The 122,415-nt window shown below is 44.2% G+C and overlaps 28 non-coding genes across 28 annotated transcripts; all 28 read right to left on the bottom strand.

Annotated features, from left to right (window-relative positions):
• Positions 1-16,238: 16,238 nt before the first annotated feature.
• trnaq-cug (transfer RNA glutamine (anticodon CUG)) lies at positions 16,239-16,310 on the bottom strand. The gene has a single exon. It is a non-coding gene; the product is annotated as a tRNA-Gln (tRNA).
• Positions 16,311-16,713: 403 nt separating this feature from the next.
• Positions 16,714-16,786, bottom strand: trnaf-gaa (transfer RNA phenylalanine (anticodon GAA)). The gene has a single exon. It is a non-coding gene; the product is annotated as a tRNA-Phe (tRNA).
• A 2,236-nt stretch (positions 16,787-19,022) lies between these two features.
• On the bottom strand, positions 19,023-19,094 carry trnaq-cug (transfer RNA glutamine (anticodon CUG)). Its single transcript has one exon. It is a non-coding gene; the product is annotated as a tRNA-Gln (tRNA).
• A 2,714-nt stretch (positions 19,095-21,808) lies between these two features.
• trnaq-cug (transfer RNA glutamine (anticodon CUG)) lies at positions 21,809-21,880 on the bottom strand. Its single transcript has one exon. It is a non-coding gene; the product is annotated as a tRNA-Gln (tRNA).
• A 2,714-nt stretch (positions 21,881-24,594) lies between these two features.
• trnaq-cug (transfer RNA glutamine (anticodon CUG)) lies at positions 24,595-24,666 on the bottom strand. The gene has a single exon. It is a non-coding gene; the product is annotated as a tRNA-Gln (tRNA).
• Positions 24,667-24,907: 241 nt separating this feature from the next.
• trnaq-uug (transfer RNA glutamine (anticodon UUG)) lies at positions 24,908-24,979 on the bottom strand. The gene has a single exon. It is a non-coding gene; the product is annotated as a tRNA-Gln (tRNA).
• Positions 24,980-25,069: 90 nt separating this feature from the next.
• trnaf-gaa (transfer RNA phenylalanine (anticodon GAA)) lies at positions 25,070-25,142 on the bottom strand. Its single transcript has one exon. It is a non-coding gene; the product is annotated as a tRNA-Phe (tRNA).
• A 13,533-nt stretch (positions 25,143-38,675) lies between these two features.
• On the bottom strand, positions 38,676-38,747 carry trnaq-uug (transfer RNA glutamine (anticodon UUG)). Its single transcript has one exon. It is a non-coding gene; the product is annotated as a tRNA-Gln (tRNA).
• Positions 38,748-38,817: 70 nt separating this feature from the next.
• trnaf-gaa (transfer RNA phenylalanine (anticodon GAA)) lies at positions 38,818-38,890 on the bottom strand. Its single transcript has one exon. It is a non-coding gene; the product is annotated as a tRNA-Phe (tRNA).
• A 93-nt stretch (positions 38,891-38,983) lies between these two features.
• trnai-aau (transfer RNA isoleucine (anticodon AAU)) lies at positions 38,984-39,057 on the bottom strand. The gene has a single exon. It is a non-coding gene; the product is annotated as a tRNA-Ile (tRNA).
• An 88-nt stretch (positions 39,058-39,145) lies between these two features.
• On the bottom strand, positions 39,146-39,217 carry trnap-agg (transfer RNA proline (anticodon AGG)). The gene has a single exon. It is a non-coding gene; the product is annotated as a tRNA-Pro (tRNA).
• Positions 39,218-45,981: 6,764 nt separating this feature from the next.
• trnaq-uug (transfer RNA glutamine (anticodon UUG)) lies at positions 45,982-46,053 on the bottom strand. Its single transcript has one exon. It is a non-coding gene; the product is annotated as a tRNA-Gln (tRNA).
• A 224-nt stretch (positions 46,054-46,277) lies between these two features.
• trnai-aau (transfer RNA isoleucine (anticodon AAU)) lies at positions 46,278-46,351 on the bottom strand. Its single transcript has one exon. It is a non-coding gene; the product is annotated as a tRNA-Ile (tRNA).
• An 88-nt stretch (positions 46,352-46,439) lies between these two features.
• Positions 46,440-46,511, bottom strand: trnap-agg (transfer RNA proline (anticodon AGG)). The gene has a single exon. It is a non-coding gene; the product is annotated as a tRNA-Pro (tRNA).
• A 2,756-nt stretch (positions 46,512-49,267) lies between these two features.
• trnaq-uug (transfer RNA glutamine (anticodon UUG)) lies at positions 49,268-49,339 on the bottom strand. Its single transcript has one exon. It is a non-coding gene; the product is annotated as a tRNA-Gln (tRNA).
• Positions 49,340-49,429: 90 nt separating this feature from the next.
• trnaf-gaa (transfer RNA phenylalanine (anticodon GAA)) lies at positions 49,430-49,502 on the bottom strand. Its single transcript has one exon. It is a non-coding gene; the product is annotated as a tRNA-Phe (tRNA).
• Positions 49,503-49,953: 451 nt separating this feature from the next.
• Positions 49,954-50,026, bottom strand: trnaf-gaa (transfer RNA phenylalanine (anticodon GAA)). Its single transcript has one exon. It is a non-coding gene; the product is annotated as a tRNA-Phe (tRNA).
• A 93-nt stretch (positions 50,027-50,119) lies between these two features.
• On the bottom strand, positions 50,120-50,193 carry trnai-aau (transfer RNA isoleucine (anticodon AAU)). Its single transcript has one exon. It is a non-coding gene; the product is annotated as a tRNA-Ile (tRNA).
• An 88-nt stretch (positions 50,194-50,281) lies between these two features.
• trnap-agg (transfer RNA proline (anticodon AGG)) lies at positions 50,282-50,353 on the bottom strand. The gene has a single exon. It is a non-coding gene; the product is annotated as a tRNA-Pro (tRNA).
• A 2,866-nt stretch (positions 50,354-53,219) lies between these two features.
• On the bottom strand, positions 53,220-53,291 carry trnaq-cug (transfer RNA glutamine (anticodon CUG)). The gene has a single exon. It is a non-coding gene; the product is annotated as a tRNA-Gln (tRNA).
• A 240-nt stretch (positions 53,292-53,531) lies between these two features.
• Positions 53,532-53,603, bottom strand: trnaq-uug (transfer RNA glutamine (anticodon UUG)). Its single transcript has one exon. It is a non-coding gene; the product is annotated as a tRNA-Gln (tRNA).
• A 90-nt stretch (positions 53,604-53,693) lies between these two features.
• On the bottom strand, positions 53,694-53,766 carry trnaf-gaa (transfer RNA phenylalanine (anticodon GAA)). Its single transcript has one exon. It is a non-coding gene; the product is annotated as a tRNA-Phe (tRNA).
• Positions 53,767-54,021: 255 nt separating this feature from the next.
• trnap-agg (transfer RNA proline (anticodon AGG)) lies at positions 54,022-54,093 on the bottom strand. Its single transcript has one exon. It is a non-coding gene; the product is annotated as a tRNA-Pro (tRNA).
• A 15,236-nt stretch (positions 54,094-69,329) lies between these two features.
• trnaq-cug (transfer RNA glutamine (anticodon CUG)) lies at positions 69,330-69,401 on the bottom strand. The gene has a single exon. It is a non-coding gene; the product is annotated as a tRNA-Gln (tRNA).
• Positions 69,402-97,181: 27,780 nt separating this feature from the next.
• trnaq-uug (transfer RNA glutamine (anticodon UUG)) lies at positions 97,182-97,253 on the bottom strand. Its single transcript has one exon. It is a non-coding gene; the product is annotated as a tRNA-Gln (tRNA).
• Positions 97,254-97,695: 442 nt separating this feature from the next.
• On the bottom strand, positions 97,696-97,767 carry trnap-agg (transfer RNA proline (anticodon AGG)). The gene has a single exon. It is a non-coding gene; the product is annotated as a tRNA-Pro (tRNA).
• A 9,159-nt stretch (positions 97,768-106,926) lies between these two features.
• Positions 106,927-106,998, bottom strand: trnaq-uug (transfer RNA glutamine (anticodon UUG)). Its single transcript has one exon. It is a non-coding gene; the product is annotated as a tRNA-Gln (tRNA).
• A 442-nt stretch (positions 106,999-107,440) lies between these two features.
• On the bottom strand, positions 107,441-107,512 carry trnap-agg (transfer RNA proline (anticodon AGG)). Its single transcript has one exon. It is a non-coding gene; the product is annotated as a tRNA-Pro (tRNA).
• Between the last annotated feature and the right edge of the window lie 14,903 nt (positions 107,513-122,415).

Genomic DNA, 122,415 nt, shown 5'->3' with positions numbered 1-122,415 from the left:
ATATGTATACTGGTGTATAACATAGTATAGTATAACATATATGAATTAAACTTTTTTTTTTAAAGGTTTTAGTAAAAATCTTCTTGTGCTCAAAATAATGTAATGAATGACAAAAATGAGGATGGAGGAATCGAATGAAAGCTTTTTTATACATTGGAATACTTGATCACTCGAGCGTCACTTCATAGCGTCATCAGCAGCGCTCAAAGGATCTGCCCTCATGTTGTTGCAGTTTGTTTATTTAAGAAATTCATAATAAATAATAATAAAGCAAGATACCCTGTTGAAATATGTGTAATGTGTGGTTTATATAAACTGCAAAGGTAAAGTATACTTTAAAACAGATTGTGACCGATGTGAAGGGGGAGGAGAATGTATACGTGCGTCACGTTTAGTCAATAAAACACTTCCGCATAGGATACACCTGTGTATCCTCGCTCATGAGTCCTCTGAAAGCCTCCTCACTCCTCGATCCTCGCCTCCTCGCGGTGCAATTAGGTAATTGAGATGTCCTTCAAGATGGCTGAGCTCGATCGGTTTCCGGGTCATAGGATGGAGGACAGAGGAACGAGGAGACGAGGAGGGATATTGAGAAGCACCCTATGTTTCCCCAATTCCGACTCGGTTTGAGAGTGCCAATTTCACCGCCACGTCAGCAGTTGCGCATCACCTCTGTTTTTTCCCTCCCTTCCGCGAAGAACCTAAAAAGGTTCTACCGAGATTTGAACTCGGATCGCCACCTAGCCCAGAGTGCTAACCATTACACCATGGAACCAACACACCCTCCCAGCTGTCTGTCTGAGAGGCAGATAGCGATGAGGCTAGGTGGAATCAGGTAGCCTAAAGGAGGCGGGCGTGGTTCCTCTGCTGAAACCCGAGATTGAACCAGGGACCTTTAGATCTTCAGTCTAACACTCTCCCAACTGAGCTATTTCGGCCAGGTACTTGTGCTGTTTAGCCTGGCAAATGAAGGTCCCACCGAGATTTGAATTCGGATCTCTGGATTCAGAGCCCAGAGTGCGAACCCTTACACCATGGAACCTCGGCGTGTGTCAACTTTTCCCTTGTGGTGCAGAGATGTAAGTCATTCAGTCCAGAAGCGCGATAGCAAGGAGCAAAAGAAGCCTTTGCTTTTTAAGCCCATGTTTCCCCAATTCCGACTCGGTTTGAGAGTGCCAATTTCACCGCCACGTCAGCAGTTGCACATCACCTCTGTTTTTCCCCTCCCTTCCGCAAAGATCCTAAAAAGGTTCCACCGAGATTTTAACTCGAATCGCTGGATTCAAAGTCCCAGGAGTCCTGTGGGTGGCTGTAGTGAGGATGGTCTTGGTGCAGAGGGACAGGGGTTGAAAGCCTTGCTGGAAAGATGGGAGTTGCTCTTTCCAGTGGACAGGAAGCTCTGCAGGCGACTGGGACACCTGGCCAGGGGTCCACAATGCTGGAGGAGCAGGATAAGGGGCAGGAGCAGGGGCAGTAGCACGAGCCGGGGCAGGAGCAGGGCCTCTCGAGCCTGCAGTGGCTGGAGAAAAAAGAAAAAACTTACCCACTTACAGGGTTTGGCTGGAGACAAAATCTTTTGTGCCAGCTGTGAAGCAAATAAATGCTTCCCCCGCGCCAACAGGGCCTTCACATTGGTCGCCAGCAGTGGGCTGTTCTTAGTGGCAGTAGGTGGAGGAGGAACAGACACAGTGGCAGTGGGCACAGCAGCAGTGAGGACAGATGCAGTGGGCACAGTGGCGGTGGGCACGTGGGCTGGAGCCTGCCTCTTCAGCACGTATGCTTTGAAAAGGGCCATATTGGTGTTAGGCCCGGCCTTTGCCTTCTTCAGGTAGGTGATGAGAGCCTGGGCCTCCTTGCTTGGGTCCTCATACACCTCCTTTATTGACCTACCCTTAAAATCCCCAAACTCCACCATCAGACACCAAGAGTCTCCTGTCCTGTGGGCATCCTGCAGCATGGCCTGTTTTTTTCTGATACACCTCTACAGCCTCGCCTACCTCCCTGATCTGCGAGGTGTATCTGAGGAACCGGTGTTTGTTGTCCGACAGCGGGTTGTCCCTCTCCTCCTCCCCCAAAATGCTGCTGACCAGATAGCAGGCATACCACAGTGAGTTCTTCAGCAGCCTGAGGAACCTCTGACCCTGGTGTTTCCCAAACTGGATCTTGCAGTGAGCCAGAACCAGGAACTGGTCTCCAGGATTCCCTCCATTCTGCCTCACAAAGGCAGTGGCCTCAGCCAAGACCTCCTCTTTACACCTGGCCCTCCCTGCCAACACGATCTTCCTCCTATTGGCCTCCTCAGTTGGCCCCATAAGGAGTCGACCCTCAGAGGTTCTTCGTAAAACCGGGTATGCATACATAATCTGAAAGGACACAGGCATAAACAGAACGTTACATAGCTGTCATATTCCAACTGAAAGTATTGTTGTGAACTTCTTCTTCTCAAGTGTAGAAAAGATAGAGTTGCAAACCAGGAGATTGTTGAGGTATAAGTTCTTTATTTCGTCGCTGTAGTCATCTCAATCAAGTCTAACTAAGGCAGTATACATTTAGTTCATATACCCTTTCAGGAGGAGGAGTTACATAAAGGTGGAAACAAAAGCATGCAAATGAGGCATCTGGGTTAAGGATGTGCCCTAGACTGAGAGTGTTACCAATCCTAATCCAATCAGCATAACAGTGTAATGTAAATATCCTAATCCAATCAGCCAGACTCTTCACCGATACCTTCACATTATCTTAATGGCCAGGCAGTGCATAAAGACAAAAGGTGATAGTCTCAGTGCTCTGACCAATTTAACTTACAATAGAGAGCTGGACAGACAGGAACAGGCAGGTTTGTGACATCATTTACCTTAGATACAAAATTCACACTAATAAACTTTCTCAGTTTCTATGCTATTGTATTGGAAGCTCAATTATACATTTAAAATAAAATTTGTAATCCTACAGTTCCCCCTTTGAGAGTTCTAAATAACTCTCACAAAATACAAATTTAAAGACTTAAAAGTTCATTCTTGTAACTTGTGATCGTTACAGGCACATAATGCGTGTTCTATGTTTGCTTTTCTGCAATTGCATGCTGACACAGAAACAAACATGCAAATTTAGGGTCCGTGAAGTTCTTAAGGGTAATAGTCTTTTCTGTTTGGAACTGTCATTTCTTTGTGAGGGGCGTGAGTCATTTGTTGAATGAAACACTTGATACTGTGGACGCATAGATAGTACGCTATTAGAAGAAATAACAGCAGAATTGCTATTTCCTTTATCCACAGCCAGGGTTTCCCAATCAAGTTTCCGAACCATGAAAAATTTACTTCAGTCATCTGGTGTAATTTTGCTGAAAGATCAAGAATGTCTTGTTGGATTTTGTTCAAGTTCTCTGTTGGATCCATTAAAACCCGGTGCAGCACTCAGGTCCGATGATGGTGCAGGCTCCTTCCGTTGCTAGAATGTAATCTAAGGCCACTCTGTTCTGTAAGATCATTATCTTGTGCGAAGCGAGAGTGTCTGTGATGTTACTGGTACGACAATCTTGATCATGTTGATGGATGACTGAAGGTTTCGTATGTGAGTCTCTGCGTTGTGTATTTTTTTTTTTCTTTTCTTTATCCTTTTGTGATAGTTGGCTCGGAAGAGGGTCAAGTTGTTTCTTGAGGTTTTCTTGTGGCTTCATACGCAGATGACGAGGTCAGTGCGTATGGGTCTCGGGAAGTCATCAGTGGTATCTGCACAGAGTAAGAAAGAAAACAAAAGACAGGAGAGCAGTATTTGTTCAAACACTAGGGTTGTAAACTTTTCCGAGTCTGCTAAGCAGTAGAGCAGTATTTGTTCAAACACTAGGGTTGTAAACTTTTTCTGGGTCTGCTATTGTCGTTCCATCTCTCCCTATTTCTTAATTCCTTTGACACCTAAAGAACAGTGAGGTAAGGATGGACTAGGATAGGGCCTATGAGGGAGTCTTCACCCCAGGGTTAACCCCCGAAGCCTATTGCATTCGGTTCTTCCCGGGGCTCCTCACTGGTTCTGTGTCCTAACCTATCCCTGTTGGTGGGGGAACAACCTTACAGTGTGTACAATGAGTCCAGGTTTTCCTTCCCTGACACAATACTGCAGCGGCTGTAATCAACATTACTTGATGTGGCCCATGCCACTTTGGTTCTAATGGCTTATTTCTGAATGACTTTATCATGACCCATTGACCTGGGATGATTGTGTGTCCCCCTTCTGGTGAAGTCTGCCAACATGACTCAACTCTCCCTCTGGCACTCTGTACCGCCTTTGTTAGGTTTTCACAGTAAGCAATCAGGGCATCTGAGGTAATGTGTACATCAGCATTTCTAAGATCAATCACACCTGGCATCTGCATGGGGCGTCCAGTAATAATCTCATGAGGGCTCAGTCCTACTGTTCTGTTAGGTGATGCTCTCATACTACACAGTACTGCTGGCAACGCTTCAACCCATGGTACTCCTTCCTGATGCATTTTGCTTAGCCTGATTTTGATTGTTCTGTTTGCACGTTCAACCTGTCCTGATGCTTGTGGCCTATAGGGGCAGTGGAGGTTCCACTTTATCTGCAACATTCTAGACACTTCCTTGACTATCTGTCCTGTGAAGTGTGTACCTTGATCTGAGTCAATACAATCTGGTAATCCCCATCTGGGAATGAAATCAGTGACAAGACATTTAGCAGTATGTGCAGCTGTAGCACGCCCTGTTGGATAAGCTTCTACCCATCTTGAGAACTTGTCTATTACTACCAAAACATCAGTTTTTCCCTTACAACGAGGCAATGATATGTAATCAACTTGCAGGTGACGAAATGGTCCTGGTGGAGCTGGGGTATGTGCTGCTGGTGTAGTGGCTGCTGGTATATCATTATTTTTCTGACATGTAACACACCTCTTGGCTGTTTCTGTGGCTACATTTCTGAATTTTGGATTCCACCACTGATTTGAGAACCTGTGATTCATCGTTGCTGGACCACTGTGACCTAAACTGTGTATTTGTTGAGCCAAATATGGCAGCAGTGATTCGGGAGCGATATACTTTCCCCCTTTGGTCCAGCAACCAGATGAATCCACTGTGGCTCCTTTGTCTAACCATGTCCATGCTTCATACAGAGGAACGTCTTTGTACAGATCAATTATTGATTCAGGAGGCATAATTGTCTTCTGTGCTGCACTACCTGAACACACTTGTACAGTTGCATAGAAACAAGCCTGTTTAGCTGCCATATCAGCAAGAGCATTACCTTTAGCTTCTGTAGTATTAGTTGTGAGATGTGCTTTCACTTTGATCACTGCTAATTTCTTTGGAAGTTTCATGGAAAACATTAGATCTTTCACTAATTCAGCATGCTTAATGGGGGATCCAGCAGAAGTTATAAACTGTCTGGTTTGCCAAATGACACCAAAATCATGAATTACCCCAAAAGCATATCTGGAATCTGTGTAGATATTAGCAACTGATCCTGAAGCTAGCTTGCATGCTCTTGTTAGGGCTACTAGTTCTGCAGCTTGAGCTGAAAAATGATCTGGAAGACGTCCTGAAGCTAACACTTCCGTGGTGGACGTTACTGCATAACCTGCTCGTCTGTTACCTTTTTCTTTTACTTCACTCATAGGTGTATATGTAAGCGTAACACAATCGTGAGTAATTTCTCCTTCATCCTCTAACAAAACTTCAGTCATAGCAGACATCATACATGAGGACGGATTCGTGACAGGTGCACGCTGTAAGACAATATTCGGGATTATTGTGGACACTGCATGAGGGCTTTTTTTACGTTTACAGTCTGACCTAACACTATTAATGATGAAAGGCCTGTGCTGTAAAATAACATTTAAGGCTGTGAGTCTACTTTAACCAGTGTCCCCCAAAGGAAAAAACTGAGATAGTCACTTTCCTTTTGTTCTATTAAACAAAAAAAGAAGTATTTTATCTCTGTTGCAAGTTAGTGGGGAAATAAAGCACTCACAGCCCAAATGTTTAACGCGTCAACCAGCTGCCCCAGTTTAATGACGAGGGGACGGGCTGCTTCAGAGTAGCAAGCAGACTGAGTAGGAGCTGAGTAACATTGTTAACTTGTTTAAAGTTCTTTTTGTTTTTCCTACACTCTTTTCCCCAATGTCCATGTTTACCACAATAATAACAACTACTGCCCTCTCTCTTAGGACATTTGCGTTTCTGTTGATTCTCTGTGTTGACCTTAAAGGATGCTGTAGCAATTTTTACTCTTTCCTTGACATCAGAGCTTCTTTCCCATGCAGCCAAACTGTCTAAGTTGTTTTGTATGGTTCTAGTGGACCATGTTAAGTCTAAGAAAGGCAATGCTTTTCTATGTTCTGACAACAGACCATCAAACCATGTGCGAACTAGGGGACCATTATCTTCTAGCACCTTCTCTGAAGTGTCAGCTATACCACTGTATGCTGCTGCTGACTGGCAAAATCTTTGAGTGTACTCACTAACAGTTTCACCCTTCTTCTGTAAAGAACTAGTGATCTTCGACCAGTCAATTTTAGGTCCAACAATGTTCTTCAACGCTTTCAGAACTCCCTCTCTCAATTCATCTTTTCTGGCATGTTGTAGTTCAGAAGTAACAGCAGACTCAAACTGTTGAATTCAGATTCAGTTAGAATTTGTGACATCAGCTGTGTGACTTCTGCCAACGACATGTCGTAAAGACGCATTTGACTGATCAATGCCCTTCTAAATTCAGAAACATCAGTGCGTACTGAAGGTAAGCTTTGGGATAGTCTTTCTATGTCTCTAGGTCCGAGTACTTTGGCAACAGTTTGGTTTTGGACAACAGAAGAGTTGGTAGGAACACTTTCAGTTCCCTCAATTCCCTGAGATCTTCTTGCAACACAAACCTTTACTGAATCTACAGGCTTATCAGTTACTGATGGGATGTCTACATCTGTTTCAAAGAATGCTTTTAAGTCAGGATAAGTTTCATCTGACTGTTGGTCTTCTGAGTCACATTTGGTTGAGGCCTTGTTATGGCCCACCTTAGTGTGCATTTGTTTGTTCTGTTCTTTTAATTTAGCTATACACCTAGATTGTTCTTGTGCAATGGATAAGCTAAATTCCCTATGGCAACAGATTATGCCTTTCATGTTTTTCTTTCTGATACATGCACCTAACACCTTCTTGCATTCTTCAATAGACCAAATCTTATCTGGATGAATCTCATATTTCTGTGTTAGTTCTTGTCTAACTTTTTCAGTGACTATTAGATCCATCTGTTCTCCTAACAGTGTTTTAAATTCGCTATCTGACCACAAAGGATTAGCAAGACCACCTTTTTTAGTTGTGGAGATTAGTCTAGCACTTTTCTTAATCATTTTGTGGATTTCTTTGTTACCACACAAACAAACACTAAACTTCTCTGATTACAGAGGGTACGCTTGTTAACACAAATCAACTATTGTTAAACTTCCTTGTTACCAACACATCACATTTAACTTCCCTGCCAGAAACAGAGGATGAAACACAAAATATTAGCACGTTACGCTAATCTTCCCTGAAGGAAACGGAAAGGATCTTTCACCTTCCTAACTTTTTAGAGGATAAAACAAAATTACTAGCATGTATTGCTAACTCTTCCCTGCCTGAAACAGAGGATCAAACTTTCCTCTCTAAAAGAAAAACTTTTAAAAGGGTAACCAAAATAAATAGCCTGTAAGACTACCTCTTCTCTGCTTGCACAGAGGCTAACAATATTTTAACTTGAATGCTAAAATCTTCCCTGTCTGCACAGAGGATACCAACAACTTCCCTGACTATTCAGAGGATCAAACTCTCTTCTCTAAAAGAATTTTTTTAGAGGGTAACACCACAAGGTAACAAACAACAAAACAAATAATTAGCAAAATAATACTAATCTTCCCTGCCTGACACAGAGGATATCTTTTTAACATGTGATGTTAAAAACGTCCCTGCCTGAACAGAGGATATATTTTCATCTTTAAAAGACAACTTTTAAAGGATAACTTTAGGTAATCAAACACTACAGCTGTCTGATAACTCTTTCTCTGACGGCACAGAGGATAATTTTTACTGGTTTTTCAACGGTTCTTTGAATGGAGTGAAACTCACCAAATTATTGTTGTATGGAAAAAATTCCGTCTGGAAACTCAGTCAGAGATCTTTGTTGAGCTTGGTTCTGGAACTCAGTTAGCTTTGTTGAGATCTTTGTTGAGATTCAGTTCTGGAACACAGTCAGCTTTGTTGAGATCTTTGTTGAGATTCAGTTCGCGAACTCAGGCAGCTTTGTTGAGATCTTTCTGGATTCAAAAGATTCAGTCTGGAACTGGAAAGTCAGATCTTTGTTGAGATCTTTGAGCTTTGAGGTTTCAAAAGTTCATTCTTTGTTGAGTTTCAGTTTCTCCATCCGGGTCACAGGGCACCATCTGTTGTGAACTTCTTCTTCTCAAGTGTAGAAAAGATAGAGTTGCAAACCAGGAGATTGTTGAGGTATAAGTTCTTTATTTCGTCGCTGTAGTCATCTCAATCAAGTCTAACTAAGGCAGTATACATTTAGTTCATATACCCTTTCAGGAGGAGGAGTTACATAAAGGTGGAAACAAAAGCATGCAAATGAGGCATCTGGGTTAAGGATGTGCCCTAGACTGAGAGTGTTACCAATCCTAATCCAATCAGCATAACAGTGTAATGTAAATATCCTAATCCAATCAGCCAGACTCTTCACCGATACCTTCACATTATCTTAATGGCCAGGCAGTGCATAAAGACAAAAGGTGATAGTCTCAGTGCTCTGACCAATTTAACTTACAATAGAGAGCTGGACAGACAGGAACAGGCAGGTTTGTGACATCATTTACCTTAGATACAAAATTCACACTAATAAACTTTCTCAGTTTCTATGCTATTGTATTGGAAGCTCAATTATACATTTAAAATAAAAATTGTAATCCTACAGTTCCCCCTTTGAGAGTTCTAAATAACTCTCACAAAATACAAATTTAAAGACTTAAAAGTTCATTCTTGTAACTTGTGATCGTTACAGGCACATAATGCGTGTTCTATGTTTGCTTTTCTGCAATTGCATGCTGACACAGAAACAAACATGCAAATTTAGGGTCCGTGAAGTTCTTAAGGGTAATAGTCTTTTCTGTTTGGAACTGTCATTTCTTTGTGAGGGGCGTGAGTCATTTGTTGAATGAAACACTTGATACTGTGGACACATAGATAGTACGCTATTAGAAGAAATAACAGCAGAATTGCTATTTCCTTTATCCACAGCCAGGGTTTCCCAATCAAGTTTCCGAACCATGAAAAATTTACTTCAGTCATCTGGTGTAATTTTGCTGAAAGATCAAGAATGTCTTGTTGGATTTTGTTCAAGTTCTCTGTTGGATCCATTAAAACCCGGTGCAGCACTCAGGTCCGATGATGGTGCAGGCTCCTTCCGTTGCTAGAATGTAATCTAAGGCCACTCTGTTCTGTAAGATCATTATCTTGTGCGAAGCGAGAGTGTCTGTGATGTTACTGGTACGACAATCTTGATCATGTTGATGGATGACTGAAGGTTTCGTATGTGAGTCTCTGCGTTGTGTATTTTTTTTTTTTTCTTTTCTTTATCCTTTTGTGATAGTTGGCTCGGAAGAGGGTCAAGTTGTTTCTTGAGGTTTTCTTGTGGCTTCATACGCAGATGACGAGGTCAGTGCGTATGGGTCTCGGGAAGTCATCAGTGGTATCTGCACAGAGTAAGAAAGAAAACAAAAGACAGGAGAGCAGTATTTGTTCAAACACTAGGGTTGTAAACTTTTCCGAGTCTGCTAAGCAGTAGAGCAGTATTTGTTCAAACACTAGGGTTGTAAACTTTTTCTGGGTCTGCTATTGTCGTTCCATCTCTCCCTATTTCTTAATTCCTTTGACACCTAAAGAACAGTGAGGTAAGGATGGACTAGGATAGGGCCTATGAGGGAGTCTTCACCCCAGGGTTAACCCCCGAAGCCTATTGCATTCGGTTCTTCCCGGGGCTCCTCACTGGTTCTGTGTCCTAACCTATCCCTGTTGGTGGGGGAACAACCTTACAGTGTGTACAATGAGTCCAGGTTTTCCTTCCCTGACACAATACTGCAGCGGCTGTAATCAACATTACTTGATGTGGCCCATGCCACTTTGGTTCTAATGGCTTATTTCTGAATGACTTTATCATGACCCATTGACCTGGGATGATTGTGTGTCCCCCTTCTGGTGAAGTCTGCCAACATGACTCAACTCTCCCTCTGGCACTCTGTACCGCCTTTGTTAGGTTTTCACAGTAAGCAATCAGGGCATCTGAGGTAATGTGTACATCAGCATTTCTAAGATCAATCACACCTGGCATCTGCATGGGGCGTCCAGTAATAATCTCATGAGGGCTCAGTCCTACTGTTCTGTTAGGTGATGCTCTCATACTACACAGTACTGCTGGCAACGCTTCAACCCATGGTACTCCTTCCTGATGCATTTTGCTTAGCCTGATTTTGATTGTTCTGTTTGCACGTTCAACCTGTCCTGATGCTTGTGGCCTATAGGGGCAGTGGAGGTTCCACTTAATCTGCAACATTCTAGACACTTCCTTGACTATCTGTCCTGTGAAGTGTGTACCTTGATCTGAGTCAATCCAATCTGGTAATCCCCATCTGGGAATGAAATCAGTGACAAGACATTTAGCAGTATGTGCAGCTGTAGCACGCCCTGTTGGATAAGCTTCTACCCATCTTGAGAACTTGTCTATTACTACCAAAACATCAGTTTTTCCCTTACAACGAGGCAATGATATGTAATCAACTTGCAGGTGACGAAATGGTCCTGGTGGAGCTGGGGTATGTGCTGCTGGTGTAGTGGCTGCTGGTATATCATTATTTTTCTGACATGTAACACACCTCTTGGCTGTTTCTGTGGCTACATTTCTGAATTTTGGATTCCACCACTGATTTGAGAACCTGTGATTCATCGTTGCTGGACCACTGTGACCTAAACTGTGTATTTGTTGAGCCAAATATGGCAGCAGTGATTCGGGAGCGACATACTTTCCCCCTTTGGTCCAGCAACCAGATGAATCCACTGTGGCTCCTTTGTCTAACCATGTCCATGCTTCATACAGAGGAACGTCTTTGTACAGATCAATTATTGATTCAGGAGGCATAATTGTCTTCTGTGCTGCACTACCTGAACACACTTGTACAGTTGCATAGAAACAAGCCTGTTTAGCTGCCATATCAGCAAGAGCATTACCTTTAGCTTCTGTAGTATTAGTTGTGAGATGTGCTTTCACTTTGATCACTGCTAATTTCTTTGGAAGTTTCATGGAAAACATTAGATCTTTCACTAATTCAGCATGCTTAATGGGGGATCCAGCAGAAGTTATAAACTGTCTGGTTTGCCAAATGACACCAAAATCATGAATTACCCCAAAAGCATATCTGGAATCTGTGTAGATATTAGCAACTGATCCTGAAGCTAGCTTGCATGCTCTTGTTAGGGCTACTAGTTCTGCAGCTTGAGCTGAAAAATGATCTGGAAGACGTCCTGAAGCTAACACTTCCGTGGTGGACGTTACTGCATAACCTGCTCGTCTGTTACCTTTTTCTTTTACTTCACTCATAGGTGTATATGTAAGCGTAACACAATCGTGAGTAATTTCTCCTTCATCCTCTAACAAAACTTCAGTCATAGCAGACATCATACATGAGGACGGATTCGTGACAGGTGCACGCTGTAAGACAATATTCGGGATTATTGTGGACACTGCATGAGGGCTTTTTTTACGTTTACAGTCTGACCTAACACTATTAATGATGAAAGGCCTGTGCTGTAAAATAACATTTAAGGCTGTGAGTCTACTTTAACCAGTGTCCCCCAAAGGAAAAAACTGAGATAGTCACTTTCCTTTTGTTCTATTAAACAAAAAAAGAAGTATTTTATCTCTGTTGCAAGTTAGTGGGGAAATAAAGCACTCACAGCCCAAATGTTTAACGCGTCAACCAGCTGCCCCAGTTTAATGACGAGGGGACGGGCTGCTTCAGAGTAGCAAGCAGACTGAGTAGGAGCTGAGTAACATTGTTAACTTGTTTAAAGTTCTTTTTGTTTTTCCTACACTCTTTTCCCCAATGTCCATGTTTACCACAATAATAACAACTACTGCCCTCTCTCTTAGGACATTTGCGTTTCTGTTGATTCTCTGTGTTGACCTTAAAGGATGCTGTAGCAATTTTTACTCTTTCCTTGTCATCAGAGCTTCTTTCCCATGCAGCCAAACTGTCTAAGTTGTTTTGTATGGTTCTAGTGGACCATGTTAAGTCTAAGAAAGGCAATGCTTTTCTATGTTCTGACAACAGACCATCAAACCATGTGCGAACTAGGGGACCATTATCTTCTAGCACCTTCTCTGAAGTGTCAGCTATACCACTGTATGCTGCTGCTGACTGGCAAAATCTTTGAGTGTACTCACTAACAGTTTCACCCTTCTTCTGTAAAGAACTAGTGATCTTCGACCAGTCAATTTTAGGTCCAACAATGTTCTTCAACGCTTTCAGAACTCCCTCTCTCAATTCATCTTTTCTGGCATGTTGTAGTTCAGAAGTAACAGCAGACTCAAACTGTTGAATTCAGATTCAGTTAGAATTTGTGACATCAGCTGTGTGACTTCTGCCAACGACATGTCGTAAAGACGCATTTGACTGATCAATGCCCTTCTAAATTCAGAAACATCAGTGCGTACTGAAGGTAAGCTTTGGGATAGTCTTTCTATGTCTCTAGGTCCGAGTACTTTGGCAACAGTTTGGTTTTGGACAACAGAAGAGTTGGTAGGAACACTTTCAGTTCCCTCAATTCCCTGAGATCTTCTTGCAACACAAACCTTTACTGAATCTACAGGCTTATCAGTTACTGATGGGATGTCTACATCTGTTTCAAAGAATGCTTTTAAGTCAGGATAAGTTTCATCTGACTGTTGGTCTTCTGAGTCACATTTGGTTGAGGCCTTGTTATGGCCCACCTTAGTGTGCATTTGTTTGTTCTGTTCTTTTAATTTAGCTATACACCTAGATTGTTCTTGTGCAATGGATAAGCTAAATTCCCTATGGCAACAGATTATGCCTTTCATGTTTTTCTTTCTGATACATGCACCTAACACCTTCTTGCATTCTTCAATAGACCAAATCTTATCTGGATGAATCTCATATTTCTGTGTTAGTTCTTGTCTAACTTTTTCAGTGACTATTAGATCCATCTGTTCTCCTAACAGTGTTTTAAATTCGCTATCTGACCACAAAGGATTAGCAAGACCACCTTTTTTAGTTGTGGAGATTAGTCTAGCACTTTTCTTAATCATTTTGTGGATTTCTTTGTTACCACACAAACAAACACTAAACTTCTCTGATTACAGAGGGTACGCTTGTTAACACAAATCAACTATTGTTAAACTTCCTTGTTACCAACACATCACATTTAACTTCCCTGCCAGAAACAGAGGATGAAACACAAAATATTAGCACGTTACGCTAATCTTCCCTGAAGGAAACGGAAAGGATCTTTCACCTTCCTAACTTTTTAGAGGATAAAACAAAATTACTAGCATGTATTGCTAACTCTTCCCTGCCTGAAACAGAGGATCAAACTTTCCTCTCTAAAAGAAAAACTTTTAAAAGGGTAACCAAAATAAATAGCCTGTAAGACTACCTCTTCTCTGCTTGCACAGAGACTAACAATATTTTAACTTGAATGCTAAAATCTTCCCTGTCTGCACAGAGGATACCAACAACTTCCCTGACTATTCAGAGAATCAAACTCTCTTCTCTAAAAGAATTTTTTTAGAGGGTAACACCACAAGGTAACAAACAACAAAACAAATAATTAGCAAAATAATACTAATCTTCCCTGCCTGACACAGAGGATATCTTTTTAACATGTGATGTTAAAAACGTCCCTGCCTGAACAGAGGATATATTTTCATCTTTAAAAGACAACTTTTAAAGGATAACTTTAGGTAATCAAACACTACAGCTGTCTGATAACTCTTTCTCTGACGGCACAGAGGATAATTTTTACTGGTTTTTCAACGGTTCTTTGAATGGAGTGAAACTCACCAAATTATTGTTGTATGGAAAAAATTCCGTCTGGAAACTCAGTCAGAGATCTTTGTTGAGCTTGGTTCTGGAACTCAGTTAGCTTTGTTGAGATCTTTGTTGAGATTCAGTTCTGGAACACAGTCAGCTTTGTTGAGATCTTTGTTGAGATTCAGTTCGCGAACTCAGGCAGCTTTGTTGAGATCTTTCTGGATTCAAAAGATTCAGTCTGGAACTGGAAAGTCAGATCTTTGTTGAGATCTTTGAGCTTTGAGGTTTCAAAAGTTCATTCTTTGTTGAGTTTCAGTTTCTCCATCCGGGTCACAGGGCACCATCTGTTGTGAACTTCTTCTTCTCAAGTGTAGAAAAGATAGAGTTGCAAACCAGGAGATTGTTGAGGTATAAGTTCTTTATTTCGTCGCTGTAGTCATCTCAATCAAGTCTAACTAAGGCAGTATACATTTAGTTCATATACCCTTTCAGGAGGAGGAGTTACATAAAGGTGGAAACAAAAGCATGCAAATGAGGCATCTGGGTTAAGGATGTGCCCTAGACTGAGAGTGTTACCAATCCTAATCCAATCAGCATAACAGTGTAATGTAAATATCCTAATCCAATCAGCCAGACTCTTCACCGATACCTTCACATTATCTTAATGGCCAGGCAGTGCATAAAGACAAAAGGTGATAGTCTCAGTGCTCTGACCAATTTAACTTACAATAGAGAGCTGGACAGACAGGAACAGGCAGGTTTGTGACATCATTTACCTTAGATACAAAATTCACACTAATAAACTTTCTCAGTTTCTATGCTATTGTATTGGAAGCTCAATTATACATTTAAAATAAAATTTGTAATCCTACAGTATTTTACTACAGCATTTTTTTTATGTAATTAATTATTATAATATTATAATAATTAATGATTATTATTATTATGAGCATAAGCATTATTGTTTTTTATACAACTGTGAATCACTTTGAATTGCCTTGTGTACAAATTGTAAATAGTGTGATGAACTAATTAATAAGAAAATAAATAACACTTCTTGGTACAATCTTGCTGGTATCATGCCATGCTTAAATTGTTTTGTTTTGTTTAGCTTTTGTGGCAGAGATTACTAAGAAACACCAAATATAACATAAAGGCGTTTATGACAATTCATAATAATATGATCATCAAACAGATCTAAAACTTAAAATGGTATATCAAATCGTTTTGGTATATCTTTTATAACATAGTTGAGAATCATTTGTTGAAACAAAAAAAACACTTGTTTTTGCCTATTCATGTCTTTTTAAATATGTATAACATAGTATTTAAAAAGATAACATAAATATGTATACTGGTGTATAACATAGTATAGTATAACATATATGAATTAAACTTTTTTTTTTAAAGGTTTTAGTAAAAATCTTCTTGTGCTCAAAATAATGTAATGAATGACACAAAAAATACTAAATTAACAACAACAAAAAAATGGTTTAAGGAGGATATAGCTTAATTAGCGGTCGGCTAATTATCTTGACAGTAGTGACAATTTTTTTTACTGTATATCATGGTAAAGTTGCAGGTTCACATGTACAGAAGAAAACGTGTGCTATTACACGCTAGCTGGCTTTATTGCCATGTTTAATTGTCTAAAAACAAACACTGTTTATGAATAAATAATGATCGATTATAGAGTCGTGAAGAATAGACTTAACTGTTGCAAAGATTGCAAAGATGACGATAATAACAGCGGTCGCCGATTGGTCAAAAGTAAGCCACAGGAGCAGAGCCAGGAGAGAAACGCGATTGGTCAAAAGTAAGCCACAGGAGAGAAAGGCGATTGGTCAAAAGTAAGCCACAGGAGAGAAACACGATTGGTCAAAAGTAAGCCACAGGAGAGAACACGATTGGTCAAAAGTAAGCCACAGCAGAGAAACACAATTGGCTCACGTGGGCTTACTTTGGGCTTACTTTGGCTCAATCGGTAGGAAGCAGTAGGCGCAAGCGAGAGGTAGTGGGATCGATGCCTGCATTCTCCAGTGCTGTCCATCCTTTTTACGCCCCACTTCAAGGGGCACTACCTAGATGAGCTCTTGCGGCTCAGTGCTGCCGAAAAAGTTTTTTCGAACGAGGTACTGCACACATTCCTGGCAAAAGCAGGTCCCACCGAGATTTGAACTCGGATCGCTGGATTCAGAGCCCAGAGTGCTAACCATTACACCATGGAACCTTGGCGTGTGTCAACTTTTCCCATGAGCAGCAGAGATTTAAGTCATTGAGTCCAGAAGCACGATAGCAAGGATTTAAGTCATTGAGTCCAGAAGCACGATAGCAAGGAGCAAATGAAGCCTTTGCTTTTTAAGCCCATGTTTCCCCAATTCCGACTCGGTTTGAGAGTGCCAATTTCACCGCCACGTCAGCAGTTGCGCATCACTTCTGTTTTTTCCCTCCCTTCCGCAAATAACCTAAAAAGGTTCCACCGAGATTTGAACTCAGATTTCTGGATTCAAAGCCCAGAGTGCTAATCATTACACCATGGAACCAACACACTCTGCTAGCTGGCTGTCTGAGAGGCAGATAGCGATGAGGCTAGGTGGAATCAGGTAGACTAAAAGAGGCGGACGTGGTTCCTCTGCCGAAACCCGGTATTGAACCAAGGACCTTTAGATCTTCAGTCTAACGCTCTCCCAACTGAGCTATTTCGGCCAGATACTTGTATGGTTTAGCCAGCAGGGATGTCTGGGAGACCGCCCGTCATTTTCGAGAAGAGCAGAGCGAAGGTCCCAGAGAGAAAATGAGTGGCCCGTACTGGGATGAAAACCCGCCACCTTGGCGTTATTAGCACCACGCTCTAAGCAACTGAGCTAACCGGCCTCTCTCTGGCACATTTTATCCCCAATTTCTCACAAATATCCTGGTTGCCCTAATCAGGCTGAAGAGATTAAAAGCAAAGCCTAATAATGGGCTCGTCTGGGATTTGAACCCCGGACCTCTCGCACCCTAAGCGAGAATCATACCCCTAGACCAACGATCCGAAACATACATCCTCCCTGCTGCTGCCGGGCCGCAAACATTTCAGCTTCCATGGCTTAAAGCGCAATTTTTTGATTAAATCTACTATTAAAAGGTAGCCAGTGCAAAGTTTCCAGCACAGAGGAAATGCGGCCTCTTTTTTTGTGGTCATTGGAAATCACGCTGCAGGACCTGCACACGAATAATGAGAAGCTTACTTACAGGAGCCTGGTCTGCAACACTGGACCCAGTTGATGTTGCAGGAACAGAGGCAGCACTTGGCTGGACAGAAGGCTGTGGAGGAGACTGCAGAGGAGGCTGAGCAGGGCGCAGAGGAGGAGACTGCAGAGGGGCTGGGCAGGGCGCAGAGGAGGAGACTGCAGAGGAGGCTGGGCAGGCCGCAGAGGAGGAGACTGCAGAGGAGGCTGGGCAGGGCGCTGCAGTCCTGTGGGTGGCTGTAGTGAGGATGGTCCTGGTGCAGAGGGACAGGGGTTGAAGGCCTTGCTGGAAAGATTGGAGTTGCTCTTTCCAGTGGACAGGAAGCTCTGCAGGCGACTGGGACACCTGGCCAGGGGTCCACAATGCTGGAGGAGCAGGATAAGGGGCAGGAGCAGGGGCAGTAGCACGAGCCGGGGCAGGAGCAGGGCCTCTCGAGCCTGCAGTGGCTGGAGAAAAAAGAAAAAACTTACCCACTTACAGGGTTTGGCTGGAGACAAAATCTTTTGTGCCAGCTGTGAAGCAAATAAATGCTTCCCCCGCGCCAACAGGGCCTACACATTGGTCGCCAGCAGTGGCCTGTTCTTAGTGGCAGTAGGTGGAGGAGGAACAGACACAGTGGCAGTGGGCACAGCATCAGTGAGGACAGATGCAGTGGGCACAGTGGTGGTGGGCACGTGGGCTGGAGTAATGTATATAATAATGTAATGAATGACACAAAAAAATACTAAATTAACAACAACAAAAAAATGGTTTAAGGAGGATATAGCTTAATTAGCGGTCGGCTAATTATCTTGACAGTAGTGGCATGTTTTTTACTGTATATCATGGTAAAGTTGCAGGTTCACATGTACAGAATAAAACGTGTGCTATTACACGCTAGCTAGCTTTATTGGCATGTTTAATTGTCCAAAAACAAACACTGTTTATGAATGAATAATGATCGATTATACAGTCGTGAAGAATAGACTTACCTGTTGCAAAGATTGCAAAGATGACGATAATAATAGCGGTCGCCGATTGGTCAAAAGTAAGCCACAGGAGCAGAGCCAGGAGTGAAACGCGATTGGTCAAAAGTAAGCCACAAGAGAGAAAGGCGATTGGTCAAAAGTAAGCCACAGGAGAGAAAAACGATTGGTCAAAAGTAAGCCACAGGAGAGAACGCGATTGGTCAAAAGTAAGTCACAGCAGAGAAACACGATTGGCTCACGTGGGCTTACTTTGGGCTTACTTTGGCTCAATCGGTAGGAAGCAGTAGGCGCAAGCGAGAGGTAGTGGGATCGATGCCTGCATTCTCCAGTGCTGTCCATCCTTTTTACGCCCCCCTTCAAGGGGCACTACCTAGATGAGCTCTTACGGCTCAGTGCTGCCGAAAATGTTTTTTCGAACGAGGTACTGCACACATTCCTGGCAAATGCAGGTCCCACCGAGATTTGAACTCGAATCTACAATTAAAAGGTAGCCAGTGATCGCACCTCGTCTTTGTCTTTGAGCGCGATGGACACCTCCTCTCCATCATCGAGGGGAATTAGCTCAAATGGTGGAGCGCTCGCTTAGCATGCGAGAGGTAGCGGGATCGATGCCTGCATTCTCCAGTGCTATCCATCTTTTTTACGTCCCACTTCAAGGGGCACTACCTAGATGAGCTCTTGCGGCTCAGTGCTGCCGAAAAAGTTTTTTTGAACGAGGTACTGCACACATTCCTGGCAAAAGCAGGTCCCACCGAGATTTGAACTCGGATCGCTGGATTCAGAGCCCAGAGTGCTAACCATTACACCATGGAACCTTGGCGTGTGTCAACTTTTCCCATGAGCAGCAGAGATTTAAGTCATTGAGTCCAGAAGCACGATAGCAAGGATTTAAGTCATTGAGTCCAGAAGCACGATAGCAAGGAGCAAATGAAGACTTTGCTTTTTAAGCCCATGTTTCCCCAATTCCGACTCGGTCTGAGAGTGCCAATTTCACCGCCACGTCAGCAGTTGCGCATCACTTCTGTTTTTTCCCTCCCTTCCGCAAAGAACCTAAAAAGGTTCCACCGAGATTTGAACTCAGATTTCTGGATTCAAAGCCCAGAGTGCTAATCATTACACCATGGAACCAACACACACTGCTAGCTGGCTGTCTGAGAGGCAGATAGCGATGAGGCTAGGTGGAATCAGGTAGACTAAAAGAGGCGGACCTGGTTCCTCTGCCGAAACCCGGTATTGAACCAGGGACCTTTAGATCTTCAGTCTAACGCTCTCACAACGCAGCTATTTCGGCCAGATACTTGTATGGTTTAGCCAGCAGCGATGTCTGGGAGACCGCCCGTCATTTTCGAGAAGAGCAGAGCGAAGGTCCCAGAGAGACAATGAGTGGCCCGTACGGGGATGAAAACCCGCCACCTTGGCGTTATTAGCACCACGCTCTAAGCAACTGAGCTAACCGGCCTCTCTCTGGCACATTTTATCCCCAATTTCTCACAAATATCCTGGTTGCCCTAATCAGGCTGAAGAGATTAAAAGCAAAGCCTAATAATGGGCTCGTCTGGGATTTGAACCCCGGACCTCTCGCACCCTAAGCGAGAATCATACCCCTAGACCAACGATCCGAAACATACATCCTCCCTGCTGCTGCCGGGCCGCAAACATTTCAGCTTCCATGGCTTAAAGCGCAATTTTTTGATTAAATCTACTATTAAAAGGTAGCCAGTGCAAAGTTTCCAGCACAGAGGAAATGCGGCCTCTTTTTTTGTGGTCATTGGAAATCACGCTGCAGGACCTGCACACGCATTAATGAGAAGCTTACTTACAGGAGCCTGGTCTGCAACACTGGACCCAGTTGATGTTGCAGGAGCAGAGGCAGCACTTGGCTGGACAGAAGGCTGTGGAGGAGACTGCAGAGGAGGCTGAGCAGGGCGCAGAGGAGGAGACTGCAGAGGGGCTGGGCAGGGCGCAGAGGAGGAGACTGCAGAGGAGGCTGGGCAGGCCGCAGAGGAGGAGACTGCAGAGGAGGCTGGGCAGGGCGCTGCAGTCCTGTGGGTGGCTGTAGTGAGGATGGTCCTGGTGCAGAGGGACAGGGGTTGAAGGCCTTGCTGGAAAGATTGGAGTTGCTCTTTCCAGTGGACAGGAAGCTCTGCAGGCGACTGGGACACCTGGCCAGGGGTCCACAATGCTGGAGGAGCAGGATAAGGGGCAGGAGCAGGGGCAGTAGCACGAGCCGGGGCAGGAGCAGGGCCTCTCGAGCCTGCAGTGGCTGGAGAAAAAAGAAAAAACTTACCCACTTACAGGGTTTGGCTGGAGACAAAATCTTTTGTGCCAGCTGTGAAGCAAATAAATGCTTCCCCCGCGCCAACAGGGCCTACACATTGGTCGCCAGCAGTGGCCTGTTCTTAGTGGCAGTAGGTGGAGGAGGAACAGACACAGTGGCAGTGGGCACAGCATCAGTGAGGACAGATGCAGTGGGCACAGTGGTGGTGGGCACGTGGGCTGGAGTAATGTATATAATAATGTAATGAATGACACAAAAAAATACTAAATTAACAACAACAAAAAAAATGGTTTAAGGAGGATATAGCTTAATTAGCGGTCGGCTAATTATCTTGACAGTAGTGGCATGTTTTTTACTGTATATCATGGTAAAGTTGCAGGTTCACATGTACAGAATAAAACGTGTGCTATTACACGCTAGCTAGCTTTATTGGCATGTTTAATTGTCCAAAAACAAACACTGTTTATGAATGAATAATGATCGATTATACAGTCGTGAAGAATAGACTTACCTGTTGCAAAGATTGCAAAGATGACGATAATAATAGCGGTCGCCGATTGGTCAAAAGTAAGCCACAGGAGCAGAGCCAGGAGTGAAACGCGATTGGTCAAAAGTAAGCCACAAGAGAGAAAGGCGATTGGTCAAAAGTAAGCCACAGGAGAGAAAAACGATTGGTCAAAAGTAAGCCACAGGAGAGAACGCGATTGGTCAAAAGTAAGTCACAGCAGAGAAACACGATTGGCTCACGTGGGCTTACTTTGGGCTTACTTTGGCTCAATCGGTAGGAAGCAGTAGGCGCAAGCGAGAGGTAGTGGGATCGATGCCTGCATTCTCCAGTGCTGTCCATCCTTTTTACGCCCCCCTTCAAGGGGCACTACCTAGATGAGCTCTTACGGCTCAGTGCTGCCGAAAATGTTTTTTCGAACGAGGTACTGCACACATTCCTGGCAAATGCAGGTCCCACCGAGATTTGAACTCGAATCTACAATTAAAAGGTAGCCAGTGATCGCACCTCGTCTTTGTCTTTGAGCGCGATGGACACCTCCTCTCCATCATCGAGGGGAATTAGCTCAAATGGTGGAGCGCTCGCTTAGCATGCGAGAGGTAGCGGGATCGATGCCTGCATTCTCCAGTGCTATCCATCTTTTTTACGTCCCACTTCAAGGGGCACTACCTAGATGAGCTCTTGCGGCTCAGTGCTGCCGAAAAAGTTTTTTTGAACGAGGTACTGCACACATTCCTGGCAAAAGCAGGTCCCACCGAGATTTGAACTCGGATCGCTGGATTCAGAGCCCAGAGTGCTAACCATTACACCATGGAACCTTGGCGTGTGTCAACTTTTCCCATGAGCAGCAGAGATTTAAGTCATTGAGTCCAGAAGCACGATAGCAAGGATTTAAGTCATTGAGTCCAGAAGCACGATAGCAAGGAGCAAATGAAGATTTTGCTTTTTAAGCCCATGTTTCCCCAATTCCGACTCGGTCTGAGAGTGCCAATTTCACCGCCACGTCAGCAGTTGCGCATCACTTCTGTTTTTTCCCTCCCTTCCGCAAAGAACCTAAAAAGGTTCCACCGAGATTTGAACTCAGATTTCTGGATTCAAAGCCCAGAGTGCTAATCATTACACCATGGAACCAACACACACTGCTAGCTGGCTGTCTGAGAGGCAGATAGCGATGAGGCTAGGTGGAATCAGGTAGACTAAAAGAGGCGGACCTGGTTCCTCTGCCGAAACCCGGTATTGAACCAGGGACCTTTAGATCTTCAGTCTAACGCTCTCACAACGCAGCTATTTCGGCCAGATACTTGTATGGTTTAGCCAGCAGCGATGTCTGGGAGACCGCCCGTCATTTTCGAGAAGAGCAGAGCGAAGGTCCCAGAGAGACAATGAGTGGCCCGTACGGGGATGAAAACCCGCCACCTTGGCGTTATTAGCACCACGCTCTAAGCAACTGAGCTAACCGGCCTCTCTCTGGCACATTTTATCCCCAATTTCTCACAAATATCCTGGTTGCCCTAATCAGGCTGAAGAGATTAAAAGCAAAGCCTAATAATGGGCTCGTCTGGGATTTGAACCCCGGACCTCTCGCACCCTAAGCGAGAATCATACCCCTAGACCAACGATCCGAAACATACATCCTCCCTGCTGCTGCCGGGCCGCAAACATTTCAGCTTCCATGGCTTAAAGCGCAATTTTTTGATTAAATCTACTATTAAAAGGTAGCCAGTGCAAAGTTTCCAGCACAGAGGAAATGCGGCCTCTTTTTTTGTGGTCATTGGAAATCACGCTGCAGGACCTGCACACGCATTAATGAGAAGCTTACTTACAGGAGCCTGGTCTGCAACACTGGACCCAGTTGATGTTGCAGGAGCAGAGGCAGCACTTGGCTGGACAGAAGGCTGTGGAGGAGACTGCAGAGGAGGCTGAGCAGGGCGCAGAGGAGGAGACTGCAGAGGGGCTGGGCAGGGCGCAGAGGAGGAGACTGCAGAGGAGGCTGGGCAGGCCGCAGAGGAGGAGACTGCAGAGGAGGCTGGGCAGGGCGCTGCAGTCCTGTGGGTGGCTGTAGTGAGGATGGTCCTGGTGCAGAGGGACAGGGGTTGAAGGCCTTGCTGGAAAGATTGGAGTTGCTCTTTCCAGTGGACAGGAAGCTCTGCAGGCGACTGGGACACCTGGCCAGGGGTCCACAATGCTGGAGGAGCAGGATAAGGGGCAGGAGCAGGGGCAGTAGCACGAGCCGGGGCAGGAGCAGGGCCTCTCGAGCCTGCAGTGGCTGGAGAAAAAAGAAAAAACTTACCCACTTACAGGGTTTGGCTGGAGACAAAATCTTTTGTGCCAGCTGTGAAGCAAATAAATGCTTCCCCCGCGCCAACAGGGCCTACACATTGGTCGCCAGCAGTGGCCTGTTCTTAGTGGCAGTAGGTGGAGGAGGAACAGACACAGTGGCAGTGGGCACAGCATCAGTGAGGACAGATGCAGTGGGCACAGTGGTGGTGGGCACGTGGGCTGGAGTAATGTATATAATAATGTAATGAATGACACAAAAAAATACTAAATTAACAACAACAAAAAAAATGGTTTAAGGAGGATATAGCTTAATTAGCGGTCGGCTAATTATCTTGACAGTAGTGGCATGTTTTTTACTGTATATCATGGTAAAGTTGCAGGTTCACATGTACAGAATAAAACGTGTGCTATTACACGCTAGCTAGCTTTATTGGCATGTTTAATTGTCCAAAAACAAACACTGTTTATGAATGAATAATGATCGATTATACAGTCGTGAAGAATAGACTTACCTGTTGCAAAGATTGCAAAGATGACGATAATAATAGCGGTCGCCGATTGGTCAAAAGTAAGCCACAGGAGCAGAGCCAGGAGTGAAACGCGATTGGTCAAAAGTAAGCCACAAGAGAGAAAGGCGATTGGTCAAAAGTAAGCCACAGGAGAGAAAAACGATTGGTCAAAAGTAAGCCACAGGAGAGAACGCGATTGGTCAAAAGTAAGTCACAGCAGAGAAACACGATTGGCTCACGTGGGCTTACTTTGGGCTTACTTTGGCTCAATCGGTAGGAAGCAGTAGGCGCAAGCGAGAGGTAGTGGGATCGATGCCTGCATTCTCCAGTGCTGTCCATCCTTTTTACGCCCCCCTTCAAGGGGCACTACCTAGATGAGCTCTTACGGCTCAGTGCTGCCGAAAATGTTTTTTCGAACGAGGTACTGCACACATTCCTGGCAAATGCAGGTCCCACCGAGATTTGAACTCGAATCTACAATTAAAAGGTAGCCAGTGATCGCACCTCGTCTTTGTCTTTGAGCGCGATGGACACCTCCTCTCCATCATCGAGGGGAATTAGCTCAAATGGTAGAGCGCTCGCTTAGCATGCGAGAGGTAGCGGGATCGATGCCTGCATTCTCCAGTGCTATCCATCCTTTTTACGCCCCACTTCAAGGGGCACTACCTAGATGAGCTCTTGCGGCTCAGTGCTGCCGAAAAAGTTTTTTCGAACGAGGTACTGCACACATTCCTGGCAAAAGCAGGTCCCACCGAGATTTGAACTCGGATCGCTGGATTCAGAGCCCAGAGTGCTAACCATTACACCATGGAACCTTGGCGTGTGTCAACTTTTCCCATGAGCAGCAGAGATTTAAGTCATTGAGTCCAGAAGCACGATAGCAAGGATTTAAGTCATTGAGTCCAGAAGCACGATAGCAAGGAGCAAATGAAGACTTTGCTTTTTAAGCCCATGTTTCCCCAATTCCGACTCGGTTTGAGAGTGCCAATTTCACCGCCACGTCAGCAGTTGCGCATCACTTCTGTTTTTTCCCTCCCTTCCGCAAAGAACCTAAAAAGGTTCCACTGAGATTTGAACTCAGATTTCTGGATTCAAAGCCCAGAGTGCTAATCATTACACCATGGAACCAACACACTCTGCTAGCTGGCTGTCTGAGAGGCAGATAGCGATGAGGCTAGGTGGAATCAGGTAGACTAAAAGAGGCGGACCTGGTTCCTCTGCCGAAACCCGGTATTGAACCAGGGACCTTTAGATCTTCAGTCTAACGCTCTCACAACTGAGCTATTTCGGCCAGATACTTGTATGGTTTAGCCAGCAGGGATGTCTGGGAGACCGCCCGTCATTTTCGAGAAGAGCAGAGCGAAGGTCCCAGAGAGAAAATGAGTGGCCCGTACGGGGATGAAAACCCGCCACCTTGGCGTTATTAGCACCACGCTCTAAGCAACTGAGCTAACCGGCCTCTCTCTGGCACATTTTATCCCCAATTTCTCACAAATATCCTGGTTGCCCTAATCAGGCTGAAGAGATTAAAAGCAAAGCCTAATAATGGGCTCGTCTGGGATTTGAACCCCGGACCTCTCGCACCCTAAGCGAGAATCATACCCCTAGACCAACGATCCGAAACATACATCCTCCCTGCTGCTGCCGGGCCGCAAACATTTCAGCTTCCATGGCTTAAAGCGCAATTTTTTGATTAAATCTACTATTAAAAGGTAGCCAGTGCAAAGTTTCCAGCACAGAGGAAATGCGGCCTCTTTTTTTGTGGTCATTGGAAATCACGCTGCAGGACCTGCACACGCCTTAATGAGAAGCTTACTTATAGGAGCCTGGTCTGCAACACTGGACCCAGTTGATGTTGCAGGAGCAGAGGCAGCACTTGGCTGGACAGAAGGCTGTGGAGGAGACTGCAGAGGAGGCTGAGCAGGGCGCAGAGGAGGAGACTGCAGAGGGGCTGGGCAGGGCGCAGAGGAGGAGACTGCAGAGGAGGCTGGGCAGGCCGCAGAGGAGGAGACTGCAGAGGAGGCTGGGCAGGGCGCTGCAGTCCTGTGGGTGGCTGTAGTGAGGATGGTCCTGGTGCAGAGGGACAGGGGTTGAAGGCCTTGCTGGAAAGATTGGAGTTGCTCTTTCCAGTGGACAGGAAGCTCTGCAGGCGACTGGGACACCTGGCCAGGGGTCCACAATGCTGGAGGAGCAGGATAAGGGGCAGGAGCAGGGGCAGTAGCACGAGCCGGGGCAGGAGCAGGGCCTCTCGAGCCTGCAGTGGCTGGAGAAAAAAGAAAAAACTTACCCACTTACAGGGTTTGGCTGGAGACAAAATCTTTTGTGCCAGCTGTGAAGCAAATAAATGCTTCCCCCGCGCCAACAGGGCCTACACATTGGTCGCCAGCAGTGGCCTGTTCTTAGTGGCAGTAGGTGGAGGAGGAACAGACACAGTGGCAGTGGGCACAGCATCAGTGAGGACAGATGCAGTGGGCACAGTGGTGGTGGGCACGTGGGCTGGAGTAAAGTATATAATAATGTAATGAATGACACAAAAAAATACTAAATTAACAACAACAAAAAAATGGTTTAAGGAGGATATAGCTTAATTAGCGGTCGGCTAATTATCTTGACAGTAGTGGCATGTTTTTTACTGTATATCATGGTAAAGTTGCAGGTTCACATGTACAGAATAAAACGTGTGCTATTACACGCTAGCTAGCTTTATTGGCATGTTTAATTGTCCAAAAACAAACACTGTTTATGAATGAATAATGATCGATTATACAGTCGTGAAGAATAGACTTACCTGTTGCAAAGATTGCAAAGATGACGATAATAATAGCGGTCGCGGATTGGTCAAAAGTAAGCCACAGGAGCAGAGCCAGGAGTGAAACGCGATTGGTCAAAAGTAAGCCACAAGAGAGAAAGGCGATTGGTCAAAAGTAAGCCACAGGAGAGAAAAACGATTGGTCAAAAGTAAGCCACAGGAGAGAACGCGATTGGTCAAAAGTAAGTCACAGCAGAGAAACACGATTGGCTCACGTGGGCTTACTTTGGGCTTACTTTGGCTCAATCGGTAGGAAGCAGTAGGCGCAAGCGAGAGGTAGTGGGATCGATGCCTGCATTCTCCAGTGCTGTCCATCCTTTTTACGCCCCCCTTCAAGGGGCACTACCTAGATGAGCTCTTACGGCTCAGTGCTGCCGAAAATGTTTTTTCGAACGAGGTACTGCACACATTCCTGGCAAATGCAGGTCCCACCGAGATTTGAACTCGGATCTACAATTAAAAGGTAGCCAGTGATCGCACCTCGTCTTTGTCTTTGAGCGCGATGGACACCTCCTCTCCATCATCGAGGGGAATTAGCTCAAATGGTAGAGCGCTCGCTTAGCATGCGAGAGGTAGCGGGATCGATGCCTGCATTCTCCAGTGCTATCCATCCTTTTTACGCCCCCCTTCAAGAGGCACTACCTAGATGAGCTCTTGCGGCTCAGTGCTGCCGAAAATGTTTTTTTGAACGAGGTACTGCACACATTCCTGGCAAAAGCAGGTGCCACCGAGATTTGAACTCGGATCGCTGGATTCAGAGCCAAGAGTGCAAACCATTACACCATGGAACCTTGGCGTGTGTCAACTTTTCCCATGAGCAGCAGAGATTTAAGTCATTGAGTCCAAAAGCACGATAGCAAGGAGCAAATGAAGCCTTTGCTTTTTAAGCCCATGTTTCCCCAATTCCGACTCTGTTTGAGATTGCCAATTTCACTGCCACGTCAGCAGTTGCGCATCACCTCTGCTTTTTCCCACCCTTCCGCAAAGAACCTAAAAAGGTTCTACCGAGATTGGAATTTGGATCGCTGGATTCAAAGCCCAAAGTGCTAACCATTACACCATGGAACCAACACTTCCTGATAGCTGGCTGTCTGAGAGGCAGATAGCGATGAGGCTAGGTGGAATCAGGTAGACTAAAAGAGGCGGACGTGGTTCCTCTGCCGAAACCCGGGATATAAATATCCTGGTTGCCCTAATCAGGCTGAAGAGATTAAAAGCAAAGCCTAATAATGGGCTCGTAATCGCAAAACCTAAAAATCCTTTTTTGTGGTCATTGGAAATCACGCTGCAGGACCTGCACACGAATAATGAGAAGCTTACTTACAGGAGCCTGGTCTGCAACACTGGACCCAGTTGATGTTGCAGGAGCAGAGGCAGCACTTGGCTGGACAGAAGGCTGTGGAGGAGACTGCAGAGGAGGCTGATAAGGGTGCAGAGGAGGAGACTGCAGAGGGGCTGGGCAGGGCGCAGAGGAGGAGACTGCAGAGGACAGTAGCACGAGCCGCGGCAGGAGCAGGGCCTCTCGAGCCTGCAGTGGCAGGAGCGTAAAAAAACAACAAAATTATCTTATTGTTTTAGACTTTCACTGCATGACTTTCTCAGCTCTGCTGGACAGCTACTGCGATTACAAGGTTTACTGCAAAGCATGTATGATTAGTAGAGAGATGACATGATGATGAAAAGATGGAAGGAAGCAGTGAAAATCATCCTGTTTTTCATCCAAGCACCATTAGAAGAAATACAAGAAGAAAAAAAGATGGGATCAGCCAAGTGTGAAGCGAAGCAGACCAAACACTACAACAGCCACTTATTCCAAGGGGAGTGGGGGAAGTGTGAGATCACAAGAATGAGCTTTAGTCAGTGATTACGATAAAAAATGAAATAAAACCTTTTACATACACCTTTAAATTATCTTTTTTCCTTTGAGGATGTTCACTCAAAGAGTGAATGTAGATTGACACCTGAGAAGTGCCATTCCTCTGTGTTGTGAAATAAAATAATATGTAATTTAAAAAATACTGTTTTGTTTTATTTGTAATTGTTTGTAAAATATTGTTCAAGATTTACATACCTTGAGGAAGTTGTTCCTCAGCTTGCGAGGCTACAGTTGCCATCTCCAGGTCATCTTCCTCCTCAAAAAAATCCGTAGCAGCAGAGTCTGTAAAATAACATAAAACACTAAGCACATGTCACCAACACACTTGTATGCGTTAAGTGATACTCACCACATGTAAAGAGCTGTCTCCGGGCTGCGGACTCAGACGCAGGATGTACACGTGGTCCTGCAGCTGTTGAACACGTATTTTCGTTAGACATATATACTGCATAATATATACTGTAATGATTTTAAAGCTTGCAAATCACTTACAGGGTTTGGCTGGAGACAAAATCTTTTGTGCCAGCTGTGAAGCAAATAAATGCTTCCCCCGCGCCAACATGGCCTTCACATTGGTCGCCAGCAGTGGCCTGTTCTTAGTGGCAGTAGGTGGAGGAGGAACAGACACAGTGGCAGTGGGCACAGCAGCAGTGAGGACAGATGCAGTGGGCACAGTGGTGGTGGGCACGTGGGCTGGAGCCTGCCTCTTCAGCACGTATGCTTTGAAAAGGGCCATATTGGTGTTAGGCCTGGCCTTTGCCTTCTTCAGGTAGGTGATGAGAGCCTGGGCCTCCTTGCTTGGGTCCTCATACGCCTCCTTCATTGACCTACCCTTAAAATCCCCAAACTCCACCATCAGACATCCAGAGTCTCCTGTCCTCTGGGCCTCCTGCAGCATGGCCTGTTTTATATGATACACCTCCACAGCCTCGCCTACCTCCCTGATCTGCGAGGTGTATCTGAGGAACAGGTGTTTGTTGTCCGACAGCGGGTTGTCCCTCTCCTCCTCCCCCAAAATGCTGCTGACCAGATAGCAGGCATACCCCAGTGAGTTCTCCAGCAGCCACAGGAAAATCTGACCCTGGTGTTTCCCAAACTGGATCTTGCAGTGAGCCAGAACCAGGAACTGGTCTCCAGGATTCCCTCCATTCTGCCTCACAAAGGCAGTGGCCTCAGCCAGGACCTCCTCCTTATGTAGAAGATTTTATTATTTAGAAAACAAGTAATTTTGCTATATATTTGGACACAATTATTTCTTCTGTCTGTGACTTTGGATTTCCTCTGTGTATGTGAAAGACCTTGAATGGAATGTTGTTTGCTGCAGAAAATTCTATTCTGAGAAGTCACATGGTAAAAGACCTTTACCCAAAACTATCTATAGGGTGTGTTACCTTCTTTGGAAGAAGAAGTATGTATATAACTCTGAACCAAAATGTACTCGGGAGCGCACTGGAAGGCCAGAGGGCCAGAGAGCGTTAGAGAGCCGTTCTATGGAACGGGACGGCGTTCGAAAATAAAGTCTAATTATTTCTGGCATCAAAGATCTCTGTGAAGTTATTTTTCAGAAAGATTGAAAACCACAACATTTGGCGACCCCGGCAGGACTTGGGTTGAGGCTGAAGGAACCACGAAAGGCAACACTGGTGACCGACACAGACAACAGTGGCCACTGTAATTTGAGGTGAGCAATTTTTGCTTTTGAAAAAGTATGTGTTGTCACCAGTGAGCCAGAGTGGTAAGACCCTTTAAAATGCTTCTCCAAGTTTAAAGAACTAAAAAATTGAAAAGAGGATCTTTGATTATAGAAATAAGTGTCTATTGTTGTTGATGATATCAAGTACTGTGTTATAGCGCGGCGGAGCTCCCGTTAGTGTTTGCCAGTGTTTATATAATCTGATGCAGGTTGTATGAATATTGGTACTGCTGACGTGCCGCTAAATGTTTTGTCGTACGTATGTAAGAATCTGTGTTTGCTAAATCAAGAGGGCCTGGATGGATGATTAGCAAGAGTTTGAGTTTATTGGTAAAGGTTACCAACTTATTGTAGATTTTAATGGTATTGGGTATCATTAAGTATACTGGTAAAGGTTACCAACTTATTGTAGATTTTAATGGTATTGGGTATCATTAAGTATACTGGTAAAGGTTACCAGAACTCTGTGTTACTTATTAAGAGGGCCTTGAGGATAATAAGTTAATTGCATGTGCACAGATTAAGTTTGGTTTATTGTTACCGCCTTGTTATAGGTTAACAAGGGACTGGGTAAGTTTTATGTGGATTTCGCCAAGAGGGCCTGGAAGGATGGCGAATATTGCACAGATAAGTTTAGCTTTTGGTTACCGCCTTGTTATAGGTTAACAAGGGACTGTACGGAAAAGCTATGTAGTATATGACTCTGTTGTGTCGGAGGGAGTGAATCGCAGAGGTCTTATAGTTTAAAGTTATTGTATTGTCAATGTGTTGTGTGAGTAGAGTGAATGTAGGATCCTGTCCTGTGTGTCTGCTTGACTGTGACTGTGGTTAAAAATAGGTGACAAGGAATGTGTGAATGTGCTTGAGAGACAAGTACTTTATAAATGAGTATTAAAAGTAAAGGAAATAGTAAAAGAAAACAATTGTTTCAAGATATTAGTCTTGCAGATTATTGTAGTATAAATAAGTTAAAGTATAAAATATATATTAATAAATGGACTGATATATATTAATGGATAAATAAATAAGAATGCACGTGCTTAATATATTATATCTTATATCTGAAGACGTCTAAAATTTGTATCTCATTATCCCTGAAGACAAAGTGAGAAAAATGATTCCATTGTAGATAATTAAGGTTGTGCTAAGAAAAAATAACTTGTGCAGTGTGCTAAAAGTGAACAAGATTGAGTGACAAAGTTTCAACAGTCATAAATAATTTACAGCAATCTTAGAATTGTAGTAAATGGGAATTGTTGGGAATGGGTGAGGAAAAATGTATTCACCATGTTAGATTATTTTGAGCACAGCATGCAAATACAGAAGAACGATTGAAGGCTGATTTTATGATAGGGAAAATTATTTAATTGTATTATACTCAGAAAATAAAAGTTAGATTATTGCTGATATTGCAATGAAGAAATAGCTTGCTTTTTCCTGCAACTAAGAACTTGCTTTACTAAAAATAGAATGGGAGAACTGCTGTTGTCAACCAGTGATTATTATATAGTAAAAAAGAACTAGGAAAAAGATGGTTAAAAGTGGAATTTAGATAAAGAGCTAATAGCTCAGGAACAAATATTTATAAAGACTAATTTGATCTATGCAGCTCTCTGAGTGTTCAAGTTTCAGATGGCTTCAGTGTCGAATGGAAGAGGTGAAAGGTCAAAGACGACTGCAGAGAGAAGAAGAAGAGAGGGTGAGGGGCTTTCAGCTCCCCTTCTGAAGATGACCACTTTCTGGCATGGAGAAAGACTGATTTAATGCTGGAAAAGGTGAAACGTTCACTATTTCACTGGAGACTTTTTCCTGAGGACAAGAGGAAAATCCTGAGATGCAAAGCTGTGGCAAAATCTATCAAAGCCCAAACTGAGAAGGGGCAGAGAAACAACAGAGCCTATATTCCTGTTTACACCAAGCCTTGAGTGACAGCTAGGCTGACGACACATGCAGAGCGACAGCCAAGAAGCTTCAACAGACTGATCATCTAAAAACAGAAGAACTGACCGAAACCCTTCCCTTACGGGCAACACAGGTGTGGCAACTTCAATGATCACTCTAGAGACTGCTTCAAATTTAGTTATTATATTAACTTTATTCATTCTGATTATTCACTGGTCTCATAAGCAATTCTTTATATTCTCTGCTAAACTAACCCTTTGCTTTTCCAGTAGGTTCAAGTCCAGCCATATAAAAAAGAAAGAGAATACACTGAAAGAGAGAAGTGGGTGCTCAACTCACTAGTTCAAACTGAGGCTGGATTTGTTATAGTGAGGGCTATTATATTAAACAATTATAGGGCTAAAAGCATGAAAAATTATTCTGTAGCAAAGAAAAAGATAGACGCAAAATGTCAAAGAATTATTATTATTGTTTGCAAAACAATGATACTGGTCACTCCATTTTGTTTTGCTAAGTTTTTAGAGATATAGATTGGAGAAAAAATTACTCCAAAAGTCCAAGCTTATGAAATCGCAAAAAATGCTGTCAGAACTGGGATAATGAGATGGAAATGTTGTTGGCCATGGATCCAAGATTACGCAGAGATCTCCAATTTCTTAAAGCAGCTCATGAGCAAAAAAACAAAAAAAAAAAGATTAGGAAAAATCAGAAAAACAAATGACAAAATGTATTTGAAAAATTACAATTGGCAGGCTTATTATTCTAAAATACTTAGTCTATTAGAATTTGTAAAAAGAAAAAAAGGATTATAACAACGGTGTTAAACTAAACCTTATGATCATTGACACTTCACAGTAGTGTTTGAGATAGCTGTGTTGACCTGATCAACCCTTGGCTAAAATTATAGGATGCCACATTTAGAGCACAACCTGTAAGAGTGTATGCTGGCCAGCGTGTGTGAGAGAGACACTGAGTGTGAATGAGTGAGAGATGGTGTCTGAAGAGACACTAAGGCAAATCAATTATTTTGCCAATACAGCTGTATTTAAAATTTAACATGTGGGCCCACAGGGCAAATTCTGCCCAATAAAATAATGACCATGGATGCATATGGTTAAATTTCCTGGTCAGGAACTGAAGTAACAATATGAAAAAACAAAGAATAAAAAGAGAAAAATAAAAATAGAAAAAACAGTGCCACATTTGCGCAGCGCATAACATATCTGACTTCCTTTGCAGCATAACACGTCTGCCTTTCTTTTCAGCATATCATGATGGAGCTGATCTTTGTCAAAAGTATGAAATATTGTCTTGTAACTTTTGTCAAAGTGGGTTGAGTATTGTCCAAGATGCCTAATAAATAATGTGCTTATAGTGGAACTCAAGACAAAGAGATAACTGAGTTGAATTGAGTAATTATAAGAGTACATTGAAATTTATTGTGAGAAAAATGCAAAAAGTTGCAAATAATGATCAAAAGTCAAATTTATGAAAAACAAATGAGAATATATGGATTAAAGTCCTGCTGTTAATGAAGGCAGAAAGGACACCACTCAGCCCACATGACCTTTCTACAGGTAACATCGAGAAGGACAATGGGACAGATGAGCAGATGATTGAAATTATATGTTGTTGTCACTAACAAAAATAATTAAGCTTTAATTTACAGATAGCAGCAGCTCAATTCCAGGAAGGATTCTGGGACGAGTCTGACAAAAAGAACCAGTAACTATGCTTTGTAATTTCAGAAGAAGTGATCAACAGTGTGACATTTGAGTCCATGCCTCTCAACTTAAAATAAACCAACTGACTTCAGCAAGCCCCCACAACTGAAGTGAGGGATCAAGGACATGCTGACAATGAGAGAAAGAGTCCATTGCAACGAACGACTCACTGGAGACACCCTGGTGAAAGATCTAATGATTGATGACAAGGTTAACAGAATAATCAAATCATGAATGGAAGAAAAGACAAACTTAACCAGAAACACAGGAATGAGAAGAACTGTGCAAAAGAGAGACTCAACAGAGATGAGTACAAGCTCAAACAATAGTCAACATCAACCAACTTTCCTATGATTGAATGTTCAGCCCTTGAATAGATTCAGTAGCAACTTAATAATAACCCCACCATAACAAAAATGATTGAAAGTAAAAATATATTAAAGCAACATAGAAAACAATGATAATGAAAAAAAGAAAAGAAACTAAAATAATGTTAACAATTAATTTAAGAAATTGATATAGCATAATGGGAATTAAGACAATACATGAAGGAAAATTTTAGAACTAAAAATAACTTTAAAATAAATCTTAATGGGTACTCAGATGTAACTTGTCAATACAAGGATATACTTAATTAATTTAAGGCTACAGTTGAAATTAAAGCAAGTATTAACACTGGGTATTAACAAATATTCAATGTCAAAATTGAATTTATAAGATTTGATTCAATATGCAATTGACTAATATTAAGTAGTACTTATAGAAAGTTTATAGACTTACAAGAAGTTATTGAAATTCAGTAACAAACAAGCCCTTGTGAACAATCTAAATGGCACCAGAGGGGGGTCAAAAATAGATATTTGGCATTTCACATGAAGGACAGATTGTCGAACCAATGAATACTTTTGAATATTCTCAGTCCAGATGCGCAATGGTTTTAAACCAGTGCGCAAAGGGGGGAGTAAGATAAGGAAATTAAAAATTAAAATGAAGATAAAATTAAAGGCATTTTAAATTAAAAGGCATTTTTGCAAAGTTTTGTGAAATTTGTGGCAAAAACAAAGTTAAGAAAAGAACAGCGACAAAAATAGGCCATATATCAGTATACCATGTGGACATGATATAGATGGGTAAAAGCAATGAAATCAACAGAGGAGGGCAGGAACAGAAATTAAATCTCTGACAGAGAAGTAATCCTTAGATTGGAAGTCTAAGCAAAAATAACGTCAGATAATGGGTCAACTAAACAGAAGTATTGAAGATTGAAAATAAATTGCATACGAATACAAGGAAGTTTTAATAATAATTAAGTTATAATGCTAATGGTTTAAAAGGATGATAGACAAACTTTTAGATTGTTAGATATAAAGAAAAAGAAATGTACATATAAGGAATATGTAAGAGTGCAAAAAGTTGTTCTCTAGAGTTATTTTTCTAATTGTCTAATAAGTTTATTGAATGACTTTTATGAGATAAATGTAACATTGCTCTGAAGCTTTCTTAGTTAGAGTGATTACATGACACATAATTAGTTTATTCATGATAGTTTATTTAGAAATTAGTAGAAACGAAGAAAATGTATTCAGTTTAGTCTTGAACTGAGGAGCTACAATGAGAATGAGAAGCAACACGCAAGATTAAAAAGGTCAAAATGGAATTTATTGTTTAAATTTGGTAATAAAATAGAAAGTAAGTGAAATGTATTGCAATTTATTAGATGGGTGTAAAGTGTTCTGTTCACTAAAATTGACTGACTAAAAGATGGATTCTTCGAATCTAAGAAATGATATTCTCTCATAAGAAGTGATAAAAATGAGAGAGTTATGTTTACCCAGCCATATTTTGAATTAATAGTCATATGGATCAAGTAGAACAAAAATGCATAATAAATCAATTAGACTACTATAATAAGCAGATATTTATTATAATGCTTTGTCTGCATTAGGAGAAAAACAATTATATAAAAAAAGTAGAATGACTTATGTTTGGTGATCAGTGTTGCACTTTTACTAAATAATATTGCGCAGGGAGGAAAATTTAGCGATTATGATCATGTTAAAAAACCTTAAGAGCAAAAGTTAAGGAAAACTTAATGTAAAGTCTGGAAAATTATGATTTTCTCAATTAGAGATATTGAAAGTGGGTTATTATTCTGTTTTGTACTTTGTATAGTAAGATCACTAGTTGGAAAACCACGGTTAAACGAATGAAAATGCGGAAAAAAGATAATGAAAACTAATTTGAGAGGGCAACCAAATTGATATTTACAAACCCTGGATGTTGATTCCATTAAATGAGGAATTGAGGACGAAGAAGATAATTGATGAGCCAGACCCTAGAGGACATCTGCACCGCAAGAAAACTTTCAATAGTATAAGAGACTTTTATGTTTGATATAGTCTACATAACTGTGACAAATACATGCAATGCAAGAACAAAGGTATACACACACTTATAACAATGTTTCAGTTTGTCTGACTAGGAGACCTCGATTCTTTTACTTTTTCCAATAAACAAAAAAGAAAGAACAACTAAAAGAAATAAAATGTATGGAAGAAGATGTTTGGCTCGAGTGCTCCTCCGGAGTGTGGTGGCTTAATCCAGTAATTGGAAAGGAGAATTTCCTCTGTGTATGTGAAAGACCTTGAATGGAATGTTGTTTGCTGCAGAAAATTCTATTCTGAGAAGTCACATGGTAAAAGACCTTTACCCAAAACTATCTATAGGGTGTGTTACCTTCTTTGGAAGAAGAAGTATGTATATAACTCTGAACCAAAATGTACTCGGGAGCGCACTGGAAGGCCAGAGGGCCAGAGAGCGTTAGAGCGCCGTTCTATGGAACGGGACGGCGTTCGAAAATAAAGTCTAATTATTTCTGGCATCAAAGATCTCTGTGAAGTTATTTTTCAGAAAGATTGAAAACCACAACATTGGCCCTCCCTGCCAACACGATCTTCCTCCTATTGGCCTCCTCAGTTGGCCCCATAAGGAGTCGACCCTCAGAGGTTCTTCGTAAAACCGGGTATGCATACATAATCTGAAAGGACACAGGCATAAACAGAACGTTACATAGCTGTCATATTCCAACTGAAAGTATTTTGCTACAGCATTTGTTTTTTATGTAATTAATTATTATAATATTATAATAATTAATGAATATTATTATTATTATTATGAGCATAAGCATTATTGTTTTTTATACAACTGTGAATCACTTTGAATTGCCTTGTGTACAAATTGTAAATAGTGTGATGAACTTATTAATAAGAAAATAAATAACACTTCTTGGTACAATCTTGCTGGTATCATGCCATGCTTAAATCGTTTTGTTTTGTTTAGCTTTTGTGGCAGAGATTACTAAGAAACACCAAATATAACATAAAGGCGTTTATGACAATTCATAATAATATGATCATCAAACAGATCTAAAACTTAAAATGGTATATCAAATCGTTTTGGTATATCTTTTATAACATAGTTGAGAGTCATTTGTTGAAACAAAAAAACACTTGTTTTTGCCTATTCATGTATTTTTAAATATGTATAACATAGTATTTAAAAAGATAAAATAAATATGTATACTGGTGTATAACATAGTATAGTATAACATGAATTAAACTTTTTTTTTAAAAGGTTTTAGTAAAAATCTTCTTGTGCTCAAAATAATGTAATGAATGACAAAAATGAGGATGGAGGAATCGAATGAAAGCTTTTTTATACATTGGAATACTTGATCACTCGAGCGTCACTTCATAGCGTCATCAGCAGCGCTCAAAGGATCTGCCCTCATGTTGTTGCAGTTTGTTTATTTAAGAAATTCATAATAAATAATAATAAAGCAAGATACCCTGTTGAAATATGTGTAATGTGTGGTTTATATAAACTGCAAAGGTAAAGTACACTTTAAAACAGATTGTGACCGATGTGAAGGGGGAGGAGAATGTATACGTGCGTCACGTTTAGTCAATAAAACACTTCCGCATAGGATACACCTGTGTATCCTCGCTCATGACTCCTCTGAAAGCCTCCTCACTCCTCGATCCTCGCCTCCTCGCGGTGCAATTAGAGAATTGAGATGTCCTTCAAGATGGCTGAGCTCGATCGGTTTCCGGGTCATAGGATGGAGGACAGAGGAACGAGGAGACGAGGAGGGATATTGAGAAGCACCCTATGTTTCCCCAATTCCGACTCGGTTTGAGAGTGCCAATTTCACCGCCACGTCAGCAGTTGCGCATCACCTCTGTTTTTTCCCTCCCTTCCGCGAAGAACCTAAAAAATGTTCTACCGAGATTTGAACTCGGATCGCTGGATTCAAAGCCCAGAGTGCTAACCATTACACCATGGAACCAACACACCCTCCCAGCTGTCTGTCTGAGAGGCAGATAGCGATGAGGCTAGGTGGAATCAGGTAGCCTAAAGGAGGCGGGCGTGGTTCCTCTACCGAAACCCGAGATTGAACCAGGGACCTTTAGATCTTCAGTCTAACACTCTCCCAACTGAGCTATTTCGGCCAGATACTCGTGCTGTTTAGCCTGGCAAATGAAGGTCCCACCGAGATTTGAATTCGGATCACTGGATTCAGAGCCCAGAGTGCTAACCCTTACACCATGGAACCTCGGCGTGTGTCAACTTTTCCCATGAGGTGCAGAGATTTAAGTCATTCAGTCCAGAAGCGCGATAGCAAGGAGCAAAAGAAGCCTTTGCCTTTTAAGCCCATGTTTCCCCAATTCCGACTCGGTTTGAGAGTGCCAATTTCACCGCTACGTCAGCAGTTGCGCATCACCTCTGTTTTTCCCCTCCCTTCCGCAAAGATCCTAAAAAGGTTCCACCGAGATTTGAACTCGGATCGCTGGATTCAAAGCCCAGAGTGCTAACCATTACACCATGAAACCAAAACACCCTGCTAACTGGCTGTCTGAGAGGTGGAATAAGGTAGAGTAAAAGAGGCAGAGGTTGTTCCTCTGCCGAAACCCGGGATTGAACCAGGGACCTTTAGATCTTCAGTCTAACGCTCTCCCAACTGAGCTATTTCGGCCAGGTACTTGTGTGGTTTAGCCAGCATGGATGTATGGGAGACCGCCCGTCATTTTCGAGAAGAGCAGAACGAAGGTCACAGAGAGAAAATGAGTGGCCCGTACGGGGATCAAACCCGCGACCTTGGGGTTATTAGCACCACGCTCTAACCAACTGAGCTAACCGGCCTCTCTCTGGCACATTTTATCCCCAATTGCTCAGAAATATCCTGGTTGCCCTAATCAGGCTGAAGAGATTAAAAGCAAAGCCTAATAATGGGCTCGTCCGGGATTTGAACCCGGGACCTCTCGCACCCTAAGCGAGAATCATACCCCTAGACCAACGAGCCGAAACATACATCCTCCGTGCTGCTGTCGGGCCGCAAACATTTCAGCTTCCATGGCTTAAAGCGCAATTTTCTTATTAAATCAACAATTAAAAGGTAGCCGGTGCAAAGTTTCCAGCACAGAGGAAATGGGGCCTCTTTTTTTGTGGTCATTGGAAATCACGCTGCAGGACCTGCACACGAATAATGAGAAGCTTACTTACAGGAGCCTGGTCTGCAACACTGGACCCAGTTGATGTTGCAGGAGCAGAGGCAGCACTTGGCTGGACAGAAGGCTGTGGAGGAGACTGCAGAGGAGGCTGAGCAGGGCGCAGAGGAGGAGACTGCAGAGGAGGCTGGGCAGGGCGCAGAGGAGGAGACTGCAGAGGAGGCTGGGCAGGGTGCACAGGAGGAGACTGCAGAGGAGGCTGGGCAGGGTGCAGAGGAGGAGACTGCAGAGGAGGCTGGGCAGGGCGCTGCAGTCCTGTGGGTGGCTGTAGTGAGGATGGTCCTGGTGCAAAAGGACAGGGGTTGAAAGCCTTGCTGGAAAGATGGGAGATGCTCTTTCCAGTGGACAGGAAGCTCTGCAGGCGACTGGGACACCTGGCCAGGGGTCCACAATGCTGGAGGAGCAGGATAAGGGGCAGGAGCAGGGGCAGTAGCACGAGCCGGGGCAGGGGCAGGGCCTCTCGAGCCTGCAGTGGCTGGAGCGTAAAAAAACACAACAAAATTATCTTATTGTTTTAGACTTTCACTGCATGACTTTCTCAGCTCTGCTGGACAGCTACTGCGATTACAAGGTTTACTGCAAAGCATGTATGATTAGTAGAGAGATGACATGATGATGAAAAGATGGAAGGAAGCAGTGAAAATCATCCTGTTTTTCATCCAAGCACCATTAGAAGAAATACAAGAAGAAAAAAAGATGGGATCAGCCAAGTGTGAAGCGAAGCAGACCAAACACTACAACAGCCACTTATTCCAAGGGGAGTGTGAGATGACAAGAATGAGCTTTAGTCAGTGATTACGATAAAAAATGAAATAAAACCTTTTACATACACCTTTAAATTATCTTTTTTCCTATCTTTTTTCCACCTGAGAAGTGCCATTCCTCTGTGTTGTGAAATAAAATAATATGTCATTTAAAAAATACTGTTTTGTTTTATTTGTAATTGTTTGTAAAATATTGTTTAAGATTTACATACCTTGAGGAAGTTGTTCCTCAGCTTGCGAGGCTACAGTTGCCATCTCCAGGTCATCTTCCTCCTCAAAAAAATCCGTAGCAGCAGAGTCTGTAAAATAACATAAAACACTAAGCACATGTCACCAACACACTTGTATGCGTTAAGTGATACTCACCACATGTAAAGAGCTGTCTCCGGGCTGCGGACTCAGACGCAGGATGTACACGTGGTCCTGCAGCTGTTGAACACGTATTTTCGTTAGACATATATACTGCATAATATATAATGTAATGATTTTAAAGCTTGCAAATCACTTACAGGGTTTGGCTGGAGCCAAAATCTTCTGTGCCAGCTGTGAAGCAAATAAATGCTTCCCCCGCGCCAACAGGGCCTTCACATTGGTCGCCAGCAGTGGCCTGTTCTTAGTGGCAGTAGGTGGAGGAGGAACAGACACAGTGGCAGTGGGCACAGCAGCAGTGAGGACAGATGCAGTGGGCACAGTGGTGGTGGGCACGTGGGCTGGAGCCTGCCTCTTCAGCACGTATGCTTTGAAAAGGGCCATATTGGTGTTAGGCCTGGTCTTTGCCTTCTTCAGGTAGGTGATGAGAGCCTGGGCCTCCTTGCTTGGGTCCTCATACACCTCCTTCATTGACCTACCCTTAAAATCCCCAAACTCCACCATAGGACATCCAGAGTCTCCTGTCCTCTGGGCCTCCTGCAGCATGGCCTGTTTTATATGATACACCTCCACAGCCTCGCCTACCTCCCTGATCTGCGAGGTGTATCTGAGGAACAGGTGTTTGTTGTCCGACAGCGGGTTGTCCCTCTCCTCCTCCCCCAAAATGCTGCTGACCAGATAGCAGGCATACCCCAGTGAGTTCTCCAGCAGCCACAGGAACCTCTGACCCTGGTGTTTCCCAAACTGGATCTTGCAGTGAGCCAGAACCAGGAACTGGTCTCCAGGATTCCCTCCATTCTGCCTCACAAAGGCAGTGGCCTCAGCCAGGACCTCCTCCTTACACCTGGCCTTCCCTGCCAACACGATCTTCCTCCTATTGGCCTCCTCAGTTGGCCCCATAAGGAGTCGACCCTCAGAGGTTCTTCGTAAAACCGGGTATGCATACATAATCTGAAAGGACACAGGCATAAACAGAACGTTACATAGCTGTCATATTCCAACTGAAAGTATTTTACTACAGAATTTCTTTTTAATGTAATTAATTATTATAATATTATAATAATTAATGATTATTATTATTATGAGCATAAGCATTATTGTTTTTATACAACTGTGAATCACTTTGAATTGCCTTGTGTACAAATTGTAAATAGTGTGATGAACTAATTAATAAGAAAATAAATAACACTTCTTGGTACAATCTTGCTGGTATCATGCCATGCTTAACTCTCTGGGGTCGAGAAACGCGCCGGCACGTTTTGCTGTTTTTTTTCCACATAGCAGCAACATAGACTTAAAATACTCCGTCATTTTTGGTCATATAAATAAAATCAACACATGATTATAAACTATAGAGGGTCTTCTTTTTTTGTGTACACTCACATTAACATCAAAACCGTGTGCTTTTGTAAAATGAAGAAAATAAACAGGGTGTGCTTTCTGCCTCTCTGTCTCCGTTAAAAAAAATTCTGGTGCACGTCTCTAAACTTAAACAAAGCTCAGCGAATACTATTCACACAAGCACGAGCAATATATCTTTATTATCATTTAAGTTTGTACTTTTAAAATATCTAATTCAAAACTAAAATAAATATTCTCTGTTTATGTAATCTATTAAAAAAGAGAGAGGTGTCAGCCGATCTCATTATCGTTCTCTTAGCTCATTATTCTGCTAATCTGACACGCCCACGGAGAGCGCGTGTGGTATTCAAACGCAAATGATCTGAAGCAACACATGCAAAGTGTCAACGCCCCTCATAAACGCGATGACACAACAAATGTAATCATCAGATTAATGTACCCTATTTCTTCTTGCGAGGCTGTGTGAGGAATAATCCTGGGACATTTACCTCAGAACATGTACTGTTTTTTTTTCATTTCGAGGAGCAACGGATCCATCTGATAAGTAAGTTTTTTTTTATTATTGTTCTAATCGCGATATCATAGTGTATGTAAACCGCAAAAAGACTGTTTAAATATGAATCGCGTCTGTGTGTGAATGAATGAACTGAACAGTTTTTACCAAACCCTATTGCTATACTGAGATGAGTGAAAATCGACTGAAATATGTTGAAATAACGTTAAAATGTCTTTGTATTAGCAACGTATTAAACTGCAAATTAATATGTATGCCCTAATATAGGCTCATAAAAACAAAAAACGACATGCCTATGTTACAGACGAAATATGAAAGACAACATTTCGTCGACTAGTTTTGGATAGATTATTAACTGTTTACTGTAAACTAGACTACTGCCACATTGAATAAGCTTTTGTTCACCAATTTCTGCTCAAATGTTATATATTAGGCTATGTTTGTTTTGTCAGAAATAAAGTCATCAACTAGGATGCTATTATAGTCTTTGTTCCAATGTAGGCTTTATTCAAACTAATGAATCCTTAACTTTGAAATATGTATGATAAAATGTATACTTTAGTTTTTACAAAGAAATATGAAATATCCATCTGAGAAGTAAGTTTTTTTATTAGTGTTCTAATTGCGATATCATAGTGTATGTAAACTGCAAAAAGACTGTTTAAATATGAATCGCGTCTGTGTGTGAATGAATGAACTGAACAGTTTTTACCAAACCCTATTGCTATACTGAGATGAGTGAAAATCGACTGAAATATGTTGAAATAACGTTAAAATGTCTTTGTATTAGCAACATATTAAACTGCAAATTAATATTTATATGCCCTAATATAGGCTATCATAAAAACAACAAACGATATGCCTATGTTACAGAAGAAATATGAAAGACAACATTTCGTTGACTAGTTTTTGGATAGATTATTAACTGTTTACTGTAGCCTAAACTATAGACTACTGCCACATTGAATAAGCTTTTGTTCACCAATTTCTGCTCAAATGTTAAATATATTAGGCTATGTTTGTTTTGTCAAAAATAAAGTCATCAACTAGTATGCTATTATAGTGTTTGTTCCAATGTAGGCTTTATTCAAACTAATGAATCCTTAACTTTGAAATATGTATGATAAAATGTATACTTTAGTTTTTACAAAGAAATATTACACTTGAAATATTGTTATTTTAATTGTTGCTGTAATTGTAACCTTTTTAATAAAATAGCAAATAATATATTTACAAGGTAGATGTAAACAAAATCTTAAAAGGTCAATATAAGCCTTCTCTTCAAATTATTTGTATTGTGTTTTATTAGTGACAAATTTGGGGAGAGGATACATATCCAAAACTTTCTGAAAATACAGTATGAGAATTAACTACACAATTACTAGAAATGTTCACCTTGGATATTATACAATTTGCAAGCAAAAATACAAGTGGAAAAATACTATTTTTTTATAGATTTTTCCAACTGTGAACCAATTTTGTAGTATATATACACATTTCTTTTCTTGTGTCCTTGTATTCTTTCTTGTGGCTCAGTGACACACCTGTGAAAAGCTCATTATGCAGGCTCATTAAGCAGGTCTTTTGTCTTCACAGGTGTGAATCAGACCATTATACATGAGTCACGCCCATTTCGCATATTGCCTTTCCAAACAAAAAGTGTTTTACTAAATTTAAATCAATGTGTTGTTTTATGTGAATGATTTGGAAGGATGATTTTCAGATCATTTTGAAGCAAAAATCCTAGGCGAGAACATCCATTAGTCAAAAGTCTTGTGGACACATATTTAGTATGTGTTTTGTGGCCTTATTTCAGAGATTTTAAGTTTTAGTTTTTTCAATAACCATGCATAAACAATATTCTCTCAAAAATACAAACATGTACATACATCTTGCTAACATATTATGGTAGCCCTGTTTGTGCTATATAGAGTGAATTTACACCTTTGCCATTAACATGTTTATAAATAACTGAAAAAGCACAAATGTTAGAGCATGTCAGAACACCTCCAGGACCCCAAAAACACATAGGACCCCAGAGGGTTAAATCGTTTTGTTTTGTTTAGCTTTTGTGGCAGAGATTACTAAGAAACACCAAATATAACATAAAGGCGTTTATGACAATTCATAATAATATGATCATCAAACAGATCTAAAACTTAAAATGGTATATCAAATCGTTTTGGTATATCTTTTATATCATAGTTGAGAATCATTTGTTGAAACAAAAAAACACTTGTTTTTGCCTATTCATGTCTTTTTAAATATGTATAACATAGTATTTAAAAAGATAACATAAATATGTATACTGGTGTATAACATAGTATAGTATAACATATATGAATTAAACTTTTTTTTTAAAGGTTTTAGTAAAAATCTTCTTGTGCTCAAAATAATGTAATGAATGACAAAAATGAGGATGGAGGAATCGAATGAAAGCTTTTTTATACATTGGAATACTTGATCACTCGAGCGTCACTTCATAGCGTCATCAGCAGCGCTCAAAGGATCTGCCCTCATGTTGTTGCAGTTTGTTTATTTAAGAAATTCATAATAAATAATAATAAAGCAAGATACCCTGTTGAAATATGTGTAATGTGTGGTTTATATAAACTGCAATGGTAAAGTATACTTTAAAACAGATTGTGACCGATGTGAAGGGGGAGGAGAATGTATACGTGCGTCACGTTTAGTCAATAAAACACTTCCGCATAGGATACACCTGTGTATCCTCGCTCATGACTCCTCTGAAAGCCTCCTCACTCCTCGATCCTCGCCTCCTCGCGGTGCAATTAGAGAATTGAGATGTCCTTCAAGATGGCTGAGCTCGATCGGTTTCCGGGTCAAAGGATGGAGAACAGAGGAACGAGGAGACGAGGAGGGATATTGAGAAGCACCCTATGTTTCCCCAATTCCGACTCGGTTTGAGAGTGCCAATTTCACCGCCACGTCAGCAGTTGCGCATCACCTCTGTTTTTTCCCTCCCTTCCGCGAAGAACCTAAAAAATGTTCTACCGAGATTTGAACTCGGATCGCTGGATTCAAAGCCCAGAGTGCTAACCATTACACCATGGAACCAACACACCCTCCCAGCTGTCTGTCTGAGAGGCAGATAGCGATGAGGCTAGGTGGAATCAGGTAGCCTAAAGGAGGCGGGCGTGGTTCCTCTGCCGAAACCCGAGATTGAACCAGGGACCTTTAGATCTTCAGTCTAACACTCTCCCAACTGAGCTATTTCAGCCAGGTACTTGTGCTGTTTAGCCTGGCAAATGAAGGTCCCACCGAGATTTGAATTCGGATCACTGGATTCAGAGCCCAGAGTGCTAACTCTTACACCATGGAACCTCGGCGTGTGTCAACTTTTCCCATGAGGTGCAAAGATTTAAGTCATTCAGTCCAGAAGCGCGATAGCAAGGAGCAAAAGAAGCCTTTGCCTTTTAAGCCCATGTTTCCCCAATTCCGACTCGGTTTGAGAGTGCCAATTTCACCGCCACGTCAGCAGTTGCGCATCACCTCTGTTTTTCCCCTCCCTTCCACAAAGATCCTAAAAAGGTTCCACCGAGATTTGAACTCGGATCACTGGATTCAAAGCCCAGAGTGCTAACCATTACACCATGGAACCAAAACACCCTGCTAACTGGCTGTCTGAGAGGTGGAATATGGTAGACTAAAAGAGGCGGAGGTTGTTCCTCTGCCAAAACCCGGGACCTTTAAATCTTCAGTCTAACGCTTTCCCAACTGAGCTATTTCGGCCAGGTACTTGTGTGGTTTAGCCAGCATGGATGTATGGGAGACCGCCCGTCATTTTCGAGAAGAGCAGAACGAAGGTCACAGAGAGAAAATGAGTGGCCCGTACGGGGATCGAACCCGCGACCTTGGCGTTATTAGCACCACGCTCTAACCAACTGAGCTAACCGGCCTCTCTCTGGCACATTTTATCCCCAATTGCTCAGAAATATCCTGGTTGCCCTAATCAGGCTGAAGAGATTAAAAGCAAAGCCTAATAATAGGCTCGTCCGGGATTTGAACCCGGGACCTCTCGCACCCTGAGCGAGAATCATACCCCTAGACCAACGAGCCGAAACATACATCCTCCGTGCTGCTGTCGGGCCGCAAACATTTCAGCTTCCATGGCTTAAAGCGCAATTTTCTTATTAAATCAACAATTAAAAGGTAGCCGGTGCAAAGTTTCCAGCACAGAGGAAATGGGGCCTCTTTTTTGTGGTCATTGGAAATCACGCTGCAGGACCTGCACACGAATAATGAGAAGCTTACTTACAGGAGCCTGGTCCGCAACACTGGACCCAGTTGATGTTGCAGGAGCAGAGGCAGCACTTGGCTGGACAGAAGGCTGTGGAGGAGACTGCAGAGGAGGCTGAGCAGGGCGCAGAGGAGGAGACTGCAGAGGAGGCTGGGCAGGGCGCAGAGGAGGAGACTGCAGAGGAGGCTGGGCAGGGTGCACAGGAGGAGACTGCAGAGGAGGCTGGGCAGGGTGCAGATGAGGAGACTGCAGAGGAGGCTGGGCAGGGCGCTGCAGTCCTGTGGGTGGCTGTAGTGAGGATAGTCCTGGTGCAAAAGGACAGGGGTTGAAAGCCTTGCTGGAAAGATGGGAGATGCTCTTTCCAGTGGACAGGAAGCTCTGCAGGCGACTGGGACACCTGGCCAGGGGTCCACAATGCTGGAGGAGCAGGATAAGGGGCAGGAGCAGGGGCAGTAGCACGAGCCGGGGCAAGAGCAGGGCCTCTCGAGCCTGCAGTGGCTGGAGAAAAAAGAAAAAACTTACCCACTTACAGGGTTTGGCTGGAGACAAAATCTTTTGTGCCAGCTGTGAAGCAAATAAATGCTTCCCCCGCGCCAACAGGGCCTTCACATTGGTCGCCAGCAGTGGGCTGTTCTTAGTGGCAGTAGGTGGAGGAGGAACAGACACAGTGGCAGTGGGCACAGCAGCAGTGAGGACAGATGCAGTGGGCACAGTGGTGGTGGGCACGTGGGCTGGAGCCTGCCTCTTCAGCACGTATGCTTTGAAAAGGGCCATATTGGTGTTAGGCCCGGCCTTTACCTTCTTCAGGTAGGTGATGAGAGCCTGGGCCTCCTTGCTTGGGTCCTCATACACCTCCTTTATTGACCTACCCTTAAAAACCCCAAACTCCACCATCAGACAACAAGAGTTTCTGTCCTCTGGGCCTCCTGCAGCATGGCCTGTTTTTTTCTGATACACCTCTACAGCCTCGCCTACCTCCCTGATCTGCGAGGTGTATCTGAGGAACAGGTGTTTGTTGTCCGACAGCGGGTTGTCCCTCTCCTCCTCCCCCAAAATGCTGCTGACCAGATAGCAGGCATACCACAGTGAGTTCTTCAGCAGCCACAGGAACCTCTGACCCTGGTGTTTCCCAAACTGGATCTTGCAGTGAGCCAGAACCAGGAACTGGTCTCCAGGATTCCCTCCATTCTGCCTCACAAAGGCAGTGGCCTCAGCCAGGACCTCCTCTTTACACCTGGCCCTCCCTGCCAACACGATCTTCCTCCTATTGGCCTCCTCAGTTGGCCCCATAAGGAGTCGACCCTCAGAGGTTCTTCGTAAAACCGGGTATGCATACATAATCTGAAAGGACACAGGCATAAACAGAACGTTACATAGCTGTCATATTCCAACTGAAAGTATTTTACTACAGCATTTTTTTTATGTAATTAATTATTATAATATTATAATAATTAATGATTATTATTATTATGAGCATAAGCATTATTGTTTTTTATACAACTGTGAATCACTTTGAATTGCCTTGTGTACAAATTGTAAATAGTGTGATGAACTAATTAATAAGAAAATAAATAACACTTCTTGGTACAATCTTGCTGGTATCATTTCATGCTTAAATCGTTTTGTTTTGTTTAGCTTTTGTGGCAGAGATTACTAAGAAACACCAAATATAACATAAAGGCGTTTATGACAATTCATAATAATATGATCATCAAACAGATCTAAAACTTAAAATGGTATATCAAATCGTTTTGGTATATCTTTTATAACATAGTTGAGAATCATTTGTTGAAACAAAAAAACACTTGTTTTTGCCTATTCATGTCTTTTTAAATATGTATAACATAGTATTTAAAAAGATAACATAAATATGTATACTGGTGTATAACATAGTATAGTATAACATATATGAATTAAACTTTTTTTTTTAAAGGTTTTAGTAAAAATCTTCTTGTGCTCAAAATAATGTAATGAATGACAAAAATGAGGATGGAGGAATCGAATGAAAGCTTTTTTATACATTGGAATACTTGATCACTCGAGCGTCACTTCATAGCGTCATCAGCAGCGCTCAAAGGATCTGCCCTCATGTTGTTGCAGTTTGTTTATTTAAGAAATTCATAATAAATAATAATAAAGCAAGATACCCTGTTGAAATATGTGTAATGTGTGGTTTATATAAACTGCAAAGGTAAAGTATACTTTAAAACAGATTGTGACCGATGTGAAGGGGGAGGAGAATGTATACGTGCGTCACGTTTAGTCAATAAAACAATTCCGCATAGGATACACCTGTGTATCCTCGCTCATGAATCCTCTGAAAGCCTCCTCACTCCTCGATCCTCGCCTCCTCGCGGTGCAATTAGAGAATTGAGATGTCCTTCAAGATGGCTGAGCTCGATCGGTTTCCGGGTCATAGGATGGAGGACAGAGGAACGAGGAGACGAGGAGGGATATTGAGAAGCACCCTATGTTTCCCCAATTCCGACTCGGTTTGAGAGTGCCAATTTCACCGCCACGTCAGCAGTTGCGCATCACCTCTGTTTTTTCCCTCCCTTCCGCGAAGAACCTAAAAAGGTTCTACCGAGATTTGAACTCGGATCGCTGGATTCAAAGCCCAGAGTGCTAACCATTACACCATGGAACCAACACACCCTCCCAGCTGTCTGTCTGAGAGGCAGATAGCGATGAGGCTTGGTGGAATCAGGTAGCCTAAAGGAGGCGGGAGTGGTTCCTCTGCCGAAACCCGAGATTGAACCAGGGACCTTTAGATCTTCAGTCTAACACTCTCCCAACTGAGCTATTTCGGCCAGGTACTTGTGCTGTTTAGCCTGGCAAATGAAGGTTCCACCGAGATTTGAATTCGGATCACTGGATTCAGAGCCCAGAGTGCGAACCCTTACACCATGGAACCTCGGCGTGTGTCAACTTTTCCCATGTGGTGCAGAGATGTAAGTCATTCAGTCCAGAAGCGCGATAGCAAGGAGCAAAAGAAGCCTTTGCTTTTTAAGCCCATGTTTCCCCAATTCCGACTCGGTTTGAGAGTGCCAATTTCACCGCGACGTCAGCAGTTGCGCATCACCTCTGTTTTTCCCCTCCCTTCCGCAAAGATCCTAAAAAGGTTCCACAGAGATTTTAACTCGAATCGCTGGATTCAAAGCCCAGAGTGCTAACTATTACACCATGGAACCAAAACACCCTGCTAACTGGCTGTCTGAGAGGTGGAATCAGGTAGACTAAAAGAGGCGGAGGTTGTTCCTCTGCCGAAACCCGGGATTGAACCAGGGACCTTTAAATCTTCAGTCTAACGCTCTCCCAACTGAGCTATTTCGGCCAGGTACTTATGTGGTTTAGCCAGCAGGGATGTATGGGAGACCGCCCGTCATTTTCGAGAAGAGCAGAGCGATGGTCACAGAGAGAAAATCAGTGGCCCGTACGGGGATCGAACCCGCGACCTTGGCGTTATTAGCACCACGCTCTAACCAACTGAGCTAACCGGCCTCTCTCTGGCACATTTTATCCCCAATTGCTCAGAGATATCCTGGTTGCCCTAATCAGGCTGAAGAGATTAACAGCAAAGCCTAATTATGGGCTCCTCCGGGATTTGAACCCGGGACCTCTCGCACCCTAAGCGAGAATCATACCCCTAGACCAACGAGCCGAAATATACATCCTCCCTGCTGCTGTCGGGCCGCAAACATTTCAGCTTCCATGGCTTAAAGCGCAATTTTTTGATTAAATCAACAATTAAAAGGTAGCCAGTGCAAAGTTTCCAGCACAGAGGAAATGGGGCCTCTTTTTTTGTGGTCATTGGAAATCACGCTGCAGGACCTGCACAAGAATAATGAGAAGCTTACTTATAGGAGCCTGGTCTACAACACTGGACCCAGTTGATGTTGCAGGAGCAAAGGCAGCACTTGGCTGGACAGAAGGCTGTGGAGGAGACTGCAGAGGAGGCTGAGCAGGGCGCAGAGGAGGAGACTGCAGAGGAGGCTGGGCAGGGCGCAGAGGAGGAGACTGCAGAGGAGGCTGGGCAGGGCGCAGAGGAGGAGACTGCAGAGGAGGCTGGGCAGGGTGCAGAGGAGGAGACTGCAGAGGAGGCTGGGCAGGGCGCTGCAGTCCTGTGGGTGGCTGTAGTGAGGATGGTCTTGGTGCAGAGGGACAGGGGTTGAAAGCCTTGCTGGAAAGATGGGAGTTGCTCTTTCCAGTGGACAGGAAGCTCTGCAGGCGACTGGGACACCTGGCCAGGGGTCCACAATGCTGGAGGAGCAGGATAAGGGGCAGGAGCAGGGGCAGTAGCACGAGCCGGGGCAGGAGCAGGGCCTCTCGAGCCTGCAGTGGCTGGAGAAAAAAGAAAAAACTTACCCACTTACAGGGTTTGGCTGGAGACAAAATCTTTTGTGCCAGCTGTGAAGCAAATAAATGCTTCCCCCGCGCCAACAGGGCCTTCACATTGGTCGCCAGCAGTGGGCTGTTCTTAGTGGCAGTAGGTGGAGGAGGAACAGACACAGTGGCAGTGGGCACAGCAGCAGTGAGGACAGATGCAGTGGGCACAGTGGCGGTGGGCACGTGGGCTGGAGCCTGCCTCTTCAGCACGTATGCTTTGAAAAGGGCCATATTGGTGTTAGGCCCGGCCTTTGCCTTCTTCAGGTAGGTGATGAGAGCCTGGGCCTCCTTGCTTGGGTCCTCATACACCTCCTTTATTGACCTACCCTTAAAATCCCCAAACTCCACCATCAGACACCAAGAGTCTCCTGTCCTGTGGGCATCCTGCAGCATGGCCTGTTTTTTTCTGATACACCTCTACAGCCTCGCCTACCTCCCTGATCTGCGAGGTGTATCTGAGGAACAGGTGTTTGTTGTCCGACAGCGGGTTGTCCCTCTCCTCCTCCCCCAAAATGCTGCTGACCAGATAGCAGGCATACCACAGTGAGTTCTTCAGCAGCCACAGGAACCTCTGACCCTGGTGTTTCCCAAACTGGATCTTGCAGTGAGCCAGAACCAGGAACTGGTCTCCAGGATTCCCTCCATTCTGCCTCACAAAGGCAGTGGCCTCAGCCAAGACCTCCTCTTTACACCTGGCCCTCCCTGCCAACACGATCTTCCTCCTATTGGCCTCCTCAGTTGGCCCCATAAGGAGTCGACCCTCAGAGGTTCTTCGTAAAACCGGGTATGCATACATAATCTGAAAGGACACAGGCATAAACAGAACGTTACATAGCTGTCATATTCCAACTGAAAGTATTTTACTACAGCATTTTTTTTATGTAATTAATTATTATAATATTATAATAATTAATGATTATTATTATTATGAGCATAAGCATTATTGTTTTTTATACAACTGTGAATCACTTTGAATTGCCTTGTGTACAAATTGTAAATAGTGTGATGAACTAATTAATAAGAAAATAAATAACACTTCTTGGTACAATCTTGCTGGTATCATGCCATGCTTAAATCGTTTTGTTTTGTTTAGCTTTTGTGGCAGAGATTACTAAGAAACACCAAATATAACATAAAGGCGTTTATGACAATTCATAATAATATGATCATCAAACAGATCTAAAACTTAAAATGGTATATCAAATCGTTTTGGTATATCTTTTATAACATAGTTGAGAATCATTTGTTGAAACAAAAAAACACTTGTTTTTGCCTATTCATGTTATCTTTTTAAATATGTATAACATAGTATTTAAAAAGATAACATAAATATGTATACTGGTGTATAACATAGTATAGTATAACATATATGAATTAAACTTTTTTTTTAAAAGGTTTTAGTAAAAATCTTCCTGTGCTCAAAATAATGTAATGAATGACACAAAAAATACTAAATTAACAACAACAAAAAAATGGTTTAAGGAGGATATAGCTTAATTAGCGGTCGGCTAATTATCTTGACAGTAGTGACATGTTTTTAACTGTATATCATGGTAAAGTTGCAGGTTCACATGTACAGAAGAAAACGTGTGCTATTACACGCTAGCTGGCTTTATTGCCATGTTTAATTGTCTAAAAACAAACACTGTTTATGAATAAATAATGATCGATTATAGAGTCGTGAAGAATAGACTTACCTGTTGCAAAGATTGCAAAGATGACGATAATAACAGCGGTCGCCGATTGGTCAAAAGTAAGCCACAGGAGCAGAGCCAGGAGAGAAACGCGATTGGTCAAAAGTAAGCCACAGGAGAGAAAGGCGATTGGTCAAAAGTAAGCCACAGGAGAGAAACACGATTGGTCAAAAGTAAGCCACAGGAGAGAACGCGATTGGTCAAAGGTAAGCCACAGCAGAGAAACACAATTGGCTCACGTGGGCTTACTTTGGGCTTACTTTGGCTCAATCGGTAGGAAGCAGTAGGCGCAAGCGAGAGGTAGTGGGATCGATGCCTGCATTCTCCAGTGCTGTCCATCCTTTTTACGCCCCACTTCAAGGGGCACTACCTAGATGAGCTCTTGCGGCTCAGTGCTGCCGAAAAAGTTTTTTCGAACGAGGTACTGCACACATTCCTGGCAAAAGCAGGTCCCACCGAAATTTGAACTCGGATCGCTGGATTCAGAGCCCAGAGTGCTAACCATTACACCATGGAACCTTGGCGTGTGTCAACTTTTCCCATGAGCAGCAGAGATTTAAGTCATTGAGTCCAGAAGCACGATAGCAAGGATTTAAGTCATTGAGTCCAGAAGCACGATAGCAAGGAGCAAATGAAGCCTTTGCTTTTTAAGCTATGTTTCCCCAATTCCGACTCGGTTTGAGAGTGCCAATTTCACCGCCACGTCAGCAGTTGCGCATCACCTCTGTTTTTTCCCTCCCTTCCGCAAAGAACCTAAAAAGGTTCCACCGAGATTTGAACTCGGATTTCTGGATTCAAAGCCCAGAGTGCTAATCATTACACCATGGAACCAACACACTCTGCTAGCTGGCTGTCTGAGAGGCAGACAGCGATGAGGCTAGGTGGAATCAGGTAGACTAAAAGAGGCGGACGTGGTTCCTCTGCCGAAACCCGGTATTGAACCAGGGACCTTTAGATCTTCAGTCTAACGCTCTCCCAACTGAGCCATTTCGGACAGATACTTGCATGGTTTAGCCAGCAGGGATGTCTGGGAGACCGCCCGTCATTTTCGAGAAGAGCAGAGCGAAGGTCCCAGAGAGAAAATGAGTGGCCCGTACGGGGATGAAACCCGCGACCTTGGCGTTACTAGCACCACGCTCTAAGCAACTTAGCTAACCGGCCTCTCTCTGGCACATTTTATCCCCAATTTCTCACAAATATCCTGGTTGCCCTAATCAGGCTGAAGAGATTAAAAGCAAAGCCTAATAATGGGCTCGTCTGGGATTTGAACCCGGGACCTCTCGCACCCTAAGCGAGAATCATACCCCTAGACCAACGAGCCAAAACATACATCCTCCCTGCTGCTGCCGGGCCGCAAACATTTCAGCTTCCATGGCTTAAAGCGCAATTTTTTGATTAAATCTACTATTAAAAGGTAGCCAGTGCAAAGTTTCCAGCACAGAGGAAATGCGGCCTCTTTTTTTGTGGTCATTGGAAATCACGCTGCAGGACCTGCACACGAATAATGAGAAGCTTACTTACAGGAGCCTGGTCTGCAACACTGGACCCAGTTGATGTTGCAGGAGCAGAGGCAGCACTTGGCTGGACAGAAGGCTGTGGAGGAGACTGCAGAGGAGGCTGAGCAGGGTGCAGAGGAGGAGACTGCAGAGGGGCTGGGCAGGGCGCAGAGGAGGAGACTGCAGAGGAGGCTGGGCAGGCCGCAGAGGAGGAGACTGCAGAGGAGGCTGGGCAGGGCGCAGAGGAGGAGACTGCAGAGGAGGCTGGGCAGGGCGCTGCAGTCCTGTGGGTGGCTGTAGTGAGGATGGTCCTGGTGCAGAGGGACAGGGGTTGAAGGCCTTGCTGGAAAGATTGGAGTTGCTCTTTCCAGTGGACAGGAAGCTCTGCAGGCGACTGGGACACCTGGCCAGGGGTCCACAATGCTGGAGGAGCAGGAAAAGGGGCAGGAGCAGGGGCAGTAGCACGAGCCGGGGCAGGAGCAGGGCCTCTCGAGCCTGCAGTGGCTGGAGAAAAAAGAAAAAACTTACCCCGGACCTCTCGCACCCTAAGCGAGAATCATACCCCTATACCAATGAGCCGAAACATACATCCTCCCTGCTGCTGCCGAGCCGCAAACATTCCAGCTTGCATGGCTTAAAGCGCAATTTTTTTATTAAATCTACAATTAAAAGGTAGCCAGTGCAAAGTTTCCAGCACAGAGGAAATGCGGCCTCTTTTGTTGTGGTCATTGGAAATCACGCTGCAGCACTTGCATACGAATAATGAGAAGCTTACTTACAGGAGCCTGGTCTGCAACACTGGACCCAGTTGATGTTGCAGGAGCAGAGGCAGCACTTGGCTGGACAGAAGGCTGTGGAGGAGACTGCAGAGGAGGCTGAACAGGGCGCAGAGGAGGAGACTGCAGAGGAGGCTGGGCAGGGCGCAGAGGAGGAGACTGCAGAGGAGGCTGGGCAGGGCGCAGAGGAGGAGACTGCAGAGGAGGCTGGGCAGGGCGCAGAGGAGGAGACTGCAGAGGAGGCTGGGCAGGGCGCTGCAGTCCTGTGGGTGGCTGTAGTGAGGATGGTCCTGGTGCAGAGGGACAGGGGTTGAAGGCCTTGCTGGAAAGATGGGAGTTGCTCTTTCCAGTGGACAGGAAGCTCTGCAGGCGACTGGGACACCTGGCCAGGGGTCCACATTGCTGGAGGAGCAGGACAAGGGGCAGGAGCAGGGGCAGTAGCACGAGCCGGGGCAGGAGCAGGGCCTCTCGAGCCTGCAGTGGCTGGAGCGTAAAAAAACACAACAAAATTATCTTATTGTTTTAGACTTTCACTGCATGACTTTCTCAGCTCTGCTGGACAGCTACTGCGATTACAAGGTTTACTGCAAAGCATGTATGATTAGTAGAGAGATGACATGATGATTAAAAGATGGAAGGAAGCAGTGAAAATCATCCTGTTTTTCATCCAAGCACCATTAGAAGAAATACAAGAAGAAAAAAAGATGGGATCAGCCAAGTGTGAAGCGAAGCAGACCAAACACTACAACAGCCACTTATTCCAAGGGGAGTGGGGGAAGTGTGAGATGACAAGAATGAGCTTTAGTCAGTGATTACGATAAAACATTAAATAAAACCTTTTACATACACCTTTAAATTATCTTTTTTCCTTTGAGGATGTTCACTCAAAGAGTGAATGTAGATTGACACCTGAGAAGTGCCATTCCTCTGTGTTGTGAAATAAAATAATATGTCATTTAAAAAATACTGTTTTGTTTTATTTGTAATTGTTTGTAAAATATTGTTTAAGATTTACATACCTTGAGGAAGTTGTTCCTCAGCTTGCGAGGCTACAGTTGCCATCTCCAGGTCATCTTCCTCCTCAAAAAAATCCGTAGCAGCAGAGTCTGTAAAATAACATAAAACACTAAGCACATGTCACCAACACACTTGTATGCGTTAAGTGATACTCACCACATGTAAAGAGCTGTCTCCGGGCTGCGGACTCAGACGCAGGTGGTACACGTGGTCCTGCAGCTGTTGAACACGTATTTTCGTTAGACATATATACTGCATAATATATACTGTAATGATTTTAAAGCTTGCAAATCACTTACAGGGTTTGGCTGGAGACAAAATCTTTTGTGCCAGCTGTGAAGCAGATAAATGCTTCCCCCACGCCAACAGGGCCTTCACATTGGTCGCCAGCAGTGGCCTGTTCTTAGTGGCAATAGGTGGAGGAGGAACAGACACAGTGGCAGTGGGCACAGCAGCAGTGAGGACAGATGCAGTGGGCACAGTGGTGGTGGGCACGTGGGCTGGAGCCTGCCTCTAAAGGCACGTATGCTTTGAAAAGGGCCATATTGGTGTTAGGCCCGGCCTTTGCCTTCTTCAGGTAGGTGATGATAATAGCCTGGGCCTCCTTGCTTGGGTCCTCATACACCTCCTTCATTGACCTATCCCTAAAATCCCCAAACTCCACCATCAGACATCCAGAGTCTCCTGTCCTCTGGGCCTCCTGCAGCATGGCCTGTTTTATATGACACACCTCCACAGCCTCGCCTACCTCCCTGATCTTCGAGGTGTATCTGAGGAACAGGTGTTTGTTGTCAGACAGCGGGTTGTCCCTCTCCTCCTCCCCCAAAATGCTGCTGACCAGATAGCAGGCATACCCCAGTGAGTTCTCCAGCAGCCACAGGAACCTCTGACCCTGGTGTTTCCCAAACTGGATCTTGCAGTGAGCCAGAACCAGGAACTGGTCTCCAGGATTCCCTCCATTCTGCCTCACAAAGGCAGTGGCCTCAGCCAGGACCTCCTCCTTACACCTGGCCCTCCCTGCCAACACGATCTTCCTCCTATTGGCCTCCTCAGTTGGCCCCATAAGGAGTCGACCCTCAGAGGTTCTTCGTAAAACCGGGTATGCATACATAATCTGAAAGGACACAGGCATAAACAGAACGTTACATAGCTGTCATATTCCAACTGAAAGTATTTTACTACAGCATTTCTTTTTTATGTAATTAATTATTATAATATTATAATAATTAATGATTATTATTATTATGCGCATAAGCATTATTGTTTTTACACAACTGTGAATCACTTTGAATTGCCTTGTGTACAAATTGTAAATAGTGTGATGAACTTTTTAATAAGAAAATCAATAACACTTCTTGGTACAATCTTGCTGGTATCATGCCATGCTTAAATCGTTTTGTTTTGTTTAGCTTTTGTGGCAGAGATTACTAAGAAACACCAAATATAACATAAAGGCGTTTATGACAATTCATAATAATATGATCATCAAACAGATCTAAAACTTAAAATGGTATATCAAATCGTTTTGGTATATCTTTTATAACATAGTTGAGAATCATTTGTTGAAACAAAAAAACACTTGTTTTTGTCAGGAATCAATCAGATTCATTCCCATCCACCACTCAAAGGTCACTCTCCCCGGAATATTAACCAGTCACACCTGTTCACAATCAGTCACCTCGTTACCCAGCCCTATAAAACACTCACGCACACCCCAGTCATTGTCAAGCCTCCAACAGGAGAAGACCGTTACCCACGATTTCCCGAAGTTTCCAAGTCTGCCAACGAAGATCCATCACGTAACTATACTCACCCCTGAATATACTCACCTTTGTCTCCCTGTCTTGCTGTCTCCAGTATTCCAGTCTGGTTCCCTGTTTCCCGAGTCCTGCCATTTGAATCCAAGTGCTCCACGTGTCCACCGAGATCTCCCTGTTCCTCCCTGGATCTGAAACAGAAAAGTATTCGTATCACTGGACATTGTCTACCCACGTCCAACTCTCTGAAGAAGGGTCTGCTCACCTGGGATCCTCTGCACGACGTGATCGTCAACGCACATGAACTTTGTCTCTGCACATATATCACTGTAAATAAACTCACGTTTGCTTTCACTTACCTCCGCCTCTGTGCCTGTATCCTGACAGAAGGCTTGACCAGAACAGAAAAGTTAAACAGCGCGATGGAAGCTACCCGCCATGGTGATAACCCTGTACAGTCTACAGCCACTGTTCAAAATTCCGGTCAGTCTACGCTCAGCACTTCCGCAGACTCCACTTCTTCGATGATATGCTTCGCTAACCAAGCATCACGTCCAGCGCCATTCTCCGGACGGGTGGAGGATTGCAACGGGTTCCTGCTTCAGTGTTCGCTTGCTCTGGAACAGCAAAATCAGTTATATCCCACAGAAAGATCGAAAATCGCTTTTATCATCCAACAGTTATCCGGGGCTGCTTTGAGATGGGCTGAAACCATGTGGTTACAGGAGTCCACTACAACCTCATCGGTACAAGGGTTTGTAAACCATTTTAAAGAAGTTTTCGGACGACCAGTTGATGATTCTTCCACCAGTGACAAACTACTGCAACTATACCAAGGTCGAAGATCGGTTTCTGAGTATTCGTTGGAATTTCGCACTTTAGCCTCTGCAAGTGGGTGGAACGAGAAGGCGCTCATTTCTGTTTACTGACGTGGTCTGAATCCTGCTCTCCGTCTGCAAATGGCGATATATGATGACAGTCTGGGTGTTGAAAAATTTATCCAACAAGCTCTCCGTGTGCATCAACGATCTCAGGGCTGTTATCTAGAAAATCGCCGACCCACTAGTAATTCTCAGTATCCCACGGAAGCTCCGCCCGAAGCAGATGGAGAAAAGATGCAATTGGATACTTACCGACTGTCCCCAGCGGAACGTGCCCGGCGCCGTGAACTCAGGTTATGTCTGTATTGTGGAATGGGAGGACACTTTCGTCAGTCATGTCCGACTCGACCCCCCAGAATGCTTGTGAGTTCTGTCTTTACGGCCGATTCGGTATCAGCCCCACTAACTATTTCAGTGATCTTAAAATCCACGACTTTCCATGTTTCTGCCACAGCCATAGTGGACTCCGGGTCGGCAGGAAACTTCATTTCCGGAAGGCACTGCCAAAAACTCGAGCTCGAGAAATCAGCCACCGCCAGACCATACTCCATCCATGCAGTGACGGGTGAAACCATAAATAAGGGGTATGTCACAGCTCAGATTAAACCCATCATCCTGGGTGTCGAAAATACACATCACGAACTTTTTGAACCTTTCATATTAGAGAACAGTCAGACTGATCTAATTCTGGGTCGCCCATGGCTTATTCGACATCAACCCAATATCAACTGGTCATCTGGTAAGATCCTGAACTGGGGGTGTAGGTGTGCATCCAGAACTGCCGAGTTGGCGACCACATCCATCGTTGATGCACCTAACATTGTCCCAGTAAACTCAACCTCCATCGAAAGCCCCACTGAGAGTCTGTCCGTTTCCATACCTACCTGTTATTCCTCGTTTGCAGATGTGTTCAATCCTGTCGAGGCTGCTAAATTACCCCCTCATCGAGCTTGGGATTGTGCGATCGACCTTGTTCCAGGAGAACCCATTCCTAAGGGACGAATCTACTCCCTGTCTATTCCCGAACAGAAAGCCATGCAACAGTACATTGAAGAGGCTCTGAAACAGGGGTATATCCGTTCCTCCACGTCACCTGCTGCTGCCAGCTTTTTCTTTGTTCCTAAGAAGGATGGCGGACTACGTCCTTGTATCGACTATCGAACCCTGAACAGAATAACCTTGAAGTTCAGCTATCCACTACCGTTGGTTCCTTCCTCACTGGAGCAGCTGCGTGAGGCCAAGATGTTCACTAAACTGGACTTGAGGAGCGCATATAACCTCATCCGAATTCGAGAAGGCGACGAATGGAAAACCGCGTTCATCACCCCTGCTGGCCACTACGAATATTTGGTTATGCCGTATGGACTGGTCAACGCTCCTTCCATCTTTCAAAGCTTTATGGACGAGGTACTCCGAGATTATCTGAACCGATTCGTAATAATCTACATCGATGACATTTTAATCTATTCCAAGGATCCAGTGGAACACCAACGACACGTCTCCTTAGTCCTCCAACGGCTACGTGAGTTCTCTTTGTTCCTAAAAGCAGAAAAATGCTCATTTCACCAAACTTCAGTCGAATTCCTAGGCTATCAACTCAGTGAAAGAGGAGTACAGATGGACGATCGCAAGACCAAGGCGATCACTTCCTGGCCAACCCCACAGACGGTAAAAGAATTGCAAAGATTCCTTGGCTTTGCCAACTTTTATCGGAGGTTCGTTCACCAGTACAGCCTGCTAACAGCTCCTCTAACGTCACTCCTAAAGGGAAAGCCAAAATCGCTGCTCTGGACTGAGGAAGCCGACCACGCATTCCAGTCTTTGAAAACCGCCTTCACCACTGCCCCTCTACTCCGACATCCTAATCCCGAAGAGATGTTCATCGTAGAAGTCGATGCCTCCACCACTGGAGTAGGAGCAGTGTTGTCTCAGTATTCCAATTTGTCACCCAAACCTATGCCATGTGCGTTCTTCTCCCACAAGTTGTCACCCGCCGAAGTAAACTATGATATCGGCAATCGGGAACTCCTGGCGGTAAAACTTGCGCTTGAAGAATGGCGACACTGGTTGGAGGGCGCCAAACACCCGTTCCTGGTTCTCACCGACCATAAGAACCTCCAGTATCTGAAAGAAGCAAAACGACTCAATCCACGCCAGGCTAGATGGGCGCTTTTCTTCACTCGACTTCACTTCCAGATCTCCTATCGTCCAGGCTCCAAGAACGTCCGAGCGGATGCTCTGTCTCGTCTCCATGCTCCTGAAACTCACCATGAAGAACCCGAGAACATCTTTCCAGAGAAAATCTTTGTCAATCCCATTCAGTGGGACTTAAACGAACAACTGATGGAATTGTCTCGAAACCAACCCAGTCCTACGGAATGCCCAGCTGGGAAAATCTACGTACCCGATGAATTCCGTATATCACTTATCTCCTCAGCGCACTCCTCCGTTGGTACGGGTCACCCAGGAGTCACCAAAACCTGCTCCATTCTCCAAAACTGCTACTGGTGGCCCAACATGCTCCGAGACGTCAAATCATTCATCAAGGGGTGCATCCTATGTGCAATGAACAAAAACCCTCGTCATTTGCCCGCAGGAAAACTCATGCCTCTGCCCGTTCCCCAAAGACCCTGGTCGCACATTGGGGTGGATTTTGTGACTGATCTTCCACCCTCCGAAGAGAACACCTGCATCCTGGTGGCCGTCGACCGCTTTTCGAAAGCGTGTAAGCTGATTCCCCTGAGAAACTTACCCACAGCATTTGCAACCGCAGAACTTTTAATGGAACATGTCTTCCAGAATTTCGGCCTCCCAGAGGACATTGTATCAGATAGGGGGCCTCAATTCATTTCAAAAGTTTGGCGAGCCTTCTTTGCACTGATGAATGTCACCGTAAGTCTCACTTCAGGGTATCACCCACAGGCTAATGGTCAGGCAGAACGAAAAATCCAGGATGTCAGCCGTTTCCTCCGAACTTTCTGCCATGCCAATCAGCACCTCTGGAGTCGTTACCTCGTGTGGGCAGAGTATGCCCAAAATTCCCTTAGACAAACCTCCACCAACCTGACTCCGTTCCAATGCATTCTGGGTTACCAACCTCCACTGTTCCCGTGGTCCGGGGAACCCTCAGAAGTCCCAGCAGTTAACGCCTGGTTCCGGGACAGTGAGAGAATATGGAACCAAGCTCACCATCACCTCCAACAAGCCATAAACCGTCACAGTCACTTTGCAGACACTCACCGAAGCAACACCCCCGAATACCAACCTGGACAATTGGTTTGGCTCTCAACAAAAGATATCCGTTTGAGACTACCCTGTCGCAAGTTAAGTCCAAGATACATTGGTCCGTTTCCCATAACAAGACAAATCAATCCAGTTACCTACCAGCTCCGTCTGCCAAGTCACTACCGCATCCACCCCTCATTCCATGTTTCCCTCCTGAAGCCCCATCACTCACCTGTTCCAGTCCACTCTACAGATCTAGCACAAGATGAAAATCCTCCGGTACCCCCCATTGAAACAGAATCCATCTTCGCTGTAAGAGAGATCCTGGACTCCCGACGTCGGGGTGGTCTACTCGAGTATCTGGTTGACTGGGAAAATTATGGACCGGAAGAGAGGTGTTGGATACCTCGTAAGGACATCCTTGATCCCATGCTACTCACTGCCTTCCACGAACAACACCCTGACAAACCTGCTCCTCGACCTCGAGGTAGACCCCCACGACGTCGGGGTCCTAGGTCCGCTGGCGCGGACGCTGGAGGAGGGGGTAGTGTCAGGAGTCAATCAGATTCATTCCCATCCACCACTCAAAGGTCACTCTCCCCGGAATATTAACCAGTCACACCTGTTCACAATCAGTCACCTCGTTACCCAGCCCTATAAAACACTCACGCACACCCCAGTCATTGTCAAGCCTCCAACAGGAGAAGACCGTTACCCACGATTTCCCGAAGTTTCCAAGTCTGCCAACGAAGATCCATCACGTAACTATACTCACCCCTGAATATACTCACCTTTGTCTCCCTGTCTTGCTGTCTCCAGTATTCCAGTCTGGTTCCCTGTTTCCCGAGTCCTGCCATTTGAATCCAAGTGCTCCACGTGTCCACCGAGATCTCCCTGTTCCTCCCTGGATCTGAAACAGAAAAGTATTCGTATCACTGGACATTGTCTACCCACATCCAACTCTCTGAAGAAGGGTCTGCTCACCTGGGATCCTCTGCACGACGTGATCGTCAACGCACATGAACTTTGTCTCTGCACATATATCACTGTAAATAAACTCACGTTTGCTTTCACTTACCTCCGCCTCTGTGCCTGTATCCTGACAGTTTTTGCCTATTCATGTCTTTTTAAATATGTATAACATAGTATTTAAAAAGATAACATAAATATGTATACTGGTGTATAACATAGTATAGTATAACATATATGAATTAAACTTTTTTTTTAAAGGTTTTAGTAAAAATCTTCTTGTGCTCAAAATAATGTAATGAATGACACAAAAAAATACTAAATTAACAACAACAAAAAAAATGGTTTAAGGAGGATATAGCTTAATTAGCGGTCGGCTAATTATCTTGACAGTAGTGGCATGTTTTTTACTGTATATCATGGTAAAGTTGCAGGTTCACATGTACAGAAGAAAACGTGTGCTATTACACGCTAGCTAGCTTTATTGGCATGTTTAATTGTCTAAAAACAAACACTGTTTATTAATAAATAATGATCGATTATACAGTCGTGAAGAATAGACTTACCTGTTGCAAAGATGACGATAATTACTACTGATGACGACTACTTCCTGCTCAGCTACTGTTCGGACGCTCTCGCTTACTGCTCCGCGCTTTGCTCTATCGCTTTTATATTTCTATATTTTATCTCCTTTTATCACCTAATTTTAACTTCAGCAAATCAGCACAGTGCTCAAACGCTTGGATTACTACAAAAAAAAAGCAGAATTATTTTATTCGACCAGCCTCCCACTGAAAGCTTACATTCCGGGGAAGAGAAAACACAACTGCCTACATTCATAAGGATAAGAAAATGCCTCCTCTGGAATCTACTTGCTGCTCCAACTGCCACAGACTTTTACAAAGGATTGCAATTCTTGAAACAAAGTTAATTGCGGGACCACCAAACCAGACGGAACACACAACAGAGTTTCGTCATGGACGTCCTCAGCATACAGCCGGTGAGTCCCATGAATCTAGTGCTTCTCGACCGGCCATACTGAGTGTAGAGAAACAAGCCGATCGTTTTACTAATCGATGGCACAAACAGGGTGCGAGACCCAAAGGCACTCGAGACATCAGATTGTCACGAGCATCACATATTACTGCAGTAGCATCCTCTACCCCAGATACGGCTCTGACAAGGACTGCAAACACTGGTCTCCTACCACCGCCTATACATCTTGAGAACAGATTTGAAGTATTAATGAATGAGGAATCCCCAAATTTGATGAATGTGATCGCACACAGACAGAATCAGCCAGTAGCTAACACTGATGCTAACTGGGGCTCAAGGTCGAGCAGACAGCGGCACTCAGCTCACAGTGCAGCCGAGCCCAGGACTCTGATAGTGGGCGACTCCGTAATCAGAAACATTAATAGCAGGGATACAACAACGTGCTGCCTTCCACAAGCAACAACTTCTGATGTAAACAGGGAACTTCAGAACATTCTGATGAAACATAAGACTGCAAATCGACTCATCATTCATGTGGGGAAGAATGATATTCATAAAGAGCAGTCGGAACTTCTTAAAAAGGATTTCAATGAACTTTTTGAAACACTTAAAAGACTGAAAGTTCAAACATTCATCAGTGGACCACTCCCAGCAAGAGGAACAAACAGGTTTTCACGGTTGCTTGGGCTTAATACATGGCTGCAAAAAACCTGCAATATAAAAGGAGTGAACTTTATTGACAACTTCAATCTTTTCTGGAGTCAGAGGCAACTGTTTCAACAGGATGGCCACCACCCAAACAAACTTGGTTCAAGAGTGCTAAAGGACAATATCTACTTCTCCCTCCGTCATCCTTCTGCAATGTGTGCCAATCCACTCAACCTGAATGGCACACACACACCTGGATACAGTATGAATGACCACAGGATTTCACTTCAGCACCTGCATGGACATGCGGTTGACACATCACACAAGGACAGTGATAACACCACTCAGCCACAACAACCTCTGCTCACGGACACAATCTCAGCTGAGCCCTGCCCACAGAGCTCACCACAGACAGACTGTGACATACCAGCACTGCTCCAAGATACAGCACCCATAGACGACTTTCTGGAAAACAGCCAGGGAAACCAGGACAGCATATTACAGCCTCCAATAACACCAGAGCAAAAATCCCTCTCACCGGAAACATTATCACTCTCTCCAGCATCTCCACTTCTGTGCTTCTCAGAGAAAATGGAACAACTGGTGCATGCTGGAACTAGACTATCCCACTCTTTTGCTGCGAGCCCCCAGATACCAACCAAAAAACGCCAGGCCCCACAACCACCAAAGCCTGCGGGCCCAGCTCGCCCTCCCCCTCCCCCTCCTCCTCCTCCTCCCCCTCCTCCTGTGAGAGCTCTTCGGCCTCTGCCACAGTGCCAGGGCCCACACCCTCCTCCAGCGGCTCGAGGTGAACCAAAAACAACTGATACCAGCTCTCAGTGATATGTGTCGGGTCCCCGCTATGATAACAATAACTTTCTCAAATGTTTACAGAACAAGCGGGAACCCAGTGTGCCTGTATCTTTTTCTATTGCTGTTCGATTACATGATAGAAAGTCTAAGGCCTTCAAAAGCCGTACAGCAAACCCATCTAATCTGGTGCCTATTACACGACATACCAAGATTGCTGTGGGGACAAAAAGTAAGACTGTTAAGTTAGCACTTTTAAACATCCGCTCACTTAAAAATAAATCACTTTTAGTCAACGACTTAATAACCATATACAACCTGGATTTTATGTTGCTAAATGAAACTTGGCTAAAAGAAAGTTGCAGTGCAACAGTCCTCAATGAAACAGCCCCTCCTAACTTTACTTGTATGAGTATCTGCAGAGCTGTCAGAAGAGGCGGAGGTTTAGCTGCTCTTTATAAAGATGTCTATCAATGTAAGCAAATATCATTTGGGAATTACCCGTCTTTCGAGTATCTGGGTATTGTGTTAAAAGGTGCTCCACGCATTTTACTTATCATTGTTTACAGGCCTCCAAAATACTCTCCAGCTTTTGCTTAGAACTTAACAGAACTGTTATCAACAATTTCCTCAGAGTTTGACTGCTTTGCCATTGCTGGAGATTTTAACATTCACATAGATAATGCAGAAAACAATATGGCAAAAGAAATCAAAACTGTTTTAAAAACTTTTGATCTGACTCAGCATGTACATGGACCCACACATAATCGTGGACACACTCTAGATTTACTTATCAGTAAGGATCTAAACATTTCATCAATTGTTATTAAGGATGTAGCACTGTCTGATCATTTTTGTATTTTCTTTGATATATTGATCTTTCCTGCCATTGAAGCTAGATCTGTGTCTGTCAAGAAGAGATGCTTAAATGAGAACACTAGTGTACTATTTATGAAGGCTATATCTTTAACACCAAGCATATCTGCTGACTCTGTTGATTTTCTCCTTGATTCTTTTAACTCAAAAGTTAAGAGTGTAATTGATGATATTGCTCCTGTGAAAGTCAGGAAGAAGAGTGGCAGACAAAAAGCACCTTGGAGAAACTCAACAGCAGTGCAAAATATGAAAAGACAATGCAGAAAAGCAGAGCGCATGTGGCGGAAGACAAAACTTGTAGTCCATTATAACATCTACAAAGACAGCATCCATGCTTTCAATAAGGAACTAAGCAAAGCTAGACAGACTTTTTCTCGAATATTATAAACAGCAATATAAACAACACGCGCACTCTTTTTGCTACTGTAGAGAGACTGACAACCCCCCCAAGCCAGATTCCCAGTGAAATGCTCTCAGTGAGAAAGTGCAGTGAGTTTACTTCTTTCTTCTCTGAGAAAATCAATAATATCAGAAAGGTGATCAGCTCATCCTTGAGTTGCGCTGGGGTCAGGCAGATCAGACAACAGCACGAGAAAGTAGCCACTATGTCTGATTTCGAAGAAATTGATGGCAAAATTTTGGAAGAAACCGTACAGCAACTAAAAACATCAACCTGCGCCCTTGACGCACTTCCCACATCTTTTTTCAAAAATGTGTTACACAGCTTAGAAGCAGATCTCCTGGAAGTGGTAAATGCCTCACTTCTCTCTGGGAGTTTTCCGACCTCCCTGAAAACTGCTGTCGTCAAGCCCCTCCTGAAAAAGAGCAATCTGGATAAGACCATATTAAACAACTATAGACCGATATCAAATCTTCCTTTCATAGGCAAGATCATTGAAAAAGTTGTCTTCAATCAGCTGAACAAATTCTTAAGCTCGAATGGATACTTTGACCATTTTCAATCTGGTTTCCGACCGCACCACAGTACAGATGCCGCGCTCATAAAGATAATAAATGATATTCGCTTAAATACTGATACAGGCAAATTATCAGTGCTGGTACTACTCGACCTCAGTGCTGCATTTGACACTGTCGATCACAAAATACTTCTTGACAGGCTGGAAAACTGGGTCGGGCTTTCTGGGATAGTCCTAAAATGGTTCAGGTCATACTTACGAGGCAGAGGTTATTATGTGAGTATAGGAGACCATAAGTCTGAGTGGACATCCATGACATGCGGAGTCCCTCAAGGCTCAATTCTTGTGCCACTCCTATTGAACCTGTACATGCTCCCAATGAGCCAAATAATGAGAAAGAACCAAATGGCTTACCATAGCTATGCAGACGACACACAGCTCTACTTATCCCTATCGCCTAACGATTACAGCCCCATTGACTCCCTTTGCCAATGCATTGATGAAGTAAACAATTGGATGTGCCAAAACTTTCTTCAGTTAAACAAAGACAAAACTGAAGTCATTGCGTTTGGAAACAAAGATGAAGTTCTCAAGGTGAACGCATACCTTCAGTCTAGGGGTCAAACAACTAAAAATCAAGTCAGGAATCTGGGTGTGTCTCTAGAGTCAGACCTTAGTTTCAGTAGTCATGTCAAAGCAATAACTAAATCAGCATATTATCACCTGAAAAATATTGCAAGAATTAGATGCTTTGTTTCCAGTCAAGACTTAGAAAAACTTGTGCATGCTTTCATCACCAGTAGGGTGGATTATTGTAATGGACTTCTCACTGGCCTTCCCAAAAAGACCATAAGACAGTTGCAGCTCATACAGAACGCTGCTGCTAGGATTCTGAGCAGAACCAGAAAATATGAACACATCACACCAGTCCTCAGGTCTTTACACTGGCTGCCAGTTACATTTAGGATTGATTTTAAAGTATTATTACTGGTATATAAATCATTCAATGGCCTAAGACCTCAATACATTGCAGATATGCTCAGTGAATATAAACCCAACAGATCACTCAGATCATTAGGATCACATCGGCTAGAAATACCAAGGGTTCACTCTAAGCATGGCGAGTCTGCTTTTAGCTACTATGCCAGCCGCAGCTGGAACCAGCTTCCAGAAGAGATCAGATGTGCTCCTACAGTAGTCACATTCAAATCCAGACTCAAAACACATCTGTTTAACTGTGCATTTACTGAATGAGCACTGTGCCACTGTTCGTCCGACTGTTTGCACTGTATTTTATTTTATGTTTTAATTATTCTGATTTCATTTGATTATTTCTGTATTTTATCTTTTATTCCAAACTGTTTTAATTATTCTGATTTCTTTTGATTATTTTAATTTCTTCTATGTAAAGCACTTTGAATTACCATTGTGTATGAAATGTGCTATATAAATAAACTTGCCTTGCCTTGCCTTGCCTAATAATAGCGGTCGCCGATTGGTCAAAAGTAAGCCACAGGAGCAGAGCCAGGAGAGAAACGCGATTGGTCAAAAGTAAGCCACAGGAGAGAAAGGCGATTGGTCAAAAGTAAGCCACAGGAGAGAAACACGATTGGTCAAAAGTAAGCCACAGGAGAGAACGCGATTGGTCAAAAGTAAGCCACAGCAGAGAAACACGATTGGCTCACGTGGGCTTACTTTGGGCTTACTTTGGCTCAATCGGTAGGAAGCAGTAGGCGCAAGCGAGAGGTAGTGGGATCGATGCCTACATTCTCCAGTGCTGTCCATCCTTTTTACGCCCCCCTTCAAGGGGCACTACCTAGATGAGCTCTTGCGGCTCAGTGCTGCCGAAAATGTTTTTTCGAACGAGGTACTGCACACATTCCTGGCAAATGCAGGTCCCACCGAGATTTGAACTCGGATCTACAATTAAAAGGTAGCCAGTGATCGCGCCTCGTCTTTGTCTTTGAGAGCGATGGACACCTCCTCTCCATCATCGAGGGGAATTAGCTCAAATGGTAGAGCGCTCGCTTAGCATGCGAGAGGTAGCGGGATCGATGCCTGCATTCTCCAGTGCTGTCCATCCTTTTTACGCCCCCCTTCAAGAGGCACTACCTAGATGAGCTCTTGCGGCTCAGTGCTGCCGAAAAAGTTTTTTCGAACGAGGTACTGCACACATTCCTGGCAAAAGCAGGTCCCACCGAGATTTGAACTCGGATCGCTGGATTCAGAGCCCAGAGTGCTAACCATTACACCATGGAACCTTGGCGTGTGTCAACTTTTCCCATGAGCAGCAGAGATTTAAGTCATTGAGTCCAGAAGCACGATAGCAAGGAGCAATTGAAGCCTTTGATTTTTAAGCCCATGTTTCCCCAATTCCGACTCTGTTTGAGATTGCCAATTTCACTGCCACGTCAGCAGTTGCGCATCACCTCTGCTTTTTCGCACCCTTCCGCAAAGAACCTAAAAAGGTTCTACCGAGATTGGAACTTGGATCGCTGGATTCAAAGCCCAAAGTGCTAACCATTACACCATGGAACCAACACTTCCTGATAGCTGGCTGTCTGAGAGGCAGATAGCGATGAGGCTAGGTGGAATCAGGTAGACTAAAAGAGGCGGACGTGGTTCCTCTGCCGAAACCCGGGATATAAATATCCTGGTTGCCCTAATCAGGCTGAAGAGATTAAAAGCAAAGCCTAATAATGGGCTCGTCCAGGATTTGAACCCGGGACCTCTCGCACCCTAAGCGAGAATCATACCCCTATACCAATGAGCCGAAACATACATCCTCCCTGCTGCTGCCGAGCCGCAAACATTCCAGCTTGCATGGCTTAAAGCGCATTTTTTTTATTAAATCTACAATTAAAAGGTAGCCAGTGCAAAGTTTCCAGCACAGAGGAAATGCGGCCTCTTTTGTTGTGGTCATTGGAAATCACGCTGCAGCACCTGCATACGAATAATGAGAAGCTTACTTACAGGAGCCTGGTCTGCAACACTGGACCCAGTTGATGTTGCAGGAGCAGAGGCAGCACTTGGCTGGACAGAAGGCTGTGGAGGAGACTGCAGAGGAGGCTGAACAGGGCACAGAGGAGGAGACTGCAGAGGAGGCTGGGCAGGGCGCAGAGGAGGAGACTGCAGAGGAGGCTGGGCAGGGCGCAGAGGAGGAGACTGCAGAGGAGGCTGGGCAGGGCGCAGAGGAGGAGACTGCAGAGGAGGCTGGGCAGGGCGCTGCAGTCCTGTGGGTGGCTGTAGTGAGGATGGTCCTGGTGCAGAGGGACAGGGGTTGAAGGCCTTGCTGGAAAGATGGGAGTTGCTCTTTCCAGTGGACAGGAAGCTCTGCAGGCGACTGGGACACCTGGCCAGGGGTCCACATTGCTGGAGGAGCAGGACAAGGGGCAGGAGCAGGGGCAGTAGCACGAGCCGGGGCAGGAGCAGGGCCTCTCGAGCCTGCAGTGGCTGGAGCGTAAAAAAACACAACAAAATTATCTTATTGTTTTAGACTTTCACTGCATGACTTTCTCAGCTCTGCTGGACAGCTACTGCGATTACAAGGTTTACTGCAAAGCATGTATGATTAGTTGAGAGATGACATGATGATTAAAAGATGGAAGGAAGCAGTGAAAATCATCCTTTTTTTCATCCAAGCACCATTAGAAGAAATACAAGAAGAAAAAAAGATGGGATCAGCCAAGTGTGAAGCGAAGCAGACCAAACACTACAACAGCCACTTATTCCAAGGGGAGTGGGGGAAGTGTGAGATGACAAGAATGAGCTTTAGTCAGTGATTACGATAAAAAAAAAAAAAAAAAACCTTTTACATACACCTTTAAATTATCTTTTTTCCTTTGAGGATGTTCACTTAAAGAGTGAATGTAGATTGACACCTGAGAAGTGCCATTCCTCTGTGTTGTGAAATAAAATAATATGTCATTTAAAAAATACTGTTTTGTTTTATTTGTAATTGTTTGTAAAATATTGTTTAAGATTTACATACCTTGAGGAAGTTGTTCCTCAGCTTGTGAGGCTACAGTTGCCATCTCCAGGTCATCTTCCTCCTCAAAAAAATCCGTAGCAGCAGAGTCTGTAAAATAATATAAAACACTAAGCACATGTCACCAACACACTTGTATGCGTTAAGTGATACTCACCCCATGTAAAGAGCTGTCTCCGGGCTGCGGACTCAGACGCAGGTGGTACACGTGGTCCTGCAGCTGTTGAACACGTATTTTCGTTAGACATATATACTGCATAATATATACTGTAATGATTTTAAAGCTTGCAAATCACTTACAGGGTTTGGCTGGAGACAAAATCTTTTGTGCCAGCTGTGAAGCAGATAAATGCTTCCCCCACGCCAACAGGGCCTTCACATTGGTCGCCAGCAGTGGCCTGTTCTTAGTGGCAGTAGGTGGAGGAGGAACAGACACAGTGGCAGTGGGCACAGCAGCAGTGAGGACAGATGCAGTGGGCACAGTGGTGGTGGGCACGTGGGCTGGAGCCTGCCTCTTCAGCACGTATGCTTTGAAAAGGGCCATATTGGTGTTAGGCCCGGCCTTTGCCTTCTTCAGGTAGGTGATGATAATAGCCTGGGCCTCCTTGCTTGGGTCCTCATACACCTCCTTCATTGACCTACCCTTAAAATCCCCAAACTCCACCATCAGACATCCAGAGTCTCCTGTCCTCTGGGCCTCCTGCAGCATGGCCTGTTTTATATGACACACCTCCACAGCCTCGCCTACCTCCCTGATCTTCGAGGTGTATCTGAGGAACAGGTGTTTGTTGTCAGACAGCGGGTTGTCCCTCTCCTCCTCCCCCAAAATGCTGCTGACCAGATAGCAGGCATACCCCAGTGAGTTCTCCAGCAGCCACAGGAACCTCTGACCCTGGTGTTTCCCAAACTGGATCTTGCAGTGAGCCAGAACCAGGAACTGGTCTCCAGGATTCCCTCCATTCTGCCTCACAAAGGCAGTGGCCTCAGCCAGGACCTCCTCCTTACACATGGTAAAGTTGCAGGTTCACATGTACAGAAGAAAACGTGTGCTATTACACGCTAGCTACCTTTATTGACATGTTTAATTGTCCAAAAACAAACACTGTTTATGAATGAATAATGATCGATTATACAGTCGTGAAGAATAGACTTACCTGTTGCAAAGATTGCAAAGATGACGATAATAATAGCGGTCGCCGATTGGTCAAAAGTAAGCCACAGGAGCAGAGCCAGGAGAGAAACGCGATTGGTCAAAAGTAAGCCACAGGAGAGAAAGGCGATTGGTCAAAAGTAAGCCACAGGAGAGAAACACGATTGGTCAAAAGTAAGCCACAGGAGAGAACGCGATTGGTCAAAAGTAACCCACAGCAGAGAAACACGATTGGCTCACGTGGGCTTACTTTGGGCTTACTTTGGCTCAATCGGTAGGAAGCAGTAGGCGCAAGCGAGAGGTAGTGGGATCGATGCCTGCATTCTCCAGTGCTGTCCATCCTTTTTACGCCCCCCTTCAAGGGGCACTACCTAGATGAGCTCTTGCGGCTCAGTGCTGCCGAAAATGTTTTTTCGAACGAGGTACTGCACACATTCCTGGCAAATGCAGGTCCCACCGAGATTTGAACTCGGATCTACAATTAAAAGGTAGCCAGTGATCGCGCCTCGTCTTTGTCTTTGAGAGCGATGGACACCTCCTCTCCATCATCGAGGGGAATTAGCTCAAATGGTAGAGCGCTCGCTTAGCATGCGAGAGGTAGCGGGATCGATGCCTGCATTCTCCAGTGCTGTCCATCCTTTTTACGCCCCCCTTCAAGAGGCACTACCTAGATGAGCTCTTGCGGCTCAGTGCTGCCGAAAAAATTTTTTCGAACGAGGTACTGCACACATTCCTGGCAAAAGCAGGTCCCACCGAGATTTGAACTCGGATCGCTGGATTCAGAGCCAAGAGTGCAAACCATTACACCATGGAACCTTGGCGTGTGTCAACTTTTCCCATGAGCAGCAGAGATTTAAGTCATTGAGTCCAAAAGCACGATAGCAAGGAGCAAATGAAGCCTTTGCTTTTTAAGCCCATGTTTCCCCAATTCCGACTCTGTTTGAGATTGCCAATTTCACTGCCACGTCAGCAGTTGCGCATCACCTCTGCTTTTTCCCACCCTTCCGCAAAGAACCTAAAAAGGTTCTACCGAGATTGGAACTTGGATCGCTGGATTCAAAGCCCAAAGTGCTAACCATTACACCATGGAACCAACACTTCCTGATAGCTGGCTGTCTGAGAGGCAGATAGCGATGAGGCTAGGTGGAATCAGGTAGACTAAAAGAGGCGGACATGGTTCCTCTGCCGAAACCCGGGATATAAATATCCTGGTTGCCCTAATCAGGCTGAAGAGATTAAAAGCAAAGCCTAATAATGGGCTCGTCCGGGATTTGAACCCGGGACCTCTCGCAACCTAAGCGAGAATCATACCCCTATACCAATGAGCCGAAACATACATCCTCCCTGCTGCTGCCGAGCCGCAAACATTTCAGCTTGCATGGCTTAAAGCGCAATTTTTTTATTAAATCTACAATTAAAAGGTAGCCAGTGCAAAGTTTCCAGCACAGAGGAAATGCGGCCTCTTTTTTTGTGGTCATTGGAAATCACGCTGCAGCACCTGCATACGAATAATGAGAAGCTTACTTACAGGAGCCTGGTCTGCAACACTGGACCCAGTTGATGTTGCAGGAGCAGAGGCAGCACTTGGCTGGACAGAAGGCTGTGGAGGAGACTGCAGAGGAGGCTGAACAGGGCGCAGAGGAGGAGACTGCAGAGGAGGCTTGGCAGGGCGCAGAGGAGGAGACTGCAGAGGAGGCTGGGCAGGGCGCAGAGGAGGAGACTGCAGAGGAGGCTGGGCAGGGCGCAGAGGAGGAGACTGCAGAGGAGGCTGGGCAGGGCGCTGCAGTCCTGTGGGTGGCTGTAGTGAGGATGGTCCTGGTGCAGAGGGACAGGGGTTGAAGGCCTTGCTGGAAAGATGGGAGTTACTCTTTCCAGTGGACAGGAAGCTCTGCAGGCGACTGGGACACCTGGCCAGGGGTCCACATTGCTGGAGGAGCAGGACAAGGGGCAGGAGCAGGGACAGTAGCACGAGCCGGGGCAGGAGCAGGGCCTCTCGAGCCTGCAGTGGCTGGAGCGTAAAAAAACACAACAAAATTATCTTATTGTTTTAGACTTTCACTGCATGACTTTCTCAGCTCTGCTGGACAGCTTGTACAAGGTTTACTGCAAAGCATGTATGATTAGTTGAGAGATGACATGATGATTAAAAGATGGAAGGAAGCAGTGAAAATCATCCTTTTTTTCATCCAAGCACCATTAGAAGAAATACAAGAAGAAAAAAAGATGGGATCAGCCAAGTGTGAAGCGAAGCAGACCAAACACTACAACAGCCACTTATTCCAAGGGGAGTGGGGGAAGTGTGAGATGACAAGAATGAGCTTTAGTCAGTGATTACGATAAAAAAAAAAAAAAAACCTTTTACATACACCTTTAAATTATCTTTTTTCCTTTGAGGATGTTCACTTAAAGAGTGAATGTAGATTGACACCTGAGAAGTGCCATTCCTCTGTGTTGTGAAATAAAATAATATGTCATTTAAAAAATACTGTTTTGTTTTATTTGTAATTGTTTGTAAAATATTGTTTAAGATTTACATACCTTGAGGAAGTTGTTCCTCAGCTTGTGAGGCTACAGTTGCCATCTCCAGGTCATCTTCCTCCTCAAAAAAATCCGTAGCAGCAGAGTCTGTAAAATAATATAAAACACTAAGCACATGTCACCAACACACTTGTATGCGTTAAGTGATACTCACCCCATGTAAAGAGCTGTCTCCGGGCTGCGGACTCAGACGCAGGTGGTACACGTGGTCCTGCAGCTGTTGAACACGTATTTTCGTTAGACATATATACTGCATAATATATACTGTAATGATTTTAAAGCTTGCAAATCACTTACAGGGTTTGGCTGGAGACAAAATCTTTTGTGCCAGCTGTGAAGCAGATAAATGCTTCCCCCACGCCAACAGGGCCTTCACATTGGTCGCCAGCAGTGGCCTGTTCTTAGTGGCAGTAGGTGGAGGAGGAACAGACACAGTGGCAGTGGGCACAGCAGCAGTGAGGACAGATGCAGTGGGCACAATGGTGGTGGGCACGTGGGCTGGAGCCTGCCTCTTCAGCACGTATGCTTTGAAAAGGGCCATATTGGTGTTAGGCCCGGCCTTTGCCTTCTTCAGGTAGGTGATGATAATAGCCTGGGCCTCCTTGCTTGGGTCCTCATACACCTCCTTCATTGACCTACCCTTAAAATCCCCAAACTCCACCATCAGACATCCAGAGTCTCCTGTCCTCTGGGCCTCCTGCAGCATGGCCTGTTTTATATGACACACCTCCACAGCCTCGCCTACCTCCCTGATCTTCGAGGTGTATCTGAGGAACAGGTGTTTGTTGTCAGACAGCGGGTTGTCCCTCTCCTCCTCCCCCAAAATGCTGCTGACCAGATAGCAGGCATACCCCAGTGAGTTCTCCAGCAGCCACAGGAACCTCTGACCCTGGTGTTTCCCAAACTGGATCTTGCAGTGAGCCAGAACCAGGAACTGGTCTCCAGGATTCCCTCCATTCTGCCTCACAAAGGCAGTGGCCTCAGCCAGGACCTCCTCCTTACACCTGGCCCTCCCTGCCAACACGATCTTCCTCCTATTGGCCTCCTCAGTTGGCCCCATAAGGAGTCGACCCTCAGAGGTTCTTCGTAAAACCGGGTATGCATACATAATCTGAAAGGACACAGTCATAAAGAGAACGTTACATAGCTGTCATATTCCAACTGAAAGTATTTTACTACAGCATTTCTTTTTTATGTAATTAATTATTATAATATTATAATAATTAATGATTATTATTATTATGCGCATAAGCATTATTGTTTTTATACAACTGTGAATCACTTTGAATTGCCTTGTGTACAAATTGTAAATAGTGTGATGAACTTTTTAATAAGAAAATCAATTACACTTCTTGGTACAATCTTGCTGGTATCATGCCATGCTTAAATCGTTTTGTTTTGTTTAGCTTTTGTGGCAGAGATTACTAAGAAACACCAAATATAACATAAAGGCGTTTATGACAATTCATAATAATATGATCATCAAACAGATCTAAAACTTAAAATGGTATATCAAATCGTTTTGGTATATCTTTTATAACATAGTTGAGAATCATTTGTTGAAACAAAAAAACACTTGTTTTTGTCAGGAATCAATCAGATTCATTCCCATCCACCACTCAAAGGTCACTCTCCCCGGAATATTAACCAGTCACACCTGTTCACAATCAGTCACCTCTTTACCCAGCCCTATAAAACACTCACGCACACCCCAGTCATTGTCAAGCCTCCAACAGGAGAAGACCGTTACCCACGATTTCCCGAAGTTTCCAAGTCTGCCAACGAAGATCCATCACGTAACTATACTCACCCCTGAATATACTCACCTTTGTCTCCCTGTCTTGCTGTCTCCAGTATTCCAGTCTGGTTCCCTGTTTCCCGAGTCCTGCCATTTGAATCCAAGTGCTCCACGTGTCCACCGAGATCTCCCTGTTCCTCCCTGGATCTGAAACAGAAAAGTATTCGTATCACTGGACATTGTCTACCCACGTCCAACTCTCTGAAGAAGGGTCTGCTCACCTGGGATCCTCTGCACGACGTGATCGTCAACGCACCTGCACATGAACTTTGTCTCTGCACATATATCACTGTAAATAAACTCACGTTTGCTTTCACTTACCTCCGCCTCTGTGCCTGTATCCTGACAGAAGGCTTGACCAGAACAGAAAAGTGAAACAGCGCGATGGAAGCTACCCGCCATGGTGATAACCCTGTACAGTCTACAGCCGCTGTTCAAAATTCCGGTCAGTCTACGCTCAGCACTTCCGCAGACTCCACTTCTTCGATGATATGCTTCGCTAACCAAGCATCACGTCCAGCGCTATTCTCCGGACGGGCGGAGGATTGCAACGGGTTCCTGCTTCAGTGTTCGCTCGCTCTGGAACAGCAAAATCAGTTATATCCCACAGAAAGATCGAAAATCGCTTTTATCATCCAACAGTTATCCGGGGCTGCTTTGAGATGGGCTGAAACCATGTGGTTACAGGAGTCCACTACAACCTCATCGGTACAAGGGTTTGTAGACCATTTTAAAGAAGTTTTCGGACGACCAGTTGATGATTCTTCCACCAGTGACAAACTACTGCAACTATACCAAGGTCGAAGATCGGTTTCTGAGTATTCGTTGGAATTTCGCACTTTAGCCTCTGCAAGTGGGTGGAACGAGAAGGCGCTCATTTCTGTTTACCGACGTGGTCTGAATCCTGCTCTCCGTCTGCAAATGGCGATATATGATGACAGTCTGGGTGTTGAAAAATTCATCCAACAAGCTCTCCGTGTGCATCAACGATCTCAGGGCTGTTATCTAGAAAATCGCCGACCCACTAGTAATTCTCAGTATCCCACGGAAGCTCCGCCCGAAGCAGATGGAGAAAAGATGCAATTGGATACTTACCGACTGTCCCCAGCGGAACGTGCCCGGCGCCGTGAACTCAGGTTATGTCTGTATTGTGGAATGGGAGGACACTTTCGTCAGTCATGTCCGACTCGACCCCCCAGAATGCTTGTGAGTTCTGTCTTTACGGCCGATTCGGTATCAGCCCCACTAACTATTTCAGTGGGGGTGTAGGTGTGCATCCAGAACTGCCGAGTTGGCGACCACATCCATCGTTGATGCACTTAACATTGTCCCAGTAAACTCAACCTCCATCGAAAGCCCCACTGAGAGTCTGTCCGTTTCCATACCTACCTGTTATTCCTCGTTTGCAGATGTGTTCAATCCTGTCGAGGCTGCTAAATTACCCCCTCATCGAGCTTGGGATTGTGCGATCGACCTTGTTCCAGGAGAACCCATTCCTAAGGGACGAATCTACTCCCTGTCTATTCCCGAACAGAAAGCCATGCAACAGTACATTGAAGAGGCTCTGAAACAGGGGTATATCCGTTCCTCCACGTCACCTGCTGCTGCCAGCTTTTTCTTTGTTCCTAAGAAGGATGGCGGACTACGTCCTTGTATCGACTATCGAACCCTGAACAGAATAACCTTGAAGTTCAGCTATCCACTACCGTTGGTTCCTTCCTCACTGGAGCAGCTGCGTGAGGCCAAGATGTTCACTAAACTGGACTTGAGGAGCGCATATAACCTCATCCGAATTCGAGAAGGCGACGAATGGAAAACCGCGTTCATCACCCCTGCTGGCCACTACGAATATTTGGTTATGCCGTATGGACTGGTCAACGCTCCTTCCATCTTTCAAAGCTTTATGGACGAGGTACTCTGAGATTATCTGAACCGATTCGTAATAATCTACATCGATGACATTTTAATCTATTCCAAGGATCCAGTGGAACACCAACGACACGTCTCCTTAGTCCTCCAACGGCTACGTGAGTTCTCTTTGTTCCTAAAAGCAGAAAAATGCTCATTTCACCAAACTTCAGTCGAATTCCTAGGCTATCAACTCAGTGAAAGAGGAGTACAGATGGATGATCGCAAGACCAAGGCGATCACTTCCTGGCCAACCCCACAGACGGTAAAAGAATTGCAAAGATTCCTTGGCTTTGCCAACTTTTATCGGAGGTTCGTTTACCAGTACAGCCTGCTAACAGCTCCTCTAACGTCACTCCTAAAGGGAAAGCCAAAAACGCTGCTCTGGACTGAGGAAGCCGACCACGCATTCCAGTCTTTGAAAACCGCCTTCACCACTGCCCCTCTACTCCGACATCCTAATCCCGAAGAGATGTTCATCGTAGAAGTCGATGCCTCCACCACTGGAGTAGGAGCAGTGTTGTCTCAGTATTCCAATTTGTCACCCAAACCTATGCCATGTGCGTTCTTCTCCCACAAGTTGTCACCCGCCGAAGTAAACTATGATATCGGCAATCGGGAACTCCTGGCGGTAAAACTTGCGCTTGAAGAATGGCGACACTGGTTGGAGGGCGCCAAACACCCGTTCCTGGTTCTCACCCACCATAAGAACCTCCAGTATCTGAAAGAAGCAAAACGACTCAATCCACGCCAGGCTAGATGGGCGCTTTTCTTCACTCGATTTCACTTCCAGATCTCCTATCGTCCAGGCTCCAAGAACGTCCGAGCGGATGCTCTGTCTCGTCTCCATGCTCCTGAAACTCACCATGAAGAACCCGAGAACATCTTGCCAGAGAAAATCTTTGTCAATCCCATTCAGTGGGACTTAAACGAACAACTGATGCAATTGTCTCGAAACCAACCCAGTCCTACGGAATGCCCAGCTGGGAAAATCTACGTACCCGATGAATTCCGTATATCACTTATCTCCTCAGCGCACTCCTCCGTTGGTACGGGTCACCCAGGAGTCACCAAAACCTGCTCCACTCTCCAAAACTGCTACTGGTGGCCCAACATGCTCCGAGACCTCAAATCATTCATCCAGGGGTGCATCCTATGTGCAATGAACAAAAACCCTCGTCATTTGCCCGCAGGAAAACTCATGCCTCTACCCGTTCCCCAAAGACCCTGGTCGCACATTGGGGTGGATTTTGTGACTGATCTTCCACCCTCCGAAGAGAACACCTGCATCCTGGTGGCCGTCGACCGCTTTTCGAAAGCGTGTAAGCTGATTCCCCTGAGAAACTTACCCACAGCATTTGCAACCGCAGAACTTTTAATGGAACATGTCTTCCAGAATTTCGGCCTCCCAGAGGACATTGTATCAGATAGGGGGCCTCAATTCATTTCAAAAGTTTGGCGAGCCTTCTTTGCACTGATGAATGTCACCGTAAGTCTCACTTCAGGGTATCACCCACAGGCTAATGGTCAGGCAGAACGAAAAATCCAGGATGTCAGCTGTTTCCTCCGAACTTTCTGCCATGCCAATCAGCACCTCTGGAGTCGTTACCTCGTGTGGGCAGAGTATGCCCAAAATTCCCTTAGACAAACCTCCACCAACCTGACTCCGTTCCAATGCATTCTGGGTTACCAACCTCCACTGTTCCCGTGGTCCGGGGAACCCTCAGAAGTCCCAGCAGTTAACGCCTGGTTCCGGGACAGTGAGAGAATATGGAACCAAGCTCACCATCACCTCCAACAAGCCATAAACCGTCACAGTCACTTTGCAGACACTCACCGAAGCAACACCCCCGAATACCAACCTGGACAATTGGTTTGGCTCTCAACAAAAGATATCCGGTTGAGACTACCCTGTCGCAAGTTAAGTCCAAGATACATCGGTCCGTTTCCCATAACAAGACAAATCAATCCAGTTACCTACCAGCTCCGTCTGCCAAGTCACTACCGCATCCACCCCTCATTCCATGTTTCCCTCCTGAAGCCCCATCACTCACCTGTTCCAGTCCACTCTACAGATCTAGCACAAGATGAAAATCCTCCGGTACCCCCCATTGAAACAGAATCCATCTTCGCTGTAAGAGAGATCCTGGACTCCCGACGTCGGGGTGGTCTACTCGAGTATCTGGTTGACTGGGAAAATTATGGACCGGAAGAGATGTGTTGGATACCTCGTAAGGACATCCTTGATCCCATGCTACTCACTGCCTTCCACGAACAACACCCTGACAAACCTGCTCCTCGACCTCGAGGTAGACCCCCACGACGTCGGGGTCCTAGGTCCGCTGGCGCGGACGCTGGAGGAGAGGGTAGTGTCAGGAATCAATCAGATTCATTCCCATCCACCACTCAAAGGTCACTCTCCCCGGAATATTAACCAGTCACACCTGTTCACAATCAGTCACCTCGTTACCCAGCCCTATAAAACACTCACGCACACCCCAGTCATTGTCAAGCCTCCAACAGGAGAAGACCGTTACCCACGATTTCCCGAAGTTTCCAAGTCTGCCAACGAAGATCCATCACGTAACTATACTCACCCCTGAATATACTCACCTTTGTCTCCCTGTCTTGCTGTCTCCAGTATTCCAGTCTGGTTCCCTGTTTCCCGAGTCCTGCCATTTGAATCCAAGTGCTCCACATGTCCACCGAGATCTCCCTGTTCCTCCCTGGATCTGAAACAGAAAAGTATTCGTATCACTGGACATTGTCTACCCACGTTCAACTCTCTGAAGAAGGGTCTGCTCACCTGGGATCCTCTGCACGACGTGATCGTCAACGCACCTGCACATGAACTTTGTCTCTGCACATATATCACTGTAAATAAACTCACGTTTGCTTTCACTTACCTCCGCCTCTGTGCCTGTATCCTGACAGTTTTTGCCTATTCATGTCTTTTTAAATATGTATAACATAGTATTTAAAAAGATAACATAAATATGTATACTGGTGTATAACATAGTATAGTATAACATATATGAATTAAACTTTTTTTTTAAAGGTTTTAGTAAAAATCTTCTTGTGCTCAAAATAATGTAATGAATGACACAAAAAAATACTAAATTAACAACAACAAAAAAAATGGTTTAAGGAGGATATAGCTTAATTAGCGGTCGGCTAATTATCTTGACAGTAGTGGCATGTTTTTTACTGTATATCATGGTAAAGTTGCAGGTTCACATGTACAGAAGAAAACGTGTGCTATTACACGCTAGCTAGCTTTATTGGCATGTTTAATTGTCTAAAAACAAACACTGTTTATGAATAAATAATGATCGATTATACAGTCGTGAAGAATAGACTTACCTGTTGCAAAGATGACGATAATTACTACGGATGACGACTACTTCCTGCTCAGCTACTGTTCGGACGCTCTCGCTTACTGCTCCGCGCTTTGCTCTATCGCTTTTATATTTCTATAATTTATCTCCTTTTATCACCTAATTTTAACTTCAGCAAATCAGCACAGTGCTCAAACGCTTGGATTACTACAAAAAAAAAGCAGAATTATTTTATTCGACCAGCCTCCCACTGAAAGCTTACATTCCGGGGAAGAGAAAACACAACTGCCTACATTCATAAGGATAAGAAAATGCCTCCTCTGGAATCTACCTGCTGCTCCAAATGCCACAGACTTTTACAAAGGATTGCAATTCTTGAAACAAAGTTAATTGCGGGACCACCAAACCAGACGGAACACACAACAGAGCTTCGTCATGGACGTCCTCAGCATTCAGCCGGTGAGTCCCATGAATCTAGTGCTTCTCGACAGGCCATACTGAGTGTAGAGAAACAAGCCGATCGTTTTACTAATCGATGGCACAAACAGGGTGCGAGACCCAAAGGCACTCGAGACATCAGATTGTCACGAGCATCACATATTACTGCAGTAGCATCCTCTACCCCAGATACGGCTCTGACAAGGACTGCAAACACTGGTCTCCTACCACCGCCTATACATCTTGAGAACAGATTTGAAGTATTAATGAATGAGGAATCCCCAAATTTGATGAATGTGATCGCACACAGACAGAATCAGCCAGTAGCTAACACTGATGCTAACTGGGGCTCAAGGTCGAGCAGACAGCGGCACTCAGCTCACAGTGCAGCCGAGCCCAGGACTCTGATAGTGGGCGACTCCGTAATCAGAAACATTAATAGCAGGGATACAACAACGTGCTGCCTTCCACAAGCAACAACTTCTGATGTAAACAGGGAACTTCAGAACATTCTGATGAAACATAAGACTGCAAATCGACTCATCATTCATGTGGGGAAGAATGATATTCATAAAGAGCAGTCGGAACTTCTTAAAAAGGATTTCAATGAACTTTTTGAAACACTTAAAAGACTGAAAGTTCAAACATTCATCAGTGGACCACTCCCAGCAAGAGGAACAAACAGGTTTTCACGGTTGCTTGGGCTTAATACATGGCTGCAAAAAACCTGCAATATAAAAGGAGTGAACTTTATTGATAACTTCAATCTTTTCTGGAGTCAGAGGCAACTGTTTCAACAGGATGGCCACCACCCAAACAAACTTGGTTCAAGAGTGCTAAAGGACAATATCTACTTCTCCCTCCGTCATCCTTCTGCAATGTGTGCCAATCCACTCAACCTGAATGGCACACACACACCTGGATACAGTATGAATGACCACAGGATTTCACTTCAGCACCTGAATGGACATGCGGTTGACACATCACACAAGGACAGTGATAACACCACTCAGCCACAACAACCTCTGCTCACGGACACAATCTCAGCTGAGCCCTGCCCACAGAGCTCACCACGGACAGACTGTGACATACCAGCACTGCTCCAAGATACAGCACCCATAGACGACTTTCTGGAAAACAGCCAGGGAAACCAGGACAGCATATTACAGCCTCCAATAACACCAGAGCAAAAATCCCTCTCACCGGAAACATTATCACTCTCTCCAGCATCTCCACTTCTGTGCTTCTCAGAGAAAATGGAACAACTGGTGCATGCTGGAACTAGACTATCCCACTCTTTTGCTGCGAGCCCCCAGATACCAACCAAAAAACGCCAGGCCCCACAACCACCAAAGCCTGCGGGCCCAGCTCGCCCTCCCCCTCCTCCTGTGAGAGCTCTTCGGCCTCTGCCACAGCGCCATGGCCCACACCCTCCTCCAGCGGCTCGAGGTGAACCAAAAACAACTGATACCAGCTCTCAGTGATATGTGTCGGGTCCCCGCTATGATAACAATAACTTTCTCAAATGTTTACAGAACAAGCGGGAACCCAGTGTGCCTGTATCTTTTTCTATTGCTGTTCGATTACATGATAGAAAGTCTAAGGCCTTCAAAAGCCGTACAGCAAACCCATCTAATCTGGTGCCTATTACACGACATACCAAGATTGCTGTGGGGACAAAAAGTAAGACTGTTAAGTTAGCACTTTTAAACATCCGCTCACTTAGAAATAAATCACTTTTAGTCAACGACTTAATAACCACATACAACCTGGATTTTATGTTGCTAAATGAAACTTGGCTAGAAGAAAGTTGCTGTGCAACAGTCCTCAATGAAACAGCCCCTCCTAACTTTACTTTTATGAGTGTCTGCAGAGCTGTCAGAAGAGGTGGAGGTTTAGCTGCTCTTTATAAAGATGTCTATCAATGTAAGCAAATATCATTTGGGAATTACCCGTCTTTCGAGTATCTGGGTATTGTGTTAAAAGGTGCTCCACGCAATTTACTTATCATTGTTTACAGGCCTCCAAAATACTCTCCAGCTTTTGCTGAGAACTTAACAGAACTGTTATCAACAATTTCCTCAGAGTTTGACTGCTTTGCCATTGCTGGAGATTTTAACATTCACATAGATAATGCAGAAAACAATATGGCAAAAGAAATCAAAACTGTTTTAAAAACTTTTGATCTGACTCAGCATGTACATGGACCCACACATAATCGTGGACACACTCTAGATTTACTTATCAGTAAGGGTCTAAACATTTCATCAATTGTTATTAAGGATGTAGCACTGTCTGATCATTTTTGTATTTTCTTTGATATATTGATCTCTCCTGCCATTGAAGCTAGATCTGTGTCTGTCAAGAAGAGATGCTTAAATGAGAACACTAGTGTACTATTTATGAAGGCTATATCTTTAACACCAAGCATATCTGCTGACTCTGTTGATTTTCTCCTTGATTCTTTTAACTCAAAAGTTAAGAGTGTAATTGATGATATTGCTCCTGTGAAAGTCAGGAAGAAGAGTGGCAGGCAAAAAGCACCTTGGAGAAACTCAACAGCAGTGCAAAATATGAAAAGACAATGCAGAAAAGCAGAGCGCATGTGGCGGAAGACAAAACGTGTAGTCCATTATAACATCTACAAAGACAGCATCCATGCTTTCAATAAGGAACTAAGCAAAGCTAGACAGACTTTTTTCTCGAATATTATAAACAGCAATATAAACAACACGCGCACTCTTTTTGCTACTGTAGAGAGACTGACAACCCCCCCAAGCCAGATTCCCAGTGAAATGCTCTCAGTGAGAAAGTGCAGTGAGTTTACTTCTTTCTTCTCTGAGAAAATCAATAATATCAGAAAGGTGATCAGCTCATCCTTGAGTTGCGCTGGGGTCAGGCAGATCAGACAACAGCACGAGAAAGTAGCCACTATGTCTGATTTCGAAGAAATTGATGGCAAAATTTTGGAAGAAACCGTACAGCAACTAAAAACATCAACCTGCGCCCTTGACGCACTTCCCACATCTTTTTTCAAAAATGTGTTACACAGCTTAGAAGCAGATCTCCTGGAAGTGGTAAATGCCTCACTTCTCTCTGGGAGTTTTCCGACCTCCCTGAAAACTGCTGTCGTCAAGCCCCTGTTGTGAACTTCTTCTTCTCAAGTGTAGAAAAGATAGAGTTGCAGACCAGGAGATTGTTGAGGTATAAGTTCTTTATTTCGTCGCTGTAGTCATCTCAATCAAGTCTAACTAAGGCAGTATACATTTAGTTCATATACCCTTTCAGGAGGAGGAGTTACATAAAGGTGGAAACAAAAGCATGCAAATGAGGCATCTGGGTTAAGGATGTGCCCTAGACTGAGAGTGTTACCAATCCTAATCCAATCAGCATAACAGTGTAATGTAAATATCCTAATCCAATCAGCCAGACTCTTCACCGATACCTTCACATTATCTTAATGGCCAGGCAGTGCATAAAGACAAAAGGTGATAGTCTCAGTGCTCTGACCAATTTAACTTACAATAGAGAGCTGGACAGACAGGAACAGGCAGGTTTGTGACATCATTTACCTTAGATACAAAATTCAAACTAATAAACTTTCTCAGTTTCTATGCTATTGTATTGGAAGCTCAATTATACATTTAAAATAAAATTTGTAATCCTACACCCCTCATGAAAAAGAGCAATCTGGATAAGACCATATTAAACAACTATTGACCGATATCAAATCTTCCTTTCATAGGCAAGATCATTGAAAAAGTTGTCTTCAATCAGCTGATCAAATTCTTACGCTCGAATGGATACTTTGACCATTTTCACTCTGGTTTCCGACCGCACCACAGTACAGAGACCGCGCTCATAAAGATAATAAATGATATTCGCTTAAATACTGATACAGGCTAATTATCAGTGCTGGTACTACTCGACCTCAGTACTGCATTTGACACTGTCGATCACAAAATACTTCTTGACAGGCTGGAAAACTGGGTCGGGCTTTCTGGGATAGTCCTAAAATGGTTCAGGTCATACTTACGAGGCAGAGGTTATTATGTGAGTATAGGAGACCATAAGTCTGAGTGGACATCCATGACATGCGGAGTCCCTCAAGGCTCAATTCTTGCGCCACTCCTATTCAACCTGTACATGCTCCCAATGAGCCAAATAATGAGAAAGAACCAAATGGCTTACCATAGCTATGCAGACGACACACAGCTCTACTTATCCCTATCGCCTAACGATTACAGCCCCATTGACTCCCTTTGCCAATGCATTGATGAAGTAAACAATTGGATGTGCCAAAACTTTCTTCAGTTAAACAAATACAAAACTGAAGTCATTGCGTTTGGAAACAAAGATGAAGTTCTCAAGGTGAACGCATACCTTCAGTCTAGGGGTCAAACAACTAAAAATCAAGTCAGGAATCTGGGTGTGTCTCTAGAGTCAGACCTTAGTTTCAGTAGTCATGTCAAAGCAATAACTAAATCAGCATATTATCACCTGAAAAATATTGCAAGAATTAGATGCTTTGTTTCCAGTCAAGACTTAGAAAAACTTGTGCATGCTTTCATCACCAGTAGGGTGGATTATTGTAATGGACTTCTCACTGGCCTTCCCAAAAAGACCATAAGACAGTTGCAGCTCATACAGAACGCTGCTGCTAGGATTCTGAGCAGAACCAGAAAATATGAACACATCACACCAGTCCTCAGGTCTTTACACTGGCTGCCAGTTACATTTAGGATTGATTTTAAAGTATTATTACTGGTATATAAATCATTCAATGGCCTAGGACCTCAATACATTCCAGATATGCTCAGTGAATATAGACCCAACAGATCACTCAGATCGTTAGGATCACATCGGCTAGAAATACCAAGGGTTCACTCTAAGCATGGCGAGTCAGCTTTTAGCTACTATGCCAGCCGCAGCTGGAACCAGCTTCCAGAAGAGATCAGATGTGCTCCTACAGTAGTCACATTCAAATCCAGACTCAAAACACATCTGTTTAACTGTGCATTTACTGAATGAGCACTGTGCCACTGTTCGTCCTACTGTTTGCACTGTATTTTATTTTATGGTTTAATTATTCTGATTTCATTTGATTATTTCTGTATTTTATATTTTATTCCAAACTGTTTTAATTATTCTGATTTCTTTTGATTATTTTAATTTCTTCTATGTAAAGCACTTTGAATTACCATTGTGTATGAAATGTGCTATATAAATAAACTTGCCTTGCCTTGCCTTGCCTAATAATAGCGGTCGCCGATTGGTCAAAAGTAAGCCACAGGAGCAGAGCCAGGAGAGAAACGCGATTGGTCAAAAGTAAGCCAAAGGAGAGAAAGGCGATTGGTCAAAAGTAAGCCACAGGAGAGAAACACGATTGGTCAAAAGTAAGCCACAGGAGAGAATGCGATTGGTCAAAAGTAAGCCACAGCAGAGAAACACGATTGGCTCACGTGGGCTTACTTTGGGCTTACTTTGGCTCAATCGGTAGGAAGCAGTAGGCGCAAGCGAGAGGTAGTGGGATCGATGCCTGCATTCTCCAGTGCTGTCCATCCTTTTTACGCCCCCCTTCAAGGGGCACTACCTAGATGAGCTCTTGCGGCTCAGTGCTGCCGAAAAAGTTTTTTCAAACGAGGTACTGCACACATTCCTGGCAAAAGCAGGTCCCACCGAGATTTGAACTCAGATCGCTGGATTCAGAGCCCAGAGTGCTAAGCATTACACCATGGAACCTTGGCGTGTGTCAACTTTTCCCATGAGCAGCAGGATTTAAGTCATTGAGTCCAGAAGCACGATAGCAAGGATTTAAGTCATTGAGTCCAGAAGCACGATAGCAAGAAGCAGATGAAGCCTTTGCTTTTTAAGCCCATGTTTCCCCAATTCCGACTCGGAATTGAGAGTGCCAATTTCACCGCCACGTCAGCAGTTGCGCATCACCTCTGTTTTTTCCCTCCCTTCCGCAAAGAACCTAAAAAGGTTCCACCGAGATTTGAACTCGGATCGCTGGATTCAAAGCGCAATTTTTTGATTAAATCTACAATTAAAAGGTAGCCAGTGCAAAGTTGCCAGCAGAGAGGAAATGCGTCCTGTTTTTTTGTGGTCATTGGAAATCACGCTGCAGCACCTGCACACGTGCTAGGGATCGCGCCTCGTCTTTGTCTTTGAGAGCGATGGACACCTTCTCTCCATCATCGAGGGGAATTAGCTCAAATGGTAGAGCGCTTGCTGCACAAAAGAATGGGCCCAATCTTTGCGCCCCCGCACACAAGCCAAAAAGACGCGAAAAACGAGAATTTGCCCACAAATTTCCCCTGCAACATTATTAGGGCTATATTCCTGTGCATTATGCAGGAGTTTAGTCACATTTGAAACAAGTCACCCTCCGCGGGCTGGATTCGAACCCGTGTTCTGCGTGTGATCAACTGCGCCTGCGTCTTCATTTATCTATGACATCATTATATTGATTTATATTTTTGTTGTGTGTATTATTATTATTTTTAAATATTGCACATTACATGTAGTTGATTATTTAATAAAATGAATAAAAATGGAGGGATATGATTTGATTGACATGATTTATCAGATTTGTTGTAAGACACTTCAAATGTTTTATTAAATGTTTTTTTTTGTGTATATTATTTTTTAAAAATTGCATATTACATGTTGTTTATGATTGAATAAAATTAATACAAATGTTTCTTCAAATATGTGTGTTTTTTGTGAGGGATATGATTTGATTGATATGATTTATTAGATTACTTTAAGACACTTTAAATGTTTTATTAAAATGAATACATACAAATATTTCAATGACACTTAAAATGTTTTATTAAAATGAATACACAAATATTTAAATGACACTTTAAATGTAAAAAAACAAATATTAAAATGAATACACACAAATAATGAAATGAGTACACAGACACAAACACAAATATATATATATATATATATATATAAATATATATATAGGACAATATGAAAGACTGGGTGGAACCATGTACAGTAATATATACAAAATATATACAGGAAAAAAGCAAATTGTTTATTGAGGAGGTGGAGTTTGGCTTGTATTTTGCTGGCGCTGTTCTGCCAACCAGTCATCTAAAGATTTTCCATTTGAGGCACCCAAGCAAAATGTGGCATTACCATATCGGCTATGGCCAAACTCTTTGGTTTTGGGCTGCCCACATTTGCTGCACATGTTAAAGGTTACCCCTCGCACATACTTCCTCTTATGGACTCCGCTTTCCGTCTCCTGGGCCCGCCAGCGCCTGTTCCTCTGGGTGTAACGGGAAACAGGAGCAGCAGACACAGGAGCAGGTGGAGCTGGGCCTGCACCGGATGTTGAAGCACCAGAAGGTGGAATCACCATTGACACGGTCATGTCTGGGTTAAGGACTAGTGACAATGACCCAGGTGCTGAAATGGGCTGCACAACTCCTGATGCTGTGGGGGCAGGTGCAATGGGGCACACCATGGTGGTGGCAGCAGCAGGCCGTCGACCTGGTCGCAGAAGAGGAGCCTGTCCTTCTCAATTTGGCGGAAGGGTAAATGTATGTTTTGGGCGTGAGGTCGATGCCGCTTCATCCAATTTTTCCCTCGGTGGAGGAAGCTGCGTATCAGCCACAGCAATTGGGTCAGGTGGAGTCAGTCCCTGAGCGAGGACACTCATTTCCTGTTTTTTCTGCTGCCGTTGAAACCTGAAAATAAATTACATGTATTATATATATGTTTAAAAAAGTATTCAGTTAATTTGAAGAAAATAATGTGCCTTGCTTACCACTGAATGAGTGTCTTCTGGTTTAGCTCAAACAGCTGGATCATTGTTTCATCCATCAGCCTGCGATTGTTAAGCAACAGCTCTCGGATGTGGTGGTAATCCGAGAGGATTTTAGACCACCTGGGGCGGCAAACTCCAGCCTTCTTGGTCGGCGACTTGTGTAAAGCACACAGCTTTGTACAAATGGCCTCAACCAAGCGGCTGGTGCTGGGCCACTGTGCTGGTCCCCCGGGATGTCCAATCAGACACCGTTTTACAATCTCCACACCCGTTGTGACTCCGGACCGCTTTGGTGCCTTAAAGCGTCCATGTGTCAGCTGAGGCTGATGTCGAGGCTGATAGTTGACCCGCTGTTTGTCTATGTCATGGAGAGCTGTCCACAGCTGAATGGCCTCTGTCACCTGCAGGTCAGTGAGGTAAGGAGCCTCACGAAGACCAACCAGGTAACCTGCCATATCCTGGACCTTGTCCCACCCAGCAATGCCATCGGGCCCAATGACTGCTCCCTAGTAAATTCAGATTAATGTTAATATATGTGGAATAAAACGAGATTGAAATTAAATAAAGCCCTTAAAGTGTTTTACCTGAGCCTCGTCGGAGAAACTGCTTCCAGTGTCAGATGGCTGTGACAACACTGAAGGGGCAGGGGCAAGTTGGTGTCCTTCTCTAGTTGATGTGGATGGCTCAGCCAGTGGCACGTCAGCCATTGATACATCAGCCAGTGATGCTGGGGACTGAGGCTGAGGCAAAGATGAGGGGCTGTTTGCGAGATCATGGCAGGGGTCATTCTCGTACAGCACTGGAACTGTGATGTCCTCCGTGATCTCTTCCTCAAACCCCTCATCTTGCAGGTCTTGGTCATCAATTTCCTCCACCAGCCTGTCTTCATCCTCTGGGTTCTGGAGCACTGGAGTCAGTGTTTTGCCAGTCTGGCTGTAAAGGTACTCTATTCCTAGCAATTCACCTACGAGAATAAAAGGGGAAAAAAATGTCTTAATATATTGTCTAGTACATTTAAGGCTAAATTGATACTTAGTAGAGTATTACAAAATAACAAATTAATGAATGTCTTGCCTGTATATGCTCCAGGAGGGCGATAGCGCTCATCCCAGGGCTTCCCAAAGACTGTCTTGCTAAGCTGGTCCACAACCTCTCTCATGGCACTGCCATATGACCGGATGGAGGACGCTACTTTTATGGCATCTTCCATCCGGTGATCATTCCAACGCATCAAGCCCTCAAGGAGATAGGCTTGAAAATGCGCATCACTGGCACTGGTTCCTAAAAGTAAAAAAAAAAAAAAAAAAAGGGTTTTATATGTCACATATGTACAATATATTTACTACACATGAGGTGCTATGAAGTAGCTGGTTACATGTAATAGAGTTATGTAATTACATAAAAACAATTATTGTCATTATAACCAGAGTTATTAGTGATTTGTGAGGCAAGACAGCTTTGTCAATGCTTTTATGACATCAGAAAAGAACTGTAAAAGTGTGACATTTATTAATGTGACATTAATTTAACGTAATGGAAGCAGTTACAGTGCTTATATTTTTTTACAGAAAAATTACTAATCCATATGTATGTAATACCTGGAATAAAACGGTTCAGGTGGAGGTGGAATGACTCCAAGGAGGTAGAGCCTCGAGCACACCTGTAGCAGCACAGCTCCACACCGCCTTTCTTCAGTGTCCCCTTCTTTATGTAGAGCGGAAAGTGCTCTGGGTCTTGGATACACTGTACATGCTTCCGCTGTTCTTTCCATATCTGCTGGATCCGTTCATGGTTCAGAAGTGGAACTCCCAGAGTATCCTTCCCGTCCGCACTGTCAAACTGATCAATCAGTGACCCAATCAATATGGTGGTCTCCTCCTCCCCCCTGGTCCTCCTCCGGCAGTGCAGTGCCAACTCCCTCCGGTTAATGCTAGCACTGACCGCCTTTTCTGAGATGTAGCCAGTCTTCTTTGCTGCCAGCTCACCCTCCTTTGCACGGCGAAGAGCAGCCACATCCTCTGAATCCCACTGGAATATGGACATGGATAGACGTGCCATGAAGATCCCATAGAGCTGATGAGCCTCTGTCGTGACACCTGCAGCAAATCGCCGCATGAAATGCCAGATGTCCAGGCGCACTTCAAGCTCATCCCACTCCGAAAACATGGCCTTCACCTGAGACTGGCCGTGCTGACTGCAGCAATCTCTGTCCACGTACATCACCTTTGGGGATGCCTCTCCTGCCTCTCGGTAGCGTTTCATTAGGCCAGCTGCCATGGGGTCCAGTGCATGTCCCTCGGCGGCTGTTAGGACAGAGACAAGGACTTGGCCGTGTTCGTTACCAACATTTGTGCACCAGGCAGCTGTTCCTGAAGCAGCACCGGCAAGCTTTTTTGTGACCTATTGAAGAAAAAAAAAGATTTTTAAAAACAAAACAAAATAAAAACTCATAACTGTGCATTATGTACACACACACACATATCCATATCTGGACAATTTCTGGATATAAACAGGGCTGTGATACCTTTTTTGTGGAGTCCATCTTGAGAAAACAGCCAAATACAGATGTTATTTTGGCCTTGACCTCGTCCAGTCGCCCCAGAACATCCCTGGCGTACACAGCTAACAGCCACTTAGGTTTAGGAAGGGCAGGTAAGAGGGGAGGCTCAGCAAACACAGGAGGCTGCACAAGGGAGGACCTTGTGAATGGTTCACAGGCAGTCAGGTACTGCAGGACACGCTGTGTCCATGCCTCACTGTGTTATTCCATCAGCTTCTTGTAGAGCTGAGTCACACTGTTGCCCAGTGTCCTCTCCCTCATCATCCTCACCACCCGGTTGTCACATGAGTATCTAAAGAAACAACAGTATAATCATGCAAATGCTTTGGTTGGAAAAAATAACACAAATAAAAGCGCCTGATAATGAATGATTGTCATTATGAATTACCTGTATGTCAGCAAAGCTGGAAACTGACTGCGGTGGCCCATATCCAGCTGTCCTAAGATGTCCTCATTCCAAGCTGGATACTTCTTTTTGCAGCGTTTGCACTCCAGATACTCAGTGGCAAGGTCATACCACCCATCAATGTCCAAGACCTTGCGCACGGTACGGTAAAGTCCTGCCGCTGTAAGTCTGTGCTTACCACAGTCTGGGCGAACGCAGACAAGAGGAAACAACCACATCTTTAGCGGCATCCATAAGAAAATGGGCCGACAGAAGAAGAGGTCAGGTGAGGCGGGTGGCTGGGTGTTTATTAAAGGGGGCTGAGGAGGATACCACCAAAGCTTCAGCTGGGACACTATTTCTGGCTTTTCGGTTCGCATGTTGGCCTTAAACAGTGTGTTCCGGATCCACTCATGCTGGAAAGGTGGAAGATGATCTCTCCAGTGACTAGGAAGCTCAGCTGGTGGCTGATGATGAGGAAGAGCTGGTGTCTGTGCTGTTTCCGCTGATGGAGACGGACCGGCACAGGCCTCTGAGTGAACAGTAACATAAACAATATAAGGATGACTGTTATTTGATAGTAATATGCCATAAATGCAGTCCACAAACAGCCGGCGAAGCAGTAATTTTAAACAAGTATTAATAATAATTATGATTATATTTAGGAATAACAGTGAAGAAAATGGTATTAGTGTCAAGAAGCAAAGAACACAGTGTACACTTTATTGATGTAAGGAATATGGGATCAATATAGCTCTTTGAGAATGAGGATTAGATGGAATGAAAGAAGGAAAATGAGTCGTGATGAATTCAGTAAAAAAAAGTATGATGCCCACAGACATGAAGCATGCACACAGACACAATAAGGAAAAACTGTTCCTCTAATTATTAGAACAATGAATCTCCACCATCCTGTCTGCTCAGGTTGAGTGAGTGAGAAGAGCAAGCAGTGTGAAAAAGTTATCCAGTGATTGTTTAGCAACAGGTAAGTTCGGAAACGCAAATAAATACACTGACACCTTTGGACATCCTTAAGGTTTGGAAGAAGTGCACTCAAAGAATGCCTCCCGCTTGAGGCATGATGTCACATAATTCTGTATTGTAAACAAAAAATATTTAAAAATGTTTATTTATTTTCAAAAATAATGATTCTCAGTGGGTTTCCACAAAACATTCTTATAATATTTGCATTTGTGTCATATGCCACACCTGTATTTAGCTGTGCTTCACATTGTGATGCAGCAAATACCAGCTCCTCATCATCATCTTCAGCAGTGGGAATGGAAGTGCCTGGAGCACAAATGTTAAAACTATTACTGTGATCAATACATGGAGACAAACATATGTAAGATGTTGCTTACTTACCAGTAGCGAAAAGCTGCTTTCGGACCAAATGTTTGGCTGGGGGTTCTGCTGCCGGAGGAGGTAAAGTGGACTGCAGTAATGGATCTGGAAACAACAAGTGGACAAGTTTGCCATGACGATAAATGAATACATGTAGAACTGCTGTAGGGAAAATTCTATATTTACACTCCTACTCACAGGGTTTAACTGGTGACATTAGATTTTTTGCCAGCTGTGAAGGTGACAAATGTTTGCCACGCGCCAACAGTGCTTTCACAGTGGCGGTCTGCTGTAAACCAGTTTGGATGGCTGTAGGTGGACGTGCAGAGGCACTAGAGGTTGCAGGTGGACGTGCAGAGGTACTGGAGGCTGCAGGTGGACGTGCAGGCTGATGTACACTGGTGCCCATATCAGAAGCCCGTCTTTTCAGGACATACGCCTTGAAAATGGCCATGTTAGTGTTGGGCCTGGCATCTGCCTTAACCAAGTACCTGATGAGGGATTCGGCCTCATTGCTCTGGTCTTCATAAACATCCTTCATGGACCGGCCCTGAAAGTCACCAAACTCCACCATCAAGCAGCCCTGGTCTCCAGTTGCCCGGGCTTCTGCTTGCATTTCCTGCTTCCTCTTATACTTCTCTACTTCTTCTGCCATCTCTCTAATATGAGAAGTGTACTGTAGGAACAGTTGTTTATTTTCTGACAGGGGGGTTGTCTGCGCTTTCTCACTGGAAATGCTGAGCACCAAATACACTGCGTACCCCAGAGAGTTTTCCAGGAGCCATCTAAATCTCTGACCCTGGTACATCCCAAACTGAAGTTTGCAGTGAGCCAGTACTAAAAACTTTTGGGTGATTTTTGGGTGACAATATGGAAAGAAATTATATGAAATATTAGATATTATTATGAAAATCTTGGCAATTACTACTAACTCCCATTATTCGGTTCTTTTTTCATTACATGTTGCCCCAAGAATACATTAATATGCAAATTAGATACATAGATACATTGTATAAAATGGGAAAACCCGCTTATGGCCATTTTACACACATATTGCATAAAGCAAAATGGAAGTCTATATCAAATCATTCTGTTATCTTTTATAACATAGTTGGGAATCATCTTCATACAAAGTTTGGTATATAAAATCCTGAAACCTAAACAATTTCAGGATATAAAACACTGATATAATTAAGCTATATCCTCCTGAGACCAAAAAAAGTGTAGTTAATTTAGTAATATGTGTGTCATTACATTGTTTAGAGCATAAGAAAGTTTTTTGCAAAAACGTTTTTTTTTTTTTATAATGTTCATATAGGTTATACTATGTCTTCTGTAGAGGACACTAGGACTCATTTTTTATTATTATTTTATTTAAAGACATGAATAGGCAAAAACAATGGTTTTTTTTTAGATCACGTCTTTTTAAATAAAATAATAATAAAAAATGAGTCCTAGTAGTGTCCTATACAGAAGACATAGTATAACCTATATGAACATTATAAAAAAAAAAAAAACGTTTTTGCAAAAAACTTTCTTATGCTCTAAACAATGTAATGACACACAAAATACTAAATTATTAACTAAACTTTTTTTGGTCTCAGGAGGATATAGCTTAATTAGCGGCCGGCTAATTAACTTAACAGTAGCTACATGTTTTCTTTTCTGTATTTTATCATGGGAAAAGTTACAGGTTCACAGGTACTGAAGTAAACCTGTAATATACACGCTAGCTAGCTATATTGGCATGTCTAATTTTCCAAAAATACACAATGTATATGAATAAATATTAAACGATTATACAGTAATGAAGAATAGCCTTACCTGTTGCAAAGATGACAATAATAGGAGCCGCTGATTGGTCAAAAGTACGTCACAGAAGAGAAACACGATTGGTCAAAAGTAAGCCATGGGAGAGAAACGCGATTGGTCAAAAGTAAGCCACAGGAGAGAAACGCGATTGGTCAAAAGTAAGCCACAGGAGAGAAACGCGATTGGTCAAAAGTAAGCCACAGGAGAGAAACGCGATTGGTCAAAAGTAAGCCACAGCAGAGAAACGCGATTGGCTCACGTGGGCTTACTTTGGGCTTACTTTAGCTCAATCGGTAGGAAGCAGCAAGCGCAAGCGAGAGGTAGTGGGATCAATGCCTGCATTCTCCAGGGCTGTCCATCCTTTTTACGCCCCCCCTTCAAGGGGCACTACCTAGATGAGCTCTTGCGGCTCAGTGCTGCCGAAAAAGTTTTTTTGAACGAGGTACTGCACACATTCCTTTGCTTTTTAAGCCCATGTTTCCCCGATTCCGACTCGGTTTGAGAGTGCCAATTTCACCGCCACGTCAGCAGTTGCGCATCACCTCTGTTTTTTCCCTCCCTTCCACAAAGAACCTAAAAAGGTTCCACCGAGATTTGAACTCGGATCGCTGGAGTCAAAGCGCAATTTTTTGATTAAATTAAATTAAAAGGTAGCCAGTGTAAAGTTGCCAGCACAGAGAAAATGCGGCCTGTTTTTTTGTGGTCATTGGAAATCACGCTGCAGCACCTGCACACGTGCTAGGGATCGCGCCTCGTCTTTGTCTTTGAGAGCGATGGACACCTTCTCTCCATCATCGAGGGGAATTAGCTCAAATGGTAGAGCGCTCGCTTAGCATGCGAGAGATAGCGGGATCGATGCCTGCATTCTCCAGTGCTGTACATCGTTTTTACGCCCCCCTTCAAGGGGCACTACCTAGATGAGCTCTTGCGACTCAGTGCTGCCGAAAATGTTTTTTCGAACGAGGTACTGCACACATTCCTGGCAAATGATGGTCCCACCGAGATTTGAACTCGGATCGCTGGATTCAAAGCCCAGAGTGCTAACCATTACACCATGGAACAAACAAACCCTGATAGCTGGCTGTCTGAGAGACAGATAACGATGAGGCTAGGTGGAATCAGGTAGATAAGAGCTGGCGTTTGGTCAATAGACCGCCTCGACTAAGAGAGGCGGACGTGGTTCCTCTGCCGCAACCCGGGATTGAACCAGGGACCTTTAGATCTTCAGTCTAACGCTCTCCCAACTGAGCTAATTCGGCCAGGTACTTGTGCAGTTTAGCCAGCAGTCATGTCTGGGAGACCGCCAGACATTTTCGAGAAGAGCAGAGCGAAGGTCCCAGAGAGAAAATGAGTTGCCCGTACGGGGTTCGAACCCTTGACCTTGGCACTATTAGCACCGCGCTCTAACCAACTGAGCTAACCGGCCTCTCTCTGGCTCATTTTATCCCCAATTTCTGATAAATATCCTGGTTGCCCTAAGAGATTAAAAGCAAAGCCTGATAATGGGCTCGTCCGGGATTTGAACCCGGGACCTCTCGCACCCTAAGAGAGAATCATACCCCTAGACCAACGAGCCTAAACATACGTCCTCCCTGCTGCTGCCGGGCCGAAAACATTAAAGCTTGCATGGCTTAAAGCGCAATATTTTAATTAAATCTACAATTAAAAGGTAGCCAGTGCAAAGTTGCCAGCACAGAGGAAATGCGGCCTCTTTTTTGTGGTCATTGGAAATCACGCTGCAGCACCTGCACACGTGCTAGGGATCGCGCCTCGTCTTTGTCTTTGAGAGCGATGGACACCTCTTCTCCATCATCGAGGGGAATTAGCTCAAATGGTAGAGCGCTCGCTGCGTAAAAGAAGGGGCCCAATCTTTGCGCCCCCGCACACAAGCCAAAAAGACGCGAAAAATGAGAATTTGCCCACAAATTTCCCCTGCAACATTATTAGGGCTATATTTTAGTCACATTTGAAACAAGTCACCCTCCGCGGGCTGGATTCGAACCCGTGTTCTGCGTGTGATCAACTGCGCCTGCGTCTTCATTTATCTATGACATCATTATATTGATTTATATTTTTTTGTGTGTATTATTATTATTTTTAAATATTGCACATTACATGTTGTTGATTATTTAATAAAATGAATAAAAATGGAGGGATATGATTTGATTGACATGATTTATCAGATTTGTTTTAAGACACTTCAAATATTTTATTAAATGTTTTTTTTGTGTATATTATTTTTAAAAAATGCATATTACATGTTGTTTATGATTGAATAAAATGAATAAAAATGTTTCTTCAAATATGTGTGTTTTTTGTGAGGGATATGATTTGAGAGATATGATTTATTAGATTACTTTAAGACATTTTAAATGTTTTATTAAAATGAATACACACAAATATTTCAATGGCACTTAAAATGTTTTATTAAAATGAATACACAAATATTTAAATGACACTTTAAATGTAAAAAAACCAATATTAAAATGAATACACACAAATAATGAAATGAGTACACAGACACAAACACACACATATATATATATATATATATATATATATATATATATATATATAGGACAATATGAAAGACTGGGTGGAACCATGTACAGTAATATATACAAAATATATACAGGAAAAAGCAAATTGTTTATTGAGGAGGTGGAGTTTGGCTTGTATTTTGCTGGCGCTGTTCTGCCAACCAGTCATCTAAAGATTTTCCATTTGAGGCACGCAAGCAAAATGTGGCATTACCATATCGGCTATGGCCAAACTCTTTGGTTTTGGGCTGCCCACATTTGCTGCACATGTTAAAGGTTACCCCTCGCACATACTTCCTCTTATGGACTCCGCTTTCCGTCTCCTGGGCCCGCCGGCGCCTGTTCCTCTGGGTGTAACGGGCTGGGCCTGCACCGGATGTTGAAGCACCAGAAGGTGGAATCACCATTGACACGGTCATGTCTGGGTTAAGGACTAGTGACAATGACCCAGGTGCTGAAATGGGCTGCACAACTCCTGATGCTGTGGGGGCAGGTGCAATGGGGCACACCATGGTGGTGGCAGCAGCAGGCCGTCGACCTGGTCGCAGAAGAGGAGCCTGTCCTTCTCAATTTGGCGGAAGGGTAAATGTATGTTTTGGGCGTGAGGTCGATGCCGCTTCATCCAATTTTTCCCTCGGTGGAGGAAGCTGCGTATCAGCCACAGCAATTGGGTCAGGTGGAGTCAGTCCCTGAGCGAGGACACTCATTTCCTGTTTTTTCTGCTGCCGTTGAAACCTGAAAATAAATTACATGTATTATATATATGTTTAAAAAAGTATTCAGTTAATTTGAAGAAAATAATGTGCCTTGCTTACCACTGAATGAGTGTCTTCTGGTTTAGCTCAAACAGCTGGATCATTGTTTCATCCATCAGCCTGCGATTGTTAAGCAACAGCTCTCGGATGTGGTGGTAATCCGAGAGGATTTTAGACCACCTGGGGCGGCAAACTCCAGCCTTCTTGGTCGGCGACTTGTGTAAAGCACACAGCTTTGTACAAATGGCCTCAACCAAGCGGCTGGTGCTGGGCCACTGTGCTGGTCCCCCGGGATGTCCAATCAGACACCGTTTTACAATCTCCACACCCGTTGTGACTCCGGACCGCTTTGGTGCCTTAAAGCGTCCATGTGTCAGCTGAGGCTGATGTCGAGGCTGATAGTTGACCCGCTGTTTGTCTATGTCATGGAGAGCTGTCCACAGCTGAATGGCCTCTGTCACCTGCAGGTCAGTGAGGTAAGGAGCCTCACGAAGACCAACCAGGTAACCTGCCATATCCTGGACCTTGTCCCACCCAGCAATGCCATCGGGCCCAATGACTGCTCCCTAGTAAATTCAGATTAATGTTAATATATGTGGAATAAAACGAGATTGAAATTAAATAAAGCCCTTAAAGTGTTTTACCTGAGCCTCGTCGGAGAAACTGCTTCCAGTGTCAGATGGCTGTGACAACACTGAAGGGGCAGGGGCAAGTTGGTGTCCTTCTCTAGTTGATGTGGATGGCTCAGCCAGTGGCACGTCAGCCATTGATACATCAGCCAGTGATGCTGGGGACTGAGGCTGAGGCAAAGATGAGGGGCTGTTTGCGAGATCATGGCAGGGGTCATTCTCGTACAGCACTGGAACTGTGATGTCCTCCGTGATCTCTTCCTCAAACCCCTCATCTTGCAGGTCTTGGTCATCAATTTCCTCCACCAGCCTGTCTTCATCCTCTGGGTTCTGGAGCACTGGAGTCAGTGTTTTGCCAGTCTGGCTGTTAAGGTACTCTATTCCTAGCAATTCACCTACGAGAATAAAAGGGGAAAAAAATGTCTTAATATATTGTCTAGTACATTTAAGGCTAAATTGATACTTAGTAGAGTATTACAAAATAACAAATTAATGAATGTCTTGCCTGTATATGCTCCAGGAGGGCGATAGCGCTCATCCCAGGGCTTCCCAAAGACTGTCTTGCTAAGCTGGTCCACAACCTCTCTCATGGCACTGCCATATGACCGGATGGAGGACGCTACTTTTATGGCATCTTCCATCCGGTGATCATTCCAACGCATCAAGCCCTCAAGGAGATAGGCTTGAAAATGCGCATCACTGGCACTGGTTCCTAAAAGTAAAAAAAAAAAAAAAAAAAGGGTTTTATATGTCACATATGTACAATATATTTACTACACATGAGGTGCTATGAAGTAGCTGGTTACATGTAATAGAGTTATGTAATTACATAAAAACAATTATTGTCATTATAACCAGAGTTATTAGTGATTTGTGAGGCAAGACAGCTTTGTCAATGCTTTTATGACATCAGAAAAGAACTGTAAAAGTGTGACATTTATTAATGTGACATTAATTTAACGTAATGGAAGCAGTTACAGTGCTTATATTTTTTTACAGAAAAATTACTAATCCAAATGTATGTAATACCTGGAATAAAACGGTTCAGGTGGAGGTGGAATGACTCCAAGGAGGTAGAGCCTCGAGCACACCTGTAGCAGCACAGCTCCACACCGCCTTTCTTCAGTGTCCCCTTCTTTATGTAGAGCGGAAAGTGCTCTGGGTCTTGGATACACTGTACATGCTTCCGCTGTTCTTTCCATATCTGCTGGATCCGTTCATGGTTCAGAAGTGGAACTCCCAGAGTATCCTTCCCGTCCGCACTGTCAAACTGATCAATCAGTGACCCAATCAATATGGTGGTCTCCTCCTCCCCCCTGGTCCTCCTCCGGCAGTGCAGTGCCAACTCCCTCCGGTTAATGCTAGCACTGACCGCCTTTTCTGAGATGTAGCCAGTCTTCTTTGCTGCCAGCTCACCCTCCTTTGCACGGCGAAGAGCAGCCACATCCTCTGAATCCCACTGGAATATGGACATGGATAGACGTGCCATGAAGATCCCATAGAGCTGATGAGCCTCTGTCGTGACACCTGCAGCAAATCGCCGCATGAAATGCCAGATGTCCAGGCGCACTTCAAGCTCATCCCACTCCGAAAACATGGCCTTCACCTGAGACTGGCCGTGCTGACTGCAGCAATCTCTGTCCACGTACATCACCTTTGGGGATGCCTCTCCTGCCTCTCGGTAGCGTTTCATTAGGCCAGCTGCCATGGGGTCCAGTGCATGTCCCTCGGCGGCTGTTAGGACAGAGACAAGGACTTGGCCGTGTTCGTTACCAACATTTGTGCACCAGGCAGCTGTTCCTGAAGCAGCACCGGCAAGCTTTTTTGTGACCTATTGAAGAAAAAAAAAGATTTTTAAAAACAAAACAAAATAAAAACTCATAACTGTGCATTATGTACACACACACACATATCCATATCTGGACAATTTCTGGATATAAACAGGGCTGTGATACCTTTTTTGTGGAGTCCATCTTGAGAAAACAGCCAAATACAGATGTTATTTTGGCCTTGACCTCGTCCAGTCGCCCCAGAACATCCCTGGCGTACACAGCTAACAGCCACTTAGGTTTAGGAAGGGCAGGTAAGAGGGGAGGCTCAGCAAACACAGGAGGCTGCACAAGGGAGGACCTTGTGAATGGTTCACAGGCAGTCAGGTACTGCAGGACACGCTGTGTCCATGCCTCACTGTGTTATTCCATCAGCTTCTTGTAGAGCTGAGTCACACTGTTGCCCAATGTCCTCTCCCTCATCATCCTCACCACCCGGTTGTCACATGAGTATCTAAAGAAACAACAGTATAATCATGCAAATGCTTTGGTTGGAAAAAATAACACAAATAAAAGCGCCTGATAATGAATGATTGTCATTATGAATTACCTGTATGTCAGCAAAGCTGGAAACTGACTGCGGTGGCCCATATCCAGCTGTCCTAAGATGTCCTCATTCCAAGCTGGATACTTCTTTTTGCAGCGTTTGCACTCCAGATACTCAGTGGCAAGGTCATACCACCCATCAATGTCCAAGACCTTGCGCACGGTACGGTAAAGTCCTGCCGCTGTAAGTCTGTGCTTACCACAGTCTGGGCGAACGCAGACAAGAGGAAACAACCACATCTTTAGCGGCATCCATAAGAAAATGGGCCGACAGAAGAAGAGGTCAGGTGAGGCGGGTGGCTGGGTGTTTATTAAAGGGGGCTGAGGAGGATACCACCAAAGCTTCAGCTGGGACACTATTTCTGGCTTTTCGGTTCGCATGTTGGCCTTAAACAGTGTGTTCCGGATCCACTCATGCTGGAAAGGTGGAAGATGATCTCTCCAGTGACTAGGAAGCTCAGCTGGTGGCTGATGATGAGGAAGAGCTGGTGTCTGTGCTGTTTCCGCTGATGGAGACGGACCGGCACAGGCCTCTGAGTGAACAGTAACATAAACAATATAAGGATGACTGTTATTTGATAGTAATATGCCATAAATGCAGTCCACAAACAGCCGGCGAAGCAGTAATTTTAAACAAGTATTAATAATAATTATGATTATATTTAGGAATAACAGTGAAGAAAATGGTATTAGTGTCAAGAAGCAAAGAACACAGTGTACACTTTATTGATGTAAGGAATATGGGATCAATATAGCTCTTTGAGAATGAGGATTAGATGGAATGAAAGAAGGAAAATGAGTCGTGATGAATTCAGTAAAAAAAAGTATGATGCCCACAGACATGAAGCATGCACACAGACACAATAAGGAAAAACTGTTCCTCTAATTATTAGAACAATGAATCTCCACCATCCTGTCTGCTCAGGTTGAGTGAGTGAGAAGAGCAGCAGTGTGAAAAAGTTATCCAGTGATTGTTTAGCAACAGGTAAGTTCGGAAACGCAAATAAATACACTGACACCTTTGGACATCCTTAAGGTTTGGAAGAAGTGCACTCAAAGAATGCCTCCCGCTTGAGGCATGATGTCACATAATTCTGTATTGTAAACAAAAAATATTTAAAAATGTTTATTTATTTTCAAAAATAATGATTCTCAGTGGGTTTCCACAAAACATTCTTATAATATTTGCATTTGTGTCATATGCCACACCTGTATTTAGCTGTGCTTCACATTGTGATGCAGCAAATACCAGCTCCTCATCATCATCTTCAGCAGTGGGAATGGAAGTGCCTGGAGCACAAATGTTAAAACTATTACTGTGATCAATACATGGAGACAAACATATGTAAGATGTTGCTTACTTACCAGTAGCGAAAAGCTGCTTTCGGACCAAATGTTTGGCTGGGGGTTCTGCTGCCGGAGGAGGTAAAGTGGACTGCAGTAATGGATCTGGAAACAACAAGTGGACAAGTTTGCCATGACGATAAATGAATACATGTAGAACTGCTGTAGGGAAAATTCTATATTTACACTCCTACTCACAGGGTTTAACTGGTGACATTAGATTTTTTGCCAGCTGTGAAGGTGACAAATGTTTGCCACGCGCCAACAGTGCTTTCACAGTGGCGGTCTGCTGTAAACCAGTTTGGATGGCTGTAGGTGGACGTGCAGAGGCACTAGAGGTTGCAGGTGGACGTGCAGAGGTACTGGAGGCTGCAGGTGGACGTGCAGGCTGATGTACACTGGTGCCCATATCAGAAGCCCGTCTTTTCAGGACATACGCCTTGAAAATGGCCATGTTAGTGTTGGGCCTGGCATCTGCCTTAACCAAGTACCTGATGAGGGATTCGGCCTCATTGCTCTGGTCTTCATAAACATCCTTCATGGACCGGCCCTGAAAGTCACCAAACTCCACCATCAAGCAGCCCTGGTCTCCAGTTGCCCGGGCTTCTGCTTGCATTTCCTGCTTCCTCTTATACTTCTCTACTTCTTCTGCCATCTCTCTAATATGAGAAGTGTACTGTAGGAACAGTTGTTTATTTTCTGACAGGGGGGTTGTCTGCGCTTTCTCACTGGAAATGCTGAGCACCAAATACACTGCGTACCCCAGAGAGTTTTCCAGGAGCCATCTAAATCTCTGACCCTGGTACATCCCAAACTGAAGTTTGCAGTGAGCCAGTACTAAAAACTGGTCACTGGGATCTCCACCGTTTGTGCAGACAAAAGTACTTGCCTCTGCCAGCACCTCCTCCTTCGATTTGGCCCTTCCAGACACCACATTTTGAAGTTGCTTCGCCTCCGCCGATGGCGCCATGAGGAGACGGTTTGATGTTGCTGACTGGCGACGAAAAACGGGGTATGCGTACATTTTCTGAAATGAAAATCCGAAAGAGACTATTACCTGTGTCAATCTAAAAGATACCTGTATGTTAAGTGTGTTACAATAATTTAGCAAACTACACAGCAGGACTTAAATCATGTTTTTCAGGCATTTTGGGTGACAATATGGAAAGAAATTATATGAAATATTAGATATTATTATGAAAATCTTGGCAATTACTACTAACTCCCATTATTCGGTTCTTTTTTCATTACATGTTGCCCCAAGAATACATTAATATGCAAATTAGATACATAGATACATTGTATAAAATGGGAAAACCCGCTTATGGCCATTTTACACACATATTGCATAAAGCAAAATGGAAGTCTATATCAAATCATTCTGTTATCTTTTATAACATAGTTGGGAATCATCTTCATACAAAGTTTGGTATATAAAATCCTGAAACCTAAACAATTTCAGGATATAAAACACTGATATAATTAAGCTATATCCTCCTGAGACCAAAAAAAGTGTAGTTAATTTAGTAATATGTGTGTCATTACATTGTTTAGAGCATAAGAAAGTTTTTTGCAAAAACGTTTTTTTTTTTTTATAATGTTCATATAGGTTATACTATGTCTTCTGTAGAGGACACTAGGACTCATTTTTTATTATTATTTTATTTAAAGACATGAATAGGCAAAAACAATGGGTTTTTTTTAGATCACGTCTTTTTAAATAAAATAATAATAAAAAATGAGTCCTAGTAGTGTCCTATACAGAAGACATAGTATAACCTATATGAACATTATAAAAAAAAAAAAACGTTTTTGCAAAAAACTTTCTTATGCTCTAAACAATGTAATGACACACAAAATACTAAATTATTAACTAAAATTTTTTTGGTCTCAGGAGGATATAGCTTAATTAGCGGCCGGCTAATTAACTTAACAGTAGCTACATGTTTTCTTTTCTGTATTTTATCATGGGAAAAGTTACAGGTTCACAGGTACTGAAGTAAACCTGTAATATACACGCTAGCTAGCTATATTGGCATGTCTAATTTTCCAAAAATACACAATGTATATGAATAAATATTAAACGATTATACAGTAATGAAGAATAGCCTTACCTGTTGCAAAGATGACAATAATAGGAGCCGCTGATTGGTCAAAAGTACGTCACAGAAGAGAAACACGATTGGTCAAAAGTAAGCCATGGGAGAGAAACGCGATTGGTCAAAAGTAAGCCACAGGAGAGAAACGCGATTGGTCAAAAGTAAGCCACAGGAGAGAAACGCGATTGGTCAAAAGTAAGCCACAGGAGAGAAACGCGATTGGTCAAAAGTAAGCCACAGCAGAGAAACGCGATTGGCTCACGTGGGCTTACTTTGGGCTTACTTTAGCTCAATCGGTAGGAAGCAGCAAGCGCAAGCGAGAGGTAGTGGGATCAATGCCTGCATTCTCCAGGGCTGTCCATCCTTTTTACGCCCCCCCTTCAAGGGGCACTACCTAGATGAGCTCTTGCGGCTCAGTGCTGCCGAAAAAGTTTTTTTGAACGAGGTACTGCACACATTCCTTTGCTTTTTAAGCCCATGTTTCCCCGATTCCGACTCGGTTTGAGAGTGCCAATTTCACCGCCACGTCAGCAGTTGCGCATCACCTCTGTTTTTTCCCTCCCTTCCACAAAGAACCTAAAAAGGTTCCACCGAGATTTGAACTCGGATCGCTGGAGTCAAAGCGCAATTTTTTGATTAAATTAAATTAAAAGGTAGCCAGTGTAAAGTTGCCAGCACAGAGAAAATGCGGCCTGTTTTTTTGTGGTCATTGGAAATCACGCTGCAGCACCTGCACACGTGCTAGGGATCGCGCCTCGTCTTTGTCTTTGAGAGCGATGGACACCTTCTCTCCATCATCGAGGGGAATTAGCTCAAATGGTAGAGCGCTCGCTTAGCATGCGAGAGATAGCGGGATCGATGCCTGCATTCTCCAGTGCTGTACATCATTTTTACGCCCCCCTTCAAGGGGCACTACCTAGATGAGCTCTTGCGACTCAGTGCTGCCGAAAATGTTTTTTCGAACGAGGTACTGCACACATTCCTGGCAAATGATGGTCCCACCGAGATTTGAACTCGGATCGCTGGATTCAAAGCCCAGAGTGCTAACCATTACACCATGGAACAAACAAACCCTGATAGCTGGCTGTCTGAGAGACAGATAACGATGAGGCTAGGTGGAATCAGGTAGATAAGAGCTGGCGTTTGGTCAATAGACCGCCTCGACTAAGAGAGGCGGACGTGGTTCCTCTGCCGCAACCCGGGATTGAACCAGGGACCTTTAGATCTTCAGTCTAACGCTCTCCCAACTGAGCTAATTCGGCCAGGTACTTGTGCGGTTTAGCCAGCAGTCATGTCTGGGAGACCGCCAGACATTTTCGAGAAGAGCAGAGCGAAGGTCCCAGAGAGAAAATGAGTTGCCCGTACGGGGTTCGAACCCTTGACCTTGGCACTATTAGCACCGCGCTCTAACCAACTGAGCTAACCGGCCTCTCTCTGGCTCATTTTATCCCCAATTTCTGATAAATATCCTGGTTGCCCTAAGAGATTAAAAGCAAAGCCTGATAATGGGCTCGTCCGGGATTTGAACCCGGGACCTCTCGCACCCTAAGAGAGAATCATACCCCTAGACCAACGAGCCTAAACATACGTCCTCCCTGCTGCTGCCGGGCCGAAAACATTAAAGCTTGCATGGCTTAAAGCGCAATATTTTAATTAAATCTACAATTAAAAGGTAGCCAGTGCAAAGTTGCCAGCACAGAGGAAATGCGGCCTCTTTTTTGTGGTCATTGGAAATCACGCTGCAGCACCTGCACACGTGCTAGGGATCGCGCCTCGTCTTTGTCTTTGAGAGCGATGGACACCTCTTCTCCATCATCGAGGGGAATTAGCTCAAATGGTAGAGCGCTCGCTGCGTAAAAGAAGGGGCCCAATCTTTGCGCCCCCGCACACAAGCCAAAAAGACGCGAAAAACGAGAATTTGCCCACAAATTTCCCCTGCAACATTATTAGGGCTATATTTTAGTCACATTTGAAACAAGTCACCCTCCGCCTGCTGGATTCGAACCCGTGTTCTGCGTGTGATCAACTGCGCCTGCGTCTTCATTTATCTATGACATCATTATATTGATTTATATTTTTTTGTGTGTATTATTATTATTTTTAAATATTGCACATTACATGTTGTTGATTATTTAATAAAATGAATAAAAATGGAGGGATATGATTTGATTGACATGATTTATCAGATTTGTTTTAAGACACTTCAAATATTTTATTAAATGTTTTTTTTGTGTATATTATTTTAAAAAAATGCATATTACATGTTGTTTATGATTGAATAAAATGAATAAAAATGTTTCTTCAAATATGTGTGTTTTTTGTGAGGGATATGATTTGAGAGATATGATTTATTAGATTACTTTAAGACATTTTAAATGTTTTATTAAAATGAATACACACAAATATTTCAATGGCACTTAAAATGTTTTATTAAAATGAATACACAAATATTTAAATGACACTTTAAATGTAAAAAAACCAATATTAAAATGAATACACACAAATAATGAAATGAGTACACAGACACAAACACACACACATATATATATATATATATATATATATATATATATATATATATATATATAGGACAATATGAAAGACTGGGTGGAACCATGTACAGTAATATATACAAAATATATACAGGAAAAAGCAAATTGTTTATTGAGGAGGTGGAGTTTGGCTTGTATTTTGCTGGCGCTGTTCTGCCAACCAGTCATCTAAAGATTTTCCATTTGAGGCACGCAAGCAAAATGTGGCATTACCATATCGGCTATGGCCAAACTCTTTGGTTTTGGGCTGCCCACATTTGCTGCACATGTTAAAGGTTACCCCTCGCACATACTTCCTCTTATGGACTCCGCTTTCCGTCTCCTGGGCCCGCCGGCGCCTGTTCCTCTGGGTGTAACGGGCTGGGCCTGCACCGGATGTTGAAGCACCAGAAGGTGGAATCACCATTGACACAGTCATGTCTGGGTTAAGGACTAGTGACAATGACCCAGGTGCTGAAATGGGCTGCACAACTCCTGATGCTGTGGGGGCATTTGCAATGGGGCACACCATGGTGGTGGCAGCAGCAGGCCGTCGACCTGGTCGCAGAAGAGGAGCCTGTCCTCCTCGATTTGGCGGAAGGGTAAATGTATGTTTTGGGCGTGAGGTCGATGCCGCTTCATCCAATTTTTCCCTCGGTGGAGGAAGCTGCGTATCAGCCACAGCAATTGGGTCAGGTGGAGTCAGTCCCTGAGCGAGGACACTCATTTCCTGTTTTTTCTGCTGCCGTTGAAACCTGAAAATAAATTACATGTATTATATATATGTTTAAAAAAGTATTCAGTTAATTTGAAGAAAATAATGTGCCTTGCTTACCACTGAATGAGTGTCTTCTGGTTTAGCTCAAACAGCTGGATCATTGTTTCATCCATCAGCCTGTGATTGTTAAGCACCAGCTCTCGGATGTGGTGGTAATCCGAGAGGATTTTAGACCACCTGGGGCGGCAAACTCCAGCCTTCTTGGTCGGCGACTTGTGTAAAGCACACAGCTTTGTACAAATGGCCTCAACCAAGCGGCTGGTGCTGGGCCACTGTGCTGGTCCCCCGGGATGTCCAATCAGACACCGTTTTACACTCTCCACACCCGTTGTGACTCCGGACCGCTTTGGTGCCTTAAAGCGTCCATGTGTCAGCTGAGGCTGATGTCGAGGCTGATAGTTGACCCGCTGTTTGTCTATGTCATGGAGAGCTGTCCACAGCTGAATGGCCTCTGTCACCTGCAGGTCAGTGAGGTAAGGAGCCTCACGAAGAACAACCAGGTAACCTGCCATATCCTGGACCTTGTCCCACCCAGCAATGCCATCGGGCCCAATGACTGCTCCCTAGTAAATTCAGATTAATGTTAATATATGTGGAATAAAACGAGATTGAAATTAAATAAAGCCCTTAAAGTGTTTTACCTGAGCCTCGTCGGAGAAACTGCTTCCAGTGTCAGATGGCTGTGACAACACTGAAGGGGCAGGGGCAAGTTGGTGTCCTTCTCTAGTTGATGTGGATGGCTCAGCCAGTGACACGTCAGCCATTGATACATCAGCCAGTGATGCTGGGGACTGAGACTGAGGCAAAGATGAGGGGCTGTTTGCGAGATCATGGCAGGGGTCATTCTCGTACAGCACTGGAACTGTGATGTCCTCCGTTATCTCTTCCTCAAACCCCTCATCTTGCAGGTCTTGGTCATCAATTTCCTCCACCAGCCTGTCTTCATCCTCTGGGTTCTGGAGCACTGGAGTCAGTGTTTTGCCAGTCTGGCTGTAAAGGTACTCTATTCCTAGCAATTCACCTACGAGAATAAAAGGGGAAAAAATATGTCTTAATATTTTGTCTAGTACATTTAAGGCTAAATTGATACTTAGTAGAGTATTACAAAATAACAAATTAATGAATGTCTTGCCTGTATATGCTCCAGGAGGGCGATAGCGCTCATCCCAGGGCTTCCCAAAGACTGTCTTGCTAAGCTGGTCCACAACCTCTCTCATGGCACTGCCATATGACCGGATGGAGGACGCTCCTTTTATGGCATCTTCCATCCGGTCATCATTCCAACGCATCAAGCCCTCAAGGCTTGATGCTTGAACCACTGGCACTGGTTCCTAAAAGTAAAAAAAAAAAAAAAAAAAGGTTTTATATGTCACATATGTACAATATATTTACTACACATGAGGTGCTATGAAGTAGCTGGTTACATGTAATAGAGTTATGTAATTACATAAAAAAATTATTGTCATTATAACCAGAGTTATTAGTGATTTGTGAGGCAAGACAGCTTTGTCAATGCTTTTATGACATCAGAAAAGTGTCACAGTGTTGGTTTGTGTTTTCCCCGGGTGTCCACTAGAGGTCTCTTTCCCTTACTGTCACCATTCATTCTGGAACTGCATTTCCCACGATCCTTTGTCTGTTCTCATCACTCATCATTGCACGCAGCTGTTTTCCATTACATTGTTTAGTTCTGTGTATAAATACCCTGTCTGTTTCAGTCCATGTCACGGAGTCGTTGTTTTATGTCCCCACACTTCTGAGGTTTATTTCTGCTCGTTTCTCGTTTTTGTTGTTTTGTTCTAGGATTGCTTATACGGTGTTTGACCCTTGCCTGGACTGGATTACGTGTACGGATTACCCAATAAATATACTGCTTCTGGATCTACTGTTTCCCTGTGTGTGCGTCGTGACAGAACGACTCCGTCATCAAGATCCAGCGGTATGTTTTTTAATATCTCTTCCCCAGCCACCGAGCGGGAGAGAAGGGATTTGTTTGAGGGGACCCGGTTGGTCAAGTTTCGCGGGACCCGTGGAGGTCGCATTGGAGGAGGTGGTCGAGAGGAATTCCAACACCATTTTCCACTCAGGCCCCTCTTCGACCCTGGGCTGGTGCGATCCATTCCAGAGTTTCATCCGGCGCTGCTTCCATCCAGCCCAGAGCGCGCACTTCACCAGCGGAAACGGCGGAGGAGCCTCTAGCCTCTAGCCTCTAGCCTCTCCAATGGCCCGGAGGCCGTGTCCCAGCAGCCCGCCGCTTTTCTGGAGGCTGATTCGGAGATGGTTCACGTCCCGTTTGCCCAGTCAGAGACTGTTCACGTCCCGTTTGCCCAGTCAGAGACCGTTCACGTCGCGTCTGCCCAGTCAGAGACTGTTCACGTCACGTCTGCCCAGCGAGAGACTGTTCACGTCACGTCTGCCCAGCGAGAGACTGTTCACGTCACGTCTGCCCAGCGAGAGACTGTTCACGTCACGTCTGCCCAGCGAGAGACTGTTCACGTCACGTCTGCCCAGCGAGAGACTGTTCACGTTCCGTCTGCCTTCATGGACCTGGACTATCTGGAGCGTCTGGCTCGGATCCTGGACATGCCCGTGTCTCCTGTCCCAGTGCCGCAGCCAGTGTCTGCTGTTCCAGAGCCGGAGCCGGAGGCAGAGCCAGTGCCCGTTCCAGAGCCGGAGGCAGAGCCAGTGCCCGTTCCAGAGCCGGAGGCAGAGCCAATGCCCGTTCCAGAGCCGGAGGCAGAGCCAGTACCCGTCCCAGAGCCAGAGGCAGAGCCAGTGCCGTCTTCCTTCATGGACCTGGACTATCTGGAGCGTCTGGCTCGGATCCTGGACATGCCAGTGTCTACTATCCCAGAGCCGGAGGCAGAGCCAATGCCTGTTCCAGAGCCGGATGCAGAGCCAATGCCTGTTCCAGAGCCGGAGGCAGAGCCAATGCCTGTTCCAGAGCCGGAGGCAGAGCCAATGCCTGTTCCAGAGCCGGAGGCAGAGCCAATGCCTGTTCCAGAGCCGGAGGCAGAGCCAGTGCCTGTTCCAGAGCCGGAGGCAGAGCCAGTGCCTGTTCCAGAGCCGGAGGCAGAGCCAGTGCCTGTTCCAGAGCCGGAGGCAGAGCCAGTGCCTGTTCCAGAGCCGGAGGCAGAGCCAGTGCCTGTTCCAGAGCCGGAGGCAGAGCCAGTGCCTGTTCCAGAGCCGGAGCCAATGTCTGTTCCAGAGCCAGTGCCTGTTCCAGCGCCAGAGCCAGTGTTTGTTTCTGTGTTTGTGTCTGTTCTTGTGGCTGTTACAGTTTTGGTGTCTGTTCCTGAGCGGGTGTCTGTTCCTGAGCTAATGCCTGTTCCTGAGCCAGTGCCAGTGCCAGTGTCTGTTCCAGAGCTGGAGCCAGTGGCTGTTTTAGAGCCAGAGCCGGTGCCGTCTGTTCCAGAGCCAGTGTCTGCTGTTCCAGAGCCGGTGTCTGTTCCTGAGCTAATGCCTATTCCTGAGCCAGTGCCAGTGCCAGTGTCTGTTCCAGAGCTGGAGCCAGTGGCTGTTTTAGAGCCAGAGCCGGTGCCGTCTGTTCCAGAGCCAGTGTCTGCTGTTCCAGAGCCGGTGTCTGCTATTCCTGAGCCAGTGTCTGTTCCAGAGCCTGTGCCATGGCCGCCCGAAGGGTCTTCACCGCCCTGGCCGCCCGAGGGGTCTGCTACGCCCTGGCCGCCCGAGGGGTCTGCTCCGCCCTGGCCGCCCGAGGGGTCTGCACCGCCCTGGCCGCCCGAGGGGTCTGCACCGCCCTGGCCGCCCGAGGGGTCTGCACCGCCCTGGCCGCCCGAGGGGTCTTCACCGCCCTGGCCGCCCGAGGGGTCTTCAGCGCCCTGGCCGCCCGATGGGCCGTCTGCTTCGCCCTGGCCGCCCGATGGGTCGTCTGCTTCGCCCTGGCCGCCCGATGGGTCGTCTGCTTGTTTTTGTGTTTTCCCCGGGTGTCCACTAGAGGTCTCTTTCCCTTACTGTCACCATTCATTCTGGAACTGCATTTCCCACGATCCTTTGTCTGTTCTCATCACTCATCATTGCACGCAGCTGTTTTCCATTACATTGTTTAGTTCTGTGTATAAATACCCTGTCTGTTTCAGTCCATGTCACGGAGTCGTTGTTTTATGTCCCCACACTTCTGAGGTTTGTTTCTGCTCGTTTCTCGTTTTTGTTGTTTTGTTCTAGGATTGCTTATACGGTGTTTGACCCTTGCCTGGACTGGATTACGTGTACGGATTACCCAATAAATATACTGCTTCTGGATCTACTGTTTCCCTGTGTGTGCGTCGTGACAAAAAGAACTGTAAAAGTGTGACATTTATTAATGTGACATTAATTTAACGTAATGGAAGCAGTTACAGTGCTTATATTTTTTTACAGAAAAATTACTAATCCATATGTATGTAATACCTGGAATAAAACGGTTCAGGTGGAGGTGGAATGACTCCAAGGAGGTAGAGCCTCGAGCACACCTGTAGCAGCACAGCTCCACACCGCCTTTCTTCAGTGTCCCCTTCTTTATGTAGAGCGGAAAGTGCTCTGGGTCTTGGATACACTGTACATGCTTCCGCTGTTCTTTCCATATCTGCTGGATCCGTTCATGGTTCAGAAGTGGAACTCCCAGAGTATCCTTCCCGTCCGCACTGTCAAACTGATCAATCAGTGACCCAATCAATATGGTGGTCTCCTCCTCCCCCCTGGTCCTCCTCCGGCAGTGCAGTGCCAACTCCCTCCGGTTAATGCGAGCACTGACCGCCTTTTCTGAGATGTAGCCAGTCTTCTTTGCTGCCAGCTCACCCTCCTTTGCACGGCGAAGAGCAGCCACATCCTCTGAATCCCACTGGAATATGGACATGGATAGACGTGCCATGAATATCCCATAGAGCGGATGAGCCTCTGTCGTGACACCTGCAGCAAATCGCCGCATGAAATGCCAGATGTCCAGGCGCACTTCAAGCTCATCCCAGTCCGAAAACATGGCCTTCACCTGAGACTGGCCGTGTTGACTGCAGCAATCTCTGTCCACGTACATCACCTTTGGGGATGCCTCTCCTGCCTCTCGGTAGCGCTTCATTAGGCCAGCTGCCATGGGGTCCAGTGCATGTCCCTCGGCGGCTGTTAGGACAGAGACAAGGACTTGGCCGTGTTCGTTACCAACATTTGTGCACCAGGCAGCTGTTCCTGAAGCAGCACCGGCAAGTTTTTTTTGTGACCTATTGAAGAAAAAAAAGATTTTTAAAAACAAAACAAAATAAAAACTCATAACTGTGCATTATGTACACACACACACATATCCATATCTGGACAATTTCTGGATATAAACAGGGCTGTGATACCTTTTTTGTGGAGTCCATCTTGAGAACAGAGCCAAATACAGATGTTATTTTGGCCTTGACCTCGTCCAGTCGCCCCAGAACATCCCTGGCGTACACAGCTAACAGCCACTTATTATTATTATTATTATTATTAGACTTTATTGTCCACCTTGGTGGAAATTTGTCTTTGACTTCTCCAAACATATATGCATCAGTGACAGAACAGTTAAAATGACAAAATACACACAGTTTAAAAGTATGACATTACCACCGTCAACATACAACAACAGAAAATGGAAAGCAGCGCAGCCGATTAGAAGTTATATAAAACACAAAGACGCTTTCAGTTTAAATTAAGTTCCTGTATGGCATGGGGAATAAAGGATCTCTTATAAATGTTCCGGCTCGCCCTTGGGACCCTGAATCTACGGCCAGATGGGAGCAACTCAAACTCTGAGTTGAGTGGGTGTAGGGTGTCTGCTGATATCTGTCTGGCCTTCCTGAGTACCGCCCTATCATACACATCCCCAAGCTGCCTTTGTGACTTGGCAATCACCTTCCCTGCAATATTAACAATTTTGGAAAGCTTGTTTTTGTCTTTCACATTCAGATTGCCATACCAAGCTGTTATATTGAACTGTAAAATGCTTTCTACCAGACCCCTATATGCCATCTCAAGAATGTGTTGACTGACCTTGAAGCTCCTCACCTTTCTAATTAAAAACAATCGCTGGTTAGCTCTCTTAAAAATACTCTCTGAGTTAACATTAAAACTTAAAGTGCAATCAATGATTGTACCCAAGTACTTAAAATTTTCCACTACTTCCACAGGCCGGCTGTTAAGTACAACAGGGGTGATGTTACTGGCCCCTCTTGGTTTCGTTCGTATTATAAGTTCTTTTGTTTTAGTCACATTAATTTCCAGTTTAACAGTCTGACACAAGTCCTGCAGTAAAGTGACTTGGCTAAAATAAGCTTCCTCATGTGCTGCATTATTTTCTGTGAGAAGTCCTACCAAGGCCATGTCATCAGCATACTTAAGTAAACTAATATTGGTGCTGTGCACAGTCATGTCATTTATATAGATTGAAAACAACAGAGGTGACAACACGCAGCCTTGTGGTGCTCCAGTATTTATGACAAGCTCATCTGAGTAGACCCCATTCATTACGACTCTCTGAGGGCAGTCAGTTAATAAACTTCTAATCCAGTGAATGAGCCCACCATTCACATTCATCCTATGAAGTTGTTCTAAAAGAATATCAATTTGCATAGTATTAAAAGCAGATGTAAAATCAATAAAAAGAACCCGAGCAAGTGATTTTGGTTGTTGCAGACGTTTAGCTATTTGATTTACAAGAGTAAGAGTTGCGTCCTCTGTGCCCCTGTGTGACCTATAGGCAAATTGAAGGGGGTCAAGTTGATTCCCAACAGAAGCCATAAGATGGGTGCTGACCACTCTCTCCATACACTTGGCTAAGAGTGGAGTGAGTGCCACCGGTCTAAAGTCTCCAAGGTCTGTAGCCCTAGAGACCTTAGGCACAGGTATTATTGTGGACTTCTTCCATACGTTTGGAAAAACACCACAATTCAGCAAAATTTGGAACAGCTGAGTAAGAACCCCTTTAAGCTGTTGAGAGCATACCTTTAGCACCCTTCCTTGGAGGCCATCAGGCCCAGGGGCTTTGTTTGGTCTGATTTTAGAGAGACACATGGCTACTTCTTCTTCAGAAAGCTGTATATGTTCATAACTACCAATCTGATCACAGGTAATATTGCACCCTATTTTTGGGTCTCTCACATCGTATCTTCCATAGAAAATGTTTAATCAATAACAAATTTGCCACAATCTGCCACGTTTACACTTTGTTTTTTTCTTTCCCTACCCATTATTGTATTTAATCCCTCCCATGCTTGTTTTGCATTGCCTGTACAAAATCTTTGCTCAACCTTATTCTTAAAATCTATTTTTGCTGTAAAAGCTTTACGCTTGAAATCCTTCTCTTTCTCCTTTACTAAGTCAGCTTCTCCTCTCAAAAATGCAGCCCTTTTCTCATTCAGACACATTTTAAGATCCTTTGAGAGCCATGGCTTGTTATTACTAAACACTTGAACTATCTTGGAAGTGATAACAGTTTCTTCACAGAACTTGATATAGCATGTGATTGTGTCTGTCAATTAGTGATGATCAGAGCATGCGTCAAAAAACATGCGCCAATCTGTAGAGTCAAAACAATCTCTTAGCTCCTCCTCCCCATCCTCAGTCCATTGACGTACAGTTTTCAGGAGTGGTTTTTCACGCCTGACTTTCTGTCTGTATGTTGGAAGGAGATGAATGACATTGTGATCGGACTTACCAAGAGGAGGGCGACTCACTGCCTTATATGCGTCTGGGATGTTACCGAAGCACTGATCCAGTATGCGAGTGGAGCGAGTGGGCGTGGTGACATACTGCTGCAGAGTGGGTAGATGAGGTGACAGCTGACATGTGTTGAAATCCCCCAAAATAAACACCGGCTGATCTGCTGATCGGGAGAGAGCAGCATTGAAGCTGTCGGTTATTATTTCCGCAGCTTCTTTGTTATTAGGCCCTGGGACATAAACAAGAATAATGGTGATTTGCCCAAACTCCCGCGGAAGGTAAAACGGCCTGATAGATACAGACAGCAGCTCATAGTCTCTAGTGCACACTCTCTTGAGTACTTTGAATTGTGAAGCCCAAGCGCTGTCAATAAACATACAGAGTCCTCCCCCGATGGATTTTTGAGATGACACCTTATCACGATCTGCTCTTATAACTGTAAATCCCTCCATATCAATGCAAGTGCTGTCCTCGTGAAGCCATGTCTCTGTGAAGCAGAGCAAATTACTCCTCCGAAAATCCTCATCAAACCGGAGACGTGTTGTGATCTCATCCAGTTTATTATTTAATGATCTGACGTTTGACAGAGTTATGATGGGAAGCGGGTGTCTGTTTCCTCGCCTTCTCAACCTGTTACGAACGCCCCCCCTCGAGCCTCTTTTTTTCGTTTTCCTACCTTGGGCTTTTCCATGAGGGGTTGATGATACGTGATTTAAGTCCACAGACACAGCTTTATTCCTTAGGGCAAGAAGAAATTCCCTCGAGTATGTAATCAGTGGCGACGTTCGTTCACTTCCTTCATTGTTCCCGGCTAGGGCAAAGTTCTCTCTAACGACAGCATATAGGATAAAAAAGATCACCACTGCGCGCAAGTAATCCATTTCCATGTTGCTTAACTCAAGGACGTGAACAAAACAAAAGTTTACAACACGATAAACGCCAAAAATTCACAAACAACAAACAAACGAACGGAGAAGCACAGGGTCAGCAGCCGTGCCGCGCCCCCTAGTTCAACTTAGGTTTAGGAAGGGCAGGTAAAAGGGGAGGCTCAGCAAACACAGGAGGCTGCACAAGGGAGGAGCTTGTGAATGGTTCACAGGCAGTCAGGTACTGCAGGACACGCTGTGTCCATGCCTCACTGTGTTGTTCCATCAGCTTCTTGTAGAGCTGAGTCACACTGTTGCCCAGTGTCCTCTCCCTCATCATCCTCACCACCCGGTTGTCACATGAGTATCTAAAGAAACAACAGTATAATCATGCAAATGCTTTGGTTGGAAAAAATAACACAAATAAAAGCGCCTGATAATGAATGATTGTCATTATGAATTACCTGTATGTCAGCAAAGCTGGAAACTGACTGCGGTGGCCCATATCCAGCTGTCCTAAGATGTCCTCATTCCAAGCTGGATACTTCTTTTTGCAGCGTTTGCACTCCAGATACTCAGTGGCAAGGTCATACCACCCATCAATGTCCAAGACCTTGCGCACGGTACGGTAAAGTCCTGCCGCTGTAAGTCTGTGCTTACCACAGTCTGGGCGAACGCAGACAAGAGGAAACAACCACATCTTTAGCGGCATCCATAAGAAAATGGGCCGACAGAAGAAGAGGTCAGGTGAGGCGGGTGGCTGGGTGTTTATTAAAGGGGGCTGAGGAGGATACCACCAAAGCTTCAGCTGGGACACTATTTCTGGCTTTTCGGTTCGCATGTTGGCCTTAAACAGTGTGTTCCGGATCCACTCATGCTGGAAAGGTGGAAGATGATCTCTCCAGTGACTAGGAAGCTCAGCTGGTGGCTGATGATGAGGAAGAGCTGGTGTCTGTGCTGTTTCCGCTGATGGAGACGGACCGGCACAGGCCTCTGAGTGAACAGTAACATAAACAATATAAGGATGACTGTTATTTGATAGTAATATGCCATAAATGCAGTCCACAAACAGCCGGCGAAGCAGTAATTTTAAACAAGTATTAATAATAATTATGATTATATTTAGGAATAACAGTGAAGAAAATGGTATTAGTGTCAAGAAGCAAAGAACACAGTGTACACTTTATTGATGTAAGGAATATGGGATCAATATAGCTCTTTGAGAATGAGGATTAGATGGAATGAAAGAAGGAAAATGAGTCGTGATGAATTCAGTAAAAAAAAGTATGATGCCCACAGACATGAAGCATGCACACAGACACAATAAGGAAAAACTGTTCCTCTAATTATTAGAACAATGAATCTCCACCATCCTGTCTGCTCAGGTTGAGTGAGTGAGAAGAGCAAGCGGTGTGAAAAAGTTATCCAGTGATTGTTTAGCAACAGGTAAGTTCGGAAACGCAAATAAATACACTGACACCTTTGGACATCCTTAAGGTTTGGAAGAAGTGCACTCAAAGAATGCCTCCCGCTTGAGGCATGATGTCACATAATTCTGTATTGTAAACAAAAAATATTTAAAAAATGTTTATTTATTTTCAAAAATAATGATTCTCAGTGGGTTTCCACAAAACATTCTTATAATATTTGCATTTGTGTCATATGCCACACCTGTATTTAGCTGTGCTTCACATTGTGATGCAGCAAATACCAGCTCCTCATCATCATCTTCAGCAGTGGGAATGGAAGTGCCTGGAGCACAAATGTTAAAACTATTACTGTGATCAATACATGGAGACAAACATATGTAAGATGTTGCTTACTTACCAGTAGCGAAAAGCTGCTTTGGGACCAAATGTTTGGCTGGGGGTTCTGCTGCCGGAGGAGGTAAAGTGGACTGCAGTAATGGATCTGGAAACAACAAGTGGACAAGTTTGCCATGACGATAAATCAATACATGTAGAACTGCTGTAGGGAAAATTCTATATTTACACTCCTACTCACAGGGTTTAACTGGTGACATTAGTTTTTTTGCCAGCTGTGAAGGTGACAAATGTTTGCCACGCGCCAACAGTGCTTTCACAGTGGCGGTCTGCTGTAAACCAGTTTGGATGGCTGTAGGTGGACGTGCAGAGGCACTAGAGGTTGCAGGTGGACGTGCAGAGGTACTGGAGGCTGCAGGTGGACGTGCAGGCTGATGTACACTGGTGCCCATATCAGAAGCCCGTCTTTTCAGGACATACGCCTTGAAAATGGCCATGTTAGTGTTGGGCCTGGCATCTGCCTTAACCAAGTACCTGATGAGGGATTCGGCCTCATTGCTCTGGTCTTCATAAACATCCTTCATGGACCGGCCCTGAAAGTCACCAAACTCCACCATCAAGCAGCCCTGGTCTCCAGTTGCCCGGGCTTCTGCTTGCATTTCCTGCTTCCTGTTATACTTCTCTACTTCTTCTGCCATCTCTCTAATATGAGAAGTGTACTGTAGGAACGGTTGTTTATTTTCTGACAGGGGGGTTGTCTGCGCGTTCTCACTGGAAATGCTGAGCACCAAATACACTGCGTACCCCAGAGAGTTTTCCAGGAGCCATCTAAATCTCTGACCCTGGTACATCCCAAACTGAAGTTTGCAGTGAGCCAGTACTAAAAACTGGTCACTGGGATCTCCACCGTTTGTGCAGACAAAAGTACTTGCCTCTGCCAGCACCTCCTCCTTCGATTTGGCCCTTCCAGACACCACATTTTGAAGTTGCTTCGCCTCCGCCGATGGCGCCATGAGGAGACGGTTTGATGTTGCTGACTGGCGACGAAAAACGGGGTATGCGTACATTTTCTGAAATGAAAATCAGAAAGAGACTATTACCTCTGTCAATCTAAAAGATACCTGTATGTTAAGTGTGTTACAATAATTTAGCAAACTACACAGCAGGACTTAAATCATGTTTTTCAGGCATTTTGGGTGACAATATGGAAAGAAATTATATGAAATATTAGATATTATTATGAAAATCTTGGCAATTACTACTAACTCCCATTATTACACTTCTTTTTTCATTACATGTTGCCCCAATAATACATTAATATGCAAATTAGATACATAGATACATTGTATAAAATGGGAAAACCCGCTTATGGCCATTTTACACACATATTGCATAAAGCAAAATGGAAGTCTATATCAAATCATTCTGTTATCTTTTATAACATAGTTGGGAATCATCTTCATACAAAGTTTGGTATATAAAATCCTGAAACCTAAACAATTTCAGGATATAAAACACTGATATAATTAAGCTATATCCTCCTGAGACCAAAAAAAGTTTAGTTAATTTAGTATTATGTGTGTAATTACATTGTTTAGAGCATAAGAAAGTTTTTTGCAAAAACGTTTTTTTTTTTAATAATGTTCATATAGGTTATACTATGTCTTCTGTAGAGGACACTAGGACTCATTTTTTATTATTATTTTATTTAAAGACATGAATAGGCAAAAACAATGGTTTTTTTTTAGATCACGTCTTTTTAAATAAAATAATAATAAAAAAATGAGTCCTAGTAGTGTCCTATACAGAAGACATAGTATAACCTATATGAACATTATAAAAATAAAAAAAAAACGTTTTTGCAAAAAACTTTCTTATGCTCTAAACAATGTAATGACACACAAAATACTAAATTATTAACTAAAATTTTTTTGGTCTCAGGAGGATATAGCTTAATTAGCGGCCGGCTAATTAACTTAACAGTAGCTACATGTTTTCTTTTCTGTATTTTATCATGGGAAAAGTTACAGGTGCACAGGTACTGAAGTAAACCTGTAATATACACGCTAGCTAGCTATATTGGCATGTCTAATTTTCCAAAAATACACAATGTATATGAATAAATATTAAACGATTATACAGTAATGAAGAATAGCCTTACCTGTTGCAAAGATGACAATAATAGGAGCCGCTGATTGGTCAAAAGTACGTCACAGAAGAGAAACACGATTGGTCAAAAGTAAGCCACAGGAGAGAAACGCGATTGGTCAAAAGTAAGCCACAGGAGAGAAACGCGATTGGTCAAAAGTAAGCCACAGCAGAGAAACGCGATTGGTCAAAAGTAAGCCACAGGAGAGAAACGCGATTGGTCAAAAGTAAGCCACAGGAGAGAAACGCGATTGGTCAAAAGTAAGCCACAGGAGAGAAACGCGATTGGTCAAAAGTAAGCCACAGCAGAGAAACGCGATTGGCTCACGTGGGCTTACTTTGGGCTTACTTTAGCTCAATCGGTAGGAAGCAGCAAGCGCAAGCGAGAGGTAGCGGGATCGATGCCTGCATTCTCCAGTGCTGTCCATCCTTTTTACGCCCCCCTTCAAGGGGCACTACCTAGATGAGCTCTTGCGGCTCAGTGCTGCCGAAAAAGTTTTTTCGAACGAGGTACTGCACACATTCCTGGCAAAAGCAGGTCCCACCGAGATTTGAACTCGGATCGCTGGATTCAGAGCCCAGAGTGCAAACCATTACACGTGGAACCTTGGCGTGTGTCAACTTTTCCCATGAGCAGCAGAGATTTAAGTCATTGAGTCCAAAAGCACGATAGCAAGGAGCAAATGAAGCCTTTGCTTTTTAAGCCCATGTTTCCCCAATTC

This window comes from Siphateles boraxobius, unplaced genomic scaffold (assembly GCF_051911475.1).
Source record: "Siphateles boraxobius isolate OS27281-9 unplaced genomic scaffold, OSU_SipBor_1 19, whole genome shotgun sequence".
Taxonomy (NCBI): Eukaryota; Metazoa; Chordata; class Actinopteri; order Cypriniformes; family Leuciscidae; genus Siphateles; species Siphateles boraxobius.
The sequence above is the reverse complement of the archived record's forward strand: the minus strand, read 5'-3'. Positions and strand labels throughout refer to the sequence as shown.